The sequence below is a fragment of the Gymnodraco acuticeps genome, unplaced genomic scaffold, assembly GCF_902827175.1.
Source record: "Gymnodraco acuticeps unplaced genomic scaffold, fGymAcu1.1, whole genome shotgun sequence".
Lineage (NCBI taxonomy): Eukaryota > Metazoa > Chordata > Actinopteri > Perciformes > Bathydraconidae > Gymnodraco > Gymnodraco acuticeps.
The window spans coordinates 3,477,300-3,602,034 of NW_022989755.1; the positions used below are offsets into that span (position 1 = coordinate 3,477,300).

General features: G+C 43.3%; 5 protein-coding genes across 7 annotated transcripts in view; 2 read left to right on the forward strand and 3 right to left on the reverse strand.

The window, feature by feature from the left end:
- LOC117544612 (NLR family CARD domain-containing protein 3-like) overlaps window positions 1–4,502 on the reverse strand; it is a 6,979-nt gene extending 2,477 nt beyond the window's left edge. Inside the window, exons 1-8 of one of the 2 annotated variants that reach the window (XM_034213821.1) lie at window positions 4,284–4,502; window positions 4,048–4,171; window positions 3,365–3,505; window positions 3,223–3,294; window positions 1,352–3,134; window positions 436–597; window positions 173–346; window positions 1–34 (exon numbers count right to left, since the gene is read on the reverse strand). The exon at window positions 1–34 is cut by the window's left edge and continues 134 nt beyond it. In XM_034213821.1, coding sequence (XP_034069712.1) covers window positions 1–34; window positions 173–346; window positions 436–597; window positions 1,352–3,134; window positions 3,223–3,294; window positions 3,365–3,505; window positions 4,048–4,093 — 2,412 coding nt within the window. In that variant the 5' untranslated portion in view covers window positions 4,094–4,171; window positions 4,284–4,502. Of the gene's footprint in view, window positions 35–172; window positions 347–435; window positions 598–1,351; window positions 3,135–3,222; window positions 3,295–3,364; window positions 3,506–4,047; window positions 4,172–4,277 lie in introns of both variants that reach the window. The other variant, XM_034213811.1, reaches the window with a different exon arrangement.
- A 15,327-nt stretch (window positions 4,503–19,829) lies between these two features.
- Window positions 19,830–31,245, reverse strand: LOC117544652. The gene is given in 4 exon segments (XM_034213895.1): window positions 19,830–21,580; window positions 27,514–28,342; window positions 28,344–30,278; window positions 30,280–31,245. Coding segments are annotated over 4 exon segments (5,481 nt in total).
- A 16,081-nt stretch (window positions 31,246–47,326) lies between these two features.
- On the forward strand, window positions 47,327–83,665 carry LOC117544304 (calcium/calmodulin-dependent protein kinase type II subunit gamma-like). The gene is given in 24 exon segments (XM_034213231.1): window positions 47,327–47,557; window positions 49,478–49,572; window positions 59,077–59,136; window positions 62,435–62,489; window positions 62,606–62,671; window positions 64,664–64,671; window positions 64,673–64,735; window positions 66,048–66,152; window positions 66,886–66,969; window positions 67,213–67,307; window positions 67,726–67,848; window positions 68,052–68,135; window positions 68,865–68,907; window positions 69,677–69,739; window positions 72,364–72,404; window positions 73,191–73,274; window positions 74,542–74,586; window positions 74,708–74,753; window positions 74,942–75,016; window positions 77,738–77,878; window positions 79,655–79,730; window positions 79,854–79,948; window positions 80,282–80,518; window positions 81,027–83,665. Coding segments are annotated over 23 exon segments (1,845 nt in total). The 5' UTR covers window positions 47,327–47,492; the 3' UTR covers window positions 80,515–80,518; window positions 81,027–83,665.
- A 4,722-nt stretch (window positions 83,666–88,387) lies between these two features.
- LOC117544280 (neurotrypsin-like) lies at window positions 88,388–115,648 on the reverse strand. Of its 2 annotated transcripts, none has more exons than XM_034213210.1 (14): window positions 115,329–115,648; window positions 109,684–109,726; window positions 104,259–104,501; window positions 103,173–103,311; window positions 100,835–101,013; window positions 100,265–100,412; window positions 97,509–97,687; window positions 96,903–97,044; window positions 96,278–96,498; window positions 94,502–94,643; window positions 93,205–93,480; window positions 92,505–92,623; window positions 92,137–92,406; window positions 88,388–91,137 (listed from the first exon to the last, which is right to left on the reverse strand). In XM_034213210.1, the coding sequence occupies exons 1-14, from the start codon at window positions 115,425–115,427 to the stop codon at window positions 90,587–90,589; spliced, it is 2,751 nt and encodes a 916-aa protein (XP_034069101.1). In that variant the 5' UTR covers window positions 115,428–115,648; the 3' UTR covers window positions 88,388–90,586. The 2 variants fall into 2 exon arrangements, with proteins under 2 accessions (XP_034069101.1, XP_034069097.1); XM_034213206.1 differs by having other exon boundaries at window positions 97,503–97,687.
- On the forward strand, window positions 106,232–110,162 carry LOC117544297 (tripartite motif-containing protein 29-like). The gene is made up of 2 exons (XM_034213220.1): window positions 106,232–106,408; window positions 107,218–110,162. Exons 1-2 carry the CDS (start codon window positions 106,317–106,319, stop codon window positions 107,732–107,734), a joined length of 609 nt encoding a protein of 202 aa, XP_034069111.1. The 5' UTR covers window positions 106,232–106,316; the 3' UTR covers window positions 107,735–110,162.
- Window positions 115,649–124,735: the final 9,087 nt, after the last annotated feature.

The following is a 124,735-nucleotide window of genomic DNA, read 5'->3' on the forward strand; positions in this document are numbered from 1 at the left end:
GCAGCCTTCCTCTGTCACGCTGCACTGGGCCAACCTTCAAAACACCAAGACTTTTAATCCAACTGATCTCCGTTATCAACAACAGTAACAACTGACTTTGCATGTTTGGCTCTGTTTAGTATTCTGCTGTTAAATAATTCATCTGGAATGTCATTTCACTCAAGGCACTCACATGAGTATTTCCAGTTTACAGTGAGGACTCCCCAGTCCTTCAGAGAGCTCTTTGACGCCAATGTCCATGAAGTCATTGTGAGAGAGGTCCAGTTCTTTCAGCTGGTTGGCGTCTGAGCTGATCACAGAGGCCCAAACCCTGGCGCTGCGTTCTGTTAGGTTGCAGCTCTTCAGTCTAAACAAACAGAAAATAACCTGCTTGATAAAACATCTTTATTTGACTTTCTGGGATTTAAAAATATATACTTATTGTTGGGTTTATACCTGAGTTTCTCAAGTTTGCTGTTCTTCAATGTATCAGAAAGCAATAATATTCCATCATCTGTGATGTTGTTGTTGCCTAGGTCCAGCTCTCTGATTTCGGATGAGTGGATGCCAATCTCCAGGATTTTACAACAACCAACCGTAAGATGGCATGCATTTAGACTGCAAGAAGAAAGTGGTATGAGAAAGGGAAGTATAATGTAATCACAAAATGTCTGGGATCTTATGGGGGCACAAGCTTCCCAATTGTAAACAACTGCAATGTGAAACGCCACCTAACATCGTGCACATTTAAAATGCATTACCAATCACTCCATTTGGAATAAGGCGAAGTTATTGATATTTGAGGTCAAAAAGTTGTTAAAAACATGTCCTTTAAGTTGCTACATATTGCTTACTGAGTCCACTGATGAAAGCCCTTGCATTTACAATACATTCCCTCAGAAAATTGGAAGCACACTTACTGGAACACACTTACCCTTCTTCAATGGTGGCAGAAACACAGAAAACACTTCTCTTTTGTATGTTACTACAAGTGACATCTTTCACATTACTCAATTATTCTGTTAATTGCCAAAATCACTCAAGTTTCACATTTCCCATTTCTAAATGGAGTACTCTTGTTATCTTCTACCAAAGGAACCTTTTTGTTACCTATTATGTATTGATTGCACCGAGGCAAATATCTTGCTTGAGCTGCCAAGCAGTGTTTTTTTCCCCACATCCTGCAGTTCGTCTCAAGTATATCCGGCCTTACCCGACCACACAGTCATGGGCTAGTGTTTACTTTTCGAAAGTTTCCTAGATCGCATGTTCTTCATTTCTAAAATAATCCGAGCACTAAAGCTGCGTATCTTTAACATCAGGTTCAAAAAGGACCTTAAGAGCTTGCTGTATGCTTTTAGAAATCACTTACTTTGCCACTCTGGCTTTTTTCATGACAGGCAGCAGCCTCAGGAGACCTTCCTCTGACCTGGTGTAGTCCTTCAGTTCGAACACACGCAGCTCCTTTTCTGATGTCAGTAGAACAAAGACCAGAGTGGCCCACTGCGCAGGAGAAAGTTTGGCTTTGTTGAGACTGCCTGGGCCGAGGTAGCTCTGAATCTCCTCAATGAGGGAGTGGTCATGCAGCTCGTTCAGACAGTGAAAGAGATTGAGGCATCTGTCTGGGGATGGGCTTTCTTTGATCCTCTGTTTAATGTGTGTTATGATCTCCATCCTGGTACTTGGTTTTGATCTGTTGGTGGTCATCAGGTGCTTCAACAGAGTCTGATTGGATTCCAGAGACAGGCCCAGAAGGAAGCGCAGAAAGATGTCAAAATGTCCTTCATCACTCCGCGAAGCTTTTTCTACTGCTTCTTTGTATAGGATGATCTCTGATGGTCCTTTGAACAGGAAGCGTCTTGACGCGGACAGCTTTTTTACCAAGACGTTTTCGTTGTCGTTGTGGAACTTGAGGTAGACATACAACGCAGCAAAGAATTCCTGGATGCTCAGATGCACAAAGCAGAACGTTTTCTCCTCGCACAGTGTCAGCTGCTCATTGAAGATTTGTGTGTAGACTCCTGAGAACATGGACGCCTGGGAGACATTAATACCGTCCGAGTTGAGGTCGCTCTCGTAGAAGATCAAGTGGCCCTTCTCGAGTTGCTGGAAGGCCAGTTTACCCAGCGACATGAGCATATCTCTCATGCATGTTGCATTTGACTCTTTTCTTTCAGGCAACCTTTTCCTGATGTCCTCCACGTACAAGAACAAGAAGTGTATGTACATCTGAGTAAGGCTCTTTGGCGTGTCTTTACTCGCAGTCGTCTGCAACTTCTTCTCAAGAACACTCGCCGCCATCCAGCAGAAGATTGGTATGTGGCACATGATGTGGAGACTTCTGTTGGATTTCACATGCGCGATCACTCTGTTCGCTAGGTTTTGGTCGCAGATTTTCCTCCTGAAGTACTCGTCTTTCTGGGGTTCGTTGAACCCTCGCACCTCTGTCACTAGATCAACAGATTCCATAGGGATCTGACTGGAGGCTACCGGGCGAGATGTTATCCAAATGAGAGCAAAGGGAAGGAGTCCTCCCCGAATGAGGTTGATCAGAAGCACATCAATTGTGGTCGTCTGCATCACATCAGACACTATTTCAGTGTTGTGGAAGTCCAAAGACAGGCGGCTCTCGTCCAGACCATCCAGGATGAAGAGCATTGTGTTATTGGCATTCGTGAAGATTCCTGTCTCATTAGTCTCCGGGAAAAAGACACTGAGAAGTTCGACTAGACTGAAGCTTTGCTTCCTCATGAGATTCAGCTCTCGGAAAGACAGAGGAAATACAAATCCCAGGTTGGTGTTTGCTTCCCCCTCAGCCCAGTCTAGTGTGAACTTATTGGTAGATACGGTTTTTCCGATGCCAGCGACTCCTCTTGTGATCACAGTTCTTATGGGGTGGTCTCGTAGAGGAACAAAGAGCTGATTGCAGTGAATTGATTTCTCCTGGGCCGCATGTTTCCTGGAGGCCATTTCCAACTGTATCACCTCATGCTCTTTATTGACTTCACCATTTCTTCCCTCTGTGATGTAGAGCTCTGTGTAGATCTTATTGAGAGGTATCCTGTGTGCATCAGTCATCATCCCCTGCAGCAAGTGGCCAAACTTCCTCTTCAGCTTAGCTTTCAATTCCTCTTGACATTCTGTGATCTTGTCTTCTAAAGGAGGAAATGCTTTAAGGGTTATTTTGAGTTTGTTATACATTCAGGAAATACACATTTATGGTAAATATGGTAGAGTACTCACTTTGGGGCTTCAGATCATCACTGATTTCTGCAGTGTCATGGCTCGATGCTTCTTTTGATGAAACAATAGATCCTGCAAAAGAAGAAAAACCTTAGCCAAGCCCTAAACCCTAGCCTTAGCTAATCCAATGTCTCATATCTACCTTGGCCCGTTGAGGTGATAATGAAGTTCAGATTGGTGATGGTAGAACCAGTGATGGAGGGAGCAACCACATTGCCTCCACTCTGAGCGGTGCAGTTGGGTTGGAAATGATAAACCACTTCCTTATTAGAGTGAAGTAACTCTAGGGGAAGCCATAAATGCAATTTCAGCAGTTTGTTACCAAAACAAATTAGAGTAGTGAATGAATACATGGGGTAAAATTATTATCAAAGCTAATTTCATGCTGTCCGATGTTTCTACGCAATAAAAAATCTAGAATGCTTAAAAAGCATCTTACAGGTGCACAGAAAACCCCCAAAGAGAGGTGCCAGTGTCAGAAGAATATGTTTTTACCAGCCACAACCTCAGGATCAGTGAGTGACCACACACACACGACACAACCACGCAGACACACACACTTTCTTTGATTTTTAATGATATGTGATTGTTGGCATAGAATGTTTGGTGTTCTTTTTATTTGTATTTGCAATGTTGCAACACCTTGTAAAACTTGCTTTGTCATTACTATGTTTTTGATATACGGTGATGCCAATAAACCTCCTTTGAATTTGATTTTGAAATCTTAAGGATTGGAACAAACTCTTCTGAAACAAAACCTTTTCCCTTGATGACTTGCAATGTATTGCCCTATGCACTTCTTTTTCTTTATTTTGACATTCTTACCTTGAGAGCCAACATCTGTTTCATGAGCAACACCCATTTTCTCCATGTTTCTCTCATCAGCTTCTTTGTGGTTGCAAGCCTACGTGATTTATTGTAGCTTGTAGAGATTTCCTGTACAGTTCCTGTGATGTATTTCAAGCTTGTTAATACTTTTAGATAAAGAATATACATGTTTAGTCACGGTTGATATTAAAAATCGAACAGCTTTAGAAGATGAAGTTAAAGCTTACCTGTCTAAATAACAACTGCGATCGACATCCGATTCAGATGTTGACAGCAGCGGCTCAGAAGTAGAGTGTTATTCAACAAATGAAAAAAACTCTCTTTTGCCTTCTCTCTGTCTTATGGTGCAAAAACAGGAAGTTGGGGTTTTCATCTGCGCACAGTCTATCATTGCTGTATTTACAGGCATCGTGAACAAACCGCAGCTCTTCAAAATGTTTCATTTACTACCAAATGAAAATGGAAATGTAACATTGATCTTGGAAAGATCTGGCATAAAATAACCAACATTAATACGTTTACCATATTTACAGTGGGTAATGTAACAACGGGCAAATATCAAGTATTGTATGTACATATTTGAGATGATTGCACTTGAGTATAATTGTTTTATACTTCTAACTAATTTAGAAAATATCATAAAAATTGGATAAGAAGGATGCTGAGTGCAATCTATATGCATGTTTGGGCCTACTTTATAGAGCTTATTTAATTTGAAATACACAGCTCTATTCTAAATAAGATATGTTTGTTTTGGATGGAAATAATTGTATACAATCTTCAATTTCTTTCAAAGTATTGTGAACTGTGTGAGTCAGTTTTGCAAAAGTCTTACTTTTCTCAGTAGAGGCAAACACATGAATCTCAACAAACAGTCAAAGCTTCACTGAGCATTTACTCTTCTTGTTCTGGCATCTATCTACCATAACATGGAACAATTCCACATTAAAAACCTGCAAATAATGTATGCTTGGTGTAGGTAGGATCAGTCATGTAATCCCAGTGCAGTGAACAATGGGATCAAAGTTGCTGTTAGAGTTCCAGTTTCGACATGCTGCAGCTTTGCCTGTTGAACAGATGGTGGAAGCAAAGTCCAAGTTGTGCTTTTTCCCTGCTTCACTGTACAGTGCATGCTTTGATTGATATGAGTTTTCAGGGTGGTTAATGAAGCAGACATTTAATTGGACTCGTTTCTTTTCACCTTCCATAAACACGAGTCTCTACATTTCGTCTAATAAATGTGCCTATGCAGCAAATGAGGTGTGTGACATTGGAGGAGAGGTTCACCATTATTCAAACTGAAACAGATTGAAACTGTTCACACTAAAAACACAGTTACTTTGGAAGGTTTCAGTGTATATATATATATACAGTATAGGCCCCTGAATGTAGTTTGAAGACAAACTGAACACACACCCCAAACTGAATAATGATAACTCTTATCACCTGCATCTGCTTGAAGGAATACAAGTGGTCGGCCTAGTTATCTAGCTACAGTCTCTGGTCTACCAATGTGCTTTTTAAAAAAAATACATGTGTAGAAATGTCTCCAGGCTAAATAACTGGTGTGTTACCACATAGAAGCTAAGTCAAACCCTCAGTTTGTTCAGTGGTCTTGAACACGTAAACATAACAGCAATTTCCTGTCTTCACTTCAGTCAGTTAACCTTTATCTTTCATGTGTGTTGAAGCAAACAGGAAGGGAAAAAATGCAACTTCTAATGGCCAATATGAACACTAGAAAAATGGCATCAACTGTGACTATTGTTTTTAGATAGAGATTAAAAAAGCCTCCAATCTGAGCAAAAATATATATAATACGCCATGCAGAGATTGGAGTTTACAGAGTCTTTTTTCATTAGGTTTAATAGTCTATAGCTTCAGAACCTGAGCTACAGGGTGAGCAGTGTTTTTTCTCTCTATTTTTAAGATGAAACAATATTGGACCGAATGTAGGACACATTAAAAATGTTCTCCTTTTTCCGTTTTGAAAGGGAGATTAAGGTTGGCAGTTTGGGTTCATTTGGAATAATATGCTTATGGCTGATGGATAGTGTTCAGTAGACCTGGGTAGACGCAGGAAGAAGATGTTACATTTCCAACAGTGCCCTTAAGGTATCCATAACAAGGTTTCTCATATTCAAACATCTCAGTATTAAGAGACACCACATTTTAAATGACTTAGCTCTTTTATCAGGGCTGTGTATGTCAGGTTCAAACACACCATTATATATTTAACCTTGCAGAGCTGACTTAGCACACTGGCATTTCATCAGCAACACCCTGCTTTTCACCCAGTCAGCCACACACACTGACGCCCGGGTGCTGTCCAACATGTCCACGACCGGCGACAACTGAGCAGTTGGAGGTCAGCAGCTTATTGCTCCAGGGCATCACGACGGCCTCTTTTTTGAAGGAGGAGAGAGCGTTACTCATTCAATTCACCCCCCCCCCCCCCCAGTCAGATTATTTCTCTAAAGCAGTGCAGAACAGGAGTGTCATGACTCAGCTTTTGGCCCTGTCCACTCTCTCGATTGTGATGATGTAACATATGGCATACTCACCCTGATTAGTCACAACAAAGGAAAAGTCTTGCTTAAATGTATCGCATGCTACCGAAGCTCTGATTCCACAATTAGTCTTTCCTGGACACAAACACAGCTTCAGATAACCATGGGAGTGTGCTACAAACAGAAATGTGATGAATTGGCTCTGCAGATCATATCACAGGACAACACGGTTTTATATTTAAGAATAAATCCCACATGGTGGTATGGCTGCAAGCTGGACCCACGGAAAAAAAGCTTGATAGATTTTCTGTGCTGCTGATTTTACTGGATAGTACTATTATATTCTCTCTGCTTGTAGCTATTTACAAAGGGAAGTAAGGTACTTAGAGATACAAAGATTCAGGCTTTATTTGACTATATTTAACAGTTACAGTGTAGTTACTGGTCTTTCAACAGTGCAATTTACAATATATACTGAAGAAAATGAAAGATTATGAAGTTGAAAGTGCAGGTGACACAATGGTGCAAGTAAAATGCAGGAATAAGTTAACTATATATACATGTAAAATAGAATAGAAATAATGAAACATGCACAACTTAACTTAAATTAAGCCGCCTAAGTTCTAAATGTGGTATCATCTACTGTAGTCATCCGGTTTCCAATTAGCGTTTTCTCTGAGCTTGTACACACCCACATTGCAAGGTGCGAGAACTTGCCATTTTGGAAAGTGCCGAGTGTGTTTTTCACAGCAGGGTGGCATGGGAACTCGAGTGATGTCAACATACAGCGGCCATATAGACTTTGTGTGATGAATCAAATGTCTTTTTTGTAATGCAGCATGGAAGAGACCGTTTGAAACAGAGTGTTTTGCCTTATATATAATCAGTTAAACAATGCTGACCTCATAACAAGGGGGATTCAATCAGTCATTTACATTAACCTTTTGCTCAGTACAATCACCTTCCACTCTTAACTTACTTCCTTATAATTTAAACACATCACGTATCAACAACATCAATACATTGATTATGAAATGTTAAATTCCCAACCCCTTTCCACGGCACAATCAATAGAGACACAGACATAACGCAGCTGGACTTATTTTTTACGTCAGACTCAGCTGGGGAACTGGAAATGAAGCTGCTTCAGATGAAGATGGTAACTGTAAATATATTACAATGACAATACTACAATATGAAAACTGGCACACTAATTCTCTTTCTTTCCCTCGCTGAGTGCCTCTTTCTGCTCAAACCATCCAACTTTCTCTGCCTCCCGTGCTTTCACTCCTCTTCCCTCCTCTGTTCCTCTGTCTCTCATCAAGCAGGCAAGGCGTAGTGTGTGGTTGGTGTGAGATAACAAAGGCTGAGGAGTTCACCATTATATAATATGTGTGGAGGCTGAGGAGGTGGAGGAAGAGGAGGAGAGGCAGCAGGGTTAGTAGTATGGAGCCAGAATTGGGTCAATATTCTAGCGCGCAAAACAAGCTACTCACGAGCGAAACATTTGCTTTTACACGCGCATAAAATGACCCTGGCGCTTTGCGGTGACGTGCCTTTGTGACGTGCAACAACATTAACATTAACCTTTCTGTTGGTCGCTTGTTAGCAGACCCTTCACGCCATGGCAGAGCGAACAGGTAGAGGCAGGGCCCATAGTGATAGCCCTATAGTTTAAATCTACTACCCACAAATAAACATATGGACATGGGTTACTATTTAAAAAAAAATGATAAATGTATTTAGGAACCTATCCATGTGATTTTAAGTAGGGGTGGACCTCAAATCCTCTATGGTCCGGGGGCATGCTCCGGTAAGATTTTTTATTTTATTTTGGAGTTAAATGCATCAATCTGGTGCAATTTCAGGGGGAAATAAAGAGACTAGATCTATGGGAACACCTATTATGAAACAGAACTGTATACATTTCAATAATCATAAAGTGTATATTTTTTCCCCTAGTTAACTTTTTTATTTTTTATTCATGCATATTTTACTAATCACTACCCCCTCAAATGGAAATGTGTGTTTACTTTACATAAATGGTGACCAGTGGCGGCCGGCCCATAGGGGCGCTAGGGGCGCCGCCCCACCTCTTCCCACATAAAAAAAAATATATATATATATTTAAAAAAGATAAAAATAAAGGTAAATATTATATAATTGGTATCAGTAAAATGTATAATCTATGTTGAGATATAACATACACAGACATGTATAGTGTATGACTCCATGTATTACTGTGTACCATATTGTTTATGTAAGTAGCTGCGACTACTACTGTGTTCATTGGTTAGTGCTGTACCACATGATTGTGATGTCACTACCTGGGGTATAAGACCGTTGGAAGTCCCGCCCCTTCTCTCTCTGTCCTCAAGTCTCTTGAGATGTGTGCCTATAATAAATAACGCCGTGATGAATGGCTAAACTTTAACTGCTGAGATTATTCACCTTTCTGCTGCAGGTGACAAAAGGTATAAGTCTAAATCTGCTAACAGGTTATGGGCCCAGATGCGATGAATTATTCTACAGTTCGAAGCACACGTGCGATAACAAGGCGAGAAGATTGCCTGTCAGCACGGTTAGCATAGGAGTAGCTAGTTAGCCACGTGTTAAGCTAGTTTAGCATCGGGAGAACCGAGGGAAGCTAAAGCTAAGCTAACGAGGACCTAAGCTACTGAAGCTACAAATGCAAAAGCCATGGCGAATGGAACCACGAGGAAGAGCAAGTGGCCCACGTTTGACGGGAAAGCAGAAGAGTATGAGCTCTGGGAAGAGAGGATGCTGTGTTGCATGCACGGAGTGGGATTGAAGGAGACTATCCTTCGAGCACCCACTGGAGAGCTGACCGCGGCACTGAGGGCTCAAGACGACAAGCTCAATGCTGACGCCTATTGTGAGTTAGCGCCGCTACTCGACAATACCAGTTTAGGCCTGATATTCAGAGACACGAAGGACAAGGGCCGAGAAAGTCTCAGAGTATTACGGGAGCACTATATTGGAAAAGGCAGGCCCAGGATCGTTACCTTGTATATAACCATGACTGCGCTGAAGAAAGCTGATAATGAGACGGTGACAGAGTACATTATCCAGCTGAGCAGATCATTACGGCACTCAGGAGCGCGGGAGAAGCACAGAGTGAGGGACTAATGATGGCGATGGTTATGCGGGGATTACCCGAAAAATACAAGCCGTTCACACTAATGGTGACACACGGTGACAGTGAAGTAACGTTGGGACAGTTCAAGGCGAAGTTGAGGAACTTCGAGGCCTCAGAAGATTCAGCCTCAGACGAGACGAGCGAGAGGGTGCTGAGGGTCCAAGCAGCAACAAAGAGAAAACCCGCCAAACGATTAATCCCCGATGGCGACGGAAAACGCGTCGGCGCATGTTGGCGATGCGGAGAGAAAGGCCATCGAAAAGATGACTGCAGAAAGAAAGTCTGGTGTAGCTTTTGTAAAAGCAAAGGGCACACAGACAAAGCGTGCACAAAGAAGGACCGCGGTGATGCCGCTCGGTGCGCAAGCATGCCAGGTGGTACCGGAGAAGCTGCTGGAGGAGATGACTACACCCTCAAAGTGCGAGCTGAAGAGACCAGCCTACAGAGACAACAACTACAGACCCACAGAAAAGGATTGATCGTGGACACGGGAGCGTCGTCCCACATCCTCAAAGATAAGAAGACATTCAAGATTTTTGACAGCACCTTCAAGCCAGAGAGACACAGCATGGAATTGGCAGACGGGAGGCGCACCTTCGGGCTGGCGCAAGGCAGAGGAGAAGTAGAGATGTGTCTGATAGACAGCGAGGGACGACGGTGTAAAGTGACTCTGAAGAACGCACTATACATCCCATCGTAACCCCAATAACTCTTTTCCGTGAAGTCTGCTACAGCTAACGGACAGTGGCGGCGCCAGAGATTTTCTCTAGGGGGTGCTGTGGGGTAGCTTGACGTTTCATAGAGGGTGCTCAAACATTAAGGGTTTCCCATTAATGCACCAGCACTACAGTTGAATTTTCTACTGCAACACTCCCCACACGCACACACAGTGTACCCGCGACTGTTACAATGAAGGCTCGGTAATCAGCTCACGGCATATAGGTGTAAGCAGGAGTAAAGTGCTATTTTTACAAGTGGTGTGTGGACCTCACCTCCTCTAGTGGGAAGATTTTTTTTTAAATATTGAAGTTAAAAGCATCAATCTGGTGCACTTTGAGAGCTAAATGAAGAGATCTATGGATATACTGTATCTCTCAACATACATATGAAACAGAACTGTAAACAGATTTTCTATTTCTTTATAGATATTTTACAAATCACTCCCCTTTTAAAACAAACCGTTTGAGACCCACTGAGATAACTAGACTAAAGTTAACTATCTAAACACTGAGAGTCCTTTACTTCACCTGAGCTGAGGTTATCTGAGACTCTCCGTCTGACAGGAGATAGTTCTCTCTCCACCTTGTTGTTGAAAAAGCTCCTTATATCCATTAGCTTGGCTAGCTAGCACCAGATGCTAACCACAACGATCTCCGGTAGATACCCACCGGTGCGCGAGCTCTCTCTCTCTCGCTCGCTTGCGCACGCACACAAAATGGCTCGTGCCACACACACACAGAGCAGAGCTTGAATGAAACACAGAGACCCAGAAGTAAGCTACTTGTACTCACGAGGCCTATTATGTGCAGAATCCCTCTCGCTTTCAGTTGGTTTTGATTGAGTGTCCACACGTGGTCGTTTAAGGACTAAAAAACGATCCATTTGTCACTTTGCTGTTAGCAAATAATGTGGGGCTCCAGCTAACAGGAAGTCACTCAAGTGTCACAAAGTAATTTAGCCTATGGGTAGGTCAAAAATCTAATGGGTGCTGGCCATTGGCCTAATCATATCACCTGTGTTGGCTTTATGTTTTTGGTCAAACATTTGTTTGTTTCACATTTGCATTGATGTAATCAATAATTTTTCTGATTTAATTTAATAAAAATAATAATAATAATTTTCGAAAAAAAAACAACATATTTCTTGGGGGTGCTTAGGGGGTGCTTTGGCAATCCTGGGGGGTGCTTCAGCACCCCCTAGCTCCCCCCTGGCGCCGCCCCTGCTAACGGAGCCAAGGTGTTCTTCGACGAAGGTAAAGATGCTCTGATGTTACCGGATGGTACCAGGTTTGACATTTACGTATGTAAGAAAATGTACTATTTGCAAACAGAGTGTGATGTTGAAGATAAGTGTCATGTCAGCCATGATATCCAAACGTGGCATGATATTATGGGTCACTGTAATTATGAGGATGTTTTAAAGCTGAAGGATGTAACTGTATGTATGCATATTAAGGGTACAAAGCGTAAGCCTGATAAAGATTGTACAGTATGCATAGAGGGAAAGTTTACCCAAACGAGAAACAGAGATCCGACCGATAAAGCAAACACACCACTTGAGTTGGTGAACACTGATCTAGCTGGTCCAGTTAATAACGAGTCCATAAATGGCTTGAAGTATATGCACTCATTTACAGATGTGTGTACAGGGGCAGTGTTTGTTTATTTCCTGAAAGAGAAGAGTGACGCAGTTCAAGCCACTGAGAAGTATCTGGCAGATGTAGCTCCCTATGGGACTGTGAAATGCATTAGATCAGATAATGGGACTGAGTTCACTAGTAAGGAGTTTCAGACACTATTGAGAAAGAACAAGATCAGACATGAGACGTCTTGTCCTTATTCCCCACATCAAAACGGGACAGCTGAAAGAGAAGGGCACACTCTTTTTGAAATGGCCAGATGTATGCTTATTGACAGTGATCTTCCTAAAAACCTTTGGCACTATGCCATTCAGGAGATCAATCAACACCGCGGCTGGGGGTGGCTATGCCTGGAACGGACCAGGGGGCCACGGCTGTTGAGGCAGCAGGAGACGAGAAACAAGCAGGAGGAGCAGCGTTTGCAGGCCGAGGAGGCGGACCCGGACCCACGAGGAGTCGACAGAACCTGGGTCGTGCTAGAGGCAGACCCAACGCATTACAACAGGACAAAACAGCTTCCGGATAAGTGGCATCACGACATGGTTGACAACGGCTTCACTGGCCCCGCTGGTGGTGGCGGAGGAGGCGGCGTTGAAACCGGGTGGCTGACTGGTTGTCCCAAAGCCGAGACTGTAAAGACACTGTGCTTCCTGGGGAGAGGGGGAAGGAAATGTGACGAAGGTAACTTCGTCACTATGGACTGACGGCTTCAGGCCGGGTAATATTGCACTTTATTAGCGTGATTGCACAGTACAGTTGACATTACATATTTGCACATAATTTATACTAATTATTGAGGTATTATTTTTTAACTGATTAAACCGTATTTATTGGAATGTCGTCTGGCAGGTGCTGGTCGGGTCCTCGGCTCCGCCTGAAAAGATAGGGGAGTTTGCGAGAGCGCCGAGAGTAGTTATGCTGGTGTAAGGATGACAGCGGTTGAGAGTAATCAGGGTGCAAATAATATGTTGATGTCTGTGGCTGATGATTGTGTGCACCTGGTGTCCTGTGTTGTCTCCTCCCCCCCTCACCTGTGTCTTGTTAGTATGTGTGTATTTAGGTGCTGTTTCCTTGTAACTGGGTGTGTGTGTGAGATCCTTGTGGCTGCAGGATGTGTGCAAGGAGAATAGCAGGATTGAGGCTGTGAACTTTGTGCACATGATTTTAATAAATGCCCACGTCGGGTTATATTTTTGGACGTTCTGCCTCTGCCTCCTTGCTTGGTCTGGGCCGCTCAACGGTCAGTCTCACACTTGGCGGCGGCGCACACTCAGAAGAATAACAAGCCAAGGAAACCTGGAGGAAAGGAGTCGCAGCTTTTGATAATTGCCAAAACTCCGGAGTTCGTCCGGGAGGTGATGGGTTCCAGCGCCGGTGCAGGCAGCGGGGAATTCCACGTTTACCGGCACCTCCGACGCAGGAAGAAGCGGGAAAAACTGAAGCGCAAAATGCTGATGGCAAAGATAGCCGAGAGGGTCCGTGAGGAGGTGAGAGTGATGGAGGCTGGTAGGGTGTGTGAGATCCTTGTGGCTGCAGGATGTGTGCAAGGAGAACAGCAGGATTGAGGCTGTGAACTTTGTGCACATGATTTTAATAAATGCCCACACCGGGTTATATTTTTGGATGTTCTGCCTCTGCCTCCTTGCTTGGTCTGGGCCGCTCAACGGTCAGTCTCACAATTTTTCCCATGTCAGTCATCTGGGTGTTGTTGTGAGTCAGCTGAGCCTCCAGCGACTCTATGGTTCCCTTCAGTTCCTTCACCTGACTTTCACAAGTGTTCACGACTGTCTCGTTGTCCTCCAGGTCCATTTGAAGCATCTCCAGCTGAACCTTGATTTTGTGCATGGCAACCATCTTCTCCTTCAAGAGATCTGATGTTTTAGCCTGCTCTGCCTCAGCGTTATTGAGCTTCTCCTTCAGACTCTTTATCTCGTTGTCTCTCTCTTCTAAGCCGTGTGAAGCAGCAGACAGAGTCGTCTTCATGGTCTTGATCTCTCCCCGTCGAGTACTTGATTCTGTCTTTGAAGAATTAAAAGACTCAAAAGTAGCAACGCTCTCCTCCAGCTGTTTCTGATTGGCGACGTCCTCTTCGAGACGAGTAATTTCATAGCTCCTCTCCATCAGCTCGTCCCTCGCTGTGACAAACTGCGTCTCCAGCAACGAGTTCTGGGATTGGACATCTTCTAAACGGGTTTCCAGGACAGAGACCTGGGCTTGGCTGTCCTCCAGTCTTGCCTCCAAGTGCGAGCAGGAACGGCCCGGCGTCCGCGCCGCACGACACTCACACAACGATGCAATTCAATCAATTGTCAATAAACATATTCATACATTGATAAAGTGTGTTGTTTAAATCATGTGCCAATACTGTGTCAATATACCCTATACAGTACAATGATTATATCAACGTGAGCTCTAGTAACGACGTCTCGTCGTTACATTCCCTCCCCTCTTCTCCTAAAGCGCACAGTACCTCAATTTTCATGTACCCGGGATAGACAGTCTGCCACCAAGTTGTCTTTCCCGGCCCGATACTGGACTGTAAAGTCATAGGGTTGCAGGGACAGGTACCACCCTGTGAGACGTGTGTTGGAGTCCTTCATCCGGTTCAACCACTGCAGAGCGCGATGATCAGTTTCCAGGAGGAAGTGACGTCCCAGCAAATAGCACTTCAACGAATCAATGGCCCACTTCATGGCCAGGCACTCCTTCTCCACTGTTGAATATCTTGTCTCTCGGTCCAGAAGCTTGCGGCTTAGGAACAGCACTGGACGTTGCTCTCCCCCAGTTTCCTGCAGAAGCACTGCTCCAATGCCAACACCTGAAGCATCAGTCTGCAGTGTAAATGGCTTTGAAAAGTCTGGACTGTAGAGGACTGAATCACCTGTGATTGCACTCTTGAGATCTCTAAATGCTTGATCACACTCCTCACTCCATTTCACCTTGTTTGGGGCAGAGTTCTTGGTGAGGTCAGTGAGCACTGCTGCCCTCTCTGAAAAGTTGGGAATGAACTTGCTGTACCAGCCAATCAACCCCATAAAGGAACGCACCTTCCTCTTGGTGGTGGGCACAGGATACAAGTGGATAGCATCCACTTTCCCCACTCGAGGTTTCACAACACCCTGGCCAACCACATGACCGAGGTACTCAACCTGACCCTGCGCAAACGCACATTTGCGTGGATTGATTGTTAGCCCAGCCTTTTTTATCAACTGGAGGACCTTGCGAAGGTGAGCCATGTGTTCCTTCCATGTCTGGCTGAAAATGACTATGTCATCCAAGTACGCGGCTGCAAACTCTGGCACCTCCCTCAGCAAGTGGTCCATGAGTCGTTGAAATGTAGCTGGCGCCCCCTGGAGACCAAACGGCATTACATTGAAATGAAACATTCCAAATGGTGTTTTAAATGCTGTCAGCTCCTTGGTCTCATTTGCCAGAGCCAGCTGCCAATATCCTTTGCTTAGATCAAGTGTCGTGATGAATGTGGACCTACCAACCCTTTCCAGCAACTCATCAATTCGGGGCATTGGGTAGGACTCAAATTTAGACACAGCATTCAGGTATCTGAAGTCAATGCAGAATCTCAGTGAACCATCTTTCTTAGGGACCAGAACAACCGGACTGCACCACTCACTAGTCGAGGTCTCAATGATGCCCAGCTGCAACATCAGCTCAATTTCCTTTTTAAGCTCTGGCACCAAACATTCGGGAATCCTGTAAGATTTCCGGCGGGGAGTTGCGTCTTCCCTCAGGTGGACCTGGTGCTGTACCAGAGTTGTGAAACCAGGCGTTTCTTGGAAAAGCTCTGGATCCATCATTACACTTATCTCCCTCTGCTGGTCAGGCTGGAGATGAGACACATCAACGGTACCGGGCATCGAGACACTGGTGGGAAAAGAGGGCACAATATCCTCTCCTTGGTCCATGGCACGGATGAGAAGCTGCTGTTGAACAGGCTGATGGCTTGGTGGTGAAGGCTCCTGAAACTCCTTCAGCAGGTTTACATGAAACGACTGATGTTTCTTCCCTTTGTCATGCATATACAGTTAATAGGTTACCTTACCAAGGCGCTTAGTGATTTGATAAGGCCCCTGCCATTTTGCCAGCAGCTTACAGTCACTTGTTGGGAGCAACAGCAACACCTGCTGGCCTGGTAGAAATGTTCTGTCCCTTGCTTTCTTGTCATACCAGGTCTTCTGGTTTGCCTGTGCTGATCTCATGTGTTCCTGTGCTAGTGCCGTCATCTGCTCAAGCCTCTCTCGCATCTTGACCACATAAGCCACCACATTGTCCTGATCTGCCTTCGGGTTCTCCCAATGCTCTCTCAGCAGGTCCAACGGCCCCCTCACCTGGTGGCCATAGAGCAGTTCAACGGGTGAAAATCCTGTTGATGCTTGCGGCACCTCCCGGTACGCAAACAGCAAGTATGGCAGCCACTGGTCCCAATCAGAGCCTGTGTGTGACACAAACTTTCGCAGCATGTTCTTGAGTGTCTGATTGAATCTCTCAACTAACCCGTCCGTCTGGGGATGGTAAGGGGTGGTCTTAATTCCCTTCACTCCTAACAACTGATATACCTGCTGCAATAATTTAGACAGGAAGTTGGTGCCACAGTCAGTTAAGATTTCTTTAGGGACGCCTACTCTGGAGAATAGCTGCAATAGGCAATTAGCAACATGTTTGGCCTTAATTGATCTGAGGGGAAAGGCTTCTGGGTAACGGGTGGCATAATCACAAATTACCAGGATGAAACGATGGCCCGTGGAACTTCTCTCAAGGGGTCCCACAATGTCCATGCCTATCCTGTGGAACGGGGTTTCTATGATGGGCAATGGCTGTAGCTGGGCACAGGCTACTCCCCTTGGTGAAGACAGCTGACATACCTCACACGATGCACAAAACCCCTTAACCTGGGTGTAAATACCCGGCCAAACAAATCTCCTAGCTATCCTGCTGAGGGATTTCTGGAATGCTAGGTGGCCTGCCCAGGGGATAGAGTAACCTAGCTCCATAACTTTCTGCCTCAGGCCCTGTGGCAATGCTAGGGCTTCCTCTTTTTCCTCACGTTCGTAAAGAATACCCCTCTTAATGACATAGCTGAACTCTGCTATACCGTCTGCCTTACCCAGTTTTTCACCCTCAACCTCTGAGACCTTGTCTAACCAGGGTTTTAGCGTTGGATCAGCCCTCTGCATTGCTGCTATATCTGGGGGAATACGTAAATCTACGGGCTGTAAAGGCTGGCTGGGCCTAGTTTCTTCCTGACCCTGTTCCCTGGCCGTAGCCAGAAACTTTTCCCTTCTTCTCTGTACTCGGGACTTTGGCTGTTTAACTGGCCCCGTCTTTAACTCAGCATTGTAAAAAGGTAACTCCTCAAGCGTATTTGTCTCTTTACGTGCCCTAGTCACCACCATGTTACATGCTTTTGCTGACACCTGGGGCTCTAACTGTTGCAGCTGATCCAACTTCTGGGCAGGAACCTCAACCCCCGCCTCTACAGGTCTGGGAATCCCTCTGTTAGCCTTAGCCTTATCTACCAAGTCAAGCAGTGTGGGGACATCATGGCCAAGGATAACTGGGTATGGTAGTTAAGGCACTAAAGCTACTGGGAGGAGGTAAGTCTGACCCCCTACGGCAGTGGTTCTCAAAGTGGGGGGCGCAGAGGCATGCCAGGGGGGGCGCGAGAGACCAGGAGGAAAAATGGTTACAAAAAAAAAAGATTAAAAAAAAAAATAAATAAAAAAAAAAAAATCATAATTAAAAAAATTATTGATTCGAAAATAATATGATGCGGTACAGTATTATTACGTGTTGAGAGATGTATCCATAGATCTCTTCATTTTGCTCTCAAAGTGCACCAGATTGATGCATTTAACTTCAATATTTAAAAATGAAATCTTCCCGGGGGAGCTTGCCCCCGGACCCCCCTATGTGAGATCCACACACCACCTATAAAAATAGCACTTTACCCCTGCTAAGCTGATTATCAAGCCTTCATTGTAACAGTCGCGGGTACACTGTGTATATGCGTGGGGAATGTTGCAGTAGAAAATTCCACTGTAGCGACCGGTACATTAATGGGAAACCCTAAATGTTTGAGCTACTGAGCCTGACTATTTGTGTTGGGGGGGCCCGACTTTTTTTTTTCTCCAAAAAGTTTGAGAACCACTGCCCTACGGTAAGATAAACTTCAGCTGTGGGGTACAACTTTTCATCACCGTGGACACAACTAATGTTACACTTTTTCTCACTCTACCTTTCTCTAGGCACTATGCTAGCCAAAACCACCGTCTGAAAGCTACCAGAGTCTAAGAGTGCCTCTTCACGCCGACCATTTACTAACACTGGGGCAGTGAGTGCATCAGCCTTACCAGGGGCAGGGTGGGTGGGTCTGGGAACTACACACAACAGGGCTGGCTTGCTCTGTCTGGTTGTTGGGCAAGTATGCTGAGTGTGACCTAAACCGTTACACTGATAGCAGCGTGTGTCTGCGCTGGGAAACGACTTTGAGCTAGGTCTAGTGAAAGATGACTGATTATTCTGAGGCCTATTCTCATTTTGACCACCCCATTCACCCCCATTGGATTTACTGCGTGCAGCGAAGTATGCCTCGCGGCCGAAGGTGGTTCTTTTAGTCCCAGTTCTGGCTGACAGGAAAACCTCTGTTAGTCTGGCGGCGTCCTCAGCAGACTGCGGGTCTCTCTCTCGGATCCAGATCTAGCTCCGGGTCCACCATTCTCAAGAACTGCTCCAGTATCATCAACTCAGATATACTTTTAACATCGGATCGCCCTGGTTTGACCCATTTGTAAAAACTTCTTTTAACCGTACATAGAGTTCACGTGGAGTTTCCCCCCGATATATTTCCAATGACCAAAACCTTCTTCTGTAGGTATCAGCTGTGATCTCATATTTAGCCAAAATAGCTTCTTTTACCTTTTCGTATTCTACTGAGTCTGTGATGTCCATGAAAACAAAGGCACTGCGTGCTTTACCTGTGAGCAGTGGCACAATCTGAATTGCCCAATCTTCTTTCGGCCATAGGCAGACAGTGGCCATTCTTTCAAACGTTGTCATAAAGTGCTCAATATCATCTTCAGGAGTGAGTGGCATTAACTTGGGGTCTCTACGGAAGTGTGGTGCTCTTCTCCCCAATGGCGGCTCATTCCGCAGGTCGGATCGGTCTGCTCGTAACCTGAGCTCCTCCCCGTCGTCCTCATCATCATAATCCTCCTCATCATGGCGACGGCGCTCAGTTCTGTTTTCCGATTCTTCTTTTAATTCTGTCACCTGGCCTTGTATTTTTTGAAACTCTAGGTGCATGTTCCTCCATCTCTGCTCTTGGTGCACAGACTCTTTCTCCCATTGCTGATCTCTGGATGTATTGAAACAGACAAGAGACTTCACCATGTTTGTCAATTCCTCCAGTTGCTCAGGAGTTTTGTCTGCTGTCGCCCCTTGCTGGACCGGTGCACCGTCATCTGGCTCCATCTGTTTCTCTGACTTCTTTCTTCCTCCGGGCATCTTTGTCTTTCCTCAAAGTGTTTGTTAGGCCTTTGCTTCTGACACCACTGTGACCGGGTAATCTTGCACATGTGGGTTTGCACAGTGCAAACTGTTCACTAAAGTGCTGAGGGACATTTGTCCTGTGCAAACCCACATGTGCAATATTACCCGGCCCGAAGTCATCAGTCCATAGTGACGAAGTTACCTTCGTCACATTTCCTTCCCCCTTTCCCCAGGAAGCAGTGTCCTAACCGTTTTGGCTTCGGGACAACCAGTCAGCTACCAGGTTTGACTTCCCCGGCCGGTACCTGACCGTAAAGTTATACGGCTGCAAGGCAAGGTACCACCCCGCGATACGCATGTTTGCGTCCTTCATCTTGTGAAGCCATTGAAGTGCACGATGGTCTGTCTCCAGTATGAACTGCCGTCCGAGAAGGTAGTACCTCAGGGAGTCGATGGCCCACTTAATCGCCAGGCACTCCTTTTCAATGGTTGAGTACCTTGTCTCCCTGTCCAACAGCTTCCGACTGAGGAAAACCACTGGTTTCAGCTTCCCATCCACTTCCTGCAGCAATACCGCTCCAAGGCCTACCCCTGAGGCATCTGTCTGAACGGTGAATAGCTGATTAAAGTCTGGTGAGTGAAGGACTGACTCAGTGGTAATGGCTTGCTTCAGGTCCTTGAAAGCTCTGTCACAGTCCTCGTTCCAGCGGACTTTGGCTGGCACCGAGGCCTTGGTGAGGTTGGTCAACACAACTGCTCTTTCTGACAGCTGAGGGATGAACTTCCGATACCAATTGACTAACCCCAAGAAAGACTTTACCTTCTTCTTTGTAGTTGGCACGGGGTAGGAGGTAATCGCTTCGATCTTACTCAGCTGTGGGCGGATGACACCTCCCCCAATGACGTAGCCCAGGTACTCCGCCTCTTCCTTGGCAAAGGCGCATTTACGGGGGTTGATGGTCAGTCCAGCAGCTTGGATCGCATGGAGGACCTGTTGTAGGTGATCCCTGTGTTCTTCCCATGTTTGGCTGAAGATCACAACATCGTCCAAGTAAGCTGCGGAAAATGTTGCAAACTCCCGCAGTACTTGGTCCATGAGCCTCTGGAAGGTCGCAGGGGCACCACCCGGAACTGGAACAGTCCAAAGAAGAGAGGGCTTACTCTGCCTAGCCACTGGGCAGGTGGGTCGTGTGTGGCCAACCTCATTACAATGGTAGCACCTTACTTCTGGCTGAACTTGCCTCTTAGCATAGGTCATTCGACTTGGCGTGGTTTGCTTGCCGCTGCTATTGCTACCATAGGTGTAACCACTACCCTTTTCACCCCCATAAGCATTACTTTTGCCCGACGGGTATCGGTTCTGGCAGTTCGCAAAGCTTTTGCTTTCTGTCCTTGCTGAATGAAATACTTCAGCGAGGCGGGACGCTTCCTCCGCCGACTTAGGATCATGTTCCGGGATCCAAACTTCCATCTCTGGGTTCACCATGCGGAGGAACTGTTCAAGGATGAGTATCTCACAAATGTCTTTGATGCTGGACGTCTCAAACCTAACCCACTTGCAGAAGAGGTCCTTCAGTCGGACGTACAGCTCACGTGGGGTCTCGTCCTGTTGGATGTCGAGGGCACGAAACCTCCGTCTATAGGTGTCAGCGGTGATCTCATATTTGGCTAGGATTGCTGCTTTGACTTGCTCGTAGTCCTCAGAGTCTCTAATGTCCATTAGCATGTACGCACTGCGTGCTTTACCAGTCAGCAGGGGAACCAATCGGACAGCCCACTCTTCTTGGTCCCAACGACAGACCTGGGCCATGTGTTCGAAGGTGGTGAGGAACTGTTCAATGTCGTCATCTGGCCCCAGTGGCCACAACTTTGGCTCGCGGTGAAGCGGTTGTTCTCTCTGACGTCTTGGCGACCTTCGCCTGGATGAAGACGTCTGCTCCAGATCATCACCGAAGTCCCCTCTTCTTCTGGGCCGCTCCTCATCACTGCCTTGCTCTGTTGGCGGCCCCGCTCTCATCTCAGATAGCTGGGCTTGAAGCCTTTGCCAGTTTGTCTCCTGCTACTTCTGAGACTGCATGAGTGCTTTCATCATCTCAGACAGCTCCTCAAACCTGTCCCTTGGTTCACCAGCCGTGGCCCCCTGGTCAACTCCATGCGTAGCCACCCCGTCATCGGGCACCTCCATTTGGTCGGGTTTTTTCCCCACTCGGCATTTCCAACTCCTTACTTGGTAAATCCCACTTCTGACACCACTTGTGATGGCTGACACGTGAGCGGCCCGACCAAGTAAGGAGACAGAGGCAGAACGTTTTGATACAACCCGGTGTGGGTATTTATTCATCTTTGGTCCATGGTTGACCACATCAAATCCCCCAATGACTGTCTCCCACACTATTCTCTCCCAAATGAGCCCAACATTCCACCCTTTATAGCCCCACCCATTGGACCGTACCATCCAAAAGGGGTGGCATGTGCAGAGATGGTCAGCTCAGATAAGGACCGTAGTTAGTCACAATAAACATTTAGTGGAGAATGACAACATCCTTTACTTACATTATATTTAATTACTGTATGCAAAGAAAAACCGTTATAAACTAACAAGCCAAATGTACATGATAACAAATCACCCCCACCTCCAACCTGCTCCTTTAATCCCATCCGGAACAATAAAAAGGATCCGCTGTTTCCCCAGGGACCCTTTACGATGACGGACCTTGGGACCAGAGACGGGAGAGCAGGCGGAGGTGAGTGTTATGATGTTGACTGTTATAGGAGTAACTTGTACCATTAATGCACCTTATATCATGACTTTTACACGCTAAACATATCCTTTGCACATAATCTCAACCGCTGTCAATCTACACAAACCAACACTTTGGCGCTCTCGCTATAACTCCCCTTTCTTTCCAGGTGGAGCCGAGAGCCTGACCAGCGTCTGCCAGACAACATCACAATTTAATACGGTTGAATCATTTAATACACACTACATCAATAAATAGTATAAAATGTGCAAATAGGCAATGTTTAACTGTACTGTGCAACTCCCGCTAATAAAGTGCAAACTGTTCACTAAAGTGCTGAGTGACATTTGTCCTGTGCAAACCCACATGTGCAAGATTACCCGGCCCGAAGCCTTCAGTCCATAGTGACGAAGTTACCTTCGTCACACAGCTCATACCAGAAACCGGTGTTTTAATAAGCACACAGGCACTACGCCATATTCAGCACTGACAGGGAAAAAGTGTAACATAGCTAGGATGCATACGTTTGGAGCAGTGTGCTATGCGTACCAGCAGGGCAGGGGAAATTTAGACACTAGGTGTGAGAAAGGACATTTTGTAGGGCATGACAAGGGAAGCCCTGCCTATCTAGTTTACTACCCCGACAAAGAGAAGGTGCAGAAGCACAGACTAGCAAAGTTTATCACCAGCACAACTTGAACGTGATAGCGAGACTCAGACATAGTGGCTAGAACAGGATTCGGAGGAAAACTGTGAAGAGGGAGTAAAGGCCCCACAGCCTAGTGTACTGAGCAAAGATGTACAAACTAACGCTCCACAGTCAGCACCAGAGGATGATGGCGAACAGCACCCTAGGGTGGCGTCACATGCCTCAGACAGTGGGAGATATCCCAGTAGGGAGCGCAAACCCCCAGTACTTGAGAGATTATACTCAGGAAGATAGTGATGAAGATGATAAAACACTCACTAGTATAGATTATTGTTACAGAGCAGTTTGCGGTGTACCTCTGACCTTTAAAGAGGCCATGACATCGACTGAGTCATAAAACTGGGGAAAAGCGATGGATGAGGAAATTAAGTCTCTAGAAGAGAATCAGACTTTTACCCTGACAAAATTGCCGAGGGCAGGAAAACAGTCGGAGGTAAATGGGTCTATTCAGTTAAGAGAGACGTTGACGGACACGACAAATACAAAGCTAGGTTCGTAGCAGAAGGATACAGTCAGAGGGCGGGGATAGATTACGGGGAGACGTTCTCACCTACAGCAAACCTGGCAAGTGTACGTGTATTAATGCAGAAGGCAGCCCAAGAGGATTTGATTTTACACCAGATGGATGTAAAGACAGCCTACCTGCATGCACCCATCGATCACGACATTTACATGAAAAAACCTGAGGGTTATGTAAAGGAGGGAGAAAAGCTAGTGTGTAAACTAGAGAAGTCAATTTACGGCCTGAAGCAGTCAGGGCGAAATTGGAATACGATGTTGCATGAATGCTTAACAGATGACAATTTTACACAGAACCCGGCAGACCACTGCGTGTACTCCAAGGAGTTTAAAGAGGGGAAGTAATAATTGCTATCTGGGTCGATGATCTTATCATCGCAGCCAGCAACACCAAGATTTTAGAGAAAGTGAAGAACATGCTTTCCACAAAATTTAAAATAAAGAGATATGTGGAAAAGATACTGGAACGTTTTGACATGCAGGAGTGTAGGGTAAGTGAGACACCTTGTGACCAAAAGTTAGACTACAGATGAAATGGTTGCAGATGTGATGACCAAGCCTGTATCCAAACGGAAACTGAGGAAATTTGAAGGGATCATGTTTGGTGTGTAAAATGTGTTGAAAAAGTACACATTTGGGGTGTCAAATGTGTTGAAGAAGCCCACATTTAAATCATTTGTACCATGTTTTGCTTTGGTAATTAAATATGAACAGGTAAACAGTAATTACATAATTCATAAGTGGGAGTGTTGAGATGTAACATACAGACATGTATAGTGTAGTGTTGCACGGTGTACCGATACTTGAAATGTACCGCGATACCCTGCCGTTAAAAAACGTTACGATTCCTCCTTTTCATTAGTATCGGTACTTTAAGAATGACGGGGAAAAGTAAAAAAAAGCTTGGAGCTGGGCGTGTCTGAAGCTTGGGGATGTTATTCAAGCAACACGACCAACAACCAATCACATGAATCTCCCGCCCCCGACATACAAAGCAAAAACCCCCGGGGATTTTATGGGAGCAATATATATATATATATATAAACTCCCCAAACAGGCGAAAACCTACCAGTTTCACCCACTGTCTCTGCCACCTCCCTCCATGCCTGGTTCCTCCGGTTTGTATCCGGGTAGGTGAAGAGGGTCTGGTCATACAAAACCGGGTGATTCGCTACGGCGATAATTAGTTTCTCCTCCATCTTTTTTTGAAATATAGAAATGAACGGCGGGATATCTCTCCCAGCTTAGACGCGGTTTGATTGGCTACGGCTTGATCTGTCAGATTTTCCGAAACGGGATTTGATTGGCTGGCGCTGGCTACTCTGGCGTCAGAAGTTGAACATTGTTCAACTTCTGTCGCCTGAGACGCCGGAGACGGACCGCTCTGCTACCCACAATTCAGTTCGGCGAAAAAAAGCGGCAACGTGACGTCACCCCATTCAAAGTGAATGGGCAGATTGAAGCTCTCGACGCTGCAGACGCTGTAGTGTGGACGGGCCGTGAGGGCAAGCCTACGGACACCACGAGGCCTGTCTGTAAGACATGTTTTAGATCCCTGCGAACCAAGGGAGCCAACACATCAAACTTGGCTAAGCACCTCGCCGACCGGCATCCAGATCTGATTAAAGAATTTAAAGACAGACAGGTTAGCGAATGTGATAGATAACATAATTACATCAAGCCCATGCCCTCAAATCTAAGTCAAACAAGTGTAATTTATTTTGTGACAAACAAAGGTTTCTTAGTTTGACGAGGCAATTAATGGCATTGATAACTGTCTAATATGGCTATCATTTTAGCTAACTTACCAATGTGGCTAACATCTGCAATGTACATTTGGTCAATAATTATTTATATTACTGTACTATTACATGTTAATAAAATATAAAGTTAACTATCAAAGAAATCACATAAACTCAAGTATAAAGAAGAGACCATGTTGTAAGAAAACACTTTAACAGATAAACTACAATTTTATTGATCATAAAAATAATAAAAGTAAATGTAGCAGTGGCCGCATAATAAATATATTAATTTAACAGTTTGGTTAAACCACTAAGTCCGACAACGCCACCCCGGGAATTTCACCCAGGGAAATGTGACAAGTTTTAAGTCACTAGGACACACAGGTTCGGTTACTCATGGAACAAGAGACGTGGTTCAATTATCAAAAATAGAACAGTTTATTTGTATACAATAGTAAAAATACAATTTATAAAAACAGTCACACAGGGCTATATCCAAAAGGAAGAACGAACAAGGGGGCTGAGGCTTACCAGTGGGGGTCAACGAATGAGTAGAGGGATCCCACAAAAACAAACTTAAGTTACCCCGGTCACACGTGTTCCACACTCTCACCATCACACGGAGAAAAGATCCAAAAACCCGGGGGAAGCACAGCACACGGAAAGGGGGAAGCCACCACCTCGGACACCAATACCACCACCTTCAGCTCTCAGTAACTAAAACAGGAAAACAAGGGAAAACACAATAAGTGGGGGACAAAAACACAGAATGACTCAAAATGAAATAAACCAAAATAAGCCGCAATCATGCGGCATAAACAAAACTATGCAAAAAGCAAAGAAAGAAAACCTAAACCAAAACCATTATCATATAAACAAACAATGATTTGACCAAAGATATATCGACACTAATTAAGTATAAAATAAGCCAAAAGAAAAGAAAGAAAATAACAAAAGAAAATAGGAATAAACAAAAATAAACTATTAATGAAAAGGAACAAAGTAAACAAAATAGTTGAAATTGGTGAAGGACAGAATAACTAAACAGAAGGAGTTAGCCCAGCAGTCCAGTCACTAAAATACCACTAGGGGAGCGGACCTCTAGTACAGAGTAGGCCACGCTAAACCGGCCCAACCACAGTAGCCAAAAGCGAACAATCTAAGTAGTGTCCAGCAGCACAGGATCGGTAGGGCAGGTGATCATACTGCCGTAGGCAATGCCAAACCGGACCAGACACGATAGCCAGACGCAGACAATCAACTAGCACTTAGCAGCACACATGATCAGCAGTACGGGTGATGACCCTGCGCCAGAAACCCGTCTCTTTTCGGTGCAGCAAAACAGCAGCGGTTCTTTAAAGCCTTAGCTTGGCCCTAGATTAACAACAAACACACAAGTATAATATTAATGTTCAGGAAAGATGTGGTGAATGGTCTGAACAAATCGCCGTACATACCGATCAGGCAGAGAGGAGAGTTTCATGCTCTCTATGTTACGGCTACTTGACGGGCATCGCCAGGAAGACCCTCCGCTATACTATACAAAACAAAACGTGACTACACGTAAGTATGATAAATTGCGAAACTTTACCTGAAGCCAACTATTCTCCTACAACATACCTACGCCGGTGGCGGAAGCAAAACACGGCAAGAACGGAAGTGGGTTGGTCTGGGCACCAGCGAACAAGAGGCCGCCAGCTAGAAGCCTCTGCTCCTTTATAGGGTGCCCCCTGGTGGTGATAGGCTAAAAATAATATGCCTTACAACACTATTTAATGCTCATCCTGCCACAATCTACCCCCCCCATTTTCATCGTCGCCCCGACGATGTACAAATCAAGCCCAGGTTAGCTAACCTCGGCCCAAGGTCTAAAGATGACAGACACCGAGTTAGACACCAGACCAGGAGAGTTTTCAGCCACAGGCGCCAATTCTCCCAACGCTCTCGGGAGATGATGGACATTAGGATGCTGCCCAGCGGTTAACCGTGGTGTCCGTCGCAAGGTCACTGCGCTAGATTCGGGGCAAGTGGATGGAGGGATAGCCAAGCGAGGGGAAGGCAATTCTGGCATGGCAGCGAGAGCTACCGAAGGACCGGCCTCAATGGAGGCTTCGTCAGATGGTGGAGGCAGCCACCAAGGGGTTTATGGGGTCACCACAGCTGATCTGGTAGAAGGAGGATTCGGAGCTTCATTTCTTGAAACCCACAGGTCACCATCAAAGGAAAGCTCATCATCTGACTGTGGTGAGTCAGGAGGAATTGAGAGAGGGACAGGGACATCATCTGGAGACCATCTGGAGTGTGTGCCAATCACAGCTTTCAACAAAGTGCGGTGGACCCGTTTGGTTTTGGTCAGGTCGTTTGCAGGTACAATCGTGTACACCGAACCGCCGTTTGGTGCTTTCACCACTATATACCTGACAGAACTCCAAATATCCCTGATCTTATGGCGCCCTCTTGCACCACAATCTCGCAACCAGACTAACTGGCCCTCGTTCAATGGGACATCTTTGACATACTGGTCATGGCACCTCTTTCTGCGCTCTGCTGCAGTTTTTAACCTCTCTTGAGCTCCTTCAAAGGCAATTTGCAATTTTGCCTGATGCTCCTGAATCCACTCATGGACTGGACCACCGACTGGATCAGGGACTCTACCCAACAGAAAATCAACTGAGAGCCTTGGCTCTTGTCCAAACATCAACAAGAATGGAGATTCACCAGTTGACTGATGGGGAGTAGTGTTGTACGAATACAGTAGTTGTGGCAAGCAAGAGTTCCAATCCCGTTTCCGAGACACAGGCAGAGTACGCAGCAAGTTGTGAAGGGTTCGGTTGAACCGTTCACATTGACCATTGCTTGCCGGATGGTAGGGAGTAGTGCGAGATTTTTCGATGTTATAGAGGCTGCAAAGTTGTTGGATAAGAATGCTCTCAAAGTTTCGGCCTTGGTCTGAATGTATACGGGCTGGGACACCAAACTTTGAAAACCATTCTGTAACCAGAACTTGAGCCACAGTGGAGGCTCGTTGGTCGCGGGGTGGCAAAGGCCAAAGTGTACTTGCTAAAAATGTCTGTAATTACAAGGACATTTTCCAACCTACTATAGGTGGGCTCCAAGACAGTGAAGTCAATGGCTAGAATTTCATTGGGTCTAGAAGCCAGCAAGTGTCCCATGGGAGCACGAGCCGCTGGTCGAGTGTCCTTGGCAATTTGACACCTCTCACAACTGCTGCACCAATGTACCACCTCGGAGGACATACCTGGCCAGTAACACCGCTGCCTAAGTAGCTCCAAGGTTCTTTCAATACCTTGGTGGCCATGCCTCTGGTGGACTTCGGTGAACACCTGCTCTCTCAAAGCAGCTGGCAAAAGCAGCTGCAGAAATGCTTCAGCCCCATCAAAGCGAAAGATCTGGCGATAGAGGACCCCACTCCTCTCAACTAACCGGTCCCATTGGGGGAGCAGTGCCAATGCTTGCCGGGACAACTGCTTCCTCTCATCATTGCTTGGACGCTGCCTCCTTCTCCAGAACACCAAGAGTTCCTGAAGGACGGGGTCGGCTTGCTGAAGTGCCTCCATATCAGACTGTGTATGATGAGGCAAGGCTATGACAGCTGCTTGGGTTGCCTGTGCTACTGGCAAGGCTTGCCGTAAAGGCAAGGGGAGCGAGGTGCTAGGGAGCATAGCTTCAAGATCTTGCACCCCTGGTGGGTGCTGACGGGACAGGGCATCAGCATTTCCATTACTTCTACCAGAGCGGTACTTAATCTCAAAGTCGAAAGACGCAAGTTGGGCTGCCCAACGTTGTTCAGTGGCTCCAAGCTTTGCCGTGGACAGGTGGCTAAGGGGATTGTTGTCAGTGAAGACAACACATTTATGACCAAGCAGATATTCCCTAAATTTCTCAGTCATGGCCCACTTGAGCCCCAAGAACTCCAGCCTCATAGAGCTGTAGTTGGCAGAATTGCGTTCCGTGGGCCTCAGACCTCTGCTGGCATAAGCTATGGGCCTGACCTTACCACCTTGCTCCTGTGATAGCACAGCTCCGAGGCCACCAAAGCTTGCGTCGACCTCCAGAATGAATGGGAGGGAGAAGTCGGCATAGGCAAGCACAGGTGCCGTGGTGAGCTTTGTCTTGAGAGCCTCAAAGCTCCTATGACACCCCTCAGTCCAGTTCCCAGCAATTTCACGCTCTGATCTCCTTTTGGACTTGGTGCCTCCCAACTCAGCCACCAACGTATGTAGAGGGGCCGCCAATTTGGCAAAGCCCTCCACAAACCTACGGTAGTAACTGGCAAAACCAAGGAACGACCGCAGTCCAGAGATGGTAGTGGGGGGCTGCCAACTGGCTACCACCTCCTGTTTGCTGGGATCAGTAGAGACACCCTGGTCAGAAATCACATGGCCCAGGTAACGCACCTCTCGCTGGAAGAAAGCACACTTTGATAGCTTAGCCTTTAAGCCCTCATGCTGTAGCCTTCTCAGCACGACCTCCAACCTCTCAAGATGTTGATCCACAGTGGAAGAGAATACCACGATGTCATCAAGGTATAAAAGCAAAGATTGGCATTGTTGGTCCCCGAAGATCCGCTGCATCAATCTTTGGAAGGTGCCAGGAGCATTGCAGAGTCCAAAGGGCATCCGATTCCACTCAAAGAGGCCAAACGGGGTGCAAAACGCAGTTTTTGGCCGGTCTGCTTCTGCAACTGGTACCTGGTTATACCCACTGGCTAAATCCATAGTGGAAAACCAACTGGCACCGGTCAGCGCATCAAGGGACTCTTCGATTCGAGGGAGAGGAAAAGCATCTTTCCTGGTTTTGCTGTTCAGCTGCCTGTAGTCTACGCACATGCGCAGGCTGCCATCTTTCTTTTTCACTAGCACGATGGGGGATGCGTAGGGGCTGCAACTCTCTCTTATGATCTGTGACTCAAGAAGTTGGTTGATGTGCTCCTTCACTACCTCGTACTCAGACGGGGGGAATGCGCCTATAGCGTTGCTTCACGGGGACGTCATCAAGAAGAGGGATGTCATGAGAGATCAAGGTGGTGCAACCCAAGTCCCCTTCGTGAGCAGAAAAGACAGATGTGTGCTTTGTCAAAAGAGACCGTACCTTAACCTGTTCTTCAGCAGGCAAGGAAGACAGGTCCAGAGCATCCAGCTGGTCAGGCACAGAGGGAAAGGCAGCCTGGGATGCCACTCTGGCCACACTAGATGATACTTCGGTGACACCAACAGGCAAGTTAACCAGCCTAACTTGATCGAGTGTGCCTACCAGTGTGCGGGGATAGAGCAACACGTCTACGGAGCCTACGTTCACAATAGGAATATAGGCGGTGCCCCTTTCCACCCGAACCAGAGCTGGAGAGGCAAGCAAGCCAGCCGGAAGACCCGAATCCAAGGGCTCAAATAACACAGTGCCACTTGAGTACTGCTCTGAGCATGTGGCTGCAACAATCTTCATCATGCCACCAGGGATACGACAAGCCTTCCTTCCACGCACTTTTACCCCTCCTGAGACGCCAGGGGGGGGCTGCACACTGGACTGATGGCATTTTTGCAAAGCCTCAATGAATGACTGGGGGGCCTCAGATACAGGAGGTAAGGAAAACAAGGCCAACCCATGCTGTCCAAAGAGCTCTTGATAACATCTTCGAATGATGTTCATCCCCAAGATACCAGGGACTGCAGAAGAGACACCACCGGGGGGGTCCTTGACCACCAACACGCCACAGCTTGCCATTACCTTTCCACATAGCTCAATGTCCAGCTCCAAGTAGCCGATGTAAGGGATGGCTAACCCATTGGCTGCCCTGAGCTGCAGCCAGTGACAAGATTGAAGCTTCTCTTGGCCCCAGGGCTCAAAGTGCTGAAGGAAAAAGCTCTCTGTGACGGTGGACACCATGGACCCAGTATCCACCAAGCAATGAACCATAACTCCCCCCATGTTGACATCTAAATGTGGACAAGACGACATGAGCTTAAAAGCTTCTCCTGAGCCTGTGACTCCACCCCCCGAACTGTGGCTCTGTAATTCGGCGGGCGCTAGTTTTCCGATGGCTAAGTGAAACGGCGCTGCCCGCTAGACTGTTGAGCAGGTGAGGACGGTCGAGCACGAGGAGCAGCACGTACCCCATCGCACTCTCTGGCTAAATGACCGGGTAGCTGGCAACGTCTGCAAATGATGGGGCCCCTATAGGGGGGGCGACTGTGCAGCTGAGAGTCCTGGAAACGAGAAATGTTTTGAGTAAGTGTGTTAAGCTGCTCTTGCTGGAGTTTTAGCATCTCTCTCATCTCACTCAGTTCAGACACCTGGGAGCCAGTCACCACCTGAGGACCACCCTGAACTCCATACTATAGACCAAGAACTGAAGGGACAGAGTGACTTCGGCCCCTATTAGCACCAGGCAAACCCTCCCGCTCCCACCTGATTGCTTCTGCCCTGGCATCAAGTAATGCTGCAGTAGGTTGCCGACGTACAAACTGTTTTAACTCACGTCGCAATGCACCGTCAATGACATGCTCTACAAATTGGTCGCGCAGCAAAACCTCTACATTAGGCATATTGTCAGGCGCCCGCTGCTTTACAGACGACATAAGACTAAGCAACGCAAGGGAGAATTCCTGCAAAGTCTCCCCTTCTTGCTGTCGTCAGGAGAAGAAAGCCTCTTGTAAAGCTACGTAAGAATCAGAACAACCATACAGCTCTTGCAACACAGCAAGGACTTTAACAGGGTCTTCCCGCTCAGCACTTGAACGGTATTTTATCTCATCACGGGCCTCTCCTTCGAGATGGTCAAACAGGAAAAATGACTGATCGGATATCGCCAAACGGCGCGCTCTCACACAAGCCTGTATTTCCTCAATCCATTCACTCAAACCTATTCCTGATCTTCCCCTAAACATGGGACATTTCCTGTCTCGGGCACAAAAACCAGTCTCTCCGCTGAAGGGGCACTAGCATGGGAAAGAGCAGAAGTTGGCAGAGCAGCAAGGAGAGGTGCAGCATTAGGACCAGTCACCGCCGCAGCCTGTTCCTGCCACAGCCTCTCATTGTCTGCTTTTAACTGGGCAACTAAATCCCTCAATTCTTGTAACTCTTCCTCCATAGCTACACCGTTCCAAATTTAAATGGGGAGATAGGGCGACAAAATGGACAGGAAATACACGATAATAAACACTGTGACTTACCACAGGTCCACAAGAAACCAGCTGCTGTTTTGCTTCGGAACACAATATAAAACAATTATTTAAAGGCGTAAAACAATTGTTTCTTACAACCACAAAAATAAAGAACAATCGAAACACACGTCCCTGTTCAAGCAAAGAGTAGATCCTGCCGACAACGCCAGTTTGTAGCAGTGGCCGCAGAATAAATATATTAATTTAACAGTTTGGTTAAACCACTAAGTCCGACAACGCCACCCCGGGAATTTCACCCAGGGAAATGTGACAAGTTTTAAGTCACTAGGACACACAGGTTCGGTTACTCATGGAACAAGAGACGTGGTTCAATTATCAAAAATAGAACAGTTTATTTGTATACAATAGTAAAAATACAATTTATAAAAACAGTCACACAGGGCTATATCCAAAAGGTAGAACGAACAAGGGGGCTGAGGCTTACCAGTGGGGGTCAACGAATGAGTAGAGGGATCCCACAAAAACAAACTTAAGTCACCCCGGTCACACGTGTTCCACACTCACACAATCACACGGAGAAAAGATCCAAAAACCCGGGGGAAGCACAGCACACGGAAAGGGGGAAGCCACCACCTCGGACACCAATACCACCACCTTCAGCTCTCAGTAACTAAAACAGGAAAACACAATAAGTGGGGGACAAAAACACAGAATGACTCAAAATGAAATAAACCAAAATAAGCCGCAATCATGCGGCATAAACAAAACTATGCAAAAAGCAAAGAAAGAAAACCTAAACCAAAACCATTATCATATAAACAAACAATGATTTGACCAAAGATATATCGACACTAATTAAGTATAAAATAAGCCAAAAGAAAAGAAAGAAAATAACAAAAGAAAATAGGAATATAAACAAAAATAAACTATTAATGAAAAGGAACAAAGTAAACAAAATAGTTTAAATTGGTGAAGGACAGAATAACTAAACAGGAGTTAGCCCAGCAGTCCAGTCACTAAAATACCACTAGGGGAGCGGACCTCTAGTACAGAGTAGGCCACGCTAAACCGGCCCAACCACAGTAGCCAAAAGCGAACAATCTAAGTAGTGTCCAGCAGCACAGGATCGGTAGGGCAGGTGATGATACTGCCGTAGGCAATGCCAAACCGGACCAGACACGATAGCCAGACGCAGACAATCAACTAGCACTTAGCAGCACACAGGATCAGCAGTACGGGTGATGACCCTGCGCCAGAAACCTGTCTCTTTTCGGTGCAGCAAAACAGCAGCGGTTCTTTAAAGCCTTAGCTTGGCCCTAGATTAACAATAAACACACAAGTATAATATTAATGTTCAGGAAAGGTGTGGTGAATGGACTGAACAAATCGCCGTACATACCGATCAGGCAGAGAGGAGAGAGTTTCATGCTCTCTATGTTACGGCTACTTGACGGGCATCGCCAGGAAGACCCTCCGCTATACAAAACAAAACGTGACTACACGTAAGTATGATAAATTGCGAAACTTTACCTGAAGCCAACTATTCTCCTACAACATACCTACGCCGGTGGCGGAAGCAAAACACAGCAAGAACGGAAAGGGGTTGGTCTGGGCATCAGCGAACAAGAGGCCGCCAGCTAGAAGCCTCTGCTCCTTTATAGGGTGCCCCCTGGCGGTGATAGGCTAAAAATAATATGCCTTACAACACTATTTACTGCTCATCCTGCCACATAAAGAATCGGAATCGCAATTCTTGACTTGGTATCGGTATTGAAACCAAAATGTTGGTATCGTGACAACACTAGTGTATGACTCCATGTATTACTGCAGTGGTTCCCAAACTTTTTCAGTCGTGACCCCCTTGGGTATTGGAAATATTTTCGGGACCCCCCAACCCGGTTCCCATCTATATTGGTAGGATTAATTGTATATTGTTGTAAAAACATTACATTTTCTCTGCTAATAATAAGAAGATACAAAGATCCAACTATCATTTTATATTTTATTATGGATTACACATGAACAAAAGTGCTTGTAATAGATACTGTGAATTAATTTGGCCTTATTAAAACTGGTTGGCCTTCATCCCTGAGTAGTAGATTTTTAAATTCAAATTTCTTTAAGGAAAATATATTAATTAACTACTATTTCTACTGCAGGTTGCAAACGATCACATCACTTTACCATTCCTATTCCACACATAGCCTATCAATGACTTGTGTGTGCTTGCTTTCCCTTGCAGATCTTCTCAAACTGGGGCTGTTGTTTTGAGACTGCCACTCAGTTCATTCTCAATGTTCAGCTTTGATCTGTATTTCGTTTTGATGGCAGCAACAGCAGAAAAGCCTATGTTACACAAGTAGGATGTTGCAAAAGGCAGCATTATGCCCACAGCTCTCTGACCAATGAGATATTTTCGAGCAGTGTTTGTTTACAATTGAATAATAATAATAACAATACATTTGATTTATATAGGTGCACTTTAAAAACGTCATCTCAAGGTGCTTCACAAAGCTAAAAGGAGAAAATAATAAAATAAAAAAATCTTCCCGCGACCCCCCTGCAGTACCTCCGCGACCCACCAGGGGTCACGCCCCACAGTTTGAAAACCACTGTATTACTGTGTACCATGTTGTTTATCTAAGTAGCTGCAACTACTACTGTGTTCATTGGTTAGTGCTGTACCACATGATTGTGATGTCACTACCTGGGGTATAAGACCGTTGGAAGGCACGCCCCTTCTCTCTCTGTCCTCAAGTCTCTTGAGGTGTGTGCCTATAATAAATAACGCCGTGATGAATGGCTAAACTTGAACTGCTGAGATTATTTACCTTTCTGCTGCAGGAGACAAAAGGTATAAGTCTAAATCTGCTAACATTCTACAATAAAATCTTGTTTAAAATTGTGTTACGATGTCTAAAGTTACTGATAAGTCACATGTTTCCTGCCTGGCCTCAGCGTGTATCATTACCCTCTCTCGTCTGGGCGCTAAGAGAGGAGCCCTCAACCAGTGCAGCAGCAGCCACTAGCAGCTGACTGTTGCTATCTGTAAACTATGCCGCTGAAACATAATTTCAGCCAATCAGCGTCGTCAAATCTGATGATCACTGGGCGCCAATGTCAGCGCCCGGTGCAGGGTTACGGAGCGTCCACACAGCAGCGTGCGTTGACGCTTGGAGGTGGGCGTATCTGAAGCTTGGGGATTTTTTGCGAGCAACACGACCAACAACCAATCACATGAATCTCCCGCCCCCGACATACAAAGCAATAGCAATGTTAAAACGAAGTAAACTGGATATAAAATCCCCAAACAGGCGAAAACCTACCAGTTTCATCCACTGTCTCTGCCACCTCCCTCCATGCCTCGCTCCTCCGGTTTGTATCCCGGTAGATGAACAGAGACTGATCATACAGCACCGGGTGATTCACTACCGCTACAATGAATTTTCCCTCAATTTTTTTGAATATGAGGAAATGACCTGCGTAGTCTCTCCCAGCATACACGCGGTTTGATTGGCTAGCGATTGTACTGGCAGATTTGAATAAACGGGATTTCATTGGCTGACGCCTCCGTCGAGGCGTCAAAAGTTGAACATTGCTCAACTTTTGACGCCAGCAACGCTCCACGTCGCTTCCCAAAATGCAGTTCGGCTAAAAGTGACGTCACCCCATTCAAAGTGAATGGGCAGAAGCGTTGGAAGCTTCAACACACGCCGCTGTGTGGACGGGCCGTAACGGCCCGTCCACACAGCGGCGTCACTTTTAGCCGAACTGTATTTTGGGAAGCGACGTGGAGCGTTGCTGGCGTCAAAAGTTGAGCAATGTTCAACTTTTGACGCCTCGACGGAGGCGTCAGCCAATGAAATCCCGTTTATTCAAATCTGCCAGTACAATCGCTAGCCAATCAAACCGCGTGTATGCTGGGAGAGACTACGCAGGTCATTTCCTCATATTCAAAAAAATTGAGGGAAAATTCATTGTAGCGGTAGTGAATCACCCGGTGCTGTATGATCAGTCTCTGTTCATCTACCGGGATACAAACCGGAGGAGCGAGGCATGGAGGAAGGAGGCAGAGACAGTGGGTGAAACTGGTAGGTTTTCGCCTGTTTGGGGATTTTATATCCAGTTTACTTCGTTTTAACATTGCTATTGCTTTGTATGTCGGGGGCGGGAGATTCATGTGATTGGTTGTTGGTCGTGTTGCTCGCAAAAAATCCCCAAGCTTCAGATACGCCCACCTCCAAGCGTCAACGCACGCTGCTGTGTGGACGCTCCGTTATGGCTAGAAAGGATCCGTCTTGTGTAAAACTCTCGCGAGAGTTTGCGAGTCACGTGGCTGAATGTTTACGTTTGACAGGCAGCCTTTCAGTTACGATCGTTAACATCAGTGGGCCACAGCAAATGATGGTGAGAAGCTAAACTATCTATTAGGGAGGCGTGTGGCGCAGTGGATAGAGCCTTGGTGTTGGGATCAGGGGGTCACAGGTTCACCCCACTGCAGTCAGCATGTCGTTGTGCAAGACACTTCACCCCAAATTGCTCCTGTGGGGATTGCCCACAGTATTGAGTATGTAAGTTGCTTTGGATAAAAGCGTCTAATAAGCAGTGGCGGCGCCAGAGATTTTCTCTAGGGGGTGCTGTGAGGTAGCTTGACGTTTCATAGAGGGTGCTCAAACATTTAGGGTTTCCCATTAATGCACCAGCGCTACAGTTGAATTTTCTACTGCAACACTCCCCACGCACACACACACACAGTGCACCCGCGACTGTTACAATGAAGGCTCGATAATCAGCTCACGGCATATAGGCAGGGGTAAAGTGCTATTTTTACAAGTGGGGAGCGGACCTCACCTCCTCTAGGAGGGTCCTCACCTCCTCTAGGGGGGTCCGGGGGCTAGCTCCCCCGGGAAGATTTTTTGTTACATATTTAAGTTAAAAGCATCAATCTGGTGCACTTTGAGAGCAACATTAAGAGATCTATGGATACATCTCAACACCCATACGAAACAGAACTGTCAACAGATTTTCTATTTCTTTATAGATATTTTACAAATCACTCCCCTTTTAAAACAAACCGTTTGAGACCCACTGAGATAACTAGACTAAAGTTAACTATCTAAACACTGAGAGAGTCCTTTACTTCACCTGAGTTGAGGTTACCTGAGACTCTCCGTCTGACAGGAGAGAGTTCTCCCTCCACCTTGTTGTTGAAAAAGCTCCTTATATCCATTAGCTTGGCTAGCTAGCACCCGATGCTAACCACAACGATCTCCGGTAGATACCCACTGGTGCGCGAGGCGAGCTCTCTCGCTCGCTCGCGCACGCACACAAAATGGCTCGTGCCACACACACACACACACACAGACTGCAGGGCTTGAATGAAACACAGAGACCCAGAAGTAAGCTACTTGTACTCACGAGGCCTATTATGTGCAGAATCCCTCTCGCTTTCAGTTGGTTTTGATTGAGTGTCCACACGTGGTCGTTTAAGGACTAAAAAACGATCAATTTTTCACTTTGCTGTTAGCAAATCATTTGGCGCTCTAGCTAACAGGAAGTCAATCAAGTGTCACAAAGTAATTTAGCCTATGGGTAGGTCAAAAATCGAATGGGTGCTGACCATTGGCCTAATCATATCACCTGTGTTGGCTTTATGTTTTTGGTCAAAAATGTGTTTGTTTCACATATGCATTGATGTAATCAATAATATTTCTAATTTAATAAAAATAATAATAATAATTTTCGAAAAAAAAAAAAAAACACATATTTCTTGGGGGTGCTTTGGCAATCCTGGGGGGTGCTTCAGCACCCCCTAGCTCCCCCCTGGTGCCGCCCCTGCTAATAAGTAATATTAATTATGTCAATTACAGGGAGTGTGATTGTAACTGTGTGTGTGACTAGCTGGATGCAAACAGGTAAACGCTGTCTTTTGTTTTCCCATGCTTGCTCTTCAAACAGCTGGGGACAGATACTATGTGCCCGTGATAAATAAACACACACACACACACATATTATTGTATATAGTTGAGTTTTGACAGCATCCATCAAACTAGATTTGTTGCCTTAATGGTCTGTTTTCTAATATTTCTGTGTTTCTGAACCACGTCTGTGTCTGCATATAATGTTCGTATTTAGTCTCCTGATTTTAAATGGGAATTCAATAATTTGAGTGTTCGCAAAGAACCGGTGTTCTGCAGTTTGTGTGGGCCTACTGTACTGTTGCACAGTTTACTGTAGAAACTATGTCCAGGACAAGGTATTTGGAAGTTTTGGAAGATTCATAGCTAACCACACTGAAGATTATGGAGGTATTGATCAGTCTTCTCATTTCTCTAACATCACCAGAAGTCATAATTTAAGGGGTTATTTCTCTAAAATAATTTCCACCAGCCGCACTGATGGTGACCAAACCGTTTGAGACCCACTGTGAATTTAGACTAAGTTAACTATCTAAACATTCAGAGAGTGAGGTTATCCCGAGCTTGAATGACACACACAGACCAATCTAGGGCTTTGATTTATGATCTATATGACAGTGGCCATGTCATTAGTTTAAAAGTGTAAAGCAATGAATGAATACATAAACAGGGTGTTTTGCATCACAATGTAAAACTATATATATATATATATATATGTTTAGTTTTAAGATCATTGGTTGTCTTTGTAGTAGACAACAAACATATTTGCATGTCCTCAGGTGCACTAGAGAGTATCCTGACTGGCTGCATCACGGCCTGGTACGGTAGCTGCACCGCCCTCAATCGTAAGGCTTAACAGAGGGTGGGGAAAACTGCACAGCACATCACCAGGACGGAGCTGCCATCCATGGAGGACCTTTACCCCCAGCGGCTCAGGAAGAAATCCCTCAGGATTCCAAAAGATCCCCATCACCCCAGCCACAAACTGTTCTGTCTGCTGCCGTCTGGCAGGCGGTACTGCAGCATCCGGACTAAAACCACCAGTCTCAGGGACAGTTTAATCTCACAGTTGATCTTTGATTTCCAATGATTTAATGTAATTGTTTGCCTGTCTGGCCATTGTAATCAGGCTCTTTGAAGATCCAAAAATCCACGGTTTTCTTAAATTTCTGATCGGATTGGCAAAAACTTCAGAATTTGTATTGACCGCCATTCAAATGACAGCTTTGTTTTCCCCAAAAAGTGGGCGGAGCCGTACTTTTTGCCCGGAAATGACACATGTGTTACTCTCATGTATAAGACTGTTAATGTTACGGTGTGTGTAGGAAGCAGGACCCAAATGCAGATTTAAGTGACAAAAATAGTTCCTTTATTTCAAGGCTATATATACGTACAGACAGAACAGGACACTCACCGAAGACCACGTCAATACACAAGACAACCCGACAAAGAGAGACAGAAAACCCAGAACTTAAATACACCCAGGACTAATCACATAAACACGAGACAGGTGAGGAGGGAGGAGAAAACACAGAGGTACCAGGTGAACACAATCGGGTAATCGGGGAGGGAAACAGACAGAAAGCAAACAGGCAGGAAACGGGGGTGAACACTTTACAAAATAAAACAGGAAACCCAAAGATAGAAAAAGACAAGAAAAGCACCAACACAGACAGATCCTAACAGTACCCCCCCCTCAAGGGACGGATTCCAGACGTCCCAAAACAAAAAGTCCAAAACCCCAAGCAGGGTGGGTGGAGGGGGTCCGGAGGAGGGACGCATCACTAAGCCACCAGGGTGGGTGGAGGGGGTCAGGAGGACGGGACTGAACTGACCGCCCAGGGGCACGGCAGAGGACCAGGAAGGGGTCTCGGGCGGACGGCCCGGGGGCAAGGCAGAGTCCAAAAAGGGGGACTCGGGCGGACGGCCCGGGGGCAAGACAGAGTCCAAGGTGGGGACCATGGAGGGGCGAAGGCAGCGGCAGGAAGAGTCAGGGGGCCGGGCCCGAGGGCGAAGGCAACGGCAGGAAAAGTCAGGGGACCGGGCCCGAGGGCGACGACCGCGGCACTCAGGGGGCCGGGCTCGAGGGTGAAGACCATGGCTCTCAGGGGGCCAGGCTCGAGGGCGAAGACCAGACAGCTCCGGAGGCCGGGCAGGAAGGCGCTGACGGGACAGTGCCGGAGGCCGGGCAGGACCCGGTGTCGGAGCTGGTGGGACAGGCCTCGGCAGGATCCCCCACGGAAGAGGACCATGACACGGGATTTGCAGGATCCCCGGCAGGAGAGCAGTCGGCGGGGCCTCCAACGGCACAGGACATAGGATTGGCAGGACCCCCGGCAGGAGAGTAGACGGCGGGACCTCCAACGAGACAGGACAAAGGGTTGGCAGGACCCCCGGCAGGAGAGTAGACGGCGGGACCTCCAACGAGACAGGACAAAGGGTTGGCAGGACCCCGGCAGGAGAGTAGTCGGCGGGGCCTCCAACAGCACAGGACAAAGGGTTGGCAGGACCCCCGGCAGGAGAGTAGTCGGTGGGACCTCCAACGAGACAGGACAAGAAGCTGGCAGGACCCCCGGCAGGAGAGTAGACGGCGGGACCTCCAAGGGGACAGGACAAAGGGTTGGCAGGACCCCCGGCAGGAGAGTAGTCGGCGGGGCCTCCAACGGCACAGGACAAAGGGTTGGCAGGACCCCCGGCAGGAGAGTAGACGGCGGGACCTCCAACGAGACAGGACAAGGAGCTGGCAGGACCCCCGGCAGGAGAGTAGATGGCGGGCCCTCCAACGGGACAGGACAATGGGTTGGCAGGACCCCCGGCAGGAGAGTAGACGGCGGGACCTCCAACGGGACAGGACAAAGGGTTGGCAGGACCCCCGGCAGGAGAGTTGTCGGCGGGACCTCCAACGTGACAGGACAAGGAGCTGGCAGGACCCCCGGCAGGAGAGTAGACGGCGGGACCTCCAACGGGACAGACATACGATTGGTAGGACCCCCGGCAGAGGAGTAGTCGACGGGACCTCCAACGGGACAGGACATGGAGTTGGCAGGACCCCCAGCGGAACCTCCAACGGACCAGGACATTGGGTAGGGACTTGAGACGTGACTCAAGAGGGGACTCGAGAGGGGAACTAGAGGAGAGACTAGAGGAGGGACTAGAGGAGGAACTAGAGAAGGGAACTCGAGAGGGAACTCGCGAGGGGAACTAGAGAGGGGACTCGAAGAGGGACTAGAGAGAGGACTAGAGGAGGGACTAGAGAGAGGACTAGAGGAGGGACTAGAGGAGGGACTAGAGGAGGGAACTCGAGAGGGAACTGGAGAGGGGACTCGAGAGGGAACTGGAGAGGGGACTCGAGAGGGAACTGGAGAGGGGACTCGAGAGGGAACTCGAGAGGGAACTGGAGATGGGACTAGAGAAGTGACCTGAGGAGGGACTAGGGAAAGGACTAGAGAAGGGAACTCGAGAGGGGACTCGAGAGGGGAACTAGAGAGGGGACTCGAAGAGGGACTAGAGGAGGGACTAAAGGAGGGACTAGAGGAGGGACTAGAGGAGGGAACTCGAGAGGGGACTGGAGAGGGAGCTAGAGGAGGGACTAGAGAGTTGACTAGAGGAGGGACTTGAGTAGGGACTAGAGATGGGACTAGAGGAGGGACTAGAGGAGGGACTTGAGAAGGGACTAGAGATGGAACTCGAGAGGTGACTCGAGAAGAGACTAGAGATGGAACTCGAGAGGTGACTCGAGAGGGGACTTGAGAGGTGACTCGAGAGGGAACTCGAGAGGAGACTCGAGAGGTGACTTGAGAGGTAACTCGAGCGGGGATTCGAGCGGGGACTCGAGAGATGACTTGAGAGGGAACTCGAGAGGAGATTTGAGAGGGGACTCGAAAGGGGACTCGAGAGATGACTTGAGAGGGAACTCGAGAGGGAACTTGAGAGGGGACTCGAGAGGGGACTCGAGAGGGGACTTGAGAAGGAACTTGTGTCGGTCGGTACGCCGACAGGACACGGGGAGCTGGCGTCGGCTGGAGAGCCAGCAGGAGACGAGGTGCTGGAGTCGGCCGGTACGCCGACAAGACTCGGGGAGCTGGCATCGGCTGGAGAGCCAGCAGGAGACGAGGTGCTGGAGTCGGCCGGTACGCCGACAAGACTCGGGGAGCTGGCGTCGGCTGGGGAGCCAGCAGGAGACGAGGTGCTGGAGTCGGCCGGTACACCGACAGGCCTCGGGGAGCTGGCGTTGGCCGGTACGCCAGTCCTGGAGCCGAAACTGGAGTCGGGACCATGGCTACTGGGGCCGGTACTGAAGCCAGAATCATGGCTGTAAGGTCCGGTTCAGGAGCCGGAAACATGGCTGTAAGGTCCAGTTCTGGAGCCGGAAACATGGCTGAATGGGCCGGCTCTGGAGCCGGAATTGAAGCCAGAATCTTGGCTGTAAGGTCCGGTTCTGAAGCCGAATCCATGGCTGCCGGGACCGGTTCTGGAGCAAGGACCATGGCTGCTGGGGCCAGAACTGGGTCTGGAACCATGGCCCTTTGGGCTCGTGCTGCCAACCTGGCCTTGCGACTCCTTCCTTTAGGAGCCGTTTGGAGGCTCCATGGACCTCCAAAGGCCAGACGAGTACCAGCGAATGGCTCCTGGACTGTAGCAAACACTGGGTGAGAAGCAGGGGCTGACGCCAGACGGACCACACCGATGCGTGTGGTATCAAAACGGGAGTTGGGAGGCCTGGGGCTGTCAGGCAAGGGATAACACACCGTGAGAAAATCCAAAATCCTGCCCGATAAGAATTTAACCAAGCCTGGCTTCTCCATAGTAATCCGGCGTGCCTCTGCCAGAACAGCCTCTCGCTGCTGAACCCTGGACGCTCCCAACCATCGATACGAGCAGTCATCCAAAGCAAAGGAAAACTCCAATAGCTCCTGCTCAAAAGGATCTGCTGGGCCCATATTTTGGTCGGGTTGTAATGTTACGGTGTGTGTAGGAAGCAGGATCCAAATGCAGATTTAAGTGACAAAAATAGTTCCTTTATTTCAAGGCTATATATACGTACAGACAGAACAGGACACTCACCGAAGACCACGTCAATACACAAGACAACCCGACAAAGAGAGACAGAAAACCCAGAACTTAAATACACCCAGGACTAATCACATAAACACGAGACAGGTGAGGAGGGAGGAGAAAACACAGAGGTACCAGGTGAACACAATCGGGTAATCGGGGAGGGAAACAGACAGAAAGCAAACAGGCAGGAAACGGGGGTGAACACTTTACAAAATAAAACAGGAAACCCAAAGATAGAAAAAGACAAGAAAAACACCAAAACAGACAGATCCTAACAGTTAAACACCTGAACTTTTGAAACAACATCCACAACATTAATCTGGCTGCAATTTAGAAATTATTTATCTAATATATCATATTCAATCACTTGCATATAGACTCTTATTGCACTATTCCACTATTTCACTTTTTTACACTATTTCACTCTTTTTGTATTTACCTGCACTATTTGTTCTGTTTTATTGTGTTGGAAGAGCCTGTGACCTAAGATTTTCATCGTCATAACGACACTGTATCTATGTACGAATGACTAATAAAAGCCTTGAACCTCACTAAGCATCATTACATCTTCATTATTGAAAATAAAAATTGCCAATTATACCAAAACGTTATCATAAAATGGCCTCTAGGTTAACTTGTTTTCTACATGTTAATACTGGACCTTCATGTTTCCTACCTAGTAGGTACCTACTAGTTGCTTACAGCAGACAGTAGCTAGCAGATTTCGACAGATACAGCCCACTCAAAAAGATATTGTTTCATATCAAATTAATTGATGACTGAAAATATAAATGCAACACTTTTGTTTTTGCTCCCATTTTTCATGAGATGAACTCAATTATCTAAAACATTTTCTATATACACAAAATAACCATTTCTCTCAAATATTGTTCACAAATCTGAAAATATCTGTGATAGTGAGCACTTCTCCTTTGCCGAGATAATCCATCCCACCTCACAGGTGTGGCATATCAAGATGCTGATTAGACAGCATGATTATTGCACAGGTGTGCCTTAGGCTGGCCACAATAAAAGGCCACTCTGAAATGTGCAGTTTTGCTTTATTTGGGGGGGTCCAAAAACCAGTCAGTATCTGGTGTGACCACCATTTGCCTCACGCAGTGAAACACATCTCCTTCGCATAGAGTTGATCAGGTTGTTGATTGTGGCCTCTGGAATGTTGGTCCACTCCTCTTCAATGGCTGTGCGAAGTTGCTGGATATTGGCAGGAACTGGAACACGCTGTCGTATACGCCGATCCAGAGCATCCCAGACATGCTCAATGGGAGACATGTCCGGTGAGTATGCTGGCCATGCAAGAACTGGGATGTTTTCAGCCTCCAGGAATTGTGTACAGATCCTTGCAACATGGGGCCGTGCATTATCATGCTGCATGAGGTGATGGTCGTGGATGAATGGCACAATAATGGGCCTCAGGATCTCGTCACGGTATCTCTGTGCATTCACAATGCCATCAATAAAATGCACCTGTGTTCGTCGTCCATAACATACGCCTGCCCATACCATAACCCCACCACCACCATGAGCCACTCGATTCACAACATTGACATCAGAAAACCGCTCAACCACACGACGCCACACACGCTGTCTGCCATCTGCCCTGAACAGTGAAAACCGGGATTCATCCGTGAAGAGAACACCTCTCCAACGTGCCAGACACCATCGAATGTGAGCATTTACCCACTCAAGTCGGTTACGACGACGAACCGGAGTCAGGTCGAGATCCCGATGAGGACGACGAGCATGCAGATGAGCTTCCCTGAGACGGTTTCTGACAGCTTGTGCAGAAATTCTTTGGTTATGCAAACCATTGTTGCAGCAGCTGTCCGAGTGGCTGGTCTCAGACGATCTTGGAGGTGAACATGCTGGATGTGGAGGTCCTGGGCTGGTGTGGTTACACGTGGTCTGCGGTTGTGAGGCCGGTTGGATGTACTGCCAAATTCTCTGAAACGCCTTTGGAGACGGCTTATGGTAGAGAAATGAACATTCAATTCACAGGCAACAGCTCTGGTGGACATTCCTGCTGTCAGCATGCCAATTGCACGCTCCCTCAAAACTTGCGACATCTGTGGTATTGTGCTGTGTGATAAAACTCAACGTTTCAGAGTGGCCTTTTATTGTGGCCAACCTAAGGCACACCTGTGCAATAATCATGCTGTCTAATCAGCATCTTGATATGCCACACCTGTGAGGTGGGATGGATTATCTCGGCAAAGGAGAAGTGCTCACTATCACAGATTTTTTCAGATTTTTGAACAATATTTGAGAGACATTTTTATTTTGTGTATATAAAAAATGTTTTAGATCTTTGAGTTCATCTCATGAAAAATGGGAGCAAAAACAAAAGTGTTGCATTTATATTTTTGTTCAGTGTATATATATTAGCTGTACACTTTTTTAGGGTCTTGGTAGTTCAGGCAATGATCAGCACATAGGAACAGGAGGGCAGGATAGGGCTACGTTGCAGTGCTCATTTGTCTTCCACATAACACACCCATACACAAACACACACACACACACTGGCCTCCTTTCCCTGCATCGCAGATTCAGCAGGCTGCACTTCCAGATATGGCCTCATAATATTTGAACTTTCTCAGCGTTCCCACGCTGACAACCATACACAAATATTTTCAAGTCAAATCACCATTTGTGCTCTCTTTCTTTCTTACAGTGTCACACACACACACACACACACACACACACACACACACACACACACACACACACACACACACACACACACACACACACACACACACACACACACACACACACACACACACACACATTACTTCAGGGGACATTACATTGACTTACATGCATTTCCTGGAGACTTATCCTAACCTTAACCATAACCAACACATGCCTAACCCTTACCCTAACCCTAACCAAGTCTTCACCCTAAAATTAATGATTCCCCTCATGGGGACCTCCATTTTGTCCCCATAAGGGAAGCCAGTCCCCACACGTGACTGTGTAAACAGATGTAGGTCCCCACAAGGATGTTAATGCTAGGCCACACACACACACACACACACACACACACACACACACACACACACACACACACACACACACACACACACACACACACACACACACACACACACACACACACACACACACACACACACACACAGGGACTCTCAAGCTCTACGGCTCCCGCCAGCCCCACCCGCCTGTCCTCTGATGGCCTCCCACTCGCACATTAAACATTTAGTGAGGCACTCTGGATCTGTGTGACGCAATCTTTTAGCACCGCTAAGCTACTGTAACAGCCCTCACACACTGTGGAAAAAACATAGGTGCATGCTTGTCGGTGGAAACCTGATACAGCATTATTCCCTCCTCTACCTATCCATATCTCTCTTATGCACATACACGAAACGCCAAAGGGAAAAATCAGTGGAACAGAAGGGCCCTGCTGTGTTGAGAGCAAGACCTGCATTAATCAATATTGATCCCTGGAGTGTGTGTCTGTACGTGCGACTACTTATGCAATGTGTATGTGTTTCTGTGTGTCATAGTTTGCCTCTCTGCTGCAGTGAAGTGTGACCCAGGGTTGGGTGTATCCAGTGCAGTAAAATGTTGCTGTTATGTTCCCTGCAAAATGTTGAAGTTATATGGAGACAACTGGCTGGTTGTAAAATATGTTTTATTTTATGCCCCTTACATGCAAAGCGTTTGCTTTCAAACATTAAGTGTTTGTATTTAGTCTACATGGCACTAAGAATGTAGCACCATCTCCCCACATTTTGAGTGACTTCATTGAACTAGAGGCCTTAGTCTCATGCTGCACGAGCCAATTCTCGCGATGATTCCTCCCCTTTACCACACACACACACACACACACACACACACACACACACACACACCTCCTCCTCCTCCTGCCCCTCCCTTTCCGTCTCTGTTCGCCTCTATCCTCTTCAGCCTTGCCTGCCTGTCAGAAAGATACTCCAGTGTTGGAGGCTAGGCTACCCTCCTCCCGGACCCCTTACGAGAGCCAGCCGCCGTCGTACCCCAAGGCTCGGGCTTCCCACTCAAGGTTTCAACCATGGCAATCCCCGCTACTTGCACCCGGTTTACAGACGAGTACCAGCTGTACGAGGAGCTCGGAAAGTAAGCAGCAGTCGTAACGTTACAGTGTGCATCGTGTGTGTCTTGTCGTTTTGTCCCCCACCCCCGCAACCTCGCCTTACATTATTTCTGGTTATCCAGCTAGCTGGGGATAGCTGGTCAGAATGGCTTACATATAAGTCATGTTTGAGTGTTTTGTAAATATGTCGATATGTGTTCAATTGTGGCTGTTCTATCGTGGTGCAGTCAGGCTAAATAACCGTTGCTATCGGATAGCTAACTACTCCCGCAGTAACGGAGAGCAGCGCACTAACGTTCAGTTACTAGCCAACGAGCTACCATGCTGATATTGATAAACTAGCAGAGTTAGCCCACTAGCATTGCGTATTTTAGTCGGTTATGGTGGTGCATTGACAGCTGCTAACCCTTCCGTGTTTGCTAGCCGGTATTTTCTGGTCTGCTGGACCCGTCAGCGGGGCCCCGGGAGACGCCAGAGACGCAGCCCTGTGACATTTCACTGGACCCCGGGTCTGACAGCTCCGTGCTGCCTCGGTAGACCAGAGGCTGTGGTCGCTAGCTAACTAGGCCGACCACTTTTTCCCCTCGAGCAGCTGCAGATGATTTGTGTTACCGTGTTGAGTAACGTTACGTACCCCTGGATCATTTAATGAGGAAGTTATTCGTTGTAGACAGTGCTGCGTAATGTTATGTTTGCATTGTAATGCCCACACACCAGCTGGCCAGAGCCTCATGTTGTCAATAAACGCATTGACGTTAAATGGAGGTGCTCGTAAGGCACGGGCTGACATAACGGCAATTTGGCGTTTACTGTGTTAGAGGCAGTGACGTGTTTTCTCGGTATTTTGATGACGGCAAGAAAAGCGGGCCACTGCCTCCTCTGTTTCATCAGCAGCAGCAGCAGCAGCAGCAGCAGCAGCAGCAGCATCTGTCGTTCTTGGCAGGCGAATGCTTTTTTTCCTGCTGTTGTACCAAAACCAGGGCGACACTGGCCTTTATAAAGATACACCCGCTTTAATTTCCAGCTGCCATTTCCACTCTCTGCCTAGTAATTGACGGTAATCGATGGTACTGATTGCACAGCCACTGCACTGGCACACGCACACACACCTACACACAGGGGCTGTACTGCTCCTTATCGCTCTGCAGACTGACCACTCGCCTCTGCTTGTGCTTCTGCACCCGTTTGGTAATGCTTTTTGCCCCGTCATATGATATTAACGTCAATGGACTGACTTGTACTTGTGTCACCTCTCATTTACTGGTAAATAATTGAAACTAAGAGCAGAGTGGTAGGAGTAGAGTGCAGCAGAAAGTAGCAGCAATATATCAACCAGAGGAGTCCTAGGCAGCCTTTCCTCTTTCAAGAAAACTGCGTAGGGCCAGCCAGATACTGCAGGTAGTAGAGACTGTGGTATAAGCGCTATGAAAATCATGCATAATTACTTGTTCTGTGATGCTCAGAATTGAACTAAAGCTGCTAGTAGGTGAACAAATATGGAGCATCCATCTAGGTCAATATAAAACTCCCCGGTAGGAGTTGTTTTACTGTACACTTTCTTTTCAGCTTAGGTAGTTTTATAACTGAACGTTGTTACCTTGTGAATGTATTACATATTGCCCATTGTTGTGTGAGATGCAGCCCATTCTTTGTGCTGGCTTTTGCAAATTAAATGTCCTGCAGATCTGAAGGTTGCATTGTATTGTTTGCCTATTAAAGATTAGCAAAGCACTTGGCCATTCATTTATAATCCAAGACCTGAGTTGATATCAGCACTAATGCTTGAGAAGCTTGTTATATTGATCCCAATTTGCTTGGTTGTTCCCCACCTTTTCAGTTCCTGCATACTGAGGCTTTGATATATTACTAATAACTGTAAACTCAGTGTTTGTGTGTGATCTGCATGTGAAATGGAACTGATTTTATCTTTTCTTTCTTGTTAGGGGAGCTTTTTCAGTGGTGCGTAGGTGTGTAAAGAAGTCATCAGGACAGGAATATGCTGCAAAAATCATCAACACTAAGAAGCTGTCTGCAAGAGGTATGGTAAACACTCACACAGATGCTAATGTGTGTATATTTGATATATGACAAGCTATATGTTACATACATTGGGACAGCCATCATTATTGACATTAAGTTTCTATATATTTGAGAAGCACTTATTATATAATATGAACATAGGTGGAAATATCTGTTTCTGTTTAATCCAGAGAATTTGGCAAATCAAAGTTCTTCATCCTACTGATGCATTGCATCATGCAGATTATTGATTTCAACTTTGCTAAAGCTTACGTATTGAATGCATAACTAATCTCTGCTGGGTCATGTCTCTCATCTCTGTGAATGTATCGTCATATTGCCCAGCCTTATTGAACAGGAGTCCAATGGCAGAGGAGATTTTTTTATTCAATCATTGTGTCTGTGGGGAGTTCTTATCTGCAACATCTTGATGGTTTAATGACCCTCTTTATAAACACTGTATTGAATAACTCTCTATCGCTCCTCTGTGGTATCATTAGACAACTGCTGTACAATGAATTGATCCAAAATATTAAGATGCTCTTCATGGAAAAGGCACACAAACAAGCCCGTAATAAAAAACAATAAGGACAGGCAGGATGGGAAAGATGTTTGCAGTCTGATATCTTGTTAATTGTTGTCGGTTTTACGTAGCTCCACTGCCCACTCCTTAATTGTATCTGTTGCGTTGGATGTGCATGCCTGCAATAGATCCACACCCACGTGCACATGCCTGCCTTAGCGTGCCGTGTTGTAATGATGACGTGAGCCTGTGTCAGTGTGTCAGAGCCTCCCCTGGCTTCAGACTGAGATACTTAATTGCTTTCTCCTTTCTGTATCTGACAAATTAGTCCTGCACTCCTTCCTGACATCCACACACACCTGGCTTCCTTTGTTCTCTTTCCTGCACTCTCTCTCATCGCCTCCGTGCCTACCTTCCTCTGCTAGCCTCTCTCACTCATTGCCACTCTCTTGTCTTTCTGCAAAGGGGGATTGGTTTGTATTGAGGCTAATCCACTTATGGTAAATGTATCTCATCAACCACTAAGACCCCACGGATTCTATAGGTGCCTCCCTGTTGTTGTCTGATGGCATTTATGTATGTGTGAAGGAGAGACAGAGAGCGGGCAACACTAATAGAGCGTGTCTGTATTGTGAGGTATCTGTGAGTGTGTTGTAATACCGTTATTGTTCTAGCCATGCCATCAAGTGTCCACACAGGGCAGCTCCTGGTATTAATGTCCCACCAAGGAAAAGTAAGGGCTCAGCAGAAAACAGTTGGCTGTTCGCAGAGGCAGGCAGCACAATGTAGGCCTGTGTGTTTGTTTGTGTGTGTGTGTGTGTGTGCCAGAGCAGGAGAAAGCTGGCCAGGAGAGGAGGAGGAAAAGGAGGAGGTTTTTAACAGTATAGACTCGTAAGAAGATCAGTGACACAAGTGAGGCGAAATTAGATGCAAGAAGATTTTGTGCGAATAGAAACATTGCGCTAGACCCGCCTGGCTGACGAAACATGCGCACACACAAAACACACACAGGCAGCCAGTGCGTGAGCAGGCAGCTTGCCTGGTAGGATTTGGGTGGGTTTTTTTTAGCCCGATGGGGCGAATGTGACCTCACGCGTGGCCTGGTGGGTAAGTCTCTCAAAGCTCTGGTAAACACTGCAGTAATCTGAGGAGGGGGAGGGGTGGAAGGGAGTGGAAGGAAGGAAGGAAGGAAGGATACGAAAGGAGGAAGGACGTGAGAGGATGGGATGTCAGGGATGTATGTAGGCCGTTGGCTGTGGGATGGTCCAGCCTACAGGCAGTTGGGGGCGGATGCGAGTGGGCAGCAGGGTACACAATATGCACACGCTTACAAAAAATACATGCACCTGATTCTCACTCCTCAGAATCTAAGGTCTTAGATGCTATCTGGTATGAAGCTATTCCAGTTATGGATGAATGCGTTTAAATAATTAAAATTACGAATAACATATTGCGCATAACATTTCACAAAATCAATGTAATGCTTCTATGTCAAAGAAGAAATTGACACTAGGACTACCACTTAGGTTTAACGCCATTATTGAATAATTTGACAATTATTTTCTAGGTTAATGAATGAATAATTTGTTATACAAAAATAGTGCAATTTTTGCATAAAACGCAATCTTTCATCAAAATAGTGATTCGTTGCTTTGTCAACTGTTGCAGCTCTTAATGAGACTTAAAGTATAAATCCCTCAACATTGAAACAAACATCATAAAAGTTATATGAAGGATTGAGGAGGTATTTTTGAAATTCTATAAATAACATTAGCTTTACATGGCAATGTGAAACGTGTAATGCAATTTTCTTTCGGCACGATGAATTCTCTTTTATTTTGTTGTTGACGAGTGGATGGCTGCTGCAATGTCTACTGCAACACTGAAGTGTGTGTGTGTTACCCTAATTCCTTTCTCCTCTATGACTGAGTGTCCTGGGGCTGCATTGTTGTCCCAGTGAAAATGTTTAGCCTATTTTTATTATATGTATTTACTGTTAAAAGTGTCCCATATTTCCAACTCAGTCCAGTTGTTTCCTTGCTTACCTCCTGGAGCCTGAAGTCTCTTATTATAAATGTTTAATTTAATTGTTTTATTTCAAACCTCTTGGATTCAGCAGTGTAGCCTTTCTCTCTCTCAGACCTCTGAATCACCACCCACATCTCCAATTTGTTCAGTGATTGGAAGAGATCACATTTTTTGCTCATTGGTGGCTTTTTCCCCATCAAAGAAGCAGTCCACCAATCATGGTTTGTAGGCGGGACTAAGAACGGGCACATCATATTTGTACATGGCCACTAAGATACATCCTTAAAAATGGTAGTGACATAGACATGGCCAGAAGGGTAATTAGCCTGGTTGGCATGGACATAGCTGTACTGATTACTGTAAGTTGACTAAATAATGAATGAATAAATACATATGAGAAGATTTCCACTTCAGGAAGCAAGCACTGTACATAATATCTAGAGTCTTAATAAATATCACTTTTTAGTTCAGAATTTTATTTTTGAAAAGAAATGTATATTGTAAAAAACGTAATATTCTGCTTAAAGCTAGCATCTAACAACATTCTCTCACCTCTTGCTAACCATGACAAAATGGAAGTTGAGGCAGATTATGTTTGTAAGGTGCTGCGCGAAGAATAAAAGCCGTGTCCTATCTCTAGTTAGGTGCGCGTTCACATGAAAGGGGTGGTATTTGGAGCATTTGACCAATCACAAACATGCGGAAGCGTACTGACAGCGCAGCGTCATACTTCCTGAATGAAAATAACGTAACCAGAAGAGTGATTACAGCACCCGGTATCGTTTTACACACATTTGTATCACACAGATGCAGGACTTGCACACGCCTGTTATCTAACCGAAAGGTCCGCACGCACTCTCCAGCTAAAACTCTCTCCTTATTAATTTAAGCATTTTACTTATTAATGTATGCAGACAATCACACAATCGATGTGATTTTTGGATTTACCGTGCCTCTCAATTGCCCGTGGCAGGTTGGCAAGGTCGATGAATCCTGAAGTTGCCCAAGGATTGTTCAGGGAGCACGAATCCTTGTCAAAAAGAAGACATGGCCAGCAAAATAGACGCTGAAGTTTAGCGCTTCCAGTTAGCCACTCCGTGCGGACATAATTGTCCTCATTGAACGTCCGATTCTCTCCCTTTTTCCTCTGTGTACACACAGCTGGAGTGCGGGCATTGGCCTGTCATCTGATTTAATTTTTAGTTGCTGCTGTAGCGGAAGTTTAGTAAAGTTATGTTTGATTAAGTACGCCAAATCTCCTCCCTCCATAATGCTTCATTTGCTTGATAATTTCTAACGGCGGTGATGACAGTTACAGTATTAAAACTGATGTTGATGTGATTTGATTGGATGGCAGTGTCCAATCAAATCGGCAGCCGCCAGCCGCCTCTGAAGGGAAGCAAGAGGCGGCTGGCTTCCCTTGGCATGGCCCTGACCAATCACAGGTTGGCAGGGGCATCACGTGGGCCTCATCTGATTGGTCAATCCCTCATTTTTTTTTCACCAAAGGAAGCCAGATTCCGCTAGCCTCCTCTCGCAACAGAGTGCAATCTACTGTTTCACCATAACATCTAGAGGGGCGCTGTTTGTTTCACTCTTTGTAAAATACTCAATGAGAATGGGGGAGAGACGGGCCGGCAGCAACACACAACAAAGGAGAATTATCTAAACAAAACAAAGTGTTTTTATTTATTTATTTAAATTATAACTACAATCCGAAAAAACAGGGGAAGCCTGGCTTCCCTTGGCCTCCGGGAGAAAATGCCACTGCCTGTAATATGACTTGATAGCTTTAAACTCCGCACACGGAGCTCTGATTGGTCAGCAGGCGGTGCTTTCACCGAGTTGATCTCTTAGCCTGCAACATAACCTGCTCCGGACCAGGGGCCTATACTACGAAGCAGGATTTTCGTTTAGCAAGCTAACTTCTGGGATTTCCGGTCCTACGAAGCTGGTTCACTTTTTAGCAGGCTAGATAACTTATTCTGAACGGCTAGCCTGCGCCAGAGCAGGATAGGTTCCAGGATAAGAGATCAAACTGTGCGGAGTTCTTCTTCTTCTTTGCTTTAATGGCGAATCGCTTCCACTTGGAGCATATCGCCACTATACTGTTGATTTATTTAATGTATAAACTGCCCATATTGTTCATGTAGAACAGTGTTCACGTAAGCCTGCACATTGATTTTATTTTTCATTGAATGTAACCGTTTCAATAAGGATAAATCTATTACAGGTTGAGGTAGAAACCATGGTGGAACAGCTGATAACAACAGTGTGCAGAGTTTAAAGCGATCAAGTCATATTACAGGATAAAGGAAATAGAGTTTAAACTGCCGTTGCAGTTCAAATCACCGTCTGTGTGAAAATGAATAGAATATCACCTCCCATCTTCAGCAATCTGACTATTATAGCATTAGCGTTAAGAAAGCTTACTTAAATATCTGCCACAACATAAGTAACCGGATCAAAGTAACATTACGTAGCCTACAGTCCGCGGCACTGTGTGCAGACATCGATGTGTCCCATTATCATTCATATCACATCATAATATATCATATATTTCCTTATCTGAGTCAGCTTCTTGAGCTGTATCTGGCCGTGCAACGCTTACAGTGTCACATACTGTATGCAGAAGTATTATTTTAAGCAACACATTAAGTTGACGAAACACTTGAGTCAAATGTAATTAAATTCAGATCGTGTCTTAGACGGGGCAGTGATATCATAAACCTGTTAATGTACGCATTCAAACACTTTTTCTGTTACCTGCTGTATTCACCTTGCAGGTGCAGCAACTTCTTCATATTTGACTAATATTATAGTTGACTTTTCATTCAGGAAGTATGACGCTGCGCTGTCAGTGCGCTGCTCCATGTTTGTGATTGGTCGAATCTTGCTACAAATACCGCACCTAACTAGATAGGACACGGCTGGCTTGAGCGAACGAGTTGATAGCTAGCGTCCTAGGACAGTTTAGCGAGAGCGGGTTTAATTTGGATTAAGTCAACCGGATAACTCAAAACATATCCAGGATATGTTGAACTAGATTCGTAGTATAGGACCCAGGTTAGCCGCACAGCATAAGTTACCATGGAGATCTAGCCCGCTAAAAAGAGAGCCAGCGTCGTAGGACCGGGAACCCAGAGTTTTCCCTGAAGTTAGCCCGCTAAGCGAAAATCCGGCTTCGTCGTACAGGCCTCTGGCAACTCTCTTTCAGAGAAAGTTATTGTTGTGGGACACCTGGAACACATCCTTCTCGGGGTGTAGATGACCTCGAGCCATAAGCGACAACAAATGTGATTCAGTGTCCCTCAGCTGTTTAGTCTACCTATTGAAGAATGTTGATTATTACACTCTGAACTAGTTAAAACCTGGAGCTACAGGAGGGTTCTTCAGAATTGATTGTGGCATCTCAACCGTGTGGTCAAACTGTGGCCCGTGACATGTCTTGTGAATTCTCCGGCCGAAGCTCCTAAATAAACCATCAGTGTTTGCCATCAAAGCTCCAGCTCTCCTTGTGTCTCTCCGAGTCCTGACGCCCATTGCTTCAGAAGTTTCCCCAACAATGTCAACAACCCAACTTAGCTGTCCTGAAACAGACGCCAGCTCGTTTACGAGGCTTTGTGGGTGTGACCTTTATTTATACCGTGTCATCACCGCTCATATGAAGTCAAAGTGTACAATAAATTATGAACAATGAAATTCCTTACTCGCCTTCTAGTCAGTACGTCATATACATGAATATGAGGTATAAAGCAATAAATAAAGAAAAGTAATTCATTGTAGTGAGCAAGTAACCTTAATGTCTGAGTGTGGATTGAGCACAAATCCCTCATAGATCTAACCTCTTTTACTGTCCTAGTGCACCATATTGATGCATTAAACTTTAACATGTTCTACCCCCTAGAGGTCTGAGGTCTACCCACCATAGTCTTGGCAATCTTCTGGTAACTCTGCTACATTCAGATTCAGACATTCTGCTTAATCAGATTTTTAGACCAACTGACTGTAATGCAAATCAAAACATTACTGCTAGTCTTGGAACTTATCATGGTTGGCTTGCTGTGTTTTAAAATCATGCTGTGAGTAAGAGTTACCGTAGGAACTGGGGGTGTGGTTACCCTTTAAATCGGCATATTTCCTTTAAAAAATGTGAAAAAAATTAAATGAACTTCTCCCACTGCGTCAACAGAAAATGGCTAACATCATTAAGATGTGTAGTGGTTACCATAGTGACCACAATGGCAGATGCTTATGCATTGTGAAGAGGCAGATAAATACTCATATAATTAAGACATGTGCTTTGCTATGTACACATATCTTACCGCCAGTTAGGTTGGTGGGACAATTCTTCTAATTGACAAGTCACAACAACGCCTTGTGTGGCACTCGGGGTAAATCTTATATTACTGTTATTTGTACAAGACAATTTTGTTTCGGGTTAGTATTTTGCTGGAAAGAATTTAAAACAAATGCTTGCTCATTTTAACTTCATCCAAACGACGATTTCTCACAAGTTACCAATCCTCGTTTGGATTGTTATAAATGCATCAGATAATAGCCAAATAAAGTTTACTGCTACAATTATTGACAAATATACCACAAAATGACATGGAGGTTGTAATTAAGAAAATAACCAACTTCTGATTACAACCGTACCATTACTACCATAGTATCAAACCAATGTACATTTTGGGCACCACTAAGAACATCATTGTAGGATTGTTGGTCATATTCTCGTTTTCTTTTACTACATATTTCCTGAATTGATGTAACTTGTATTATCTGAATATTGCACTACAATGTGTGCATATGTTCAATGTTGTGTATTGGCTGAAACATCTTCATTACATTTTATCTAAAAGACACATGTACTGGCCCAAAGCAGATACTCAAAATGTCAAAAAGATTTATTCATCACTCCCCAGCTCTTACAGTTTGGATGTAAACGTGCCTGAATCCCACTGAACTGCATCCTCCAGCTCAATTGTCATGTGTGCCAGATCGAGGAGCATGTATGCATTAGTGTGCATATATATATGTATATATGTGTGTGTGTGGCCCTCTCCATTCTCCTCAGCTGATGTAAGATGGCTGTAGGCACGCCCCATTGCAAAGCAGATGGCCAATTAGAGAGCAGCAGGAAGTGCCAGTAATTACCCTCCAGCCCTCTCTTTCCTGTCTTCTACCACACACTCTCGCACCAACAAATAAGGAGATTGAATGAATTAGTGAGTGCTGCAGTGACACTGCACCAGGGTAGACGGCTATACACAAACACATGCACGCGCACACATGCTCGCGCGCAAACACAGGGGAGCTGTGATCCTCTTCTAGCAAATGGACGTTCCATGTAATCCTCCCTCCTTCTCTGTGTCTGTCTCTCAGTCCTGCGTCACTGGTGTAATTAGAAAGAGGTTCAGGTCTCTCCCTTATTCACTCGCTTTCTCTCGGATGAAGGAAATCTATACCTGCAGGGAGACAGCGGGGGGGTTAGCGGAGGGGAGATGTGGAGTGTGTAGCACCGTGCATGAGAGCGTTTTAAACTAGCTAGCAACAAGTCAGAGAAAGCCAGGGGAAGAACAATGCAGTGAGGTTGCAGAAAGTGACGCTGCTTTTTTATGATCCTGTGTTCTTTTATTATGCCTGTACATGCTGTATTGCAGTTGGAGAAGAACAGTTGGGAACGTCGATACACGAATGCAAATCTTAGTGAGGCTGGTGTAATCGCTGTAGAGCTGTGGGGCAGAGTTGGCCTCACCACAGTGGTAAAACACACACATATACACACACACTGAGTCATGCTGGAACTTCACTGCAGTTACCCAAAGTCACCTCTGACCTCAGCTGCACGGCTCCCAAAGTGTTAGGAGGGAGTAGTTTTAACGCAGTCATGTGGTGGTTACATCCTGTACAAACACAATCGTAAGCACACATACTGCTACAGGATTCAGTAAAATCCTCAAACAAGGATGTTAGTTTGGACATGAGGTGTGTGTGTGTGTGTGTGTATTGTTTTAGCTAACATATCCGCGAAGCAGAAATGCAAACACTGTTTTATAACTCGACTTCACACTAAACTCTTTGCACACAAACACATGCACAATTGCAAGTACAAACTTGTTTACTGTTCACTCATTGCTTCACACAGCCTTCATTTTCACAAATGGTTTAATAATCTGAGATAAAACCATACCTGTGGAAAGCAGAGTTTTGATAATGCACCTTAAGTCTGTAACCCTATAGGCAAATGTGGCTCGTCTGAGTTACAGTGTAGTACAAATATAGATTAGAGCCATCGCACCAAATATTTGCCTTTGCATACACAAAAGTGATCTTGATCTGTTACACAAATAAACCCATCCCTTTTCTAATATTTGAATTATTGTACTTCAACAGTATTTTTGAGACTTGTGCTACATCAACTTTAAACATTTCTGTAAATAATCTTTATAGTAAATGCGATGTTTTGCTGCATTTGTGGCGTCGGGTTGACCCATACCATGTTTCTGTTTTGATGAAGATGAGGGTTTCCTGTCTGCCTTTATTTGATCAAGACAAACTGTTGTGATGCAAACTGTAGATTTATTCTATCCAGGAATTGACCAGCTTTCCTGAAAGACAAAAGCCCATAAGAGGAACTTCTCTCTGCAATGAAATAAGATTGACTTATTTAAATGTAAAACAATGAGAAATTGTTTATATTGTGGTAGGCCATTTGTGCCAACTCATGTTTACTGCAGGAATGTGGAAGTATTGGGTGGTAATAATGGAAAGTAATATTGTCTGACCCCTACAGCAGTGATGTAAGTGTATTATGTTTACTATGTGATACTCTTTTTGTTCTTCACCTGAATGGGCTTATGAACATTCTTACCTTATTGTGCTAAACACAGTAGTTTGAACAGGTAATGATCCACACATATGTGGCTGCTCTGTGATCTAACTTCTCGGTAACGCTTCCTTTCTCAGACCATCAGAAGCTGGAGCGAGAGGCTCGTATCTGCCGTCTGCTGAAGCACCCCAACATCGGTGAGTTTCTCTGCACATGACCTTGTGATGTGTAATGTGTGGTCGTGTCTGTAACTTGAGTCAGAAGAATACGCTGCCTACAGTACTTGTTTGCAAGCCTGGATTATATCATTAAGGTGACTCGGCTATAAGCGAGCAGAGGCCTGTATCACAAAGCTGAGTCTGGCTCTCTGGCATCATTAAAGCTATCCGTGAGTGTGAAAGAGGCAGAGATGCTAATTACAAATAACATAACAAAGTTACATGTCCCTTCATGATGTAGTGACATGAATTATTCAATGGAAAAAAACTGTAAAATGTTGTGTACTTGCTTGAAAATGTCATCATTTCAAAATGTATAATTTTATGATCTTACTAACAGTGTGCAGTCTGACTACACTAGTTATTATTTTATTTGAATTTATAAGATTATTTTGTGAGCGGACACATGGAGGAGGATGGAGATGCAGGTTATTTTCAGATTGCACTGCACACTTGTTGGAGTGGAACATGTGTTGCTTTTAAATGAAGAAGCCAGAGTACCTTGTGCTGATTAACATTGATTACTTTCCCTGCTGCACCAGAAACATCTCCTCTAAATGCAGAGTACGCAGCACATTTCAGATGTTCTATACAATATAGTTCTTTATCTGGTTATCCGGGGGAAACATTTATTTAAGATAATTTCCTCAACGTTCAGCATTTAATGTGATCTCCTGTCAACACAAGGCTAATTAATAATAATTGAATTAGTAGTACAGTTGTCAAAAAATACTCCAACATATATTGAAACGTACACAAATACTGACATTTGAATGCTAAAATTCATTTAAGTTGTGAAACAAACTCTAACACCAAAAAGTCTAACACCTTCTTGAATTGAACGCAAAATGTAACGCCGAACTAAACGAGAAAAATGTCCATGAAAACCACAATGGCAGCAGAGAGTGACATTGTATCCTAATAGCAGGAGTTATGACCCGTCAACAAACCACGTACATTTTGACAGCTCTAATTAGTAGGTTTGTATACATACAAAAACATCTGTTTTAGTTTAGAGAACACAAAGACATATTATAAAGTCTATGCAGCAGAAGTGATGGCATGTGCAACATTACTACTTTGCATTGGAATCAAGGCGCTAACAGCTTGTATAATGCTAGCTGTGGTTATAATATTTTTCCAGTAAGTTGTACAGTTGTTGTGGCAACAGAAACAAAAGAACATGTCGATGCTATTATCGTCTTTTAAACACAGAAAGGTACAGGCAGTCCGAATGAGGTTAGGGAAGGTTATCGTCCCGCTGCTGACGATACATCTCTGCTCCGCATGCTCCGAGACGAGACATTTTCAGACATGTTGTAAAAAAGAAAAAAGTCCTTTCCTGTTCTCTGCTGTCTAGCTGAGTTTCATTACTCTGACCATTCTGATATCGCAGCGCGTAACAGCGTGTTAATCCTGGAAATATGTATTGCAGTGATGCTGAGAAAATGAAATGCATTGTGCTGCTCTAATTGAGATAGAGTAGAACGGTGTTAAAGGGCAGGAAGGAGAAACATGACAAAATCAATGACACCTTTCCCACTCCTCTCATTCTTATTCCTCGTGTCCTAGATTTCTAGCGGCCCCCCAGGCTCTTACTTGCCCCTCGCCTACTTTTCCTGTTCTCTGCGTATAGATCCCTCTCTTTCACTATTGTCCTCACTCCTTTGGACATATTTTGGCATCGTCTGCATTCAAACTTTGTACAAAAGAGGGCACGAAAAAAGAGACAGATGGAGAGACGAGAGCAGTAGGAGACAGATGGAGGGAGAGCAAGAAGAAGGGAGGAGGAGGAAAGAGCAGTCGCTCTCGTTTCTTGCTGCAGGGCCATCCTACTTCATCTTATTATACAACTGATATTCACTTTACATAACGATAGCTGTGGCACGTCGACACTAAACTGAAGCTGCGTGTCGGGCCCGTTCTCTAACGCCGGCTCCTGCCTCCATCCTGCCGCTCCTCTGAGTTATCGACAGCAGGGCTGGGATGATACTGTAAAACCGCAGTACCACGGTTTTATGAGCCAAATCCTGTAATCACCACTTTTCTTTTTCTATTACTGACCCTCACTTATCTCCATTAGTAATCAGAAAACATTACTGGTAACAAGCACTTGTGTTTCTATTAAACTGTCTTCTTTTCTATTCCAAACATAACCCCCTGCTCTGGTCCCAGACCTTTAGATGTGTCAGTAACTTATTAAGGAGAATGGTGCAGAATACCCTCATACAGGGGGGTCTCAGGGGAGTAATGGTTCAAATCACTTTTTGTAACCACAAGCTTTGATTTGACCGGAAACCTATGTTGCTTGTCATACCCATCTATCTCCCTTATTTCCTGTTGTCGACATACATTTCTTGCGGTTTACGCTTTTTTCACAAAAAATATCTTTAAACATTTTCTTGTAGCCTTTATGGAGGTTAAATGGTCAAACATGGCACTTACATTCCATCATTCACATATGAATATTGCTGCCATACTGTCCACCTTCTCTCTGGCTATAAGCAAAATGAATATGAAGGGCTCAATAAAGACCCCAACAATAAGTGTTGGACTGCACTTTTGCAGGAAGGACAGGTAGAAGAAGATATAATAAGCTTTGTGAAATGAAGCTTTGCATATGACAGGATGTAACTACAGTTTGAAGAACATTAAACACAACACTTAAAAAGGTATGAAGTAGTGCTGGATGCTACAGAGGAAATATATTGCAAGGTTGACTATCAGTGCTTTCACAACACATTTGCACAATGACATTTTTAATAAATAACCATCAGTAATATGAATATAATGATTGGGTGGGTAGAGGCAAATATTAGGAGACCCTGAACAGTGTGGTAAGGTTGTAATGGCTGCAATACATCACTTTACTCTAATGAAGCCATTCAAACCAATAAAAGACAACACCTATTACATTACCGACAAGACAATAGCTAGCCTTACATTACATATCGAAACAATATGGTTTGCTTTAGTGCAGTCATCCCATCAATATCGAAATGTGCTACATGAAGAGCTTTCAATATAAAGATGCATTTTTTATTTGGACTCAAACAAAAGACATTCAGTTATCAAAGTGTGTGGTTTGATTGCCCAACATCTTGATGTGCTTTCCCAACACACTGCAGTGAGAAAAATAATAGGCCACAAAGTTGACATTCATTTCTCCAGCTCCGCCTTTGGTCCATTTTTCTCGTAGCCTCAGACTAAACACTGCAGCAATTCTTTCATTCTTATACACCGACTCCTGTCTCACTGCCCACCCTCTTTCTTGCAGTGAGACTCCATGACAGTATTTCAGAGGAAGGCTTCCATTACCTGGTCTTTGACCTGTGAGTATACTCTGAATACACACACACACACACACACACACACACACACCGTGACATTTTTCTTTCTTTCCTCCCCCCTTTTCTCCATTCTTTCCTTTCTTCCCTCCCCCTCCCAGGGTGACAGGAGGAGAGCTTTTTGAAGACATTGTAGCCCGGGAGTACTACAGTGAGGCAGATGCAAGGTAAGCGCTTCATATGGAGCTGTTCTGATGCACTCTGCTGCAAACATACAATGTAATCTCAATGATATGAAAACTCCCTTTAATGTCAGTGTGAGCACACAGTGGTGGATATAATTGGTTTGCTTGTATTCTTGTCAGCAAAATCCCCCCCCCCCCCCTGTCAACAAGTGCATCAATTTACTTGTCTCTGCACATGCGTCACTCCCCATCCTCCCATTGCACTGAAGAAGCAGTGAAACAAACGCCCATCGATTCTTCTTTAGGTCATTTATAACAGAATAGGACAGAATACTTCTTAAATGTGAGGAATAGATTTGTATTTCTTTTATCGTAAATGGAATATCCTTTGATAGTAAAAAAAACAATTATGACATGATGTCCTTGGCCTCTGTGATTTTTCAATGTGGATTTGACAGATTTTCCATTTGCTGACATTTTGTCGACATTTAAGCCTTCTCTCCTTCCTCGCTACTTCATCCTTCTCAGAGTTATCCTCCTTTTCCTGGAGATCATGAAGTCTGTCGTACAATTGGATTAGGGGGTCTTTGTCCGTACATGGGAGGGTGGCTTTGGAAAGGCACAATCACACACACACGCACAAACCAACCAACATGGACTAAGCTTCTCTTTAGCTGGGCGCGACCTTTGACCCGCTAACCTTTCCACGGATGAGACGTGAACATGAGCCTCAGATAGTGTCGTCGTGGAGCCTGACAACCACGGAGCGTAGGACAGTAATAAGGTGGTCGGTGCTGGGCACGCAGGAACATTTTACAAGACCCGTGGTGAGCCAACACTCCTCAAGTCACAAGTGTGAAAGCATGCGCTCCGGCCAGAATAGAGAAATAATGGTATTAGTAGCAGCTGAATTGACGCCCCCATTATTAACATTGCTACTGGGATAAAGATTTATTGACTGTGTGGTGTGAGGCCTCCCACACATGTTCCTTAGTATTGATTGTCCAAACCACAGAACCCGGTATATATGTCTTTGAAAGATAACAGTGATTGTAAATGTCAATTATTTTGTACGCCAACATCCCTATAACATTTTCCTAAAGCCTCCTGTGGGGTCCATGATTTTTCTGTTTGACTTTTTAAAACACTTAAAGAAAATTTAAAAGAAACGTATCCAATGATTTAATTTATACACAATAAAAACCTCACATCTAAGAAGCCGTTAATTTGCTTGGAAAACAAATTAACCATCATCCTAAAACCGTTAATAGGCTCTCAGTCAACTAATTCTGCAGGCTCTATATCCTAAATGTAAAAGATTGATCTCTACACAATGATATATATATACTAGTTGTAATAGTTGTTTGAATTTCATATTTCACTAATACTGTAGGTCCTAGGGCAGATGACCCTTTTAAATATTATTTTAGTGATACATCTAAATTCATAAGGTTCCAAATTTGAATACCCATAGACAAAAAAGTAGAACACCCGATATCTTCCTCAGAAAGTTGACTAATCTCCATTCCACCAATTTGTTCTGTCCATATCAAACAAAATGCGGCAATGGATGACACCAATTCGGCAATGGTGACCTTCATCAGGGAATTCATTTGACAGTCACTCACAGACATCCTTTGGCCAACCCAACCTTGATACAAAACAGCCCCTAAAATGTAGAGTGTGGGGCAACCCGATAGCAGAGAAGTTTTAGCACTATTACCACACGTCCGAGCAGCGGTCGATCCCCGGCTGACCGGAGTGTTTGCCGCATGTCATTCCCCATCTACCTTTCCCGACATGGTCCGGTCTCCTCACTATCCAATAGAAGCTTAAAACAACCCCCAAAAACGTTACAAAATATCTAGTCATGTAATTAATTGTATTGAAGAATGACATTTTTTCCTCCCAACGACATGCATCAGCTTTAAAACGTGCTTGTCGCTGAAGCCCCGGCGGTGTACATGTGTGGATGTTTGTGATGAAGCGCAGTGACTGACACGTCTCCCTCTCTTTGTCTCCCTTTCTTCGTAGTCATTTGCATTAGTCAGATCTTGGAGAGTGTCAATCATATCCACCAGCATGATATTGTGCACAGAGACCTCAGGTGGAGTGGCTGCCCGTTGCTTGTGACAACCACACCACTCACACACACACACACACACCTCTGCTCGTGGCCATGGCAACACACAGATGGCTCTTGGTTGCTCTATCCTCTCACTTTCTCTGCATTTTCTGCTGCTATCTCTTTTATTTCCCCCCCGCGTCCCCTCTCCCATCGACACTTTTTACCCTCTATCTGTTCTCATCTCTGTCAGCGTGTCTGTCTGTGAACAGAGCACTGTGTGTGTGTGTGTGTGTGTAGCGAGCATACGTGTTCACATGTTGAGCACACAGAGATGGTGAGTCATGATCACGTGGAGGGGTCCGTCTCTAACCTATGGCAAGGACACGCACAGCACACACACACACACACACACACACACACACACAAACACACACACACACACACACACACACACACACACACAACACACACAGCACACACACACACATACACACACACTGTGCAGTTGTGAAGGGTGTCTATTAGAAGAGAGGAGGTGAAGGTATAGATGAACCTCAGGAGTTGCCAGGACAACCCATGTGACATCACACCCACCCATGGAACAGCGGGGGAGGGGCTTGAGTTGTGCCAAATTGCTGATAGGCTCAGATGCAAAGAGTGGAGGACAAGCGTGCCTGCCACCTCCAGTTTCAGCCTTAACACAGTTTAAGGCGATGATAATAATTCTGCTAGGAAGGACAGACCATAATAATATGTGTTGAATTTGTTCCATTTTCGAGCAGAGACCTCAATGTTGGGGAGAAAAAACAACCTCAAGGGATGTCTTGGATATGTGTGGGCGGGCTCTGTTGTGTGTGTGTGCGCTCTGGCGTCGGAGAATAACGCTATTACCTCGATCGCTGGCTGTCTGATTTGTTGGCCTTTTATCCTGAGTGTACTTTTACTGCGGCCATTTATGTCCCACTGCCCAAACAACGGCCATTTAGAACGCTGCCACACACACTGCCTCTCGCTAAGTACACTTTCCATTTAGCATGCAGTCTGCAGCGCTGCCTAAATGACTCCCCGAGTGGTTTCCATGGCTACGAACCCATGCCCATATAAGGCGCTGTGGAGATTCACAACCACTCATCCTCTCTCCACATCCTCCGTCTCTCCATCGCTTTCTCACACCTTTTTTTTGTTACCCCACCCCCACACGAGCTGTGTTGAATACATCAAATATAAATATTGCTAAGAAAGAGCTTAACTGAAGAGTGCCTGTCACTATCAGTCTCTCACTGTCTTGATCTCTTGTCATACATTCTGTTTCACCATGTGTGTGTGTGTGTGTGTGTGTGTGTGTGTCTCAGCCTGAGAACCTGTTGTTGGCCAGTAAGATGAAGGGAGCTGCAGTGAAGCTGGCAGACTTTGGCCTTGCTATTGAAGTGCAAGGAGACCAGCAGGCTTGGTTCGGTAAGAAAACATAAACAGTGACACACACACATTCGTCACAATATGTGGCAAATATGCATTTAATTTGTGGAATAATTACGTTATGATGTAGATATTGAAGAGTTATGTCTATCTGCTGTAAAAATATTATTTCTAACATTCTTTTATTGGCAAATTGAACAATGGACTGAAACCAAAAAGCACCAATAAAAAAGATATGATCACAAATTTGGTCTCATTTTTATGTGCAGTTCCTTCTGAAACTCTCTGAAATTCTAGAGAGCAGTATGTGCAGTCTTTACAATGCGTTTATGAGTTTATTGCAAAAGGTACGTCCTCATGACCAAAAATGATGTATTGCTCAGCCCAAACTGGACCATTACCTGATCTGTTGTTCGATATGGGTGTGTAACAATTCAACGGTTTTATGTTTTAGCATATGTGTAGACATTGGCTTGTCTAAGCCAAAGAATATTTGTGAGCATTGCCTCAGAGGCTCGCAGACACTGTCCAGTTCATGCCAAGGCCATTGTGTCTTGGCTAACAGCCTAGCTGCCAGTATTTGGCCGACTCTCCGGCGAGGCCAGGATGATTAACAGGCCTTTGCTTGTGACTCTATACTGTCATAATCTGGTCTCACACTGGAGTCCAACAGGTCACTATCATCCGAACCATTCGCATAGCTGCACAAAAATAGCCTTCATCAGAATTGTAATAAAAGTTAATTGTGTCCTCTGGTTTGTCTGGCGGGCAGGGTTTGCGGGCACCCCTGGCTATCTCTCCCCTGAAGTGCTGAGGAAGGACCCCTACGGCAAGCCTGTGGACATATGGGCTTGCGGTGAGTCAACACTTTTGGTCATTAAACCTGTTGCAACAGCAAAACCTCCGACCTATGAATGTGAAATATGAATCACTTAGGAATCGTGTTTTATACACTAAACTGCCAATGCATTTGAATGTGAAGTACAATCTTTAAACTTGAAATGAAATATTTTGTATGAATAAAATTCCCTTCTCTTATTTAAATGAAAATCATTTAAGGATTGTAACATGATCTCTTTTTCACTTTGCACTCTGTCAGGTGTTATCCTCTATATCTTGTTAGTGGGATATCCTCCCTTCTGGGATGAAGATCAACACAAACTCTATCAGCAGATTAAAGCTGGAGCATACGATGTAAGTGTACTCTGTGTGTGTTGGGTGTATACTTGTGAAGGGTGCAGTGCAGGGGTTTGCTAAGCAGTTTTTTAATGTTTAATAGTGTCCAATTGAAAGCAGGTCCAAAGCTATTGATCCTATCAGGGCCTCCCTGACGCATTGCGTGCGTGTGTGTAGGGGATTAACCGTTAATAAAAAATGGTTTTATGAATTTCAACAGAAGCATGTGTTCTTCTAATCCAAAAAGAAAATTAGCAGTTGTATAAAATCAACTCTAGACTCGGTGCCCAGATGGTGTGGATTAGCCAGCAACATGCAGACTCCAAAACAATCCTTCAGGAAATCTGAATTGTTTTCAATTCCACCTTCCTTCCTTCCTTCCTTCCTTCCTTCCTTCCTTCCCAACTGTCGCACCTACTTTCTCAATGTTTCCCAGTTCCCTTCCCCAGAGTGGGACACAGTGACTCCAGAGGCAAAGAACCTGATCAACCAGATGTTGACCATTAACCCCGCCAAGAGGATCACTGCCGAACAGGCCCTGAAGCACCCATGGGTCTGCGTAAGTATTCACCTAACCCACCTCAAAGAATGACTGGAATCACACAGGATGATCAAACCGCATTGAAGTATTTACAAACATAACCACACTACGTAGGGAATTAATGTTACATAACCTTCACATAACTATAATTCTGTGCAGACGGATTCACACACAGACACAGTTTGTTTTAAATGAATTATTTTGTTTTTGTCCTCATGCAGCACCGCTCTACAGTGGCATCCATGATGCACAGACAGGAAACTGTCGAGTGTCTCCGCAAGTTCAACGCTCGCCGAAAACTTAAGGTACCCATCTTGAACTCAGTTTTTATAACCCCTTGATAAGTTATCTTTCTCTTTTGTGCAAAGTATTACTATTTGTAAATCTACTTACTTTGTCCTACAGAAGTCAGTCTTCCTACTACTTACACTTAAGGCGCTTTTTTGGTACCCCAGCTTAATGTATCAAACAGTGTTGAGCAATTCCTGATTTTAAACAATGTGTATTCATTTTAGACTATTTTATTCAGTACTTTTCTTAATAAAAATAAAATAGAAATATATTCATACATACAAGTAACGTTTCAAAGAAAACATTACTTTGGCATGGGCACAGAAACTGGTATCCTCTCGGCTGCGGCGTTGGAACATTCAAGCGATACCCAGCTCTAGTTGCTTTAGTTTGCATTTACAGCCATGCATGCAAAATAATGGATCAAGTATTAGCTGTTCTTTTTTTGTCACATCAGTTCAATTCATTTGCATAGAAGAATATGTAATGGGTCTTGGAGATGTGAAGACTTACAGTTAGCCGTGAATCATCACTGATGATGCAATACATACAATGTATTTTTAATTATTTGATTCCGTTTGACAGAACAAAAAGAAGATCCAGCCTTGACCGAATGTAGACGTTGAACGGATCTGTTAAAGAAGCATAAAGATAAACATATCACTGTCTTATTAGAATCCTGTTCGATAAAACGAAACTCCTTGCGCTCATTATACCTCCCTCACTTCTTTCTCCTCCTCCAGGGAGCCATTCTCACCACCATGCTGGTGTCCAGAAACTTCTCAGGTGGGTGTGCCCTTCGCCCTCCACCTCCCACGCTGCACATGCAGAGGGAGAGGCGGTAGGAGAGTGGATAGAGTCCTCTGCACCTCTTTTAACCCCCTCACCACACACACTCACCCACTCATCCTCAAAATAACAATATGTTTTTGTGTTTTCACACTTGCTTACAACATTGAAACATGTAATTCCTTCAAGTTATGATAGAAACAAAGTGTTAATAATGAGTATAATGATAGGAGTATTTCGTCCTGATGTATCGGAGCAGACTAATATGTGATATTCTTTCATGTACAAGATTTTATGTGGCCGCCAGTTATGTTCATGCTAATTTATCTCTCCCTGTGTGAATGTGTGTGAGTGTGTGTGTGTGTGTGTGTGTGTGTGTGTGTGTGTGTCCTTCTTCTCTGCCGCCTGCGGAGCATTTGCATGTTTGAGAAAGGGAAGCCTAGTCTTATATAAGAAGTTTTATGTTGGGGGCAAGGTGACTGCTAAGAAACTGTCTTTTATTTAATTTTGTTATCGAAGTGTTTTGGTTGAAGCTTTATTCTCAGCCTTTAAGTAATGGCCATCCGATGGCTAATGATTTCAGCCCTGGGCCTAGGAAACCACAGGGCTGCACGTCTTGTGCTTCAGCCCATTCCTATCAGACCTTGTGATGTGTCTGGGCTGCAGCGAGCATGCCCCGTAGCTTTCTAGGCCCACGAGTGAACAGCGTGAAATAGACCTGCCTAACTTGTATAGCCCACCCAACTGTAGCATTTCTGTCCAATAGTGGGCCGGCAGCATACCAACTCTGCTGCTGCCGCCTCCTCCACGGCCTCACTGGCTCAGGAAGGTACGTCCCAGAGATACGCCCATCCACTTCCTCTCCACATACAGCTTACTTCTTTGGTTTATAGTACATGACACGTAGGGACTTTATATCCACCACAGAAAGTCCCGCATGCAGCCTCTGCTAGCATCTTCATCCACATGCATACTTACACACATATGTATCAGCTGTGATGCAAAGGAATCACATTTTACTCCACATCACTTAATTGATTTAGTTCAGCCGGCACTCCAAAGTGCTTTTTTTACATTTACACCTCAGCTTTGACCTTTATACCCCATTTAATCTTCAGAATAAGTTACATCATCACTTTTAGCATGCTCCATCCAAACTGCCAGCTGACCCCATACGCCTCTGTGCTCTCCCCCAGCCGCGTGTTGAGGGGATGGGCACAAGGGCGGACGGGGGCAGGGGAATGAGGAGAGGCTTGTATTTCTGGGGCAGGGAACTGACACTGCAGGGGGCCGGCAAGAGCTGGGTTGGCGTGCTGCCATTGTCGAACCTGGGTCTGGTGGGGAGGGGAAAGGCGGATGTTGAGAAGCAGGGGGAGAGAAATGGACCGAGACGGAGGATGGGAGTGATGCCTTTTCTGCTGCTACCGGAGCCAACTGCTGTAACGCCGCCTTCCTGATGAATCCCCGGAGGTCAAAGGCATCCCACGTCTCATCTCCCCCTGCTGACGTCTGTTTTAGTACTTTCAGAAACATCTCGGTGCCTCTTTAATGAAAAACCACAAGCAAACTGTGTCAAATACCCGGTGACAAACTCGCGTTATTCTTCGTGAACCGAGGCATTGATACTTTTGTTCTGAAAGTACTAAAATCAGACTCGTCTCTCATCCTGCTGGGTGGGAACGGGTGGTGAAGGTCGGCGATTCCGATGGTGGCTCCATGGATACTTTAGAGACAGACAGTGTGGAGCAGACTGGATTTCTTGTCACCTTTTCATCAGACAAGTAAATCTTCTTTGCTCTACACTCTACATAAATATATCAATAGGTAACTAGGTTCTGTGTAGGTAGGATAAAGATAATGTAAAAGAGGCATGACCTCAGTGGAGACACATTTGTTAATCCTGGTGTGTGTGATTGGTGCGCTGAGATTTGGGTGCTTGTGGTGGTTTGATTGTGAGTTAGAGCCCTCTGAATGCGGGCTTCCTCACTGAGACTGGACCACGTTGCCTGTTTTGTAAGTGTTCGGGGAACTCATGTGTGACATCATCGCTCTGGACCGGACTCCTCAACTCTTCTCCTTTCTAAATCCATTTGCAATTAGTTGTTGTTATTTTGCTTTTAGTCCTCTAATGACGTCACTCGTCACTGCAAAATGCTGGCTCTTTTTTATTATTATTTTTGAACTCCAAGTGCTTCCTTGCATATCTCTGTAGAGCATGGCTAGGCTTGGCTCATGATGTGCTCTTTTAAATGACATTAAAGCAATATGTGATAATGGTATGTGTATTGAAGCATCTATCTAGGTTTCTAGAAGGCTGTTTTTCATGCAGCCTTTTGCATGTGCATGTCCTACTTAGTTTTACATTTTAAAAACTGTGATACAACTTCAGGTGCTCTCTAATCCGTCCTTCCCTGTTCATCACCAAGTGGTGCCGCCCTCCTACTGTGGGTCATCTTGACATTACCCATCCTGTCACCCAAACTGGTGACTGTTCTCTTAAGGAGGACGGATTTAGGGAGCATGTGAACATTGTGCTCCCATGCTGTCACAATTAGCACTCCGACGGCTATTTGGTAAAAGATTTATCCGAATTAAGAGCAGATGTTTTCCCTCTGAACAATCCGCTCCCCTTTCCCCTGGTTAAGGAATGAAAAGTAGATTTTATTTCTTCTTTGGTTGCTGCATGGCCAGGTCAAGATAGAAGCTGTATATAGAGCAATGCGAAACCAAGATTAGGCAGCATGAGTTGTCACTTGATATATGTTGCTGCTCTAGATGCTCTGCCCCTTATCTCCACTCTTGTGTATTGAAATACTAAGCCCTCTGTTTCAACCCTCCCCTCTCTCCCCCTCTTTCCTTCTCCCACTTCTTATTGGAAGGTAAGAAACACAAGATAATATTTTTGGAACCTGTGTATGTCTGTAGGAAATTAGAGGAAAGGAAGCAACGGACGACTGAGAGCTTTAGACTGAGAGGGAAAGTGACTGGGGCCCTTAAAGGGAATCAATGATTTACATTAACTCATGGCCGTCAGTCCTGGCAGCACAGTCTGCCCATCACTCTCTTTCTAATTCTGCTGGGGTCTTACAGACAGGAAATGGATTTAGGAAGTTTACTTTGCTCTCAGGTTTCTCTTTTTTTTCCCCAGATAGCAATGAATGGATTATGATGCGAATGGGTTTCGCAGAGTGTAGCAACATGTCCAGCCGGGGGAAATAAACGCAAGAAATCCATTAAATGCATGTTATTCCTTCTGCAACATGTAGACGTGCTTTGGCGTAAAAGCTCAGTGGTTTCATCGATGACAACGTGTACATCCAGGTTTTTGCTCACAGTTCTATAAAAGCTAAAAAGCGAGCTGTAGGGATTGACACGGATGCTGTCATCAACATTTAACCTTTTACCTGTTTCTCTCCCTTTTTTCTATATTTCCTATATTTAATTTTTTTACAGCATGCAAAAGTTTACTCAACAAGAAGTCTGATTCTGCTAAGGTAAGGTTGTGACCTCTTTGTTCTACTACACTGTGTCCTGTCTCCTCTATTAACTGACCCCTTTCTTGCCTTCTGTTCTTTCCCGTACCTCTAACGCTCACTTCTCCTACTCCTATTATGTCGAGGAATATCTTTTTCATACAGTAATGATTGTTTTTCAGGGTTTTTCCAGAGTTGAGTTTTTTTTGCTCAGACTCCCTATTCATTTCTATAGGGGATTACCTCAGGGTTTCTCAACCTTCTGTGGCCTGTTTTCAGATATCAGAGTTCCTTTACTTCTATCCACAAGTTTGAGAAACTCTATTCAACTGGCCTTTTTTTCAGTTTCAGTGAATTTTTTTTGTTTGATTCTATATATTCTTTTTTGTAATGTTTAGTTTATTCTTTCACTTTTTTTAGTCAGTTTCCATTAGAGGTTTGCTGCTCTTCTTTTCCGAGCAGCCTCCGTCATTCTCTACTGCTATTAAGCATCTCCCCCCCCCCCCCCCCCCCCCCTCCTCCTCCTGCCTCCCTCAATTTCTCCTCTGCCCCCAGGGGTCTTTCTGTGCAGTTAAGTGGCGGAGGCATAGCGAGTTAGTGAGGCAGTTAAAAGGATGATCTAGAGGCCATTCTGTGCCACTCACCCTCTCATTTACCCTGTTAGCTCTCAACAGCCCGGGAGCCACAACCGACATTAGCCCCATTCCCTAAAAGGCGCATTATACTACTGTGTGTGTGTGTGTGTGTGTGTGTGTGCATGTAAACGTATGTTGTTGTTCACTCTGAGTGTCTGCGTTCTCGTCCCAGCCTTCTACCAACAACAGTAAGAACAGTATAGTGAGCGCCATCAATGCCCTGAAAGACACCAACATGGCAACCAACGCCCAGATGGTACAGTAGCCGCTGCACTGTCGGTTTCCCGCTTCTTAACCCCCCCAGTAGTTGCATAGTAGCCCGTTGTGCCTCATCCTTCATCGTCATAGTCGCTGCTTATCATCCTTCATCTAGCACCCCCGTCCCAGCAGCAGCCATCCACTGGGTGCACATGTGTTCCTCAATTGGAAATCTATTAAACTTTGTGCAAATAATTCAACATGCTCTCTATTGTACTTGTATTTAAGGCTTCACATGTGCACCGTGTAGATTCCCAAGCAGCATGAACCTTATATGACAGTGACAGAGAACTGTAGAGTCCTGGTTTAGATGACATCTTCGAATAAATTATTCCTATCCTATTTGGCCTCTATGTTATTCCCCTTTCTCCCAAAGCTTAACCAGCCATCCCTTAAGTTTCCACTAAACTCAACTCCGCATTTCAACCATCAACACTAACACCCAACCATCTGTCTCAAGCTAACCCGTTTCCTTCCACCATTAATTAACCGTTAATCCACACTGACATCCTTTTCATACTGCCAAACTTTCGTTGTAGTGGTAATAGCATGTGATTTAAGATGCATTAGAGCATGTGTTACTTAGTGCTTCTTGTATGGCTTTGATGACATAATACTTTATGGTCTGACAATGTAGTGCTTCTCAACTGGTGGTGCAGGAATAGAGAATTAGAATAGCTATTGTAGGCTAGAAAATTAATGGACGAATTGTACGTTTACGAATTTAATAAAATTTGGAATGCGTTATATGCTAACATCAAGTCAATAAATTGATCAACATCTGCCAAAACCATAACATTAATTAACTATAGTCACTGTACTGAAGCAAAAGGACATTAATTATGTTTTCCAGCTTTTCAAATATTAATATTTGCTGGTGTTGTATTATGCTGGAACACATTTACATTTGTCGACTTGGACTTTCGGATTTTCTGATGAGGATTTTTAATCGATAATATAATGAACCCACAATAACAACAATTGTTGACTTGTCTCCAATCTCTATTCATGTGTTTTTGACACAACTAGTAAGGAAAGGTAGAGTTTAATAATGGCTGAGGTAGATTATAGGGACTAGATTAAAGGGACAGTTCACTAAAACAAGGCCATCTAGCTTCACTATATTCAAGAGAAGGCCAACATCTCTACAGCAGATACCTCCAACACTTTTAATTTAGGCGTGAATTATCCCTTTAAATCCAGTTGAGAGGCCATGTTTCAGGATTCTGATGTTTGGACTGACTTTTTTTGTTTTTGTAATGCAGGAATCTCAGAGCACTGTGGTGCACAACCCTCCTGATGGAGTTAAGGTGAGGCGTGTGTCTGTCAGTGTGACAGCTCAACGAGCTGCTCCACCTCAGGTCTGTTGGATCTTTCTAAAGCGGGCAGTGTTAATCTCACTATTTTTCTCTTCATCTGACTGCTCTCCAGGGATCAACAGAGAGTAACGCCACCAACGACGAGGAGGAAATGAAAGGTTTGAGTCCTCTCTTCCTTTTCTTACCCACCCTCTCTCTCTCCCATCTACTGAAGTGTGTGTATTTGACTGTAGTCGCTGGCAGGTGTGTTGAGATTCAACATATGTCTCGCAGAATCTTGACTGTCTGCCTGTGGTGTGTGTTTGTGTGCGTGTATGTGTGTGTACTTATCGTGTGTCTGTTCTAGCGGACAGTTCGGCGCAGAGCAGCGCCACAGAGGAGATGCCCCCACTTCTGCCCTCACCTCAAAGCTCCCCTGCCAGTAAGTTTATCCATGGCAACCAGAAGCTTTACGGTCGCCATTGGCAAGGACCTAACACCCCCACCCACCCACCCACCTCCCACTCCCACCCTGGCTTTCTGTAGTCACTGGCAGTCTTACATATTTGAGCCCCCTCACTCTGATCCACCAAGCTTCTTTTGAGGGTTCCCACTGGTTCTGGAACATTTTGAAATATTAATTTGTATATTTTGAAAACCTACATTCAGGGAAAAACACTGACATTTGATATTGGTATTCATTTTAATAACAATTATTAACAGCTTTCCTTCTTTCGTTTTCAACACGGATTAACTGTTCAAATTGTATCAGGGGAAAAATAGGGTTTCATAAAACAGCCTGCGTTAATGTATCTAATAAGTGGTGGAATTAAAACATCAGAGAAAAAACCACTAAACTATCCAATAAAAAAAATATAATGGTATGAAAGTACTGAGAAAATATAACCTTTGATGAAAATAAAACGATATCATTACTTTTTGGATCGAGTCAATGTTAATTTGAACCAAAGATAATAAATGAAGAAAAGTGGTTTTGATATTCTATCTAACTAATCTGCCTTAATCTAACTTTTTCAGGCAATAAATGTTTTGTCCTACTGTATAAATCTGCATACTTCATTACATAAAAGTAAAAATTGAATGAGTTTAGGGACTGCTGTGGTATAAATCTGAACCTGCATCCCACACTTACAAATGTAACTGAATTTTACAACACCATTTGACAATGAAATGGTATTACATTTGTATCGGTCGCGCTTTCTGTTCTTCAATTACTTTGAGTGCAATGTTATCATAATAACCAATAGGCCGGGACTACAAAAACAAAACCCAAGTTGTAATAAAACAGGATAATTCGTTTAACAGGGACTGCGTTTTACAACTTGTTTTACACACTGATCCCACACCGTCATTTCCTGCCATGTATATCCATTTAAACTGTAATATATTGTGAGATCGCTTCTTTAGAGCACCTGAACTGACTCACCACCTGGACTTCACTGTACTCAGACACACTTAAATAAAAAACTAAAAAGCAGGAACTCCGTACTTTGACCTAACTTTGGAGAGCATTAAAAAATTGTGGATTTCTACATCGGGGCCACTGTGGGAACCCTGAAATGTGCGTGTGTGTGTGACTGGTGTGTGTGTGTGTGTTTCTTGGTGATCACTGCATCTATCCCCATGTCCTCCTAATGTGACAACTGGAGGAAGCCTTGCTTACCTTGCAGCTGTGTGTCTTAGGCCCAGATCTCAGTCTGACAGGCTGACTTTCCTGCACACCATAGAGCATCAGGTTCCTCTTTGTCCTCACATGGTCTCCTTCATTCTTCCTTCTACTCTGATGCTTTATTCTCTGTCGTGTCGTTTAATCCCATCCAATGTATTCTCCATTCCTCTCTAATACACCATTCTTCTCTTGTCGTTATCTCTCCTCGTTCCCCCTCTCCACTCTAATCCCTCCTCTCGTCTCTTGACCTTTTGTCCTCCTGCTCTTGTCAGACACGCCTGCACTTAAGGAGCAGTGCCATCTCCTTTCCTCCACTCCCATGTCCTTCCTCTGCTCCCACTTTACTTCCTGAACATGCTAAGTTTCCCTTACAGGCCTAACATGAGCTAATAACGAACAATGCCTTCCATCCTCTGTCTGCCTGGTGCTGCAGCTCGTCACACGAGGCTTTGTTAATGTATACGAGCATTAAGAGTAGAGTTGATGTGATCAGAGCAGGCAGTAAAATGACTTCCACATCACACAGCCGCACAACCAGAGCTGTACTGATCTCGCTCCCAGCTGCCCTCCTCTCCCTGTGTTACCCATCCGCATGCCTGTCATAAACCCTCATTAACTCTTATTTACTTTATTTGTTTTACCTATGACACCTTTTTCGGGGTGCGCCAAGTCAAACCATGCTGTATTGATTTGCATTTCCATTACCAGTTTAACAGCCTCGTTTAACTGAGATCTCACCCATCTCGGATACAAGACACAATTGACACAACTCAGCATGATGTCGGGTCAAAGCGTGCTCACCTGAAAAATCCCAGTTTGTACTGTGCTAATACATTCTGAAATTGGCGTGTTCCTGAGAAAAAAAACTCAAGATAGGTTAAGCTAGCACCGGTGGTCTCGAGTAGATCCTAATATGAGCCCCCCTACATACTGCATGGAGAATCGATTTAAAACCAGAAATTGAGCCAATGATGAAAATCAATTTGAGATGGATTTGTCACCTTCAAATGTTTAATAGAATTGTGAGATCCCCTCCCAGTTAAAGGGTCATGATAAATGCTGATTAAAACACAATCACTGTGATCCACATTTATTGTGATAAAATGCAGTGTGTTTATCAATATATTAGCGTAGCTCTGTTAGCATCTTTCATTCAATAAAAACAGAACTATTTTTATTTCTGAGGAATTGACAGAAAATTAAATGTGTTTATCCACCATTTTTGACCTCAAGTCCCAGCCATGATTCTGCCAGTCTTGGGATAAGCGTATCATCAGCATGACTCCGTTTCAATTGAGATGCAAATCAGCACATGAGTCTGGAAAAGGCCTATTAGTGTTTATTTCTTGCTCATTTTACTGAACACTAACACATGTTTTGTTCCGTTTTGTGTGTGTGTGTGTGTGTGTGTGTGTGAGATCTGACATCCATCCATGTGTTTTGTGTTTGTTGACCATCCGTTGTTTGTTTCAGTTCCACCGCATGACGTAAAGCGCATGGCATGGAACAGCACGGGCAACAGCTCCTGCCCTGACTCTGAGCTCTCTCAGTCCTCCATGCCTGCCGCTCCACTAGGGAGCAACTCTGTGGCTGCTAGCAGCACCACGAAGCTGAGTAAGAACACAGTCTCTACTAACTCTGCTTCCATGCCCTCTACTCACTTGTGGCTGTTGCACACTCAAACCTTGCATTACTGAAATGGTAGTTTTCTCAGGAATCAGAAAAAAAAGCAGCCTGCAGATAACGTCCATTATCAGAAGTCATTCCTTTTTATTTTGGAATCTCACAAAGTTATTTGTTGTAGGAAATGAGGCTTATAACTCCACATGTATCCCATCCATAAAAGTTGATTTGATACATGTTTGGCTACGAAGGTGATCACTAGAAATCACTATAATGACTTGTGAAAGAATGAGACTGGTGTTATTCTATTTATTCATTTTGGTCCCATCAAAAGATCAGAACCAACAATGTTTTTGAATGACATGTTTGGGTAGAAGCACTTTGTGGACTAAATAATGGTTGATGTGCGCTTTGGATAAGGGTTGATGTAGACAAAACATGCCACAGAATCACCATGATGCTTCGATTGTCATGGCATATTCCATTTTAGACCTAAAAACATACATGTTTTAAAGCCTTGGCCAGCGGTAGGACTCAAGCTTGATGACGAAAAGTCTTCCTGCTACTTTTGCCGAGAATGTTTTAGTTGGTATCTTAATACTTCCTGACTAGCCTACCCTGTGATACAACACACAAATAAAGAAGTACATCTTAAAAAAGATATCACAAATGTATAGGTTTTTTAAAGCAATGCCCTTGAACTGCTGGACAATGTCGTTTTTCGAAACCTGAAATGGGAGTGAAAATTGCATTGGTTGGGACTATTTTCAGCAGCTTTAAGCATATATTAAAGGAAACTGGATGATAGATTTATGGGATTGAGACAAAATAAACTTCTACAGTATTAATCAATGTGATTTTAGAAAAAAATCGCTTTTAGCTCAGATTAGATCTGGTTAATAGGATCATTGTTGGTTTTGGTGTTCTAACAGGACTTGTTGACTAGAAGAAAAATAGAAAATGTCTCCAGCCTTTTCCTTTTTTGGATGGATTTTGCGAAAAGCATAATTATACTGTAGAGGCATTTTGATAAAACCTTTCATGTGGTCTCTTTAATGTTTTCTATGTGTGAATAGGTTACTTATAAAATGTCTCGCTAATATTGAAAAACAGTAGATTTAAGGGTCATTTTCAAATCTAAGGTTCTGTTTGGAGATCAAATCATAGACAAACATTTGCTTTATTGGCATGATTAACTGTTTATTTATTTATTGGTAAACCAAGTCAGAAGCAGCTGTAAATATGATACAATATAAATATATACAGTTTATTATAATTTTCTTGAAAGTTAAAGTAGCAAAATGTAGTTTATGGTTGAGCTTGAATGTTGTTTTCCAGTTTCTCCTAAATGTTATCTTCCACTTATTATATTATCCTGGAGATTTCCGACGCAACAAGGACAAGCACTGGGTTTGAACGCTCCAGAAAAAGCCAGTCCGAGTTCCATTTTTCTCTGTCAGACTAAGCCAATGTTGTGAACAAGCAGGATGTCTCTGTTTTTGTTTTGGTGGCAGAGAGGAGTGTTTAGTCAGTTTGTGTGTGACACAGAAGGCGAGAAGCAGGACGACAGACAGTGATGAGGTGGAGCTGCAGTGGGAGAGCGCTGGGGGCGAGTGTCGAGGTTAAGCAGGAGAGGAGAGGAGCCACAGAGCCTGATGAGAGGACATGTCATCCAGCAGAACCAGCACACAGTTAGCTGTTGTCTCACCCCCTCACTGACTCCTCACCCTTTAACCCTCCCTCTGTCTCTCTCTCTGTTCTCTGCAGTCCGTAAGCAGGAGATCATCAAGATAACAGAGCAACTGATTGAAGCCATCAACAATGGAGATTTCGATGCCTACACGTGAGTAAAATGTTTGGACAGGATTGACTAGATTTGTATTATGTGCTTTATTTTCTCTAGTCTCTTTTTCTTATGTGTTTAATGTCTTTCTTTGGCTCCTTGTACTCTCTGTCTCTCCCTCAGGAGGATTTGTGATCCTGGACTCACCTCTTTTGAACCCGAGGCCCTGGGGAACCTGGTGGAGGGGATGGACTTCCACAAGTTCTACTTTGAGAACTGTGAGTCTCCTACACACACACACACACGCACACATACACACAGAAACACACACAATTTAAAATCCGTGAGAATACCAGCCAGGTAAAGATTTTTATTTTATCTGATTTTGGGAAATTCAATGTCAATGATGGACTAATTGATCAATTGACAAGTAGTTATGGTTATTTCACGAATAATAATAATACATTTGTTTTGATGTACCCTTTATTTAACCCAGGGAGACTGAACATACAGAAAATAAGCAAAAAAACTCTAAATCCAGTCTACCTGATATTTGAACATTGTTTGGTCCATCTCTGTTCATTGTTTTGGTCCATCTCTGTTCCATCCAGTGCTGAGCAAGAACAGCAAGCCGGTGCACACCACCCTGCTGAACCCTCACGTGCACCTGATCGGCGAGGAAGCGGCGTGCATCGCCTACATCCGCCTCACACAGTTTGTGGACACCACAGGCCGCCCTCGGTCCAGCCAATCAGAGGAGACCAGGGTGTGGCATCGCCGCGAAGGCAAGTGGCTGAACGTCCACTTCCACTGCTCGGGAGCGCCCGCCGCACCACTACAGTGATCAGGTACACACACACACACACACACACACACACACACACACACACACACACACACACACACACACACACACACACACACACACACACAGAGAGCTGATGTTCACAGAGATGATGTCATCTTTTTACAAATACATCTCTTACAAAAATCATTAGAAAGGTGCTTTGTTCACATACAACTGTTACAGATGATGGTTAAAGTAAAAGGCATTAGAAAACATTGCAGGAGAAGCAGATCACTTTGGTTTTCTCAGGACCTTCCACTAGTGACTTATTTAGGACTTATCTATTCAGGTAATTTTATTGATAAAATCATTATTTACCTAATCATAATTGGTCAAAGCAAAAAATGTGTCTATTCTCACTTAAAAGCTAACACCAGTATGAACTGGATCACCTGCTACTGCTCTTCCAGCTACAATGACCAAATTCAATGACAACTAATAGAAATGTATTATCATCAAGCCCATAATTAACACTGGGGTCTGTTTTCTCCCCCCCCCCCCCCCCCCAGTGGTCCTGAGCCTCCAGTCTACTGGAGTGTGTGTTTTGGGGGACAGTTTTTTTCAGCGAGCGTGTTTAAGAGGCACGTCCTCTGCGTGGATTGGCTAGTGCCAGGAGCCCGGCCGGGCGAGATCGCTTCCCTCTCCACGATACCAACCAATCCTGTCCCCCCTTTGACCTGCTGGGGGTCGGCTGAACACAAGACACCGCCCCCATGGGATGATGCATGCATCTGGCGCCTGATTGGAGGGCGAGTCTTTGCCCTCTATCCCTCCCCATGGCAGCCATCTTTTTTCTGCCCGCGCGAGATGAGACGTCCTGCGTGAGGAGAGGATTTACAGTTGAACTTGTGACAGTTTATGAGTATGAGTTATGAATATGCTGTAAATTATGACTAGATGTAACAGAAACCACCAAAACCCAACCAAGCATTTATATTCACTATCTAAGGGAGAGCAGAAGGGAGTGTGAGGCTAGCAGCTGAGATCTCTGGCATTCTAGGGATTACCGGGTAGAAAGTGTTGTGCTCGTGACCCGGACGTTGATGTAAAGATGAAGGGAGAAATTCCCCGTCTGTATTTTAGAGGGGGGGGAGTGGGCTCAGTCAGAAAACTTGATGAGAGAAACTTGATATCAAAAACATGAAGCACCAAAGTGTAGAACTTTAGGCTTTTTATGTGTTTGTGTTTTCGTTTGTGTGCTTGTTTCTTTCCGACCGGACGGAAAATGGTGTTGTTGGGGTGGGGCGGGGGGGCGTTTGATTTGAGGTTACGTGTTTCTGTTGTGTTTTTAACGTCCTGTCCCCTTTGCGTTCCTGTGAATAACCTTTCTTTTTATTTTTTGTCTGACTGATGTTTTATTCAAGGCTCCTTTCATTTCATTTTATTTTTTAAAGCAGCTGCGTTTTTAAAAAAGAGGGATTTTAATTGTGCAAGTTTAAATCTAACGTGTGACCACGTTGTGTTGTCTGTATGCAGTGGGGGGAGAGAGCGGCCCGGGGAAGGCGTCTGCGTTTTGCATGTTTGCCCGCCGCCTCTCCCTCATTCACCCCCCCCCCCAATCTCTCCTTTTTTCCCCTCTTAAACCATTCCCTCTTTTAACCCACTCCTTTTCTCTGCTTTACTGCAAGGGCCTGGTTTGTTTATAATCACTGTGTAAATACAGTGTATGTATAGATATATGTAGAAAAGTGTAATATATGTACATGTATCTAAGAGACACTCATCCTGTGCATCTGGGAACCACCCCATGACCTCTGTGACCCCCATCTAGCTTAGGAACATTTCCCTCACCTTCTTTAAATTTGCTTTAGTTCTCCTCCTTTAAAGTTCATCCTTTACATTTTAGAAACTCGTAATCATTCACGACAAATAAAAAATAAACTCTGGTGTGGGCTAGCAGCTCCAGTCCCGTGGCCGTAAGACTGTTTTAAAAGACGGGGAGTAAAGGAAATAGAAAGTCCGAAAAATAGTTTTTAAACATGAAGACCTTCATCATTGTGTCATCCTGATCCCATAATGCTGTGAGCCCTCTCTTTATATCATATGCACTCACACACAGACACACAGACACACACACACACACACACACACAAAGACACACATACACATGCCTGGTGGTGTGTTTTAGGCTTTGTAACATATCTGCACCACTGCTGTGTGACCACGGTGCCACCCTTGCTGTGCTGCTTAATTGTCTCCATCCATCCGCGACAGTCGTATCTTAAACCCTCCCCCCTCCGATATCTCCCTCTCCTCTCGCCCCCCATCCTCCCCCACGTGTACTAACGAGCCCCCTGCTCTTGAGATGTTTATTTGTACCTCTCTCTGTCGTTTCTCTGTTCCCGTGTTACTGGTTTGAGTTTATCTGTCGTCGTCGTCGCTGTTCCTGTTAACTTGTCGTTTGGTAATTTGCCGACCTGCCAAGCTGGAGTTCTGCACTCTCCCTCGCAACACAGAGAAAAAAAGAAACATTTAAAAGATACAAAAGGGAAAGAGGGAGGAAGTCAAGACAACACAAATTAACAGAATGAAGGAATGATCAGGACTAAATTATTTATTAATGTAATCTACCCTAGGTGGTTTTAAAGGTGCCTGCTCAGTGGAGAGGAGTTAGAGAGAGAGAGAGAGAGAGAGAGAGAGAGAGAGAGAGAGAGAGAGAGAGTTGGTGTGCAGGTGTGTGTGACCTGCTGTTGAACCAGAGACCTAGTTATATGCATGTTTCAGTTACGCATTTCTACCATGTACCTACCTGAATAAGGATGGAGCCTAGTGTTAATATATGATATTTGCATCTTTTGAAATAAGAATATTCTCCATCCAGAATGTTGAATAGGTGACATGACAAATATTTAAAAAAAACGCAAAATTTGTAAAAAAAATGATTCAGGAGCCGTAGCTTGGTATGAGGCCCTCGATGTTAGCGTTTTCCCTGCGTTGTAATGATATACTATTGGGCTGCGCTTTCTCCCCCAGCCTTCACATGGATGCTGGAGTTTTTTTGCATGATCATGATGTACAATGAAATACAACCATGAATTGACGACTATCAAGTGTTTGTCTGAGTGTTAGTTGGTCTTCATCATAGCTTTGTTATTCTTCAAACTTGGATCTTGAAAGTATTTAATAAAAATACTATTTCAGCACTGGTTTATCTCTCTTGACTGGCTTATTTCATTTTGTTTTCTTCTTATCTAGATTTGATTGTCATCACTGATCACACAACCATTTTTGTTTCTTTTCCAGCAAATATCTTATTGGAAAATCTTTATCCCGAGACCAAAAAAGTGTTGTGATTTTTAACTCAACTGTCTGACCCAACATACCTATACTGTCCAGGAAATAAATTCCTCCCTCAAATGACAACATAACCTTTTTTGGCCTGTGCATTTTTTTATCTTTTCAGCCAAGATTTTGAGAACGTTTCATCCGCAGTCTGAACATGAAATCACCAAATTTGGAGGTCATAGAGATATGCAGCGCACGTTTCCAATTACGTAACACTGCAACGTGTATTAGTCCTGCTGAATACCTGCTCATGTAGGCCAATTTTAGGGAACTACTTTGTCTCGGCTGACGTTTACACACTACTTAATAAAGGAAAAATGGTTTTAATTTGAGTAAAACAAGCGCACTGGATGAAACTGGACGGAGTTTCTGAGCTTGGTTGCATGCTCTGAGTCTGAACACCAGCCGGCATCACAGCTGGCGTAATATTTGCCCTCCATACTTGTCTCTGTCATCGCATAAAGTCAGATTAAGCCCTAAATAACGCTGCATATCCTCCAGGGCCATTAACATACACACAGAGCATAAAACAATCATGGCTGTGCATCGTGCGCTCTCACCAGAAGCTTTGTTCTCCTGTTTCAGCCTGTGTCGAGTAATGCTGCAGCCTTATTGTGTGTGTGTGTGTGTGTGGCTCGCTCACAGTGGTTGGTTAATTTTGACATTCACACTTTCTTTAAGACTTTAAAAAAAGGGAGAATGTGACCTTTGACTTTCCAAGTCAATAAAAACAAAAGTGTGCAGAGATGTGAGGAATGAAGGAGCTTCCTGACTCTAAAGTGCTACTTTTGACTTTTTTGAGGTGTTAAAGGACAGGTTTACATTTGTTAATCTTAGTCAAAATTGGAAACATTTGTCCAAGCTCTAAGCAGGTGCAGCACCACCTCATCCTTAAAGACACCCAAATAATTGTTATAATTTAATATAATAATATTGTGACCCAGATTAAATTTACACAATTGCACTTTCTTATACTTTCTGTTACGGAGACAGTGGTTAGAAGGCAGGCTTTAAGCAGCTCTTCCTGTTACGTTTTAAATATTTAAAGGGGCCCTATAATGCTTTCTGGGGTTTTCCCTTTCCTGTAGTGTTATATGAGTTTAAGTGCATGTTAATGGTCTGCAAAGGCTAAAATCCCAAAGTGGGTTTTCTCTCCCACACACTACCCCCCCCCCCACTACTGTTTTCTTCCATACCATAATGACATCACTATGAAACACTCACACTCCTATTGGTTAGCGCTCCGACACCTTGTAAGTTAGTGGTTGTGCAATCCCAACAGAGCCAGCTAACCAATTAGAGCAGACTGAGCTCTGGTTTCAGACAGAGGGTGAAAAGAGGTGCTGCTGCACAGGCAGTATGAGAAAAATAAAGCATGGAAACATGTCACAGAGGCTCAAGATACAAATGAAAAACCTGAACATTAGCAGAATAGTCTCTTCAATATGTTGCTGACGGTACATTGGTATTTCTTTCCGTTTTTTCTGGTTTATCATTTCAAAAGGACTGACATTTTTTTTTCTGTTGGACAGTTTGTGTTTGGTCAGAAACTACAGTTGAGCTTTATATATGGGAGATGCTCTGTTGATAAGCGATGTAAAATATATAATACCATTCACAATAGTTTGTAGCCACTATGTTGATACTTGTAATACATTTAGCAGATAGTTTTGCATTTGGGAATTACAACTCTACTCTCTTCAAAAACTTGAATACAATTCTGTTATTTGTCGAAACGGTGTAAATCTACTCAATATGTTTTCACAATATTCAGCCATGTCCCAAAAGCAGAGTCTTTTATACTCATTATAAATCACTTATTCTACAGTTTTCAATAAAATGAGCCAATCCGCTGCAGCGGGACTTTCCTCTGTTTTCCCCAGTTTTCAGTCCAAACAAAAGAAAAGATTAACAAAGCTCAAGAGTGACTGAGAGCAGCAGCTAAGCAGATTTACTTTTCATTTACAATACAGCGTTTGTAAGCAATCTTTTCACTTACACTATTCATTACAGCGTTGCATATAACAAAATCGCCCTCATTTTGAGGCTTTAAAAAAATTATTCACCCACAAATATGATCACTTTTATATCAATTACCCACCCAGTGCAATCCTGAAGTGGTGAAGAGAACTTTGCTTTTCTTGCATGCCAAACGAAAATAATAAAATAGCTTATTGGCATGCGTCTCCAAAAGTTTATAAACCCTCAAATGGGCAAGCTCATATAAATAATTTCGAAAAGGAGTCTACTATTATCTAATGTCTATGGAACATTTCAATTTGTCTTCAAAATGTGACTTACTTTCAAGTATCTCTGTATCTCCTGTGTGGGCGTAGGAAGCATCCTGAATGTGGGGGGGACATTTTGAAAAAAAAATAGATTTCCTGTATTCTGGTGCATTTTAACAGGTGGTTTGATACTTTTATGTGGCTATACTAGCATGAGGAAAATGATGGGTACATTTTGTAATTTCATCCAGCAGTAAAGAAAGGAAACATATTTGATTATTAATTCAGAGCCGTCTTTGAATTAATAAAAAGCAGTTTTAAATGCCCATTTTTTGTACATTTATATACAACAATAAATATTTGTGAGTGCATTGAGAGATATTGTTGTAGAGAGTCATTTATATATAAATCGCAAAATACATTTGTGAATCCTTCTGTGAGCATTTATTAATATTGAGACTGATCTGACTCCATACAAATGTTAAGTTCGCCTAGGAATGGTATCATTGACTTAAATGTTCAAATAAATGTTGCTCTTCTGTCTATATTGGTCATATGATGCCCCTTGACTGAAATGCTTCCTGTTCAATATCACCACTGATTTCCTTAACATTCTAGTCCACATCACAATTTACTCTAAACTGTCATTTCCCTTTCATCACTCACCTCAGCAATGGACCTCTCTCCACTCTCCCTGTGTTCTGCTTCTGACTCACTCTCAAGCGCCTATATGTCAAGAGAGGTGGTGAAGTGATCATTATTTATTGAGCAGTATACTCTTTCACATTTAATCATAACAAGTCATACTGAACGTAAATACAACTGACTCTAAAGTAAGTCCCAGTCTGTGACATTGGACATTTTGAAGACTCAAAGTCCCAAGCAGTAGGTAGAATATTAGCTAGTCTAATGTGCACAGAACATAAACACTGAATACTCGGATGGAAATTGCCTATAAGCACTCAGTAAAACATAAACACACACAAAAAGCTTCTGAATGATAAGAAGTATAATTAAAACATAATGCACATTATCATTTTGAGAGAGAGTACCGAAGTTAAAGAACTCAGAAAATAATCTCTTATCGAACTGAGGCTCCAGTAAAACACACTGACTGCGTATACATGGACATCATGGTGTTTACATGAGCACAGAGAGATCGGGTTATTCATGTTCCCTGTTTACATGATAAATACTAGTAACCTGGCATTTCGATGCCTTTTCTCATCTAAACTATTCAGTATTTGTATCTCTCTATCATGACATAACGACGAAACTCCTCTCCAGAAGTGAGACGCCGCCGCCACCATCACTGTTAACTGATTAACTGCTACCAGCTGAAGACTTACTTTCCTCTTCTTTGAAAATTTTTTTCTTATGTCCATGTTGTCTGGGGGAGAACACATATCAAACCAAGAGATCGTCAGCTTTGATTTTCGCTGTATTCACAATGTCCTGAACATTTGGTGTGTGTGCCTTACCTCCGCTACCGGCATCGCTTCATACAACAGATCTGAGCTGTCCAACTATACAACACTCCTTGAACATGCGCGCGCTATGTGAGAATCTGCCTTGGTACAAAGTAGCAGTGAAAACATGGTACAGAGTTTCATTGATTTGGGCATTCTCTCAATAAGCAAGTGGAATGGATTTGATAGTGAATCACTGACACAGCGCTCTACAAATGCGGCGAGTGGATAGACCGAGTAAAAGTGGGGGGGTCTAAACTAATCATTTGAAGAAATGGGGGGGACTTGTCCCACCCTCATATAATGGCTGCGACGCCCAGGGTATACATTAATATATTATCAAATCCATATTTCATGTATTTTACACCCATACTACACCATTATTACACCCATACACCCATATTACATCGTTATTACACTGATTTGATTTACATATTAGAATAACATTACCCCTATGCTACACATGTATCCCACAGGAGAAATAAACCATTTAAGGGTTTAAATATGAGCATGGGACTGCATAATTGAAATCTGTATCATACTGTGCAAATTGTGTTTAGTTTTTTTATTAGGTTTTAACATATTTGCTTTTGTTAGGCGTGTGACGCAGTGGATATAGAGCCTTGGTTTTGGGATCAGGGGGTCGCAGGTTCAAACCCAGCATGTCGTTGTGTCCCTGGGCAGGACACTTCACCCCAAATTGCTCCTGTGGGGATTGTCCACAGTATTGAGTATGTAAGTCGCTTTGGATAAAAGTATCTAACAACATGTAATGTAATAATGTTATCCACATTTTTCTGTGGACGAATAATTATTTTAACATACGAAGACAGTTTATTCACGTGTATTATTTAATAGCCTAATAAGAAAGAGAAGAGACACCAACACTGAGGGCTCACCAGGTATATGTTTTAATACTCAACCATGATTCAGCACATTACACTGATGAGCAGCTGACGGGTGTAACACCAGGAAACTCTCCACACTGCTCCCTCAGACACACAGTATTTACATTAACCTACAGGATCTGCATGGTAACACATCAATCGTCAGTGAGGAAGGAGGTGTTAGATTAATGTACAGGATTATAACAGCAGACAGGTTGGAGAAACAGTCTGCAGGCTACAAGATGCTTCACGACACAATGGTTCACAGTACATCAAAGCACAAGTCCTTACACTTATAACAACAGTATAAAAAGAAGTATCAGGGCCATGTTATCTAGCAGACGGGGCCCCGTGAAAAAATAGAGCAATGTTGCCATCTTCTGGTTGGATGGCACATCCGCTCGCAGAATAACAGACAACATTTAACTTTGAGAGATCGGCTATCTAATTCAGTTAAAAGACAACGCAGTAACACAGCATATCTAATCTCAGGAGGAGAGCTATCTATTTATCTATCTATCTATAACCTTCTGCTGGAATCATACAAAAAGATATTTAAAAACCCGACAGTCATCTTACAATGGCTTTCAAATGAGAGAATTGTCCTGTACAGTTTTAAAGGACCACACCGATGTTTTTGCAAGTTTTATCTAGAACTAAAAATGACGTACACTTGATATAATTGCTGACAACCATTTGGTAGATTTTTTTTGAGCTGCCAATGTTTCTATAGTTTTCCCTTTGGAATTGAAATCAATTAGCTTGAGTGAGTTGAGTATTCCATCACCATGTCTGCAAGACGTCTTTTTTCCCCATGACTGTTGCGAGGTAATGCAGTTGAATTGATCTGAGAAGGTATAGCACTGCGGTACCTCTCAGCATTAATGGGGCTCTGACAACAGAAATAATGCAGATTTAACATTTATCGTGATGGATTCAACAGGTTTTCGTTGTGAAATCAATGGAAACCAACAGCTTCCAGGAAAGCAAGGGAAGGCTTTTGAGAAAATCCTCACATTTATGATGCTTAAGTGCGTGAGGCTCTCTACATCATCAGCCACTTTATAACGAAACCTCCATTATAAAGGGGTTTTAAACTATGTTGGCTATGCCTTTATCGATGGTTTGTATTGCTTTACCACTCAGGTAGAAAACCTCCTGAATAATCTCTCTTAATAATACTCAGTGTGTCTTCTTTCTGATATCAAGCCTCCCTTTATAAATGTTAAGAAGTCCTTAAAAACAAAGTTGTGTTAGCCAACAACAGAAGTTAGTTGTTATTATAAACCTGCTCTCTTTAAATGCTGATCTTTTATTTGTTAGTTCTTCATTAATAAACACTTGTAACCTTTTAAAACAAGTGTTCCTTATTAATAAGCAGCACCCATTACGTAGGTACAGCACCAATGTAATTAACCTTATAGTTATAAATAGTCAACAGTAGACAAATACATCATTGGAAATGGGAATAAATACAATAAAACATGAAGAATCACTGGTATGGTCCTAAGATAAATAGCTTAGTCGTGGGTCTAAACAGCACTTTCATCAGTTTAGGAAACAGACAACAGCCTGAAGAGACGAGCCCTGCGAGAAAAAAGCCCATATCTGAGTTTCGTCTATAATGTTAGAGGGACAACAATAACACAGTCAGCCTTTATTCTAGATGTTCTGGTGGTTAGTTAGTTGATTTCCGTCACTAAACACACAAAAGACGCACAATAATAGGTGAATTTTTAGCATAGAGTCTCGTGTGACCATCAGAAATATCCCCGGAATCTTTAGAACACTTAAAATACATGCCATGCTGATTTTTTTGATTTTGGGGTATCAGTGAAAGGCCTCGATCAGCATGCCAGGCTCAACCTAAACGTCTTTGTTCGGCCTCTCGTCGGGCTGTAACTCACATGTAAAGCAACTCAAACTCACCCACACACACTCCGCAAGGTCTGCCCATGTCCACACACACACACACACCACACCACACACACACACACACACACACACACACACACACACACACACACACACACCGCTGAGTTCAGATCGGACATGTTTGCACTGACCTAAGTTAGAGGCATCTTTCTTTTCTTTAATGTTTACTTCCTGTAACTCTCCTCCTCCTCCTCCTCCTCCTCCTTCTCCTCCTCCTCCTCCTCCTCCTCCTCAGGCGCTCACATGGTCAGATGGTCAGCTTCACTCAGACCAGGATCTGTGCGTCTGTGTCATCCCCTCCGTGGTGTGTGTGTGTGTTAACGTGCTGCTTGGTGTGTGTATGATGAGTGTGTTTCTTAGTAATCTCAATGATTTCATTTGTTTCCTGTTGATCGTGTGTGTGTTTGTGCACGTGGGAGTGCTCGCTCTTGCCCTCGCTGTGTGTGTGTGTCGGGTCACTGTCAGCGTGTGTGAGATCTTGTTGTGTGTCTGTGTGTGTGTGCGCCTCCTCTGGGTGTGTGTCGGTGACTTCCTCGATCCAGCTCTTGAAGCGGCTGACTCGAGTGTACAGCGACGGAGAGGAGGGGTCGGAGCAGCCGTTACCCCCGGCGACGACCCCGGTGAGGAACCATCGACCGGACTCCCCCTGACACACCAGCCCACCGCCAGAGTTGCCCTGACAACCGTTGTCGTGGAGGAGGCTGGTGTCTGGAGGGCTGCCGGCGCACAGGGTGCCGTGGCTGGAGAAGCTGTCGCCATAGCGCTTCTTACATTGCCATGACGACATCAGAGGGACCCAGGATGCAAGAACTGAGTCTGAGAGAGAGGAGGGAGGAGATTATATAAATGAACAATTAGTTGATTAATTTCTAAGTGAATCAATAACAATGTATTGATTACATCACATGCGACTATTAATCAATCGTTTCAGAAGTGCAAGAGTTATATCTAATTAACTAACTTAAATCATTGATAGAATCTGACAGGCTTGTTTTTTCTGTTATGTCTGTGTGTCATAGTGAGGATAAAACTGTCATAGTATATCATTTATTTTCTAATCACAGTATTAGCATCGTAACATTTGTTGATTAGCATTAAATACAGAACAGCTGATGAGGAGGTTATCAGGGGATAGATTGGGATTTTGCCATTTCTTTGCAATCTTGCTACAGAAAAGTGAAAAGTCACTACAAAGTGTACCGATCGACATACTATACTTTGTCGTTTTTTCTGAAATTTTCGACGCACTGCATTATGTCGTTTTTTTCCAAAATGTTCAACTTATGTCATTTTTTATTTTCTTTGAATGTTTTTAAACATACCATATACTATGCTGTGTTTTTGAATATGTAGATTTTTACTGAAATGTTTGACATACTGTGCTATGTCGTTTTTTGACATACTCTATGTATATTTTAAAATAAATAAATAAAACATTTCATACTATACAAAGGCCTTTTTAAAGATATTTTCAACATACTTTACTATCATTTCTTCGACATGTTATACTATAACTTTTTCTCTGTATTTTCAAGAAAGTAGACCATCATTTTTTCACCATGTTCAGATATACTTTTCCATTAGTTTTTTCATATTTTTAACCAGACAATAAAGTATTTTTAACATCCACAGAGCCAACCAACGGAAGCAGGTAATGACTGATGTCTGACTGTTATTTAATTAATGCTTCATTTGATACACAGTAGCATGTTCTACGAGTGGCATTTGAAACCCTTTTAAAAAAAAGATATCCAATGTATTCTTTTATATTTAAAGAGATATAACTGAAGTACACTTGAGAGGAAAAACACATACCTGGTCCTGTCAAACCAGCGGTAACTATGACAACGCAAGAAGAAGGAGGAATCCCTCCTGATGAAGCGTCTGCAGCTGGGAGGCATGCTGCGTTGGTGTTGGGGTCGAACGTCAGGCAGTGGCCCTTGGTGCTGGGAAGCTTCAGCAAAGCCAGATCGTGACCTCCACTCTGACCTTTGAACTTCCTGTGGACCACCACCTGCTGCGGAGTGAGGGTCTGCTCCGACGCCCCGATGCGCACCACGTACCTGGAGGGGTCGCTGCCCAACCGGGGGGGGGGGGGGGGAGGGTGGTGACAAGTGTTGGTGCGTTATGACTTCTTCTCACTGATTTTTTGTATAGATTTGTAGTCCAGCGGTGGTCTCACCTGCTGACACAGGAGGCAGAGGTCAGGGCCCAGCAGGGGCTGATCAGGGTGCCACTGCAGAGGGGGCCGCCATCTTCTTGAGAGTGGAGCCACACCGACACCCGCCAGGGCCACGAGGTGCTGACAGCCAATGGGAGGAGATTTGAATCAAAACGTTATCTAACCAAAGACCAGGCCAAAAATTCAATTACATTGTGGTATTTTTTTTTGTCTTAAGATATGATAAGATAAGAAATACTTTATTGATCCCAATTTGGGAAATGTTTGCGTTGCAGCAGCATAAAAATATATGGCATTGTACAATACAAATTAAAAGACTAGAAATAAACATTCCAAAATGTAAACATCTCAATAGAAATAAATTAGCATTAGAAAAAAAAGTAGAAAATATACATGTTGAATAACAAATTTACAGTAATACAAAATAAGATATACATAAGTATGTGAGGAATGGAATATTAAATATTAGATTGAATATAAATGTTCCCGTCCTTTATAGGAGTAACTATAACATAAAGCAGTTTATATTTCTTATTCTGAAAATGTTATTAAAATATAATATAGACTCTTTTACTGTGGAAATGTTGTACAGTGTGTTCTGTATTCACACTTGCCACTACAAGTCCTGAGTGTCTTATGTCACCAGGACAGAGTTTCAGATTTGGATGTTTTGTACCTCCACACTTTGTCCTATATCCTACCTGAGCATGTTTCTCTCCCCCTGGCTCTCCCTCTTGCTCTCCTCCTCCCCCAGCTTCCTCAGCCCACAGCTCAGCTCCCGAGGCTTGGCCCCCGCCGACTCCCGAGGGGGGGCGTCACACTTCACCCCCGCATCCACCCTCCGCCTGCAGCTCTGGGTGCTCTGGCCCAGAGAGGGACACTCCCCCAGGAACTCCTCCTTCCCCGTGCACCTCACCTGGTCCAGGTGGATCGGCCCCTTGCCCTGACCGAACCCCCCCGCTGCTACTGCTCCTAGACTGAGGGGGAGAAAGAATGTTGGTGAGATTAACTAAATAAGAATGATTAAAATGCATAGTAATGTACAGTCAATTCTGCAAGTCATTTTCATACGATGTGGAAGGTTAAGTTAATACAGTCCTAATATTTTTATCACCCCATTAATGTCAACATATTAGCATTTTTTCTTTCAAATATTGCACTGACTGAAAAAAAGTCATTATTTATAAATCTGCAATTCAATTCATTAAGTCTAAGTGTTGAGAATAAACTTTCAGTATGAGGTCCAGGCATAAGAAAAACGAAATATCAAAGAAAGATTTTTGTGTTTTTGCATTTTGAGAATAAACTAGAAATGATGAGTACAAATCAAACTACTAGGATTAGCGCATATACCAGAGGTTTAGCTTTATTCTCAACATTTATACTATATTGTTGAAATGCCAGAAAAAACAACCCTATTATGTAACCATATTGTTACCAAAAATATTAAATTACTATTACTACTTTTAGCTTGACTATTGGCTTTAATATGTTTTTTTTCTTTGTTATTGTTATATAATATAATATTACCCACTTATACAGGCATTATACAAACTAAGCTTCCCAGTTATTCCTTCAGTCATTTGGAAGGTATTACTTCATTATTACCTATAATTATCAAACTAATACTCCACTATAATAACCCACTGTACCGGTAATTATAAAACTATTCATGTCTGTTATCTGTGCATAAATATGTCCTTTCTATAGGTGTCAAAACTAATCCCGGCTAATCGCTAAAGTAACAGATGGGCAAGTACTTATAACTGTATTCTATTTTTCTACGTATGTACTTAGTAGATTGGATTTTTCCTGCGATTTATGATATAGATTTGACTACATTTGTTGATGTTTTGCATTCAATGTAGGCCTGTTTAATATTGATCTTGATATTTGGTCTTCATTTTCATAGATGCTTTGTCCTGTTGCACAGATACGTATATAGCTGTGTGAGTGTGAGGATATTTTGTCTGTTAATTCATGCATTTAAATACTAACCTGTGTCCGAGCTGTCTGCACACCACGGCTGCATTCAGGTCGTTCCAGCCTGAGTCACAAATACTTCCCCAGTCACCATGGAGATACACCTCGACTCGACCCTCCTTTCTGCTGCTGCCCCCCACCAGACGCACCAGGGGACCTGACGGGAGAAAAAAACACACATCGCTGATTCATATTCATGTGGGTGCACCTACATACTCCAGTCAACAGTCTGCTGAGAGTTATGTCCGCTGGCAGAGGTAAATGTCATCTGGTGCCTCTTTATTCTGCTGCTATTCTCATTCTAATGGAGTGTGTGTCTACAGGAGGTGCAGTAAACACCTCTTTATTCTCTCTGCTGTCAACATGTGGCATTTCAACTCTCTGGACACAGAAAAACACTGAAGTTTTCACACTGATAATCATACAGTGGCACTAAAGGAGACTTCAATCTCTCAGAGGCCAGACAGAAACATCTTTGTCGATTAGCAATTTAAAGCAAATGTGTATTAGGTAGAGTCTACTGCTGAAAGAGTTGTATTAAGTAAACAGTTCACAGCTGGCCTGAGATCAGCACTCTGCAGGGACAGCTTACCCTTTTGGAACCAAATTAATAGCAGGCTCCAAACTTCTGCAGTGCAGCGGTCCTTTTGTCTTCCTACTCTTTCCAAATGAACATAAAATGTGAGTCTGGTGTACTCTCACACAACATTGAATCAAAGTCAAATGTGCCTTTTTAATTATCTCTTTGGTACATAATAATAATAATAATACATATTTTTTTGACAGACTTACTATACTACGACTTTTGTGATATTGATTACGGCACACTATACAATGATTTTTTTAAACCTTTTTTATGACATACTTAAATACAATGATTTTTTTTTGTTTTACATGCTTAACAATGACTTTTTAATAACACACTATACTATGTATTTTTGTATTGTACTATATTTTAATAATTTGATCATTGTTTTATATGATATACTTTAACTCTTCTTTGTTTGATCTTTGTTTAGATACATTTAGATCAGGGCTGTCCAAACTACGCCCCGGGGGCCGAATGCACATTTTGAATCGGCCCTCGGCAAATTCAAAAAGTATAATGGAGTCTGGCCCACAAATGAAATTGGTGTTTGTCTTGTATTGTACTTTTTAAATATAGATGAAAACAATTATTACACAGTAGTATTATGTGTTAAGAAGCCCACTCAAATAAATTCAGTCAATTAAAACTGAAAACAAAAAGCCAAATAACTTATTTACATAACAAGCTTGAAATAAACCCTTCCTATTTCCTCTTATTATAAGCAATCTGCAAAATAAATGAAACCCTATGGAGAGCTGTGATGTAGGCTGTTGTTTTTCTTAAAGCATATTCAAGTATCAAGCTTAATTGACCTACTTTTGATTGATTTAGCTGACTTATGACTTTCCTTATGAGGTCATATACCTCACCTCTAGTGAGGGGCCCAGACCTTTGTATATCTTTCTGTGAGTGGCCCTCTGTGAAAAAAGTTTGGACACCCCTGATTTAGATGAACACTAAGCTTGAACTTTTCTCATCACATTTTTTATACTATACAGTACTATCCCTTTTTATGTCATTTGACATACAATAATATGACTTTTCAACAAGTTTTTGAGTAGTGATGGCGCTGAGACCATGAATAACATTCAATAATCTAAGAGGCATCAGGAGCACAGAAAATGAAGAGGTGAATTTTTCTAATCAGCACCCATATATATAAAACAATATGCAGTCAGGCGTTGTTCACCCTCGTCTCGTACCTGTGGAAGGTGCGATGACCGGCACCTGGTTGGTTTCTTGGCTGGGTCGTTTTCTGCAGCGGACCCCGACGTCCTCGCTGTGGGAGCAGTCGGTCCGGCCCCAGATCCCGTGAGGACAGTCCAGCAGGGACGTCTCGGACCCCTCACAGTGGACATCGTCCAGGAGGATCAGACCCACACCCTCGCCAAACATCCCGTCAGACACGACCTCCGCGTGACCCCTGAAGGAGGAGGAGAAGTCATACAGATACTCAACACAACACATGCAAAGTTACACAACAAGAAGTGTGTTCACCTCATCACATCATCTACCTGAATTCTGGTATGATTTAGTCAAAAATCACATTAGAATAATAAAATGATGACATTATTAATACTAGTTGAGCTTTTGCAGGTGACTAATAATGTAATTTTGGTTGCTAACCTCCACCCTGACGTTATGTTTTCAATTTAGTTTGTTTGTCTATTTTTTATCAGCAAAAACATTTAAAAAAAACACTGGTCTGATTTTCATGTTACTTGGTCGAAGGGTGTAGAATTGGCCGCAGAAGTACCCATTGAATGTATGATTGGATCCGAGTAAAACATTTAAAAAAGTGATTCATCGGTGTGCATCTCTCCGTACCTGTAGCCCAGCTGTCTGCAGACCACCTCTGCATGCTGCTGGCTCCAGTGGTCGTCACACACCGTACCCCAGTCCCCGCTGTGGAAAACCTCCACCCGCCCCTCCCAGGGACTGTCTCCTCCAACCAGGCGCACCACCCCGTCTGAAACAGATTCGTATTGAGGCAAAGTCTTGGGACTGTAAAAGGGATTCATGCGGTTACACTCGACTCAAAAGAAAAATCCTTAATGCAACTTTGAGGCAAGATACATTTTTTATAGATTCAAACATGAATGTATCATTTTCAGATGAATCATTAAAGGTGCTTTGCTGAATACTAGCTGCATGTCATGCCAGTACACATGTTAGTCCTCAGTTCCCATGAATCCTGGTTCTGCTCGTCACACAGAGGATGTTGCTGCTTCATGCTGTAATGATTTATTGATGTTCAGCGGCTATAAATAGCAACTTCAAGCCTCTCAGTGTACATTGGGGTGTGTGTGTGTGTGTGTGTGTGTGTGTGTGTGTGTGTGTGTGTGTGTGTGTGTGTGTGTGTGTGTGTGTGTGTGTGTGTGTGTGTGTGTGTGTGTGTGTGTGTGTGTGTGTGTGCTGTACATGTACCTGTACCTGTATAAGGGCTGCAGGAGACCCCAGCATCCTCCATGTGGTCACAGTTGTGCTGCTCCCAGTCGCCATGGGGACACTGGTCCAGGAAGAGCTCGTTTCCTGTGCACTTCACGGCATCCAGCAGGATCGGGCCGGACCCCTGACCGAAGTGAGCCCACGACCAGGCCTTCGCTACGCCCCTACAACATATGAGCAAATGTTTTCATTATATTTACTGACTGTATGATGGTGCAAAATAAAGAGTTAAAGGATCATGGAAGTCATTAAATGTCATCTTTAGGGGAACATGAATTTCATAGCATCAAATCGTTTTCAATACTTAAAATAAACCCACATTTCAACCTCAGGGTGGCACTAGAGTCACGGGATCATTTATGTCATTTATGATCTTTATGATTGATATGACGTTGATAATATACCAGCTTATTCACTAGAAATAAATAAGTAGCTGTAGTGTTGCCCAGTTCCTACAAAACAAGACATAGCAAAAAAGTAAAAGAAATGCTCTCAAAATAAATCAAACCATCCTCATAAATCATGAAAAGCTAGGATGTTCATGTGGAGATTAATTATTGATGCTAAATGCAACATGAAGCACTTCTGTGTGTTTTGCGTGAATCCATGCCTTTCTGCTCCTGTGTCGGCTACAGCTGGAATTCATATTAAGCTGAAAATGAAAGAACAGTAAAGCCCACGGAAAAAGGAAAGATTTAAGAGAACTTGTTGTATATCTACTGTCAACACACAAACACATACATGTTATTTATATTATAAATATGGAGCTTTTTTAAAGGAATTGTAGACAATATGGTAAAAAATAAGGAGGGATAAGAAGATAATTCTGTCATTTGTGTTGTTACTCGTGTCATGTTGTTGCAGAATTTTTAAGGTACAGTAAAGCAAATGAAATATATGTTTTCATGTCTTGCGTGTAAGTTGATCAGATATATCTTGGTATGGGCCAAATAATATTGTTGAAAGAATTCCCATTTATTTTGTGATTCATTTGTGAGCTTTGGGGCATATCAATTCAACAAAAGTGATTTGGGTTTACTAGCTAACCTCACATATCATAATAAAACACTGTTTACTGTTATCTTGTGCAGTAGTAGAATAATATCCTAGCAGGAATTGGCAAAATATGAGATTGTTAAAAGTGTGTAACTGTTTAACACATGCATAGCGCAGTGAAAGAAAAACTATTCATGTGGGATAAAAAACAAATCTCCTCATTTGTCTTTGAGTGTCAAAACTGTGTGTGTGCAGCTGTGAGAGAACCTGCATCAGCACATTCATTATTCAGAAGCACAAACACAGCTGGTGAGATGTCCCATTGTGTCAGAGGAGATGAAATGCAACCTAATGTTGAACATGGAAGGAGTAATATTTCTCTTCATCGTTTGTTTGAAAGCTGTCAGGGATGTTACACCTCTGCAGGGGATACACTGTGTGTGAGAGGAGGGGAACATCTGCACACATTCAAACACAATCTACCTCAACAGACAAACTTACGGTTTTGTTTTGTTTTACTAGGAAAATACCTCCATGTTTGATTCTTATGAGAATAAGAAGTCAGTGTGGGTCAGTCCAAGGCTCAATCCTGCCCTACTCTTATTTGATCTTCAAATGCAGGCTTCAATTAGCAACAATCTTCGACACATGTTCATTTAGAGGATGTTATGCATGCAAAGCATCTGTCAGTTTCTATGGTGACATCTGTTTCCTGTTCATGGGAGCATCTGTGTCTTGTATTTTTACATGTTTTACTTCTGATTAAAAAAAAAGGGTAAGGCTGGTTATAATCTATAATTGTATTGTCAACTACATCAATGGAAAGACAAAGAAAACTAAGAATGTATATTGCAAAGCCTTTTCCTTTGTGACTCACAGCTCCATTGTTATTGGAGCTATTGGAACTCTTAAAACCCCAGAAATGAGTCACACTGTTGCACTGCGTGACTTGTTCCTTCATTACGATGAACAATGGCAGTGCAGTTTATATTGAGTCAATCCCCCTCCATACACTGTCCTGAGAGTGTGCGGCGCCTCTCCTTTATGAGGTGCCAGTAATGAGGCGACACGTAGCGCAACAGCAGCATTAATACCTCCATTAAAGTGGACATATAGGCCTACTCTTAAACTATATTAAAAAACAGAGGCGTCAGAAGGCCTCAAAGGGGTCTCCGGTACATTATCATACACTCCTACGACAAATACCCCATCACAAATGTCTCCAGTGTGTGTCTGTGTCGGTGTGTGTGTACCAACCTGCTCACTAGATATCACAACCCTCCAATTTCATCTTCATCTACATACAGATTTCTTTTTAAAACCTTGTTTATGTGGACAGGATTTATTTGAGAACAAAGGCTGTTTTCAATATACAATCATTGCATGTGGACTAAAGAGGCATTTCACTTTAGTCACATGGTGGCACGATCTGGAGCCCAAAGTGTCACTCTGCAGGAACAGATCTTTTAACATCTGCTCAACCTCTAGCTTCACCCATTTGATATTTTACAGTTTGAGGATGTGGACTTTACAGTATATAACAAGGAATATATACATTATTTATATATATTTCGGTCACAATTATTTAAAATGTCAGTTCTCTCTGTTTTAAAAAATGAAACTATATTTTCATGATTTATATATTCAGTATGAACCTGTGAGCTACGGACAGAGTGGAGGATTCAAAATGGATTGTAAAATGGATGAATACATCTTAACGTGTGTGAAAAATCCTATTTACGTACCCGAATCCCAGCTGTCTGCACACCACCTCAGCATCTCTGTCGTCCCACTGGTCGTCGCAGATGGAGCCCCACCTTCCTGTGTGAAACACCTCCACCCGACCTTCAAAGTCTTCCTCGCCTCCGACCAATCGCAGCGGAGGGCCACTGCCTGAGAGAGGATGTAGAAATATTCCCATGTAGGTCAAACAGCATCCATCTCTCTCTAAATATATAGATATATTTTAAGTGAATCCTCCTTTATTTGCACGACTGTAATGAAGTACATTGTTAACAAAGCAGGAAATACTACCGTATAGAAAAGTATAAATACATTTTCTTTTTGAATAATTCTCACAGAAATACAGATAAATCCCTCCCCCGTGTGTGTGTGTGTGTGTGTGTGTGTGTGTGTGTGTGTGTGTGTGTGTGTGTGTGTGTGTGTGTGTGTGTGTGTGTGTGTGTGTGTGTGTGTGTGTGTGTGTGTGTGTGTGTGTGTGTGTGTGTGTGTGTGTGTCTAGGTGTGTGTGTCTAGGTGTGCGGTGGGGGGGTATTCAGGTCTGGTTGCCATGACACTGTGGAAGTCACACTGACCTTCCGGTGGTGCACACACCACTGCTGCCTCGTTTCCATGGCTACAGTCGCCGGTGACGAATGTCCGGCTCCGGCACGTACTCAGAGTGTTCTCGTCGCCACGGCAACCCAGACGCTCGTAATGGAAGAGGCCAGAGCCCGAGCCGAACTGAGAGCGCTGCACCGTTGATCCAATGTCCCTGATAACAAACAATAACAGCATCACTATGGAAGCCCTGGTGGTCCAGTTTCTGATCTAAATGATTTCCTCTCATGTGTTTATTACTTAAAGGTCCCCTATTATACTCTTTTTCAACAATATATTATAGGTCTCAGCAGAGGTCGCATTAACCGAATATTTTCCGTCAATGACGGATTTTTTTCTAACAATGACGGAAAAATCTGAAAGCAGTCCGTCATTTTGACAGATTAGAACACAACTCGGAACAGCACCAAAATGTCCACCAGCGGCCCACATTATATTACATCCTTAGTGGCCAGGTAGACTGAGGGCGATCTACTGTACTCTACTGTAGTCGGTAACTATTATTTAGTCATTCACACCCCTGTCCAGTTGGTGGCGAGTGTGTGTATATTAAGTAGCTATTGTCTAGTCTTGTTTTTGACCTCGTTGATTACCTCGTTGTTTAACCGGCTTTAGCAATCGAAAAATGTCACGGCAGCTGATTGTCAAAATGACGGACAACGAAAAAGTCTAACGCAACCACTGGGTCTCAGATATATACAAAACATGTCTCTGAAGTGTTTGGCTGAAATACCAAACAGATCACTGTAGCACGCCATATACCCTTCTGTTTCAACCCTGTTCCAAAAGTGCTGATTCTGTGTCTGTAGCTTTAAATGCTAATGAGATGCTTCTGGCCACGCCCCTCTGAGAAGTGATTGGTTTAAAAAGAACACAATGGTTTTCTTTTACCTTGGTTGGTTATTGGCTAATGGTTGCAAAACCCGGAACACCATTGTGACATCACAAAGTGGCCAAAATCTGATCAGCTCGTTTTCAGATCAGGTTTTTATATCGATGGTTTAGGACAAAAAGAGAGGGGTTCTTTTTTCTTGAAACTTTCAGAGTCTCTTAATACAGAGTGGGATACATTTTTATGTTTAAAAGACATGAAGAAGTGGATTATGCATGATAGGTGACCTTTAAGAACAGTTGAAAAAAGGATTTTCCAAAATAGTTGAATAATGGATCCAATCTCTATCTCAGGTGCAGGTTAACAAACATTCTTCTCCAACTTCATAATATTAATAACCTCCCTGATCCACTCTATACAGATAATGTTGGTGCATTGGCGTTAGGTTGTGTGTTTATAAAGATCTCTCTTGTTACTGGACAGGTTGAAAAAAAGGTATATATGTTGGTACATGAAGACAATCAGGCAGATCTCCAGAAGTATGTATGGGTGATTTTGCTGTGAAAGAAAAGTTTGAAATGCCCAATCCAAATAGTTTGTTTGTGTTTTATTCCCAGAGAATTGCCACCATTGTTTCGACGGTTACTATTCTCACACACATGCACGCATTTCTACTGGGTTTTTTACACAGCAGCCCATGTCTTTCGGTCCCCTACAGCCCCTCCCCTGTACTGTGAATATGCATTGTGCATTTCTGTCAGAACGGGATCTGTTGTATATTTTCACTACTGGTTTAAAACAACAGCTCAGGCCTGCCGGAATGAGTGTTTAATGCAGTAGAAGAAATACAGGTACTCAACAAAATGTGAGAACGAGATACAGTTCTCCGCCTGCGTCTCATTAATTATGACAGCACAGTTCGAGGAAGGACAATGGAGCAGTTATGAGTTAGAAAACCTTTTAAAAATGTGTTTCAGTAATCAAATTATGAGCAACAACATTTCAAATGTAGCTTTGATATTATCTTTAACTACATAAGGGATACTTACAGTGATTTTGACTCCTAATGAAACTTCTGTAAAAATCATCTTAAATTCCACAAATGTTGAATCTTTTCAATGGCAACAAAACATGTCTTCAATTCTTCAACTGTACGGCGTAATGTGCGACGCCATTTTTTCCTATCTTGGTTGAGCGATAAAGATAATTGCAGTCACTATTATATAATTGATATAGGCTATTTAAAAATCATGATTTGTTTAGGATGTCCTGAGTCACACTATTGACAATTCTCTTAAAAACTGTGGTCTGCAGTTCTCTGGAACCAAGGTGGTATCATGTACTGAAGTAGCCTCTTGTGGCCTAAATGAGTATTACAACAACAAATACCCCTGTTCTCAGAGATGTAAGACAGCGAACTTAGTAAAACTTTATTTCACACCTGTTTTACAATATTGATTTTAAGAAACGCTTTCTCCTACCCGAGGCCCAGCTGCCTGCAGATGACACTGGCGTCTCTGTCGGTCCAGTGGGAGTCACACACCGCCCCCCACTGGCCGTTCAGGTAGACCTCCACACGGCCACTCCCAGAGGCCGAGCTGCCAACCAGACGCGCCGCACCTGAGAAGTGAAAAACAGACGAGACAGTTTAATAAACACGATTTTGGGGGGGTGCAAAACAAGCTGAGAACACACATGACATTTAATATTACTCTGCTTTGGCAAATATATTAGAAAGCAATGTTCAATTAACACAGCCAACAAATATAGGAAAACATGAAGGTGAGTTTTAGGTCTATGTCCAGTATTTAATCTTCTTTTAGCTCTGTTTTGGTCTACGTTAACTATTGAGGGTAATATCTGGCCATTCAGCTGCTAAGTACTCTACTATGTTCACAAGCAAGTCACTATTTTTGTCTCTCTGCCACTCAATGCTAACCCCTCTGAAACTTGAGATGGTAAAATATACTCTTGGAGGCTCTGTAGAAAGTTTATATAACAAATGGCTATGTTTGATCGATTATTTCAACAACCTATCAACACTCCCAACCCAATAGCGGGAAATAATTTCTACTTTTTTTTTTGTGTTACTATCTTCTTATTTATGTTTACTTACTGATCGGTTTTTAGTTGCCATTTTATTTACTTATTGTAATTGATATTGTTTTTTGTCACTGTGTTTTTATTTTTTATATCTGTACGTGGAATCAATGTGTTTTTTAATTAAACTATTTATGGTGGGGTGGGAGGGGAGGAGATGGTTTGTTCTGAAAATGGATGAAGGTCATTATCTCAATTGTTACCCTGTATGATTGTGCCTGTTCCATATTAAAAAAAAAGGTTACATTTAATTAATCGGAACTACCTGTAATGCATTTAGAAATATAACAAATACATTTTTATATATTGTAATATATTTTTTGATAATGTCTTTTGTTGATTATCTGTGTTTTTTCTAAATTGTGTGGCAATTTATAACTTCTGCTATAAAAACAAAGCGTATTATTCTTATGGCTATTATTATAAATTGTCGTGGTCAGTCGCGTCCTGGTGGTCCGGGGTCGTACCCTGGTGGCAGTCGCAGTAGGCCCATCCGATGGCTCCAGAGTTTTGTCTGAAGAAGCACCAGGGGTTGGACTCTCGGTCGGGGTTCCTGCAGTAGCTGTGGTCCCCCAGCCCCCGGCCCGGGTACTGCATGACATAGTCTGGAAACTCGGTCCACTTCAGACAGGGGGCGCCAGAGTCCGTCTGGGAAACGGTGCCGTTGTAGTATCCCAACTCTGTGAATCCCTCAGAGCAGGACAGAGGCACTGCACAAAGAGAAGTGGGAGGGAGGGGAGAGAGCGTTAATGTGGAGGAAGGAGAATGAGATAAGGGGAATTTGGGTCAGGGTGGATAATGTGAATAAAAGGGGAAAAGTTTGGGAGAATTGAGGGTAGAAAGAGGAGTGGAATTGCTCTTATTCAAGTCCCATTATCCCCATGTCTGTATGTTATCTGAGTATAAAGGCTTACATGGATGATGCTCATATGCTGTCCACTATCACAGCAGGACCCTTCCTAATGCATTTACCCGGCTGATCTACGTTGAACTGGTGAAATGTCCTTAAACCCGCTCTTACTTCACGTGATCACAAGTAATCTTCTCTGAGAAGGACGAGTGAAGCTCAGACAGACTGAGAGGGAAACTGCTGACATCAAAGTGAAGCGGAATCAGGCCCCAAAATATAGAGCAGGTTATAAACTGAGGCCGTGTAAAAACGTACATTATTATTATTATAGCAGATTTTAACGAGCAGAGTGGTACACATAAAAGTATACACACTAATGTGCCCAGAGGTAGTTTTTACTAGATTCATAGAAAAAGGCCATCCTCTTTCTTAGACACAGAACATCTGTATCCTTGTTTAAAGGGTGTTTTTATTATGTAAATTATGATGAAATCCATCTATTTTTTCAAGAAAAGCCAAAAATAACTGCTGACGGCAAAGGAGGTACAATAAGAGAGTCACCAATGTCATTACAGGAATGATCGATTTTGGACAATATGCCTATAAAATGTGGTGTGGAAATGGGAGTTGTTAACATGCCTTAGGTTGAAGAGGTTGAAGTGTATTGTTAAAAGCAAGTGAAAATAGTTTTTGTATTATTATTGACTGAAAAGAAAATGCACATATATATATATATATAAATATAGCATAAGGGAATATAAATTGTAATGTTTATATCTGTACACTTTGTATTGTACTATTTGTCTTATTATTGTATTCATTTGAATTGTATCTATATATTTGTCTTTATTGAAACGTCTGTCTGAGTGATTTGGTTGGACAGGCGTTTATTTCTATACTGATTTTATTGGCAATATGATAGAAATCTCAACAAACCAAGATTTCTTTTTAAATGTTATCCGTCTTTTTTATTGCTCTCACTTCTTCCTTAATCCTTCCATCCCTTATTTGTTCCTTTTTTTCTTGCGTCCTTCCCTCTTTCTTGATTCCTTTCATTACCTTTATCAACGGATCCCCACAATTAACCGTGAATTTTAATTATGAATTTGTCCCATGATGACCATACGTTCTCTGAAGGATTTGAGTCTTTCTTTGCACATACTGAAGCCCCAGAGTGTTCTTTGTGGCTAAGCAGCTAGTACACTTTGATTAATGGCAGCGGTTTCTCTGCAACCAGCAGCGGTCTTATCTCCACAACACACACAGCTTGGCCGAACATTATCTACACAGTGCAACCCTCACGCCACCTCACACACCGACACACATACTCACACAGATTTGTTGCACAGTGACCGAGACAGAAACACACACACACACACACACACACACACACACACACACACACACACACACACGCACACACACACACACACACACACACACACACACACACACACACACACACACACACACACTGGAGGAAGATAAGAGGAAGAGCAGTAGGGGGAGCAGTGAGAGACTCTGAGAAATCAATCAGGCAGAAATGTACTGAACAAAAACAGAAATCTATCCTCAAACAATAAATAATGTGGTGCACACTCGGGGGCCGAAGGCAACCCTCAAAAAAGCCTCTGACTTCATAAGGACAAAAACCGTGCCTGTCCCTTTAAGAAGCATGACACAGGAAGAAAGTGAAAGCATTCAGGCCTTTTCTGGGAAACAACCAGCAGCTCCGATATTTCTCCTAGCAGACCAAAACCAGCACATGTAAGTAGTCATTACTCAGCCAAACCATTATTATAAAACATAGGGAGTGGATTATATGTTGTGTGAAGTTTGTATTTCAAAAAATTTCACTATGAAAATAATTGATTTGATTTTGTTTCTGAATCTTTCAATGCTTTCATGAATATTATTGCATGATATTGAAATGCTTTTTTCAACTGCTATTTTTTAACGTCAAACATTTACTTTGAACTTCTCAGCTTGAGCTGTGAGCTTTAAAGCTTATTTGGATAACAATAACATATATAGTCAAAACTCTATATATGCCAAATATAGGTTTAAAATGTAAAACTATATAATACTTATTTTAAGTCCTTCTCTCTTCTTATTCTGTTACACCATTGTTCATGTCCTATTCTGGTCTTTGGGGTGTATAGGCATACTGTACATGTAAACATTTTAGAAGTAGCGATCGACCCACAAATGAAGGATAGAAACCGTTCGCAAAGTAGTAAAAAAGAAAAGATTCCTATAAAGCTGACATCTTTAAATTGCATTGTTAAACCTAAATATGTTTAGTTAATCATACATAAATAAAAGAGAAAGGAGAGCCATTGAGTTCTTCCAATTTTGGTGAAGATGAATTAATTGGAGATAGTTGCAGATTCATTTTGTGTGGATAACCTGACTTGTAAATGCAAATTAAATCATCCTAAATTCCATGTCAACTGCATTCACCATGTGATATGATCAAAATGTCTAAGGCAGCTAATAAATAGATAAGATTTTAAATCATTTTTTGCAACTGCTGTTCAAGAAATGAACTTAGCTGTCTTTCTGTTTGTTTTCAGAAATGGCGTCCAGCAGCAGTCTGAGGATCAGTTACTTTGTCCTATCCAGAGCCCGGACCAACAGCAGGCTCTCTCAGATGGAGCGGTGCTGTGTGATATTTGTACCGACACCAAACGAGAGGCTGTGAAAACCTGCCTGGAGTGTGTGGCTTCTTATTGCGACATCCATCTAGAGCCTCATCAGAAAGCTGCCGGCCTGAAGAGACACAGCCTTCTCGAACCCTTGTCGAACCTGGAGGCCCGCATCTGTGAGGAGCACAATCAACTCCGGAATTTCTGTAAAAACGACAGCGTGTTGATATGTGACGTCTGCGCCGGTTCGCAACACGAAAACCATGACGTAGTTTCTGTGCAGAAAGCCTACGAAGAGATGAAGGCTCAGCTGGAGGACACTGAGGACAGAGCGCAACTCATGATCCAGGAAAAGCTCCATGAGGTCAAAGTCATAAAGGAGTCAGCACGGAAAAGCAAGCGAGACACCGAAGACATGGCGGCGAAAACCGACAATAGTCTGTAGGATTCAGGAAAAGCAGAAAGCAGCAGAAAAACAAGCAGGTGTGCACCCTCGCATTAAACAGCAGGAGATCACTGAGCTGCTGAAGACATATATCGAGCTGATGAAGCTGAAACAGAATGAAGATCAACTGAGCCTACCACTCACAAAGGCCTTGCCCAAAATCAGTTTTGCCAGTCCTGCCTAGTCATGTGGAATACAAATGGAGCTCAGCCTCAGCGTACTGAAAAGTCTGAGCTCCCAAGTGAATCGAATGGAAGGGATTGTGTCTACGAGGAACAAGGAATTACAAAGGTCCTATGAAGCCACCGGCGTCTCAAACGATGATACGCCGTGATATATGAGGTGGGTATATTACCCAAAATTGCCATGATACAGCTCACCCTCAGTTCATTGTATCAATAACAGTTGAGAATCCGTCCGTCATAAGGAGTAAATAATGGAGTATCCAGAGAACCAAGTGATTGTAAAATGTAATTGAGAAATTACAACTGCAATGAGTGCACATTGATCAAGTGAGATTATGTTTCTTTATGTTTGGTGTGGTTGCATAAAATATGAAAGTAAAAATATGATTTATCTACCGGTAAGATTTTTGAAACAAATCTATATTTCTAGAGCTATCTTACGAAAGCATCAAAATCAGATGACTAACTCGACACAGCTGTACATTTAGTACATGTATTTTGTGGCGCTCAAATCAAATCCTCACATTTTTTAACACAATGAATTTGTTCTCACTGTTGTATCTTACTATTACACTTCACCAATAAAGCTATTAGTAACACTGGTGCTCCTTAACTGTTGATTTTGTTTTCATGATAACAGATGAATATGTCTTGTCACTGGAGTTAAAAATATATTCAAAGCTGTATATGATCTGTAATGGCATAAAACATTTGAATCCAGCTTGATGGAAATGTAATAAAGTTAAAAAAAAAAAGTTGTACGTAACTAAACCAGGCAACTTGTCCACTCTGTCATTTCCATCTTTAGGGAAAAAAGGACATCATATTATTATATTTTTGTATTGTATCATCCCTCTGCATATTTAAATTCCCTGCTTCACTACTTTTAAATTTCACTTCCTCCCTCGTCATGTATGCATCATTAATGTTCGTTTATTCATCACAACACCCGCAGCGCTTGGACACACACAACACTCGTCGCTAACACCCTTCCTCATTGCCACGACAACGGTACTCTGCCCATCGCCATGGGAACACTCATTCTTACTGCTCCCATAATCCATTTCCCAGCCACAATGAGTATTTGACACGGTTCACACTCGGAGGCTTGCTGTATGGGGGGTGGGTGATGTGTGGAAACAGCCCATTCCACACAAAATACACAATTTATAATAAATATGCAATCTGGGAAAATTGCCTCTCTGTTTTCACTGTTTTAATACAATTTTGGGCAACAAAGAAGAGCATCTTGTGCGACATTTGCTGAATTCTTGTATTTGTAATGAGGTGCTAATATTTTTGAAAGCCTTTCCGTACTTCCACATGATCAAGCTGGTTTGGCTGTTATTTGTTGTTGCAGGAAGTGAGAGGTATGGTTGTAATTGAATGTAAAAGCACAGATATTTCTGCTATGAATATGAGAGGGAGGAGTTTTTCGCCCCATCCCCCAAACATGGCCTCTTCCCTACACCTCTTCGGGAAGAGAAAAGAGGGAAATTAAACGCAGAGGGGTGCAGGCCGGAAGGAAGAGGAGAGATGAGGACAAGAGGAGAAGCAGGGCTGAGGAGGGTGGATTAAATAAAGAGGAGAGGAGGCGTCGACAGAGGGGGTTCAGAGGAGTGTCTGAGTCACAATGTGGGTTCAAATGGAAGAAAAACAGACAAAAGGAGGAGATGGTGTAGGATGAGAGGCTGGATGAAGGGACGTTTGATTTATAGACGGGATGAGAGTGCCGTGTTCCGAGCATCACCTCCTCCCACTCACCTGAGTTCTGCACCTCGTTTAAGTAACTGTCCTCCGCCACCACCTGCACACAAGAGAAGAGAGCCAGCAGTTAGAGAGAGGGCCAGAATATGAGTTTGTTAAACATACAGTAATTCACACAATCACAGACTGAAAGGGCGGCAGTGGCTCAGTATAGGGACTTGGCCTTGGGACCGAAGAGTCGGCGGTTTACGTCCCGATGGACCACAAGAAAAGTGGACTGGTAGCTTTAAGGTGCCCTTGAGCAAGGCACTGAACCCCCAACTGCTCCCTGGCACCAGCACCAACTGGCTGCCTCTCCACCCTGGACCTCTCCAAAAATGCATGTGATCACTTGTGTGTACTTGTACTTTGTCTTGTATAACAAACAATGCATGTTCATGTGTACCTATATACTTGTACTGTGAGTGTATGAAAACAGAGTGGAAACTGAATTTAGAAAATAAAAAAATTAAATAAAGGTAAATGTTCTTCTAAAACGCTGCTTTCTGTGTGATTATACGTAGAATATCTCAGAGACTTGTGGGTAATGTAGGCATTGAATCCATGAACATGTAGTCATCAGAGAGAAATAAGTCTCAATATGAGGAACAAACATTTGCACAAATAAAAACAATCTTTTCAGATGTTTATATGAGAATTTGTGAATGAATCATGGTGATCATAAATCCTCAAATTCACATCACAATATGTCCCCCACATTTGTCAATTTAGATTTTTCATTTGTGGATCATGAAACTTGTATTTGTCACTACAGATGAGACGTATTTCTCTCGTATAAACCACAAGAGCACTACAGGAATAGTTTGACATCTTGCAAAACAAATCCCCATTCCTTTTGACATTTGAAGTCGTTGCTGTACTGATTAAACAAATCAAATGTAACGTTTAAATAAGTAGGCTTTGGACGTGCTTGAGCGTGCAGACATGAGAGACAGGACAGATCTTCTCATCTCACCGTCGGCAAGAAGGCAAATAGTGTAAATGTTAGCATTTCTTAACAATCAACAAAGTCAACTTACAAGTACTTGTATATATGTAGTAGTAGTACAATTTCTATATTAACCAAAATAGAAATCTAGGTAACTTTTTTTACCATCCAAACACACCGGGTTTACAGCTGTAAAGAACAACATCCCACTACTTCTCACTTCTACCTTTGCAACAATAATAAATACATTATTTTTATATCCACACGAGACCTTTGTCTTCATACATCATTTTAAGCGTCTTAAACAAATGACCAGAGCTGTCATTGTTCTGGTGACAGCATTGTGTAACTGCATCCAAATTGAACAGAAACATGCTGAAATGTGATGGTTTTCTGCAAGCAGGCGATGGATTTAAATGGTTTTACTGTTTTTTTGTTTTTAAGCAGGATTATGGAAAATCTACTAGCCTGATTTGCATGGAACACACACATTATGTTTAACTTTCAATAACATTGCAATATTGGGCATTAAGTGCTGCTTTCATGTGGTGTTTGAATACCTGGGAAAAATGTATTCCTGATAGTGAAAATTCACTAAGACAACCCCTCAACACAGATATTTACGTGGTGTGAGCAAAAGTCTATAAAAAGGTTCAACGCGTATTCTTTGTACGTATTCTATTTACTGTGGTCAAAGTTAGAAACTCTAAATGAAAAGAATAAAGAAAGGGCTATTAACTGAGGAGTACAAACTGTAAAGTCCACTGAGACAAATGTAAAATGTATGATATTGCATATTGCATATTGGGCTATATAAATACACTTAATTGATTAATTGATTGAGGAGTGTTTTCACAATTTGCATGCATTTGTGAATGACTTTATTCCTAAATGGCAGGGATTGTTTGTTTGTTTGTTAGCCTTTATTTATCCAGGTAAAAAATCCCATTGAGATCAACGATCTCTTTTACAAGGGAGACCTTCCGCACATTGGTTACACATGTAACAGAAAACATAAAGGACACATACAAGATAATGACAGGGGTACAATTTAAAAACGTATTCACAAAGACAGCTACCAGGAGTATCAAATATCCATTCATCCAGCTGTGCTTTCAAATGATGCAGGGGAACCAAAATGCTCATTTTCAAAATGTTTTGCAGAGTGTTCCAAGCTAGAGGAACAGCGCACATAAAAGTTGTAGTGCCTAAAACAGTCCTAGCACTTGGCGCATGTAATAAAAACACATCCTTAGGCAATAGCTACTTGCGACTCTCTGTGATATCAGTGGTGGTAGTTTACCCAGCATGGCTTTATAAATGAACATGTACCAATGACTGAGTCTCCGAACAGTAAGTGAAGGCAGACCTGCCTTGGCATACAGGGTACAGTGATGAGTAAGTGCTTTACAGTTTGTAACAAATCTCAGCGCACTGTGATAGGCGGCATCTAACTTGTTCAGGTCAATGGGCAGGTGCATTCATATAGATCAGATCCCCATAGTCCAGCACAGGTAAAAAGGTCACAGAGCCTTTTCCTGGCCTCAAGTGAGAAACAGGACTTGTTTCTGAAAAAGAAACCTAGCTTCACCCTCAGCTTTCTAAGCAGGTTATTGAGCTGAGGTTTAAAAGAGAGACAATCATCAAGCCAGATACCAAGGTATTTGTAACAGGTAACCACTTCAAGTACTTTTCCTTGCGTAGTAACCATATCCAAAGTTGTCTCCGGTGTGTTTTTGGCTTTTGAAAATAGCATTACCTTAGTTTTATCCACATTTAAAAGAAGCTTAAGCTCAGAGAGCTGAGCCTGAATAATATTAAAAACAGCCTGATTACCAGTCGAAGGAGAAAGCATAACAAGTGTCCAGGTGTGATTGCTTAGCTAACAGTGTAAACACACACTCTAATAGTACTAGACAGAATCAGACGTTATCTGACAGGAGGGTGTCTGTTTCATTTTGAGAAATCAGGTCACACCACACAGCGGGGCACCGTGCAGAAGAAGACACACACACACACACACACACACACAATATGAGGGCGCTGAAATAAGAAACATTCACCTTCAAGTACATGATTTCTGCTCTGTAGTTGTCTCTTTCTGACAGCACACACACATGAAACACACATGCAAACACTCCCAGAGGTCCCCGCTCAGTCTAATGATATTACAGCAGGAACAGGTGACCTGTGGTAGTAACATGGGTGTTGATATCACATCAATCATACGGCTCGATTACAGCGCTAATCAGTTATGACGCTCTCACAGCTGCGGCCAGTGCCCGGCCATGCAAACACACACACACACACACACACACACACATACACACACACACACTCATATTAGAGCAGGGACTGTACAGATAGAAAGCTCAATACCAACGGCTCAGTGTGAGTAGACATTACTGAAGGACGCCGGTAAACGGATTATTTTTAGTCAAAGCTTGTAGTCGAAATGATAAAAACTGACTGCTTTTCTGTTTGTGTACAATTTATTTTGTATTTGATGATGTGTGCACCAAGCTTACAATTTATTCACAGATACAGTTGAATTTTCCTGCTCCAACTAAATGTATTCACCTCATCACAAAACTGGTAAAAACCTTCGAGTTAGTGACAAATTAGAGTAAACATCTTCATTGAAGTTAATTTATTTGTATAACAGTAAAAACACAGAAAGACTCTGTTTTAAATCATAGAAGAGAAAGACAATCTGCCATACTTCTCATTTTAGAGGCTGGGACAAGTCATGTTTTCAGTTGATTTGCTCAGTTATGTTACCTGGTAGCTTTTTGTCTGTTTAAGGAAGTGCTATACAGTACAAAGTGCAGGGCACCTGAGGTTCATATCCTGTGTTTAACATTTTAGGTTTAGGCAACACAAACGCACTCTGGTCAAGACATGGAAAAGGTTCCCGCTTAGTCAAATGTCAGTACATGAAACACGTCCGATCTCATGCTTCAAGTCACTCATGACCTTTTAAATATTCAACTAACACTATGAACTTTACCTCAGAGTAACCAGGTGTGATTGTTAAAGATAACCACAGTGGACAGTGTGTTGCAAAAGTAAATATTACCCTAAAAGTAAATGAAATACATGTTTAGTAAACATCTATCAGAATCAATATTTTGCAAGTGTAGTCTTATCCAGGTTTTAGAGGTTTCTTCACAGTAAAGTGGTGTAATTTTCTGAACAAACCTGTAGTTGCTTTTTGTTAATCATTATAATCAGATTACTGGTCATTTTTAATCAAAATTCTTGGTGTATATATTTAATAAAAGCACCAATTGTCAACCGTACAACATCCTTGAAACATTTATATGGAAGTATTTGGTCAAAGATACTGTGATATTAGATGTTCTCCATGTTGCCCGGCCATACTTTATATATGATAAAGGTCCCTCACCTTACCGTGTGTTTATTATTATCAGAACAAACCTTAACAAAGTAAACGTAACCAAAGCACATGATAAATTGGTTGATTTCTTAATTGTTATTTGTAACATGCAAATAGAGGCATTAGAACAGAAAAACATTTCTATGTGTCTTTCTGGAGGGAAAACCACTACTGCCTATGTATGCTAACTTATTACATTTGTTACCACTGTAGAGGACCCCAGGACACTCTGATCGTATAGCCTACCATATGGCCATGTTGGTAACTTGATGCAACAACTACAACTCCGTTTTTCTAAAGACATTTAATCTGTGATAAAGATTCAGTTACTTTGGAGGTGATTCAGAGTTTACAGATTACAGAGAACTTGGTGTGCAGCTTTGATGTTTTGTTGTGATGTTATGCAGCCCCCCCTTTGCATTCAGCATTTTACTGATGAAAATATTGATCTAATGTTGAAAAATGAAAAAGCTGAAACTCATCTGCAGTGTGCTATTTGTGCTACATGCACGGCTGCTCCCAGTGTTAGTGGGTCTAATTAAATCCTTCACATCACTGTACTCCATTAATGACTTTTATAGGCATATGCTGCACATTAGCACAACACACACTTACTGTTGAAGGAAAAAAATAATGAATTGAATTATAAATTTACTGATTTAGCATTAACTGACTGTTTTGCGACATGAATAACAAATGTCTTATAATAATGTGTGAGCCGGACTTCCAGCTGAGACTCCGGCTGCTCTGACTCACACCTGCTTCACCAGTTTCCGGTTCCAACATGTCTGACTCTGAAGCACCAAACAACTAACTGATATGCAGTGACATGTCGTGCATGGTTCAACCCCACCACACCACCGGCGCAAAGGAGCCGATGTCTCCCTCCCATGATACCCCACCGGGGGGCAGGGGGAGAGAAGGGGAAAGAGGGGGAGCGGGTGTGATTGAGACCATGCATGACTGTGTGCGTGCACGCGTGCGAGGGAGCCCGCCTAATTGCACAATGCGCTTTTATTGCGCCATTAATTGGCTAAAAGAGGTGATAATAGTGCTCCTTTAACGCTTCGACCTGCACCTGCTTAGATATAAAATGCACCCTGAAAACATGAACAGTGGTTGCTTTGGTTACTTTGCCTTGAAGCATTATTTTATTGGCAATCTAATAATCGACCTAATTAAGGTTTTGGTTAAATGCAGCTCAGGTGACCAGAGCGTGACTGTCACACGACATGGCTCAAGAAAAAGGGATTTAAAACAAAATAAGGTCATATTACAAAATCAACCACATCTCTATCACATATTAGAACTTACCTCCGCCAACAACGGCAGCCAGAGGCAGGCGGATCCGATCAAGCACAACATTCCTCGGCTGGTGAGAGCCATCCTTCCCGCCCGGTGTGTCCGTGTCATAGCAGCCGCTCCTCTCCCATCTCTGAGTGCGACCTATCCGCGAGGTGAGCCGCTACCCACCGCTGCTCCCAAGACTCTGCTGGAGGAATGAAACGTGGTGTGTGATGATGATGATGATGATGATGATGTACGTGCGAAGTTTTACGCACGGAGGACAGGGTGCGGCACTATAGACGCTTCACGGGATGGAACACACACACACCGATCCAATCCTGGGTGAAATTGTGTTGAGCTCTGCAAAAACCTGAAGCCACAAGCATCCTCCCCCTTCTCTCTCTCTTTCTCTCTCCCTTTTACACACACACACACACACACACACACACACACACACACACACACACACACACACACACACACACACACACACACACACACACACACACACACACACACACACACACACACACACACACACACACACTCACTCACAGTATCCCTGTCAGGTTCATTGATAAATTGTTGAATTTGACTTTGTTTTCTACATCCCTTTAATGGTCCACATGTCACACAGCGGAGTAAATAAGACATATTCTAATCAAATGCACCTGCAATTGAACAGTATCATGTTTGAGGATTACACAGCATTAAAGTGATCAGGAAATTATAATTTAAACAAAAAAAAAGGCTATGTGCTAAAAAATCAGCAGAGTGTATTGGAATGATTATGCACGATGATATAACTTTTGGCAGACACACAGCAGATTATCACATTTAGATGTAAAGATTATGCAGTGGATAAACAAAAATTGAGCAATGAAGCAAACACATCGCTAATCCAGAATTACATTAATTATTTCTGTATATTTACTTTACTAACTGCAACTTTAATCATTGAAATGACATCAAAGACACACTATTTTGGTAGGAATGAGCTACAAGAGCCTCTTTAAAAGTATACATCTTGAAGACATCAATGTGTCTTATGCTTGATATGTGACAGTAGAGCAGCACCATTCATGTAATGCTGCACGGCATGCGTTATATTTTGCCTATATGCAGTTGCCCTTTACATTTGGGATTGGCTTATAATGACTATGTGTCAACAGAAAGTTTCCAATTTGGACTTGAGTCGGACTTTATAGCTAATACCAAGACTGTGACTCAAACTGCTGCACAAAGTTTTAAAAAGCGCTGCTTACAGAGGTCACTGATCTCTGCAGTTTCCAAATCTGAACGCAACTGAATACCTTTGTTTGATTTTGGAGCAATGTATTGGACAGCAATATCCATCACCATCGTTAGAACAACTAAATGTGGGAATTTGAAAGAATGATGTACATCTCCCCAGTAGGTTTTAAAGACATTTAAGTGGTTGTTGTTTCTGTTAATGTTGTGAAGACTAAAGTGAGCTGCAGGGCCAAACTGCTGTGTATCAGGGCAAAGATGTCCATGTCCAATCATTAAAACAACTTCTGAAAAATACTTCTAATGTTGCTTGTACATTTTTCTTATTGGTGCAGCTCCTGTTTGTATAACTGCTAAACATAATCTGCTTTAAATAACGGGGACACATCCAAAGCAGGAACTGGCTGTGAAATATAATCGGCACCGCAAAGATTTTTGGCTGATGTTGACGAAAACTGCTCCAGAAAAACCCATATTTTGATGAGTGCTTTGCTTAAAAGTGGTGCATTTGAAGCTGATCCAAGGAGAAGCATTTCAGATCAGAGCAGATAAAACAGAGCCAGGTCGTTTTGTCTCCACTCAGCAGTTGGACTGCACTGCTGGAGAGAAGTGGTCAGCTCAGCTTTTTCCGGATTGTTTGTGTGTGTCCTTAAACTTATCAGATCCGCAAAAATGCAATCACAGCATGGTGCTGTGTTCAGCAAAAAAACGATTTATTTTCTTGGACATAAAACGTAAAACGTCATAAAATTGTGTGGGTTTACAATCACGTGGTGGATCGACCATAGATGTCTTTGGAATATCTAAAAAAAATGAGAAAATGCTCAAATTATTGATAAATATTATGCTAATCAATTCACCTCCTAACTAGATTGTTTTTTGTAAACTGGAGTTAGGCGCACACACACACACACACACACACACACAAACCAAGGATATGGAAATGGAGCATTCAAATCAAATTATTTTGTAATCGTCACCCACATACTCCCTTGCTCAGGAGACCCAAGAGGCAAACTGATACCTCTCAAAGTACCACTTTACACTCCGTAGTCCAATCTGGGACTTGAACCGGCGACCTTCTGGTTCCCAAACTAAGTCCCATCCATCATCCCTCCCCTCTGCTGTATCAGCAGTGCCTTTTGATGCAACATCAGCCATGTCTCTTCTCATTCACAGAAAACATCTGAGCAGGGGACAGTTGTCTGTCATTCTCTCCAACCTGTTAATGCAGACGTGTTTCAACAAAGAAGTTGTGTTTTTGGATCAGTCGCTGTTTTGTTTGTCTGTTTAAAAGCAGGATAATAAGGAACTACTGGAACATTTTAATCCAACGGTGTTAAAAGGTGTTGTACTGGCCAAGGAAGCACCCATGTCATTTTGGAGTGAGTCCGAATCACATCACAGGTCCCCGCTCTCTGAATGTCCTGCTAGTTTTTATCTTGGATACCACTTTTTGTTCTTGACAGACATACAACGATCTATGCTCGGTATATGAGAGAAATTAGATGACCCTGTTTCATCAAATGTAAGCGCCAAACCAGGCACCAGAGTAATTTTCTATCCCTGTGCCTCTGTGATCCCCTGAAGCTGTGCGAGAGAGATTAGCTAAATTCATCTACTTCACAGAGTTTTGTTTTACCCACGGGCCTAAGGGCTGGAGATTACTTGTGAAATTAAACTTTCTTTTTTTTTGCATACTTCCCCATGCCAACGATGCCTTTGATGTCACTTTCAGTGATAACAATTTGCTATCTTTAACCCAAATCCAATGTCTCTTATCATCATCATCACCATCATCATCTTTCCTTTCTTATCTCTGTGTCTCTCTCTTCCAATATCTATCATTCCTAATTTTCAGTTTATTGCGTTCAACGTGTAAACATGGTCGAACTGGGGAAATAATAAAGTAATATCATGAATGCACATGAAGTATATACAGCATGTGTTCCTGTTTGCTCCTGCCAGCATCTCTTATTCCCCACGCGAGCCCATGTGATCCTGGATGAGAGTTGGCATTGCGCTGATTTTTTGTGTGCAAACGCCTGGTTGTCATGGCAACACCTCTCAATGCGAGCATGTCTACCAATCCTTGACTGGTTGTTGTGTACATGTCCAGAACAAAAGGCAATGGAGGGGGAAAAAATGGAAAAACACATGGAAAAAAGGACGAGAACCAGTCAAATAAAATTGCAGAAGGCTCGCTGCTCTCTGCCTGTCAAGATGAATTTTTTGGAAGAGCTTTGAAGATTAACTTAAAACAAGCGCACACACACAGTCAGAGGTTTTGTGATATATATTGTGAGTGTGTTTGTGTGTGTGTGTGTGTGTGTGTGTGTGTGTGTGTGTGTGTGTGTGGTGTGTGTGTGTGTGTGTGTGTGTGTGTGTGTGTGTGTGTGTGTGTGTGTGTGTGTGTGTGTGTGTGTGTGTGTGTGTGTGTGTGTGTGTGTGTGTGTGCGCGCGTGTGTGTGTGTGTGTTGATGCTCTACCCAGAAGCACTTCCTTCAAATCCCATTACACACATCTCCAGCCCCCCCTCCCAAAACATCGAGAGGATCCAGTCCCCACAGCTAAGACAGTTGGTATGGAAACGGATCAGTAAAGCCCCAAGTCTCTCTTTTTTTACGACTCATTACCAGTCGCTACTATTAATGTCAATGCTTCCTCGCTATGGCAGAGAGAACACGGCCGCTAACCCAAATCGCTGCAGGGAAGAAGAGGAATGTGTGAATTGGTTGGTGAGCATAGTGGCAATCATCCTGTTTGCTTGCCCCCTCCTCTGTAATATTTCAATTTCCTCTCCTGGTTTATCTGACTTCCTTCTTCACGAAGATAAAATAACACGAGGGGTTAAAGGGAGCATGGGGTCCTATTCTGACGTTTGGCATTTCACACAAATCCAAAATGAAAAGGCAGTGAAGCATCAACAAAAGCAAAAGGCCACATGTAACGGTAGATTGGGCGGAAAACACACACAGAGAGTTGATTCTACAGAAAAAATATCACAGTTTTTTTGTATCGCTCTGAGAAGCAGAGTCCCTGCAGAGAGCTCTTGCTTCCTGCTCTGCTTTCTCTCTCATCTCACTGACAGCAGCAGTTCAGAGATGGAGACATCAGGAGGGTGGCGGAGGAAGAGAGGAAACACACTGAGGGTTGAGCACAAAAAGGGGAGAGGGATGGAGCTAAGAGTCGGTGATGTTACAGCAGCTAATCCTCAACCTGGCTGAATAATCTGGCTTGAGGTGAGTCGGTTTTTGAGATGTAACTGTGGCCTCAAAACACAATCAGTTGTTCTGTTGGCTAGCTAGGAGACCCTATAAGCAGAACAAGAGAAGAGATAACAACCTCTGATAAATACTGACATATTTATATAATATTCTATCCCGATTTATTATCAACTACTGAACTATTATTAAATAAATATCAGCTCTGTGAGGCTGTGTTCAGGCACAGCAGCAGTTTGGACCTAAATGCTAATCACAAAATATTTACAATGACAATGCTAACATGCTGGTGTTTAGCAGGTATTAGCTTAGCGTGTTAGCGACATTCGCTTATTAGCTCGAAACACAACGTACAGCTGAGGATGATGGGAAGGTAATTAGGTCTGGAGGTATATGTTTAACTCTCATTTATGAAAGACAAAGACTTTAAGAATAATTGATTAAATAAGAGATAAATGTTTGAGCCAAAATTTGAGATCACCAATTTCAACCTCATGGTGGCACTAAAAGGATATGTGAATACTGAATATATCAGTATGTGTATCGTCCTCTGGCAACCAAGAATGGCTGTACAAAAATGCCATGGCAACCCATCCCATATTATTAAGATATATTTTGGTCTAGACCAAAGTGGTGGACAAATTAACAGACATCCATCGAGCATTGCTGCTAGCTTGGATTAAAAAGCAATAAAAACACAAATCGGATGTTTCAGCTCAGTCATCATTGAGTCATTGCCATTGATTAGCAGTTATGTTAAGTCATCTAAATAAATGTAGGCTATATCAGAAAACAGTGCACAGTACCTTGTGTTATAAATAGATCTGGAGGAAGGTCTTTGTGTCCTCCTCGGTTAAAGGACACAATGACTGGTACTTTCCCGCTGGCTACTGAGGCTCTTAGGCAGCACACAGAGCAATATGTTTCTCATCTGGGTGTTGCTGAGGACCAATTCAATTAAGTATTTCATTGTTCCATCCACCTAAGGAGTTCACTATAAAAATTACAAACAAGAACCTGACTAGGTTGGTTGTCTGAATATGTGTTCTAATGGATTTGTTGTTGTGGTACATTTTTGAGAAAGTTCATGGAGGCTAAGACAGACAGGATCCCTTTATGCTTGATTTCTGTATTTCAAAATGCATCTTTTGAAATGTACACTTCTATGGACAAACAAAAACATTATGCCTGTGACTGTTTCTTATGATTTTTCTTATAATTATAAAGTTAATACCAGTGGCGGCCGGCCCATAGGGGCGCATAGGGCGCCGCCCCCCCTCTTCCCACATGTTTGATTGTCATTAAAAATGTTAATGAACAAGGTAAATATTATATAGTTGGTATCAGTAAAATGTATAATCTACAATACAATGTCGTTTAAAATTGTTTTACGATGTCTAAAGTTACTGATAAGTCACATGTTTCCTGCCTGGCCACAGCGTGTATCATTACCCTCTCTCGTCCGGGCGGTAGAAAGGAACCCTCAGCCAGAGCAGCAGCAGCCAACAAGCTGACTGTTGCTATCTGTATACTATGCCGCCGAAACATAATTTCAGCCAATCAGCGTCATCAGATCTGATGCTCAAAGGGCGCCCTGTCAGCGCCCTGGCCTGTGTGTCTGTGAGTTGTTTGGACTCGTATCCAAGGTGACGCTACAGTAGTTGTCGAGGATGGCTGCGTCTGCAGGTGGAGACTCCGGTGCTAGTGGATCGCCAGAGCTGTAGATTAACATTTACATGCTTATTGTACTTGTAAGGGCAATGCCTGTAGCACCATGGAGCATATGTGTGGGCTGGACCTATTTTACAGGAATTAAATCATTTGAGTATTTCCAAAGCACCAGTGTTCTGCAGTTTGTGTGGGCCTACTGTACTGTTGCACAGTTTGGGAAGATTCATAGCTAACCACACTGAAGATTATGGATTACCCCCCCCCCCCTCTATCACCAGAAGTCATAATTTAAGGGGTCATTTCTCAAAAATGTCTTCCGTGGGAGGATCCCCCCGGACCGCCCTAGTATGGTTTGGTCCCTATTTCCATAGCCCCACCAAAAATATTTTCCACCAGCCGCCACCGGTTAATACTATGTTATGGTTAACCTTGAAATGTATCTAAATGCTTCAGCATGCCTTGACATTAAATAATAAGGAGAAAATCCCTGAATCCCCCACCATCATTATCAAGAAAGCTTTTTCAGAAGATCACATGCTTTTGGTCATTAATACAACAAGAGATATATCATTACAAATAGACACCCCTACATACACATACAATACATCTCTGCTAGGCAGCCATCATAAGGATGTTTTTTTGTGAACTAGGGGGAAAAGAACAGTGGGGTGAAGATGTACCCATCATCATCCTCCGGGGTGCAGAGCGGCTTATCATTTATCATTAGCTGGCAGGATGTTACTCAGAGAAAACATCCACCATGAACAATGCATTCATCCGTCTGTCTGATAACAAAACAGAAATCTAAATCTGTGAATCAAAACTCTGTGGACCGTCTGATCATGTTCATTTAATATAATAAAACGAATTTTAAAAATCATGTCAGTGTCATGTTGTTTTCTTTTGGGTTCAAATTAATAATTTACTGTAAATAAGTGTCTTCTTTGTTTGAATAAAATGAAGACTTTTATGTTGGGAATGTTGAGTTGTACAGGGAATTGAGCCCAATAACACTACACTGCCACCTACTGATGGAAAAACACATCACCATAATGCAGCTTGCAAATTGTATTCATTACAATTGGACTTTTAATGGAAAGGCTTTTAGGAAGATTGTACTTTGGTCTTAGGCAAAACACAACATTTGGTTGAGTGTTTTTATTTTGCTCCTGAGAGAACAAAATGTCTGAAACTCCAAATGAGCAGCAACAAAACATCAACACTGTCTTTGAGTATACAGTTGCAAGAAAAAGTATGTGAACCCTTTGGATTCTCCACACATAGCGTTGTGTGTTCCTTCCAAACAACTCAACTTTGGTTTCATCTGTCCACAGAATATTTTGCCAGTAGTGCTGTGGAACATCCAGGTGCTCTTTTGCAAACTTCAAATGTGCAGCAATGTTTTTTCTGGACAGCAGTGGCTTCCTCCGTGGTGTCCTCCCATGAACTCCATTCTTGTTCAGTGTTTTACGTATCGTAGATTCGTCAACAGAGATGTTAGCATGTGCCAGAGATTTCTTTAAGTCTCTAGCTGACACTGACACTCTAGGATTCTTCTTCACCTCATTGAGCATTCTGCGCTGTGCTCTTGCAGTCATCTTTACAGGACGGCCACTCCTAGGGAGAGTAGCAACAGTGCTGAACTTTCTCCATTCATAGACAATTTGTCTTACCGTGGACTGATGCACATCAAGGCTTTGAGAGATACTTTTGTAACCCTTTCCAGCTTTATGCAAGTCAACAATTCTTAATCGTAGGTCTTCTGAGAGCTCTTTTGTGCGAGGCATGGTTCACATCTGGCAATGCTTCTTAAGAATAGCAAATTCAAAACTGGTGTGTATTTTCTATAGGGCAGGGCAGCTTTAACCAACACCTCCAATCTCGTCTCATTGATTGGACTCCAGGTTGGCTGACTCCTGACTCCAATTAGCTCTTGAAGAAGTCTTTAGCCTAGGGGTTCACATACTTTTTCCACCCTGCACTGTGAATGTTTACATGGTGTGTTCATTAAAAACATGAAAACATATAATTGTTTGTGTGGTATTAGTTTAAGCAGACTGTGTTTGTCTATTGTTGTGACTTAGATGAAGATCAGAACACATTTTATGACCAACTTATGCAGAAATCCAGGTAATTCCAAAGGGTTCACATACTTTTTCTTGCAACTGTACATGCTTAATCTTGGGTTTGTTTTGGATGATTATGGATTGAAGTACTACACTGGACAAGTAAAATATACGTATTTGTATGTGATTTTAGAGCTTTCTTTCTATTTTATATGAATAATGTTGTGAAATTCAGCATTTTCTTTTATTTAAAAGTCTAATTTATGTTTCAAGTGCTTCTGTGACCCAATGATTTCAAATCAATGCAGCATTGTAATTCCAAGTATGACACCTGTTGTTGTTATATTTTAGTACAAATGTACTTCATAGTAGTATGAAGTACTTTATTAACACATTTATTAACAAATCATTATTTATTTTTAATGTTTTTTTTAGTAAAGAGTCTTCTAAAAGGTGCTCAATGCTGTGAGAAAATGTTCTTAATCTAAACTGAACTTGTGAAGTAAATACAAAATATAAGCTGCTGATTTTCTTCCTCAAAATATCCATATTTCTGTGTTTTGATAAAAAAATATTCCTCTCTCGAAAGTGGACTAGGGTATAATCCAATTAAGAGTATGTTCATTTTTTCAACTGTAATAACAATATCTGGTATTGATACTTTTGATACTTTAAGTGTATTTTGAAGATAATAGTTATGTTATTTAGCTTTAATGTTTTGGTCACAGGGACTGTGGGCTGCGGTTTCTAAGGGAGGAACCAAACCACAGGAGCAGGTGTAACGGTCAATTAACCGATAAACACGTCTACACCGGAAATGACACCCTATATCTTCAAAATAAGAGCTCAGAATTCAACTTAGTGGGGGGGGGGGGGGAACCAAGAAGTTCTGTGATATTATTTTAAGCTTAGTCTGAGGCTTCGTATTATTTGAGTATTTTCAAATGTTGTTATGACGAAAATGTTTTAGCTATTAAATGTTGCTTTTGATTTGCTTGTATTTTTCTAAACACTAATTTAGTAAGATGCATATTATTAATTGTGTTTATAGTTACCAGTTAGGCCTATACTCTTCATGACAGTAGGCCTATGTGACAAAAATAAGGTTGGCTAATTATTGAGTGTTTAAAATATATGCCTGCTATGACTTGACATACAGTATGTCAAGTCATAGCAGGCCACTCTTAAATCTGAGGCCTGGTGTTAAAAATATCCTGGTGAG

Coding starts and splice junctions, on each gene's coding strand:
- LOC117544280 (XM_034213206.1), bottom strand. CDS start 115,427: ATGACACGGACACACCGGGCGGGAAGGATGGCTCTCACCAGCCGAGGA. Junction 96,499..96,902: donor TGCAGACAGCTGGGCTACAG/GTACGGAGAGAT, acceptor CTCCTCCTTCAG/GGGTCACGCGGAGGTCGTGT. Junction 93,481..94,501: donor TGCAGACAGCTCGGACACAG/GTTAGTATTTAA, acceptor TCTCCCCCTCAG/TCTAGGAGCAGTAGCAGCGG.
- LOC117544297 (XM_034213220.1), top strand. CDS start 106,317: ATGACACAGGAAGAAAGTGAAAGCATTCAGGCCTTTTCTGGGAAACAA. Junction 106,409..107,217: donor GCAGACCAAAACCAGCACAT/GTAAGTAGTCAT, acceptor GTTTGTTTTCAG/AAATGGCGTCCAGCAGCAGT.